This window comes from Sinohyriopsis cumingii, chromosome 2 (assembly GCF_028554795.1).
Source record: "Sinohyriopsis cumingii isolate HCF-2022 chromosome 2, ASM2855479v2, whole genome shotgun sequence".
Lineage (NCBI taxonomy): Eukaryota > Metazoa > Mollusca > Bivalvia > Unionida > Unionidae > Sinohyriopsis > Sinohyriopsis cumingii.
The window spans coordinates 62,496,179-62,620,263 of NC_142962.1; the positions used below are offsets into that span (position 1 = coordinate 62,496,179).

At 35.8% G+C, this 124,085-nt stretch overlaps 1 protein-coding gene across 1 annotated transcript; it reads left to right on the forward strand.

The window, feature by feature from the left end:
- The first annotated feature begins 28,112 nt into the window (after positions 1-28,112).
- On the forward strand, positions 28,113-117,457 carry LOC149805034 (uncharacterized). The gene is made up of 6 exons (XM_089946726.1): positions 28,113-28,620; positions 62,912-63,028; positions 84,720-84,772; positions 94,037-94,168; positions 105,817-105,961; positions 106,930-117,457. The coding sequence occupies exons 1-6, from the start codon at positions 28,443-28,445 to the stop codon at positions 109,350-109,352; spliced, it is 3,048 nt and encodes a 1,015-aa protein (XP_089802852.1). The 5' UTR covers positions 28,113-28,442; the 3' UTR covers positions 109,353-117,457.
- Positions 117,458-124,085: the final 6,628 nt, after the last annotated feature.

The following is a 124,085-nucleotide window of genomic DNA, read 5'->3' on the forward strand; positions in this document are numbered from 1 at the left end:
GTATAAAACGCTCGTTGTGCTACTACTTCCGAGGATTCTTAAAGTAGAGGAAAGTATAAAACGTTCGTTGTGATACTACTTACGCGGGTTCTTAAAATGGAGGATAGTATAAAACGTTCGTTGTGCTACTAATTACGAGGGTTCTTAAAGAGGAGGATAGCATAAAACGTTCGACGTGCAACTACTTACGAGGGTTCTTAAACTGGAGGATAGTATAAAACGTTCGTTGTGCTACTACTTACGAAGGTTCTTAAAGTGGAGGATAGCATAACACGCTCGTTGCGCTACTTACGAGGGTTCCTAAAGTGGAGGATAGTATTAAACGCTCGTTGTGCTACTACTTACGAGCGTTCTTAAAGTGGAGGATAGTATAACACGCTCGTTGTGCTACTTACGAGGGTTCCTAAAGTGGAGGATAGTATTAAACGCTCGTTGTGCTACTACTTACGAGGGTTCTTAAAGAGGAGGATAGCATAAAACGCTTGTTGTGCTGCTACTTACGAGGGTTCGTAAAGAGGAGGATAGTATAAAACGTTCGTTGTGCTACAACTTACGAGGGTTCTTAAAGTGGAGGATAGTATAACACGCTCGTTGTGCTACTTACGAGGGTTCCTAAAGTGGAGGATAGTATTAAACGCTCGTTGTGCTACTACTTACGAGGGTTCTTAAAGAGGAGGATAGCATAAAACGCTCGTTGTGCTACTACTTACGAGGGTTCTTAAAGAGGAGGATAGTATTAAACGCTCGTTGTGCTACTACTTACGAGGGTTCTTAAAGTGGAGGATAGCGTAAAACGCTCGTTGTGCTACAATTTACGAGGATTCTTAAAGTGGGGGATAGTATAAAGCGTTCGTTGTGCTACTACTTACGAGGGTTTTTAAAATGGAGGATAGTATAAAACGCTCGTTGTGCTACTAATTACGAGGGTTCTTAAAATGGAGGATAGTATAAAACGCTCGTTGTGCTACTACTTACGAGGGTTCTTAAAGTGGAGGATAGTACAACACGCTCGTTGTGCTACTTACGAGGGTTCTTAAAGTGGAGGATAGTATTAAACGCTCCTTGTGCTATTACTTACGATGGTCCTTAAAGTGGAGGATAGTATAAAACTTTCTTTGTGCTATTACTTACGATGGTCCTTAAAGTGGAGGATAGTATAAAACGCTCGTTGTGCTACTACTTACGAGGGTTCTTAAAGTGGAGGATAGTACAACACGCTCGTTGTACTTCTTACGAGGGTTCTTAAACTGGACGATAGTATAAAACGCTCGTTGTGCAACTACTTACGAGGGTTCTTAAAGAGGAGTATAGTATAAAACGTTCGTTGTGCTACAACTTACGAGGGTTCTTAAAGTGGAGGATAGTATAACACGCTCGTTAGGTTACTACTTACGAGGGTTCTTAAAATGGACGATAGTATAACACGCTCGTTGTGCTACTATTTACGAAGGTTCTTAAAGTGAAGGATAGTATAAAACGTTCGTTGTGCTACTAATTACGAGGGTTCCTAAAGAGGAGGATAGCATAAAACGTTCGACGTGCAACTACTTACGAGGGTTCTTGAAGTGGATGACAGTATAAAACGTTCGTTGTGCTACTACTTACGAAGGTTCTTAAAGTGGAGAATAGTATAAAACGTTCGTTGTGCTATTATTTGATGGTCCTTAAAGTGCAGGATAGTATAAAACGTTCGTTGTGCTACTACTTACGAAGGTTCTTAAAGTGGAGGATAGTATAACACGCTCGTTGTGCTACTTACGAGGGTTCCTAAAGTGGAGGATAGTATTAAAGGCTCGTTGTGCTACTACTTACGAGCGTTCTTAAAGTGGAGGATAGTATAACACGCTCGTTGTGCTACTTACGAGGGTTCCTAAGTGGAGGATAGTATTAAACGTTCGTTGTGCTACTACTTACGAGGGTTCTTAAAGAGGAGGATAGTATTAAACGTTCGTTGTGCTACAACTTACGTGGGTTCTTAAAGTGGAGGATAGTATAACACGCTCGTTGGGCTACTACTTACGAGGGTTCTTAAAATGGAGGATAGTATAACACGCTCGTTGTGCTACTATTTACGAGGGTTCGTAAAGTGGAGGATAGTATAACACGCTTGTTGTGCTACTCTTTTTGAGGGTTCTTAAAGTGGAGGATAGTGTAAAACGCTCGTTGTGCTACAATTTACGAGGATTCTTAAAGTGGGGGATAGTATAAAGCGTTCGTTGTGCTACTACTTCCGAGGATTCTTAAAGTAGAGGAAAGTATAAAACGTTCGTTGTGATACTACTAACGGGGGTTCTTAAAATGGAGGATTGTATAAAACGTTCGTTGTGCTACTAATTACGAGGGTTCTTAAAGAGGAGGATAGCATAAAACGTTCGACGTGCAACTACTTACGAGGGTTCTTAAACTGGAGGATAGTATAAAACGTTCGTTGTGCTACTACTTACGAAGGTTCTTAAAGTGGAGGATAGCATAACACGCTTACGAGGGTTCCTAAAGTGGAGGATAGTATTAAACGCTCGTTGTGCTACTACTTACGAGCGTTCTTAAAGTGGAGGATAGTATAAGACGCTCGTTGTGCTACTTACGAGGGTTCCTAAAGTGGAGGATAGTATTAAACGCTCGTTGTGCTACTACTTACGAGGGTTCTTAAAGAGGAGGATAGCATAAAACGCTCGTTGTGCTACTACTTACGAGGGTTCTTAAAGAGGAGGATAGTATAAAACGTTCGTTGTGCTACAACTTACGAGCGTTCTTAAAGTGGAGGATAGTATAACACGCTCGTTGTACTACTTACGAGGGTTCCTGAAGTGGAGGATAGTATTAAACGCTCGTTGTGCTACTACTTACGAGGGTTCTTAAAGAGGAGGATAGTATAAAACGTTCGTTGTGCTACAGCTTACGAGCGTTCTTAAAGTGGAGGATAGTATAACACGCTCGTTGTGCTACTTACGAGGGTTCCTAAAGTGGAGGATAGTATTAAACGCTCGTTGTGCTACTACTTACGAGGGTTCTTAAAGAGGAGGATAGCATAAAACGCTCGTTGTGCTACTACTTACGAGGGTTCTTAAAGAGGGGGATAGTATTAAACGCTCGTTGTGCTACTACTTACGAGGGTTCTTAAAATGGAGGATAGTACAACACGCTCGTTGTACTACATACGAGGGTTCTTAAAGTGGAGGATAGTATAAAACGCTCGTTGTGCTATTACTTACGATGGTCCTTAAAGTGGAGGATAGTATAAAACGCTCGTTGTGCTACTACTTACGAGGGTTCTTAAAGTGGAGGATAGTACAACACGCTCGTTGTACTACTTACGAGGGTTGTTAAAGTGGAGGATAGTATAAAACGCTCGTTGTGCTACTACTTACGAGGGTTCTTAAAGTGGAGGATAGTACAACACGCTCGTTGTACTACTTACGAGGGTTCTTAAACTGGACAATAGTAAAAAACGCTCGTTGTGCAACTACTTACGAGGGTTCTTAAAGAGGAGTATAGTATAAAACGTTCGTTGTGCTACAACTTACGAGGGTTCTTAAAGTGGAGGATAGTATAACACGCTCGTTAGGCTACTACTTACGAGGGTTCTTAAAATGGACGATAGTATAACACGCTCGTTGTGCTACTATTTACGAAGGTTCTTAAAGTGAAGGATAGTATAAAACGTTCGACGTGCAACTACTTACGATGGTTCTTAAACTGGAGGATAGTATAAAACGTTCGTTGTGATACTACTTACGGGGGTTCTTAAAATGGAGCATAGTATAAAACGTTCGTTGTGCTATTAATTACGAGGGTTCTTAAAGAGGAGGATAGCATAAAACGTTCTACGTGCAACTACGTACGAGGGTTCTTAAACTGGAGGATAGTATAAAACGTTCGTTGTGCTACTACTTACGAAGGTTCTTAAAGTGGAGGATAGCATAACACGCTCGTTGTGCTACTTACGAGGGTTCCTAAAGTGGAGGATAGTATTAAACGCTCGTTGTGCTACTACTTACGAGCGTTCTTAAAGTGGAGGATAGTATAACACGCTCGTTGTGCTACTTACGAGGGTTCCTAAAGTGGAGGATAGTATTAAACGCTTGTTGTGCTACTACTTACGAGGGTTCTTAAAGAGGAGGATAGCATAAAACGCTCGTTGTGCTACTACTTACGAGGGTTCTTAAAGAGGAGGATAGTATAAAACGTTCGTTGTGCTACAACTTACGAGGGTTCTTAAAGTGGAGGATAGTATAACACGCTCGTTGTGCTACTTACCAGGGTTCCTAAAGTGGAGGATAGTATTAAACGCTCGTTGTGCTACTACTTACGAGGGTTCTTAAAGAGGAGGATAGCATAAAACGCTCGTTGTGCTACTACTTACGAGGGTTCTTAAAGAGGAGGACAGTATTAAACGCTCGTTGTGCTGCTACTTACGAGGGTTCTTAAAGTGGAGGATAGCGTAAAACGCTCGTTGTGCTACAATTTACGAGGATTCTTAAAGTTGGGGATAGTATAAAGCGTTCGTTGTGCTACTACTTACGACGGTTTTAAAATGGAGGATAGTATAAAACGCTCGTTGTGCTACTAATTACGAGGGTTCTTAAAATGGAGGATAGTATAAAACGCTCGTTGTGCTACTACTTACGAGGGTTCTTAAAGTGGAGGATAGTACAACACGCTCGTTGTGCTACTTACGAGGGTTCTTAAAGTGGAGGATAGTATTAAACGCTCCTTGTGCTATTACTTACGATGGTCCTTAAAGTGGAGGATAGTATAAAACTTTCTTTGTGCTATTACTTACGATGGTCCTTAAAGTGGAGGATAGTAGAAAACGCTCGTTGTCTTACTACTTACGAGGGTTCTTAAAGTGGAGGATAGTACAACACGCTCGTTGTACTACTTACGAGGGTTCTTAAAGTGGAGGATAGTATAAAACGCTCATTGTGCAACTACTTACGAGGGTTCTTAAAGAGGAGTATAGTATAAAACGTTCGTTGTGCTACAACTTACGAGGGTTCTTAAAGTGGAGGATAGTATAACACGCTCGTTAGGTTACTACTTACGAGGGTTCTTGAAATGGACGATAGTATAGCACGCTCGTTGTGCTACTATTTACGAAGGTTCTTAAAGTGAAGGATAGTATAAAACGTTCGTTGTGCTACTAATTACGAGGGTTCTTAAAGAGGAGGATAGCATAAAACGTTCGACGTGCAACTACTTACGAGGGTTCTTGAAGTGGATGATAGTATAAAACGTTCGTTGTGCTACTACTTACGAAGGTTCTTAAAGTGGAGGATAGTATAAAACGTTCGTTGTGCTATTACTTGATGGTCCTTAAAGTGCAGGATAGTATAAAACGCTCGTTGTGCTACTACTTACGAGGGTTCTTAAAGTGGAGGATAGTACAACACGCTCGTTGTGCTACTTACGAGGGTTCTTAAAGTGGAGGATAGTATAAAACGCTCGTTGTGCTATTACTTACGATGGTCCTTAAAGTGGAGGATAGTATAAAATGCTCGTTGTGCTACTACTTACGAGGGTTCTTAAAGTGGAGGATAGTACAACACGCTCTTTGTACTACTTAGGAGGGTTGTTAAAATGAAGGATAGTATAAAACTCTCGTTGTGCTACTACTTACGAGGGTTCTTAAAGTGGAGGATAGTACAACACGCTCGTTGTACTACTTAGGAGGGTTGTTAAAATGAAGGATAGTATAAAACTCTCGTTGTGCTACTACTTACGAGGGTTCTTAAACTGGAGGATAGTATAAAACGCTCGTTTTGCAACTGCTTACGAGGGTTCTTAAAGAGGAGTATAGTATAAAACGTTCGTTGTGCTACAACTTACGAGGGTTCTTAAAGTGGAGGATAGTATAACACGCTCGTTAGGCTACTACTTACGAGGGTTCTTAAAATGGACGATAGTATAACACGCTCGTTGTGCTACTATTTACGAGGGTTCTTAAAGTGAAGGATAGTATAAAACGTTCGTTGTGCTACTAATTACGAGGGTTCTTAAAGAGGAGGATAGCATAAAACGTTCGACGCGCAACTACTTACAAGGGTTCTTAAACTGGAGGATGGTATAAAACGTTCGTTGTGCTACTACCTACGAAGGTTCTTAAAGTGGAGGATAGTATAACATGCTCGTTGTGGTACTTACGAGGGTTCCTAAAGTGGAGGATAGTATTAAACGCTCGTTGTGCTACTACTTACGAGCGTTCTTAAAGTGGAGGATAGTATAACACGCTCGTTGTGCTACTTACGAGGGTTCCTAAAGTGGAGGATAGTATTAAACGCTCGTTGTGCTACTACTTACGAGGGTTCTTAAAGAGGAGGATAGCATAAAATTCTCGTTGTGCTACTACTTACGAGGGTTCTTGAAGAGGAGGATAGTATAAAACGTTCGTTGTGCTACAACTTACGAGGGTTCTTAAAGTGGAGGATAGTATAACACGCTCGTTGCGCTACTACTTACGAGGGTTCTTAAAATGGACGATAGTATAACACGCTTGTTGTGCTACTCTTTATGAGGGTTCTTAAAGTGGATGATAGTGTAAAACGCTCGTTGTGCTACAATTTACGAGGATTCTTGAAGTGGGGGATAGTATAAAGCGTTCGTTGTGCTACTACTTACGAGGGTTTTTAAAATGGAAGATAGTATAAAGCGCTCGTTGTGCTGCTACTTACGAGGGTTCTTAAAATGGAAGATAGTATAAAACACTCGTTGTGCTACTACTTCCGAGGATTCTTAAAGTAGAGGATAGTATAAAACGTTCGTTGTGATACTACTTACGGGAGTTCTTAAAATGGAGGATAGTATAAAACGCTCGTTGTGCTATTACTTACGAGGGTTCTTAAAGAGGAGGATAGTATAAAATGTTCGTTGTGCTACCACTTACGAGGGTTCTTAAAGAGGAGGATAGTATAAAACGCTCTTTGTGCTACTACTTACGAGGGTTCTTAAAATGGAGGATAGTATAAAACGTTCGTTGTGCTACTCCTTACGAGAACTCTTACAGTGGAGGATAGTATAACACGCTCGTTGCATTATTACATACGAAGGTTCTTAAAGTGAAGGATAGTATAAAACGTTCGTTGTGCTACTACTTATGAGGGTTCTTAAAGAATAGGATAGTATGAAACGTTCGTTGTGCTACTACTTAGGAGGGTTCTTAAAGAGGAGGATAGTATAAAACGTTCGTTGTGCTACAACTTACGAAGGTTCTTAAAGTGGAGGATAGTATAACACGCTCGTTGGGCTACTACTTACGAGGGTTCTTAAAATGGACGATAGTATAACACGCTCGTTGTGCTGCTACTTGCGAGGGTTCTTAAAGTGGAGGATAGTATAACACGCTTGTTGTGCTACTCTTTATGAGGGTTCTTAAAGTGGAGGATAGTGTAAAACGCTCGTTGTGCTACTACTTACGAGGGTTCTTAAAATGGAGAATAGTATAAAACGGTCGCTGTGCTAATACTTAAGAGGGTTCTTAAAGTGGAGGATAGTATAAGACGCTCGTTGTGCTACTACTTACGAGGGTTCTAAAAGTGGAGGATTGTATAAAACGCTAGTTGTGCTACAACTTACGAGGATTCTTAAAGAGGAGGATAGTATAAACCTTTCGTTGTGCTCCTACTTAGGAGGATTCTTAAAGAGGAGGATAGAATAAAACTTTTACACAAAAATATGCTGATATAATATTTTATGTGAAATGTTCATCTTAAATGAGTCATGGATTTGCAAACAATTAGTGATCATCACCATTTTGTCAGCAGGAACAGTCAATTTAATTATTTTACACCATGTGTTAGTTGCATTGCCTCGAGGCCTTCTATAGCGCCATAACTGACTTGAATATATTGCCTAATTTCATCACAAATGTTTCAAATATGGATAATTTCAAACCGGCCAACATATTTTCATTGGCTGATCAGTATGACGTTCTAGATGAGAGAAGTCAATATTTCCAAATTCAACCAAAGCAACACCGTATACATTAGAGACGGCTCTTGTGCAAATGATGACTGTAAACCTGGACAGGTTCTCAAAGACTTTGGGGTGGGGACATTATTAAATTATTTGACTCATATGATGATAACAGTGATTCTGTGATGCATACGGGAAGACGTTGGCTTGCAGGTAAATGTATGGTATATAGACAATAACGGCTGACTGGTGGACGTTCTGTTCCTCATAAAAATAATCTTATCAGTAAAGGTTCAAATGCATAATCATGCTCCAAATTTCTCTTTAAGTTCGTGATACGAAGTCTGCCACTAATAACCATAGTGATGAAGCCAGACACTTGAACATTACACACGAAAAGACCGACACCAAGAAAATGCTTCTACATATCGCCTGCAAAAGTTGCAAATTTTGTACCTGTTGTGAAAGATACTGTAACAGTAATACTAATAAGACCCGAATAAACTGATATATTACCCTTGCGATTTACTATTTCCTAAAATTGGAACGCATCGATCAAATTTCAATTAAAACAGATATCGTCACAAGCACATCTTACAAAAGATAATTCATGCTAATTTGCTAATACATTCCGTTGCAATACCGCATACTTCTGCCCTCTGTTGCCAGTAGCTTCTCGTGTGTCGGTGGTTCTTTCCGGGGGTTTTCTCGGGTTCTTCCTCCACCATTAATACTGGCCGCCATGTATAGCCTATCGTGTGCTGAAAAATGGCGTTAAACCCTACAACAACAACAACAACAACAATTGCCTTCTGCAATATACTTATAGAAATGCATGCTCTATCTTTCCCTGCCATCACTTTTCAACATAATCAAGTCATAAGGTTCTGGTCATTTCATGATTTCAGACCTCTTGGAAATTTAATATTACGTGAAGAAGATGCAGCATTGTATGTCGCAAGAAGTTTTGTTAAAATAGTGTACGTCCAAATTAAGAACGAAAAGGAGGCACGCCAAAGCCTTAAAGTTGTCCATCAAAAGGAACAAGTCACAGAGAAAACATCCATCATGTGAGGCAAGTTTTAGAGAGCATGCGAAAAGGTCATGCTGGCAAGACAATGTCTTCTCACTTAATTACATACAATAACAAAACCCATTGCAACACGACTGAATCAAATCTGATGGTAACACATTCAAGATAATATTTTAATATTTTTTATCGATCTTACTTCCCATAGCATTAACACGCATCCTCAAATCATCCTCAACTTTTCGATGTTTGATGTATATTTGTACATATAATAACTTCCATATGCAAATTTGTCTGTCAGGGGAATCCCAAATGAGTGTAGTTCGAGGAAAGTTAATCACCTTGTCACAAAACCAGGTGTCTTCTACGTACGAGTAGGTATATGCACAACTAAATTCCATACCGGGGATGGGGAAATGGACGTTAAGTATTTTAGTGCGGAAAATACTTTTTGAGTTGTTGTTTATGTTGCTGGTATTCGTTGCTGAAGTGGTGCTTTTCTACATATTATTTTTTATCAGACGTTAGGTCAAAAGAATTATGACATGTCTACCAACAGATGTCTCTACATCTTCAAATGATTACCCTAAGCACAAGGTAGACAACCTAATACCGTCTTTAATAAACTCAATAATATTTACTGCCCCCTCATATGCTTTGTTAATCGCATAAATTGCATCAGACTTTTTGTATGGAACAATTTGTTGCTTTCTTTAATTATTATTTTATTTATAACGATAAAACATATAAGTCAACTGTTATTTTTCTATTATGATATTAGCAAAGAAATATAAGTATTTCTTAAGTGCATATATAATTATGGAATATTAAAGTTTCTGTTTCAATACAAAAGCAAGAATCGTATTTTCGATCCTTTTTGACATACTACATGTATGAAAAGAATAGCCCACTAAGAAAACAGCAATATTAATAATAAAATCAGGTAACTGTGATCTCGTGATCTCTGTATATGTATGTGTTTATCTCTCTCTCTCTCTCTCTCTCTCTCTCTCTCTCTCTCTATATATATATATATATATATATATACATACATACATACATACATACATACATACATATATATATATATATATATATATATATATATATATATATATATATATATATATATATATATATATATATACACACATACATACATACATACATACATATAAATATATATATATAGACAGTTGATATTCAGGTACAAGTGGGGTTTTACAAAACTTGATAGTTTTATCTCGACGCTTAAGCATTGATAACAATGTGATACCTTCCTCCCGTCCGCCTTCCTGTCTTTCTGTTACTGTGTTTCTCACAATACCGCTGGGTGACAATTTACCATACTTAGTATATTCTCCATTCTCTAACATCCCGGACAAGCCAGAGTAGGGAAGGTATATGTCAGACTTCAAACTACACGAAAAGTGTGACATTTTTGTCCATATTTTTAACAAATTTTAATCATAGCAACAGTTGTTAATGTACGTCATCAAAGAAAGATAATGACTTGGAGAAAGATCAGTCATATTGACTCGACTCCTTTGAACTTCTGTCCTGTAACGAATTCATTTTTTAATCTAGAAAGCGTGTAGAATGCGGGGCGGTTGCAGTTGCAAAACTCAAAGGATCTAATATTTCATGTAATACACCCAGACTCCGTTTCACTAAACATTCAACTTAAGTCCTACTATTGATTGTTTAGTGACGATACATTTTTCACATGAAAGTTAGTAGCATCAGGGATTAAAGTAAACAAATGGTATCTTCAATTCTCCTGATAAGGTTTTTTTTTATTGCTGTAGAAATTTGTCTGATATTTTGGGGGTAGAATTTAAGGAAATTTTAGAATTACATCAAAATCAACTCTTTTTTAATAATTAAAGGTTTTCACATGTTTGAATTGTTTATCATTAGAACGGTTTCTTTTCCATTCTGTTCACTATCTCTTCTGCTTCTAATATTGTCTGGAGTATCATATGCAAGATAACGTAAACTCCCAAATTGAGGAAAAGTTTTATAATTTTTTTAAAAACAAGACAGGAGTGAGCAAATACATACTTTGATAGAGCTTATGATAAACGGCACTAGGGGTTTGAGATTCCGGCAATACTTTTAGGACAATTTTGGACTTTGAAAGCACTTTTTATATACTTTGGGAATCTTGCAGCACTTTGGCGAGTAACTGGAGACTCTGACAACAATTTGGAGGATAATGTTGCTAATTTTAACAGCACTTTTAAGGGTCACAATCGCCTGTGAGTTTGGATAAAATAGCTGTGCAGTTGGCTCACTAGATATATACGTTATTCGTTACAGGAGATAAATTCAAAACATTTACTTCGATTCGAGTCGGCAATGACGGCAATTATTCCTGTCGGTATTCATCCTTGACGACGTACATTATACCTTTAACGCAGAAAGACACGTTATATATGTGCTGGACTTGGGGATTTGACTCTTGGGATTACGGTCGGGGATGTGTGCTCAATTTGTCCCAATGTAATTACCTAAAGTGTTATGTTGCAAAATTCGAATTATAGCACGAAGAACGCTATACCAGTAAGCGTCAAATAGAATATTATAGCACGAAGAACGCTATACCAGTAAGCGTCAAATAGAATATTATAGCACGAAGAACGCTATACCAGTAAGCGTCAAATAGAATAGACAGGATTGTATGCTGTAGGCCACCCAAATATTTATATATATAAATTGTACAGATCATTCACTGGAATACAAAGCATGCAGCTAATGTTATTTACAAAAACAGAGTAATGCTCGTTTATATACCTCTTGTGTATACAATTCTGAAATAATCATGTTAAAAAGTAAAGAAATCTGAGTGTTAGATAGTTTTCTCAACTCGGATAATCAATTACTACTCCATATACATAAAAAGCTCAGTTAGATCGTGAATCAAATGCATCTAATTTTTTATAGCAACAACTCACGACATTCGCAACTTGTGAAAAGGCCTGAGATGTCATTATTGTGCTTAAATGTGGTTTCAACTAAAATAAGAAAATATTTCTAATCTGACACGTTTCTGGAGCATGAATGTGGTTTCTCACCGTCTTTGACGTGCATGAATTAAATGACACAACGTATATCAGAAGCGTCCAACTGAAACTGATTCAAGATCAGTTCAAGATACGACATAAGCATCATTTATGAAGGAGTGTCTCTGTAATATTATTATTAACAAATATTACAAAACTAACTGTACATATTGACTATTATTTGCATCCTAGTATAATAAGTTTTACTTTTTTCCTGGTAATTTGCTAGTCAGTGAGGAATCTATGTAGATAATTAGTAGAAGGCGGCATTAGTAAAAGGCAGCATTGTTTAATAAATAAAGTGTTTATCGAGTTCAACAGGTGCGATTCGGTCGTTCAGGAAAGATCAATAGCCTTACAGATTCCAATCATTTAATTCAAAATCCAACTATTTCAAGCAAGGGCAACATAACATGCTGACTTGTTTATATGTCATGTCAAGAAAAGACAACATGACATATGCTGACTTGTTTATATGTCATGTCAAGAAAAGGAGACATAAAATATGCTGACTTGTTTATATGTCATGTCAAAATGTTTCTAACACAAATAAGATAATCCTGGTACGTTTGAACTTACAGCTATTGCACTCCATTCGACGACAAATGTAAACAAAATAAAGCCGATATATAAGACACTTAATTAGTGTGATGTGGTGATGAATAACAAACTTAACATACAAAAACAGTGTTTAGAATACACTTTCGGGTTCTTCTACTTCCCTCTTGTACAAGGGTGCCCGCACTCCTGCATTTTGGCCTACATCCGTAAAACGTAATAGCTGACCACTACATGTTGACACGCACACACACACACACACACACACACACACACACACACACAATAATTCTGCGGGCGCCCCTGCTCTTGATGAAGTAGATTCGTGTTTAGAGTTGCCAGCTATGAGATAATCGATATATTTCAATCATATTTAGTTTTGTTTATTTATTTTGTTTTTTTTTTAAATTGATTTTGGACTCAAGACTGAGCGCATCACATTAAAAAATTCTTACTACTTATACATAATTAAGTTCTGACTGGATCATCTGACGATATCTTCTGGTAATGTGTTCGATATGTTCTGGTAATATGTTTGGATATTATAGGGTCTTGTAGGGTCAATAGGCTTTCTCTGAGGAAAGTATGATTGGTTCCTTTTGTAAGGGAAATATACATTTCTATTCAATTAAAGCAAAGGTACAAAGCCTTATGATATATTACATCTGCAACAGATCAGTGTAAATACAGTGTACATAAGAAACTGTGTTCCTCTAACTATTCTTTTGTACTATCAACTAGAGTAAGTCCGCGCCAGGTATATATTAAATCATTGCTATCCCTAATTTTCAGAGCTAAGCAGATAAAGTCATTTTATTATGTCCAATAAGCATCGTTCAGTCATCGTTCATTTTGAAAGATATTGATTGTGACATTCTAGGCGGCCTTGGTGACGTTTGTGGTGTAAATATTGCCCATGGCCCATTGTTCAGGCTAGCCAGTCTAACTAGTTCCAGCTACTTGACAAATTTGACAGTGAACATCAATCTATTTCCTTAATGTCCAGCCGTTTCGTGCAAATTTGTATATATAACACGATAGATATGAATGTTGCTGTCAGAGACTTTGATTTATGTTGATTCTTTGCGATATTACACCTAAAACAGTTTTTTCCAGCCTGCAGCCTGATTTCACCTGTGCAATTTACAAATGATAAAGACTAAGATATCTTCCGTCAAGATACTTACTTGGACGATATATAGTCACAGATGACCACTCAGAAATTAATTATGTACAAGAAAGTATTTCTTAATGTCATATCTATGACGTAATTATGAATGTCTCCACTTTTCTTTTATGCGGGTGAAACCAATTATGCATACTATATCCATCTATATATCTATGTATCTGTGGATATATATATATATATATATATATATATATATATATATATATATATATATATATATATATATATATATATATATATATAGAGAGAGAGAGAGAGAGAGAGAGAGAGAGAGAGAGAGAGACAGACAGACAGACAGACAGACAGACAGACAGGCAGACAGACGGAGACACAGACAGACAGACAGACATTCACGCAGAGTTTAAATTGAACGACAAATAGTTTTTGCATGCATATGAAATTAAAACAATGTTAAACATTTGCATTCAATCTGGTACGCTGAAGAAATGCATATTTGGCATGCACGTATATTTCATCTCGGTGCATCTGAGCATGGGTGACCGCACATAGCACAACCCCCCACCCCCCACCCCGATTAAACTTCTAAACGTGTTTAGGCCTACATCCATAAAACATATGAGCCAAGCAATATATGTTTGCCTTTAAAATAATTCTGCGGGCGCTCCTGCACATGCATAAATTTTTTTCCAAGAGTATTTACGATAAAATCCGGACTCTAAATAGTTTTTTCTCTATATTAATCTTCGCTCAGTGCTAATTTCAAACAGCAATTTTTAAATTTGTGACTTATCAGTTGATCGAAATAAATGACTTAATTTAATTATTACATGTAGTACAAAAAATAGGGAATTAACTCCCTTTCATGCCAGTACTTTCACAACGGCACATCTGGTAATAATGTTCGAGATTTACGTGTTTTAATCTGAGTCTACTGTTTTCGACTATTTCTTAATTTTTACCGTTACTAAATTATTGTAGATGATATTTATTATTATAAATATTAAATAAAAACAAACAAATGTGCGAAAGAATTCATCATTTTTTTCAATGGTAAATCAATTCTTATTTAAACACAAGTTATACAAAATCAATGCAAAATACACTTATCTTGATCGAAATGTAGGCGACTGATTTTGAGGAATGTAACAACATGTGCAGAAAATCAAACCTCTAAAGATATGTTATCTGCCTCTGTCTTGGTTAAATATTTTGACCGCAGAAATAATTTCCTTCGTTCCACTGAATGTTATGTAATACTGCTTTCGCTTCTCGGCTGCAATGCAACGGCGAGACATGGGTGTTGTTCTTAGTGTTCCCTTTGTTTCAAAGCCCAGTTTATTCGCCACTTAGTTTGATTTCTCTAAGAATATCGAATTTACTGGTGTATTACTGTATGGGTACGTTTATTGACAGGAGGACTACTCACTACTGGTACTGGTGTATTACTGTATGGGTACGTTTACTGACAGACGGACTACTCACTACTGGTACTGTCTATTACTGTATGGGTACGTTTATTGACTGGTGGACTACTCAGTACCGGTACAGGTGTATTACTGTATGGGTACGTTTATTGACAGGAGGACTACTCACTACTGGTACTGGTGTATTACTGTATGGGTACGTTTACTGACAGGAGGACTACTCACTACCGGCAAAAGGTCATATCTTAATTTCTTACTACCTAGTTTTCACACTTTCGTGATAGCTTACCAAGTATTTATTTAGTCGAATTTTATGAAGAATAAAACGGTTATAATGTGCTTAATTTCCATAAGACGGTAACACATGCTACATTTTAAAGTTTTGTTATTGCATAATGCATTTTAAATCTAATTAAGGCGTGTTCTTTCGACATTGAGAGCAACTGTCTGAAAGATCTTCGTTAATGTATACAGAGTTGTGTTGGTGTCTCTATCTACTGTTTGAAACTGTTGTTCGAAAAAGACAATTTGCATATTTTGTGAGAATGGCTGATCAGTCTGAACCCGCCATAAGTGTTTTTGGTATTCAGATATTGATAGCAACATATATGGAAATTGTAAGTTTAAAAAACATTCGGTCTGTCAAAGTTATCCTTGTATTCATAACATTCGTGATCATAGGAAACCTGGACAAGACAATTCGTTCGCGAAATCCCAAATTATTGTGAAAAGTATCACTAGCAGTGCAGAAATTGTCGAAGAGAGATCTGTTTTCGACGGATTCAGAGCCACAAACCGCAATTTTTAAGTAAACCCAAAGATAATGCTCGATTCTTCTTAGAGACTCGGACTTACTACACCGAGGTGTTATGACTTTGTGCGACCACCCAAACGTCAAATAAATTCTTAGTTAAAATACATTGAACGATTGAGATGATGATCAAGACCGTAGTAACGGGGCAGGTGATATGAAAAACTCATCGGGGTGCTATGCCAACGTGCGCCATTTCGCGGAGTTTGCGGTATTTTCGTCCAATAGTTGCTCAAATTTGTGATGGTCCTGAGCACCGCCTCGGCGAAACAATAGAACGCTGAATTCCATAGCTGGTAGATTAGGTAATAAACTTCAAGCTTTTCAGTGTCGCTTTACTGATTTGTCAATATCCCTGAATATCCAGATATCAAAGCGAATGCTTTAAAATAGGTTACTGGTATGCAAAAATAGATATATATATATATCTCCGCTCAGTAAATAAACAAGAAGCATGGGATAGGTCGCCCAAACCCAATCGACCAATAGATATCAAGGTGAAATGTGTGTATCACAAGATTAGAAGCCCATAGAGCAATCAGTAGCATGTAACAACATCATCATAGGCTCCAATACGCAACCCACCCACACCCTCCTTGCATGTCGAGAAGGCGACTATTCTATGTAACTTTTTTGTTGGGAATGCACAGCATAATAAGGTTTCGGCTGAGTAGGTTTTGCGTTGTTTTATTTCCAAAAAGAATTCTATGTCAAAACTTTACTTCATCTTTTAATCGTTTTACTTGTTTTCCTTTAAAATTGGGATACTTAAACTTACACGGCAAAACAATAGCTCAGGATGATGTTCCTTTAAGCTCTAAACATATACGCATGCATGCATATAATAGGATAATTTTCAGGCATTGATGAAGAAGAATTCGCTGCTGGTTAACCAGTCTTTCGTGACCAATATATCACTGAAGGCGGAAAATAGATGGCGCAGCTGTTGAAGATCCTACCTTCAAAAAAGACTGATGGGATCATTGTCGTATGTCGACAAATGCGTCTTCAGCAGGGCGTATCCTTATCTGAGATATGGAACTCGCATGCACAGACCAAGAACATACGTGGAATTCGTTTTATCTTCTAATCCTACATCATAAAGACACGTATATCCTAGTTTATATAATGGCTGTGTAAGTCAATTATTTCATTTTACGTTTAGATAGGATTCTAATTTTATGACAATATCCAACAAAGTCAAACATTTGCGTGACTTTAGCACTATACAGCAGCATTTGTAATGTTTCCATAAGCATTTAATATTCGCTCCATCCAAAACAATTAATGTCAATCAACTTAATTTTCACGTTCACGATGGCTGTTTATCAGTTTTTCGACAAGAATAGTTTCATAAGAGTTTTCTATCGGTTGGATAAAAGTATAAAGGCTAAGACATAAAAGTTATCGTGCATTAAACAATGTGGTATCACCTCTACCCAATAGTTTGTAAGTATCATCACTTAACAATATCACTTCGCAAATATGCACATTCTGCAACCATATGCAGCACTTGACACTCTCACAATAGTCGAAAAATCACGAGTACATAATTCAGATTCTAAAGCAAGGTCCGTAACTTTTCTGTAGAAGATATGCTACGTACCTTGTGGTAATGTTGCGGTCTGGTTCCTGGTTAAGTTGCGATGTGGGCTTGTAAAGATGGCACGATAGATTATATGCCATTTTATAAATAATGGACCAATATCTATATAAAGATTAAATCCAATATCGTTGGTTCTTGCCATACGTGCTACAAAGATTGTCTTACTTCTACCAGGCGAATCTTTGAAATATATTTTTTTAAAACAACAAACACACACATCTTACACACACAAAAGAACGCGCGCGCATTTATCTGTGTCAAAATAATCCTCCATTGTTGGTTTTGCATGAACATTTAGTCATTTGTAATATATAATAGGTCTTCGCACAGTACTTTTTGCAGCTGGAATATAAATTAAGGTCTTCACACTGGACTTTGTGTATATGGAATATAAATTAAGGTCTTCACACTGGACTTTGTGTACATGGAATATAAAATAGGTCTGCGCACTGGGCTTTATATAACTGGAATACCACTGATACAAAACATTCAGATTAAACGTCGGATTAATGCAGAACAAGTCTACGTCCCACTTATCCTTTTAGAATATTTCTACAACAACAGCAATATTTAGGTCACCGAAAAGTTATGCTTTTAAACTTACCAGCAAGAACAACAACCATAATGTCAACTACCACAGTAGCAAAAGAAACAACAGCTACAGCTTCATCAACAAAACAGAACCTTCCGTCTGTCTCAGACAAGGGGCAGAACACTAAAGAAAGCACCTTTTGCGGTTTAAAATATAAGTAAAACTTAATCTAATATCATTTAAAAAGTGGACAATTGTCCTTCTACAGTCATATAAATGCCTTTACAGATCACTCGCACATCTCATTTATGTTTGCCAGTTCGAGCCTCCGCTCGACCAACGTCGGTATATGAGAAAGCTTTCCAACAGCTTCCCGTGGGTCGATCGTTCTTCCTGGGGTCTTATATACTGGCCGCCAAGAATTGTCTGTCATGTGCAGAAAATGCCGTTAAGGCAACAAATCCAAACTATTGAGTGCGATAAAACACTCTGTCTGCATGGGTTCGAGTCTCGGGTTCGGCCAATGTGGGTATGTGAGAAAATTTGCCAGTAGCTTCTCGTGGGTCGTTGGTTCTTTCCTGGGTTTTTTCTGGGGTTTTCCTCGACCATTTATAATGGCCGCCATGTAAAGCGTATCTTGTGCTGAACAATGGCGTTAAACCTTCAACAACATGAACAACAACAACGATATCACACGCTTATACATCAAAAAAGCAACAAAGGAAGCGGTGTCATGAGTAAAAGATATATCCTTTCTTAAAATATACATTATGCTGTATGTGGTATATACAGGAATAAGGATGGTGTGTATAAGTCAATAAAAATTATTGTATCAAATAGCAGTCTATAAAGTGGATTACAATATCTGATACTATTGATACTATCCATAAAAAGGACATTAGCGAATCAGTGATTTTAGATGAAATTCGATCAAAAACTCGGAAATTGTCGGCATTTTCAATCTCTGAGTCACTGAAAAAGTCATTAACTGTAGTATCACTTCCTGTCAATTTCCAGAGTCACTGAAATTAGCAAAAGTATTCGCATTTCATAAAGGAAATGAAAAGAATGACCTTTCCAACTATTGACCTATAACTGTTATTTCTGTATTTTGCAACATTATCGAAGAACATGTCAGCAAGTATCTTTTCAGTAAGTACCAACATCTCCATAAATCAAAATCAGGTTTTCGACAGAACCATTCGTATCAAACTGTAATGACGAAACGTAAAATCCACTGGCTACAACCGATCGAATCCGGCGAACTTACTTGCGCAATTTTCATTGATTTTACATTCGGTGTTCATTAAAAACAACTATTAGCTAACAAGTTTTCTTCAGACTCAGTTATTTAGTTCACGTTGTATCTCGCTAACAGATTCCAGATTGTTTCCACGTGTAAATATGCTTCCAAATGAAGTCATCTTTTCAATGGCGTCCCTCTGGATTCTATAATAGGGTCTTTTCTTTCTCTACTGTTTATCAGTAACCTAGCTTTGTATTCAATGCACTCTAACACCGATTTTCTAGCTGACGACTCCACATCACATTCAAATGATAAATATATTGACTCCGTCGAAAAAACACAAAATTCAAATCAACCTAAACAACATATCAGTTTGGTGTCAGCAAAATAGAATGCATATGAAAGTCTCCAAAACGAAATATTTGAATATCGGAACAAGGCAGCGCCTATCTATTAACACGGATTTGCTTATAAGTCAAAATGGCTTAGACGTGTCTAGAGTTAAAAATTAGAAACTTTCTTGTGTCTACACTGGTCAACCTCTCATCTGGAATACCCATATTGATTACATATGTGCAATGGTAGTCAAAAGAATAAATATTAAAATTACATTCGAAATTTCTACATCCCCAGTCACTTCAAATTTATTTTTCGGGATATATACTGCCACTGAGAGACTTAAGCTTACTGCATGATTAGCATGGCTATCTCTATCAACATAACCTTTAGCATGTTAACATCTCAGGAGTATCAATGATGTACTTTAAGTCACTTACTTTCTTTCTAACTTTATAAGGACCATGGCCTTTACTGTCCAGCCAAAGATGTTTCATTGGCTAAATTAAGAATTGCTGCCTATACGACTTATTAACAACACTTTGATGGTCCACATTTTCTCAGAAAGACCCCGTTTTTGTCAAAATAACAAATTGGAATTTCTTTGGTTTCAGTTTCGCTAATAACTCTAATAAGCAAACAGGAGACCGCAGAATCGTATTCCTGTTCGACAATGGGTGATTGTCGCTTGTTACCCTGATTATAATAAATAGAATGAGTAATACGAAGAGGATCGCTGTGATCAACACATTTTGATTGATCCATATCAGGAGCAAAATTAACCTCCTCAAAAGACTGACTAATAAATATGTCAGCTAAAGGAGTAATTTCCTGATCAACATTTATCTCAAGTACTTTCTGTGACTCAGCTCTAGTAACTGCACAAGCTTGGTATAAATCAAGGACTTAATTTTAATAGGATCGACTTTCTGACCAAAACAAGGCTTGTCAGTTACAAGCGGATTTACCACAACTTTATCTCAAGCTAGGTCATTGCCTAGTATTAAATGAATATCCTCGATGAGTAAGACTTCACTGTTCCAATTGTCACGATTTCTGATACTAAGTCTGATGACAAATTAACACAAAGGGGAGAAACATTAGCAAAGCTGCAATTTACTCCCTGAATAAGAACACTTTCATCAGAAAAAGACTACTCAGAAAAAAGGCAAAGTACTTGATAATAAAAAGCTTCTCAGAAGCTCGTGTATCACTGAAAATTTTATTAGGGATAGGAGTGGCAGAATCACAAATACGTGACATAGAACCCCTCGACATAAATGGTTCATAATTCTCCATACAAAATTCAGACTGGTGTTTGTTTGACCAAAAAATGTATTGCTTTAAATGCATGACTGTGACCTTGACCTCATAGAAATAAGAACATTCGGAATAGCTATGTGTTGATTCTGTTGCTTATTTTTCAATCTGTAGCAATGATGTGCCCTTTCTTCTTGTAATAGGTGTACGTAGGAAGAGATAAGAAATTCTGCTCAGTCTTATCAGAAACTTGATTCCTAAATGTTGTGTCAGAATGAGATTTGGAAGTGCTCGTATGAGACTGAAATGGCTTTTTACCAATAAACTAGTGAATGGAAGACTTACTGACAAAAACCTTTTTGAGTCAAGGAATTATCGTCAGCTGTGTGAGTAGCATTTTCTAAAGTTCGACCTTTTGCTCATCAAGGTAGGTCTTAATGTCATCATCTTCGCAAATCTTTCACTCTTTAATTAATATGAATTGCCTGAGGTTATCGTAATTTTGCTAACTTTTTTTGGGCTGAGAACCACCTATCAAATAATTGTTATTTACTCTTGCAAATTTGACATGGGTTCTGTCCATTGTCGATATGTCTCAGATACTAACTCACAACCCTTCAAGAAACTTTCATTAACCATATCATAATCACCACTTTGTTGTACTGACAACGAGGTGTGGACCCTTAGAGTTTTGCCAATAATTATACTTTGTAATAATAGAGTTCAATTCTCTCTTGACCATTATAAATTTTCAGCATTTTTAAAAATGAAAATATTTATCTACTTCATTTTCTGTTAAAAGAGGTATTACCTAATATTACTGGCAACAAAAACTGAACTTTAACAGAGAAACAAAACGCGCATTCGTGGCATACTAACACTGTTTAGACTACTGGACGTCTAACCTGACTCCAAAACCTTGTCACCCTAGCAAAAAAGTTCATATGTTTAATGTTTTTGATGTTTCAAAATGCATGAAAATGGACTAGAATATATCCAAACATCTTTCTTGGTTTTGCTGATGTTTCAGTGATGGGGACTGGTTAAACATGTTGATTAAGGGAAAATAGTGTCGATTAACATGTTGATTAAGGGAAAATAGTGTCGATTTGTATTGGAGAAACAAAAAAGTTCTTGTGGACATGCTCGCTAATAATTCTCTCTGTTGGACTCTGTTTCAATCTCCGCTAAAATCAGGTTTATGTTTAGAATTTTGTCAACATTCATATATATATATATATATATATATATATATATATATATATATATATATATATATATATATATATATATATATATATATATATATATATATATATATATATATATATATATATATATATATATATATATATATATATATATGTGTGTGTGTGTGTGTGTGTGTGTGGTTTATTGGTCATTGCACATGTCATCTTAATTGAGTTTTGGATAGGAGATTAGTTGTTATTGGGCACTACGTACGGTGTTTGGATAGTATGTCTGGGGTATTGGTCAGTACAAAAGAAGTGCCGATTATATAATGCTGGGTGTTGGATGCTGGATGAGTGTGTATCAGTCACTATATGTGGCTTGTTGATATTATGTCTGAGGTAATTAGTCGCTACACGCAGCCTATTGATGACATAATGTGTTTTGTTTGGTAGTAGATGACTGGATGTTGGTCACTACACACAGCATGTTAACTTGTGTATGTGGGTTTATTGGTCACTACACATGACGTGTTTGACTCTATAAGTTTTTATACCATGAACTTTGACCCCAAATACTTTTTGCCATATTAAACTCCAGTTTCACCACATATCGTCTCCCACATGATAAATTCCCTCTTAACCCCATATCGTCTCCCACATATTAAACCTATGGACAATTTTAACATTGGATTTCCCGACTGAAACCATTTTTTGAGGTCAACCGATTCAATTAATGTTACAGGATTCCCCAGTGTTAAGCATCTCGACAGTTTTAACGTAGAATTTCCTGAATGACTAGACACCGCCTTCTGCATGTTAAGCTACAGGCGCCAGTATAATTATCATTTGACCCCCAGTACGCTCATACAAATAATGTTGTGTAGGGAAAGTGTTTCAGAAGCTGATAATGGACATCACATGGTCTTGTAACTCTCTGAGAGTTGACGATTTTTTTTTCTTCTAATCTTCAGATTTCGCAGACTTGAAATTTAAACGGACCGTTTCATTTCGGTTTCTTGGACGCAAGTTTTCAGAATAATCATCGTACGTTTTTGGAGAATATTTAGGCCAGTGTATTTGAGATTTCTAGTATGGTTGAGGCCATTTCATCCAAGTTTCTCGTTTAAATGCTTGATATGTTTGTTTATGTAAATGAATTTGTCTTACCCTATTCAGTACTGATTTAATATAGGAGTTAGAATTCAACCAAGAGACATGATCTCTCTCTCTCTCTCTCTCTCTCTCTCTCTCTCTCATGATACGACAACACGACAACCTTCAACTCGGTATTCATTCAGCATTTCATCAAATGGGTTGGTTATTCAAATGTTCCGTTCCTTGATGGATGCCATCGTCATCAAACCATGGTTTCTTACACGCGCAGGAATCATCGCTGTGGTGGGGATATTGTATCCTCAGCAACATCCTGGAGAACCTTACTAAAGGTGGGTGGGAGTAATGGATCAACTACGTTGTCAAAACAACCATCTGTTAGATTTTACTCTCAGATGGATTGAAAAGTTTCCCAATATGCCTTCTCAATTGTTCGTCTCTGTCTAAGCCCTAAAGGTCTGAGGATATTACATTTGAAATATTAGAAAGTGGTAACTACCACATAGGTCGTCACCATCTTTACAACACATGGCAAAACTGGCTGCCTCCACTAAGTCGCCACTTATAACATGCAGCGAGGGGAGCAACGGTGGCTAAGCGGTTAGCAGGTCAGACTCATGATCGAAAGGCTGTGGGTTTGAATCCTAGCATCGGACCATCCATGGTCAGCTACTATGATGTGTCCTTGGGCAAGTCACTTTATTCCAAGTGCGTCATCACTCATTGAACTGTTTGTGTTGATGTGCCAAAAGCACCAAAACCAAAACATGTATCCAATCGCATCGGACTTACGACCCCGAACGCGAAAAAGGCGTGGGGAGGAGGGGACTAATTAGGACAATCATCGTCACATGTCTGCTGCATTGAAGTACGGAACTGATACCAGGTACACAATTTAATCATCAGGGTATCTTACAATTAAGCAAAATAAGTTAGAATAGAAAAACTTAAGATTGATCATTAATCAGTGAAATTTGCTCTTGTTAACGTCGACAATCACCAACAGTCACTCCAGACACACGTTACAGCTCATTTTCAGGCTAAGGGAGATAACTGTTTACGGCTAATTACACAATCTCCACCGATTTTAATTCTGCTTGAATAATAATTAATGGCTATGATAGAAAAGACGGAAGAAGAAAAACGTGAAAATAAGAAAAAGTAGTAGTAGATATGAGGAACGTTCTGGTGCCCATATACATTTAGAGATCTATAAATGCATACAGACTGTTGCAAGACTGATGAAATTTTGTGCTTGGATCTGAGTAATGTATCTACTGCATACAAGTTATCACAACATCAAAATTACTATTATCAGCAACTTCTGTTACATTTTTCTTTCTCATCCCCCCCCCCACCTTCCAAGACCCCGGCCACAATCAGCTCTACCTACGTCTCCAGTTCCCCACTTGCCGCTCGTAATCCATGAGTCATGACCACCACAACGAACCCATTGAAAGAGGAACCTGGCTCTTGGAGTCTGCTGCCTACAACAATCTTGTGCTAGCCAACAAGTTCGGCCCTCAAAAAGCATTTAAAAGGGTCCACGTGTGCTTTGCCAGTTTGGACAACATCACAACCAGATTGTCTACATGTTGGCGGGGGGAAAAAACGATTTTGCACATGACTAAATATCGCCAGAACACGAAGTTTTCCAGGACCAGATATTGGAAGTGGCCATGACTTATTAATGACAACGTTTTGCCTCCACCTGAAAATGATTAAAAAGCCTAACCAACCATGAATCAGATTTGATCTTGAAAGATTGAAAGATCCAAAATTCTCAGAAGCCTTTTAAGCAATGATAGGTGGTAAATTTGCATCTTTGATAACCCTGGACAGACAAGACACAGACCTTGAGTCCTCAACAGCCACATTCAACACAGTTGTGACTATCACAGCTAACGAGATCATTGGCAAATGTTGTCGAACAAAGAAACCTTGGAGCATAATAGATGTCCTTGAACTATGAGACAAAAGAAGAGAACTGAAAAGGGAAAAAAGATATCATTAAGGAGATAGAAAATACAGAGAGATAAAAATTATCATGAAAAGCATGAAAAAGGCAAAGGAATCCTGGATAGAAAGACAACGCTGCAAAATCGAAGACAGTCTGTGTAGAAATGATAGCAAAATGGATTATCAAATGGTGAAATATCCAACCCATAAACAAGGGAAAACTACCACCATCCAAGACAAATCACGAAAATGCATCAAGAAGACCAAGAGATCCTTAAGTAATGGAAAGAATACTGCTCAGAATTGTACAATCATAAGACCCAAAGAGATCCAGCACTACTAAATTGCCCTCAGGCAGAAGAAACTGATGATAACCCCATTTTTCGTGAAGAAGTATAAACTGCAGTTAGTTCACTAAAGAAAGGAAAGTCGGCTGGCGTTGACAACATAACAGCAGGGCTCATCCAGGCATGAGGAGAAGGGATAGTCACAGTCCTGACAACAATCTGCAACAAGATATGGCAGACTGGAGAATGGCTCACCACGTGGATTCAATCCTTGGACATCGTGCGCTCCAAGAAATGAAACATACAGTTATACCAAAACTACAGAACCATCAGTTTGATCAGTCACCCGAGCAAAGTCAAGCTTCCGAGCAGGAAGGAGCAGCACAGAAGAATCTATACCAGGTCTTTATAGATTTCAAAACGGCCTTTGATAGGGTATGGCATGCGGCCTTATGTGCATCTGTGAGGAAGTACAACATCAGTTCAAACCTGGTGCAGGTTGATAAGCACCTCTATGACAAAGCAACCAATGATGTCCTCATCAATGGCGGCAGAGGAGCTTGGTTTCCAACAACAGTTGGAATCAGACAGGGATGTATAATGTCACCTACACTCGTCAACATCTTCCAGGAAAGGATCATGGAGGATGCCTTGCATGACCACAAGGGCACTGTCATTGTCGTATGAAAAACAATCACCAACTTAGATATTGATGGTTTAGCAGGAGATGAAAAAGAACTGGCTGATTTGGTTGAGCGCATCAACACCACCTCCACAGCATACAGTGTGGAGATTGGTGCCGAGAAAACCAAACTGATGCCAAACAACGCCAAGGGCATCAGTTCAGAAATAAAGGTCAGTGGACAGAAGCTGGAAAGAGTCACAAGGTTCAAGTACTTAGGGTTAGTTATCACAGATGATGGCTCTAAACCAGAACTATTTTGCAGGATTACCCAGACAACAACAGCAATAATAAGGTTGAGACCAATGTTTTTAGTTTCAAAATAAAGCTGATGAGCTTAATTGTCATATCCATCTTTCTGTATGCTTGTGATACATGGACGCTCACATCAGATCTACAAGGAAGGATTCAAACCTTCGAAATGAGATGATACCGCAAGCTCTTCTGCATCTCATGCATTGATCATGTAACCAACGAAAGTCCACAACAGGATCCAACGAGCCATCGGATCCTACGAAGACCTCTTGACCACTGTACAAAAGCGTAAACTGAAGTAATACGGTCATGTCTCAAGATCATCTAGACTGGCAAAAACTATCTTTCAAAGCACAGTGCTAGGGTGCTGGAAAAAAAAAGGAGACAGAAAAAGAGGTGGGAAGACATCATTGAGGAGAGGACAGGCATGCGATTTGGAGATTCACAAAGGGCAGTAGAGAACAGGGAAAGATGAAAAGAATTGGTTGTAAAGTTAGCTGTGGTGTCCCAATGACCTCTTGGGTTAAGGGTTTGATGACACAGTAAGGGAAGGTAGTTTATAATTATTTTAGTGATGATGATGATGATGATGATGATGATGATGTAACTCCACCGGCCGAACCCCGCTATCACCGTGGCGTCTTGGGCCTAGAAAACTTAAAAGCCGGGGCTGCTTTGAATTCAGTGCTTATGACAATTTTTAAAAAAGAATCGTTGTAGAAGGTCAAGGAGTACGTTCAAACATGTTTAAATGTGTCAATTGAAAGAATAAGGATAATAGCGAAGTAATAATTTATGAGTTTTATATAATTAAGTAAAACAACCTTCCCTTTCCGAGAGTTCATATTTTCAACAAGAGATGAAATGTTTTGAATACATTTTTTCTTCACAAACTTATTTAATCAAATGTATTGGAATCCATTGTGTGTTTCTAAACCAGCGGGAACAAAATTACGCCAAAATTTATTTTCCCTGATAATATTTGTTTTCAGCACTGTATAGAAAATTATGGCCACGAAACTGACATTTATATCTTTCTTCGTAACTCGCAACTTCAAAAGGGCAACAGCTGTTTGATAAATTGCGACAACTAATTCGTTTCAACACAGATGTCAATGTGTTTCGTGACCTTCCAAATAAGAGTGTCAGGCACTGTACAAATTTCTTTGTCCCGGGAAAAGCGGGATTTTTATCGTTATACTATACAAAATACGAGATATCAGCAACGTAAAACATCATCTCAACTTGAGTCTTAAACTATCTTATTACATATTTTGCGTAAGGTATTTCCTCGGGCACACCTGACCTGCTATGTTCAATCTGTCCTAATCCTCTTCTCTTTTTTCCCCCTCAAACTTACCTGTGGAAATTACTTATGGTGTTTACCTAGAGGGATAGCTTTATAAAGGTGTGGGACTTATCTACCTTGATTTAAACTCAAACGCAGCACATACTTGTTTGATCAATACTATTTGTTCGTCCGCTCATGGAATGCCAGGTATTTTCACCTGATGAACAATCTGCATCGGTTCTGGAACATAAAACAAGCAAGACGGACCGTAGAGTGTTTGACCATGAAAATAATAAGATTTAATCAGTCATCCGAAATAATAAAATAAAGCCCCGAATGCACTGGATTATTTGAGACCTCTTCTCTTTAAAGGCCTGTGCTTAGCGGCATGGAACGTTTGCTCGCATTCCTCTAATTGCATCGAATCAGTGGAGTGGGTTACACTACTGTTGTGTATATTTAGCTTGGCCCAAGGTGCACATAGCTTGGGAAGCGACAGGTAAAGGAAGATATATGATCGGCACACATGTTAATACTTTTCCTCTGAAATCGTGTTGCTTTAAGAAATATTGAAATTAATTTTGCACATGTTCCAAGTTCCAGGTGTGATGGATATGATGTATAATTTTCCGATCGATGGATAGGTGCGGATTAATGCAAAAAACAGTATCGTAGGCTTGACCTATAGCCTCTCTGGACGTAAGAGCTAAGTTGTATCCCGAAAGTAAAGACCATGATTTGTGTATTTTGTGCACTGACTATTTCTCTTTATTTGATCATTCCGACCGTTGCAGCTGAGGCCAGTTGTCCAGATGTAGCTGTAATTGTAGTGGCCAGTGTCTTTGGCACTTTGGCCGTAGTTCTGCTTGTTCTTGGGATTATAGGATTTCTCATATACAAAAGAAGGAGAGGTAAGTTTGTGAAAATGGAATGTATGTATGTATGTATGTATGTAAATTGATTGATAATGTTGTACTTATAAGATGCATTTATGTATATACTTGATCTTGTAAGATTTGACATCATAATTAAAACTTTTCGCACGGCTCATTTTTAAAGTGCTAAATATGAAATTATTGAATCCCATATGCATCAGTAACATTTGTGACTCTCATATATATATATATATATATATATATATATATATATATATATATATATATATATATATATATATATATATATATATATACACATACATATATGTGTGTGTGTGTGTGTGTGTGTGTAAATGAGCTGTGCGAAAGAAATATAATTGTGATGTCAAAGAGAGAAAGAGAGGGGGGGGGGTCCAGAAAATATCGTTTAGGGCGTAGTATAATGTAGTAATCGAGGGTTCTGATCGAACAGAAATTATCATGACGGTCAAGGGGGCAGAGCCTCCGGAATCTCCTAAATTGTAAGCGTTCCCAGGGCATAATTTTAACAGCTAATTGTGTAGAAACTTACTCTTAAGAAACATGTCTATGTCACGCCCCCACCCCAATACGCTCATGTATCCTGTATACGGGAGATCATCTCTATAGGGTTCTTACTTCCGTAGTATCCATAACACCCTTATAACACACCACCCTGGTCCCAAACTAGCAGAAGACACATGTGGAACCAACCCACTCCACCAAGAGTGGAAAACGGTCATTCATTAAGCAATTTATTACATGAGTAGTTATAAAAGGGAAAAAGTTCATCCCCTGCCAATATTTGTTTTAGCTTCAAGTCACCAATACGCATCAAATTAGAAATAGATGCATGAAACAACGTAAGACTTGCTTTTTCAAGACTTCAAGTCAAAGTGTCTTTTCTACGTCTCTTTTTAACCGTATTGCTCTCTCTATATAAAGTATATTGTTGTGAGAAAAAGTAATTTCTAAATATGAACAGAAGGTGTATTATGTTAATGCTAAAATTATATCATCAGCCATCATTATCAACTCATAAAAAGAAGTTGATTGATTGATTGATTGACTGGTTATTCTATTGATTGATTGACTGACTATTATTTTACTTGGTTTGCAGCAAAGCATTTGTCTGGAAGTCTTACATACTGTCCTAGTGTAGAACCTGATATATTTAACAAGCTGCCCCATATATCAATGTTTACCTAGCTGTCCCATATATCAATACTTAATCAGCTGTTCCATATATTAATATTTAACCAGCTATCCCATGTATCAGCGATCAGGTGGCCTAGTGGTTAGAGCGTCGGCCTCGAATGCAGGAGGTCGCGTGTTCGAACCACGGCCGAGCCATACCAAAGACGTAAAAATAGTAGTAACAGCTGCCTCGCTTGGCGCTGAGCAGTAAGAGGTTAGTGTAAGGACTGGTCGGCCTGGTGTCAGGATAATCTGACTGGGTGGGACATGATGTTAGGTGTCTGCGGTATTGTGTCCTAGTGCAAGATATCACTATAAATTGTCACACTTCAAACATCGTAGCGGTATGACTGAAAAATTGTTAAAGCTACGTTAAAAATCCAAACCACACACCCTGTCCCATGTGTCATTCAATAATGCTATACAAGGAATTGTATAAAACGAAATTTTGCCTGGTAATTTATTTTATTTGCTTAACTTGATTGCATTACTTCATCGATTTATTATATGTGTATTTCTTTCCGATTAATTCCAATCACAAACAAGTCCACAACATATTTCTACCTACTCCAAAAGACAGATTTTTTAAATGTTTCTGAGATATATCATTGTTCATAATTGTCGTAAATGAGGCCAGATACATGTAGCACTGTGTGATTTGTTTACTTCTCACTTGGCCAGGTATGATATCCTTCCAGTAGCAAGAACTACAGAGCGTGTTTAGAAACAATCATATAGAAACACCTGAGATGTGTAAACAAAATTATTATCTGACAGACCTTTATCTACGTTGTTTACTACAAGGGTATTGAACGGAATTATTTGGATAACACTTTTGACGGTTATAATAATATTTAAAATAATATATGTTTACAAATACAGTACTTTAATATCAGATGAGAAAAGAGCCTTGGCTCACTGCGAGAGTCACTGGCAATTCAAATATCTCTCTCTCTCTCTCTCTCTCTCCAGCGTACTGGTCGAAGAACTCGGTCAGGACCTCATTTTGTTGACATGGGTTACCGTTTCAGTTTTCCGTATTTATCTTTGCTATAGACAAAGCTATACCGCACCATCAGTTAAAATTTATAGCATAGTGTTGTAGTTTTTGTGACTTCGAGTGGTATGATAAGTGTTCGTATAAATGACATTCAGATTCAGTTTCTATGCGTGATCTGTTTGAGGGTGATTAATTGCCGTCTGTTGAAAGTGCCCCTAGTAATTATGCTGCTGATGAAAATCACCTCCCTCCCTCGCAACGAGAGTTCTTAACACAGTAACCCCTAGCGACGATTTTACGGGGCAGGAGGTAGTAGCCTACTGCCGAGCTCTGTAGCGTCATGGTCGTGCATGATACACTAAAGTGGGTGGTATTATAGAAAGGTAGACAGATGTAGCTCTACGATGATACCAAATAATCTGGAATATCTGGTTGCACTACAAAATACAGATAGAAAAACTTCATCTTTTGGACCCGACTGTTTGTTACCCAAAATTTGCCCGTGGTCGGAATCTGATTTTGTGTCCGGATTTTAGACTTTTTGGTCTCGCATCTAAGGCAAACCGGTATGAACTGCAAACAGACAGATGAGCCTTTGCAAAAAGTAGGATAAGATAGGCATTTGGAATAGAGAGTGGTCTCCATATAAAAATAATGGCTCCGTTTAGCAACAAAAAAAAATAAGTCCAACTTTTACCCTTCTGCTCATGCGCGAGTCAAATAGCCAACATATATCGATGTTTCTAACACCACTAGGCAGTATGTTATTGAAAGATGACCGGGAATTAGGTGTTTTCCAGTCTGTTCAAAAATAGCTTTCAAAATATGTTTCCTACTAGATTTTTAGGCAAAAATGACAAAAAGCTCCAGGGGTTAATGTGTTAAAGAACACATTTCGCAATCCACAGTTATGTTTTGTTGGTGGAATACCAAATAGTTCCGTTCTATGATAAAGATAGGTGACGGATATTTTGAAGATCAACATTTTGTTAAATGCGATTTTTTTCTCTCGAAAATAACCATTTCTACAATTTCAGTAGTCGATAGAGTTTCTTCGAAATAAATTGTCGTCGTTGGTGGATGAAATAGCCCGTTGTTAACAATATCGTAATACATTTTATCATTTTATTTAACTTGGGTTATTTTTACAAACTTCGACGAAATGTCTTTTCAGGCGCAGTGTCGTATTTGACAAATATCTAATTCATACTAATGTATGCGTTCCTACATATTCTCATATAAGAGATGTTCCAGCAGGCCTCTGGCAGTATTTTCATTTAAACACACGGATGGGTCTTTATGATTGTTTTCCACGAGGGAAAGTCTTGGATTTTTTTTTTTTTTTTTTTTTTTGTGAAAGTGCTGTCTAATAAGCCATATGTGTATGGAATTTTATATTATCTGCCTTTACATTTTATTGTTGATATCATTTTTTACGGAATACTGGGCATCTTTGAATTTTATCTTTTATCTTGATAAGCTTTATATGTAATTTTTTAAAGATGCAATTGGCGCCATATAGCTATTTGTGCTGATGTCCGTTAAAATCCTGATACACGCTTACATGCTGATAGATTCATAATTGCTGTGATATTGAAGGATATATTAGTAAAAACAATTATATGGCTGGACGTGCCGATCCACTTGATTTGCAGAAATTGTAAACAGTTGATTTGAACAACCCAGTTAGCAATTTTTCGTCACGAGTATACATTTCGGCACACACTATAGCAAACGTAATGTAACAGTCCTTTCTGATTTGTTTTGCATCCAAGTTACATTGAAAATTGAGGTTGTTATTTTACGGTACAACAACACAAGTGGGTTATTTAGTGCCGAGACAATATGAGTAAAGTGTATTACTCAGGAACACACCAAGGCAGTCCACCCGTTCTGATCCAATGGAAATATTTGAACCAGCGCCCTTTAGGTCGTGATTTCGACACGCTAACCAATGAGCGATCACGACTCCTGCCTCCACTGTTCGCTTCTTAAAACATACAGTAGGGTCCTCAGTATATACTACTACATCACGAGCCTGCACGAAGTACTTGAAAAATAGAGTGGTCTGAAGTTTTATTTGACTTGAAAAATGAAATGGTCTGAAGTTTTATTTGTCATGAAGAATGGAATGGTCTGAAGTTTTATTTGACTTGAAGAATGGAATGGTCTGAAGTTTTTTTGTCATGAAGAATGAAATGGTCTGAAGTTTTATTTGTCATGAAGAATGGAAAGGTCTGAAGTTTTATTTGTCATCAAGAATGGAATGGTCTGAAGTTATATCTTACTTGAAAAATGTAATGGTCTGCAGTTTTATTTGTCATGAAGAATGGAATGGTCTGAAGTTTTATTTGACTTGAAGAATGGAATGGTCTGAAGTTATACATGACTTGAAAAAATGAAATGGTCTAAAGTTATATCTTACTTGAAAAGTGTAATGGTCTGAACTTGTATATGACTTCAAAAGGGTATAAAGTTATATTTGACTTGAAGAATGGAATGGTCTGAAGTTGCATTTGAGATATTAGGTTTTTCAAGTGCCTTAGACAAAAGAACAGTTTAAGTATGTGTGATGTCTTTAACCTGTCCAATCATTTTGCAAGTTTGTATTACATTATTAAGTTTCCTATTATTCAAATTCTAATAAGAGCGACGACTTTACGGTTGGATAAGCATGTGATATGCGATGTTACATGATTGTTTGCATTTACGATGATCAAATTAAAAATGGGTATTAAAAAGTTGACACGAATTCGATTTGCATCATATTTTCGCAAAATAAGTTGCTCAAGAGCATTTCGATATGTATATATGTTGTTCAAAGACATGACATGAGAGCTAGTAGCAATCAATAATTCAATAAATCCAGACTTGCAAAACCACTCTTGTTAACGATCGCCTGTCATAAAAGAACAGCTTTTCAGTAAATATTTTAATATAATACAATAGTCCGAAATAGCAGTACACCTGTTTTATGAACCACACTTTTGGCATATGGTGTAGTGTCGCCTCATACAGGTGTCACTGTACGTTAACATTACTCAGGTAAAGTAATATTATCTTCATCATGGAAGTGATCGTTCTTCTTCGTCCACTAAAGCATTACATATTTCTGAGGCAGTATGACAAAAATTCTAAACCTCAGTCCTGAAAGTTCTTTTACTAAAGGCGACAGAAAAATTGTAACATGCTACCAACTCGAGACCTTGAAAACTTTTTATAAATGAAGTGGCTGACATCTGATGAATTTATTATTACGTGTTTAAAACAAACCGCTCTCCCCCCCCCCCCCCCCCCCGATTTAACACCTAGATACATTAGCCACCCATACGAGTTGAATTAATGCGAAAAGCATTCGTGAAAAGTATCTCGGTCCGACTTAGCTACCTCAAGATCAAATCTAGCTGAAAAGGGGCCATCCATTTAGTACGTACGCAAAAATCTGGCAAAACTTTACCCTTTCCCCTCCCCGTACAGATGCGTACTATTTTACACACACACACACACACACACACACACCTGTGCATGCACGCTTGACGCACCCCCCACCCAAATCTTAATCAATAGAACAGCCTATATTTGATCCACGCAGAAACCATAAAGGATTAATAATATTAACGTGTTTAATAAAACAGATAGTCCACCGACGTTGAATGTCTAGTTGCATCAAAGTTAATAAGCTGCGTAACTTTAAAAAGTTTGTCTAGTGTCCGCTAAAGTTCAAACGCCGACTGAACCCAGTCGAACAGGTTACGTATTAGATAAATTATTATAGAGGTTTTACACACCACCCCACCCCCGTTTCCTATGCGTACGTACATTATCAGTAGACACCCCCATACGAAAACGTACGCATTTTGGGTTTACCCCCACCCCTCCATGCGTACGTACTAAATAGACGGCCCCAAGGGAGTCATTCTTCCTGTGTTGTCGAAGACTGAATAGGACACCATTTGGTTCTGGTTTTCTTCATACTTTGTTTTGTGTTTGTAACAGTATGCATTCTCATGCTTCACCCAAGTTGTGCTGTTCTATTTACGGCCATTTTGTTATGTTGGGGTAGATTTTTTATTTTTATTTATTTTATTTATTTTTTTTTTTTGCTTTCATGTCACCTTTTATATAAGTAGCTGTTTTAGAGCTTATTAGTCCTCATCTTGGTAACCGGTCCTTATTTATCACCAGTATATCTGGAGTCACTGTGTTAAACTGACCCCGCTTGGAATTCTCACCTGGATAAAAGATGTCTATTAAAAAGCAATTACTGATTCAATGCATGTGCGAACATTAAACTGTTTATATACAGATCTTGATGGCAGAGTAAGATCAAAAGGCCGTAAATCTTGGATGTCATTGTCGAAACTATGAGGCGCCGTAGCGGACAAAATCTGGTCCAGTGAGAAAGTTGCAGTTGAAATTTCGATGTCGTATGTCGAAAAATCCAATATCACGTGTTGGATCAAAATGCATGTCCTTAAAGTTCTATTTTCTGGATCGAGATTTTAGATTTTATATGTTGAATTATACAGTGGTAGTTTAAAGTTATATTTCCTATGTCGACGTTTTACAGTGTATATTTTGAATTACACGGTGGTGGTTGAAATTTCAATATCATATGTCGAGAATCCCTAATTCACACGTTGTATGTAACTGTTTGTGATGAAAGTTCCATTTCATATGGCGAGTATTTAGATTTCATCTGCTGAATTTCACAGCAGCAAGAAGCTGACCCCTTGGTTAAAAATAACGCGGTCCGTTCACGAGAGCGACTTCTAGCGAATAAATTCGTATATGATTCTCAACCTGTGATTAGCAACTTTCAGACTGTAAATGCACGAAATGTAATGGCGCCTTATAATTGAATACACGAATGATGTTTGTTAATACTCGATATTATTTTGAATTGTTAAAGTGGACATTGTGTAATGTTACTTTTAACACCAAGACATCATTTCACCATATAAAAATAGCAATTCTGACAAGCACAATAACATATCCAATCACCGCTCTGTAATTCAACAGATACAATTTAAAAATTCAACATACGAAATGGAACTTTTAGCACAATCAATGTAATTCAACATGTTCAATTGAAACTCTCGATATATGACATTAAAATTTCAACAACCGCCATGTAATTCAGAGATACAATCTAAAACCTCGACATTGGACATAGAATTTTCAACCAGTGCTGTGTAATTCAACAGATGAAATCAGAATACTCAACATATGAAATGGAACATTCAACATAAACTCTTTGAACCAGTACGTAAATTAGCAATTCTCGACGTATGACTTTGAAATTTCAACCACCACCATGTAATTCAAACGATACAGTCTAAAACGTCGACATAAAAAATATAACTTTCAACCACTACTGTTTCATTCAACAGATACAATCTAAAATTTCGACCTTGAAAATGGAACTTTAAGGACAAGCATTTTTGATACAACGTGTGAAATTGGAATTGTGAACATATAACATTTCAATTTTTTCGACAACGTTCTTATTGGACCAGATTTTGTACGCTACGGCGCCTCATAGAAAACTTAGTCAACATATTCTGACCTGTTTGGAAATAAAGAAAGTGTTATTTTCGGATAATGATCGGCAAAAACCAGACACATCATCTCACGTCGTTTCATGTCTTACCGATTAAGACTGATATAGCGTAAAGAAATTTTAAGCATTTTTACCTTTTAAATGATTCATTAGTCAGAAACCTACTACAAAATCAATCATTTGAAGTGTGCATCCTTACGATTTTTGGCTGGATAGATTATTGTGGTATGAGAACTTACAAATCTGATCCAAATCAAACTCGTGCGAAAATTTTGTTGGGGTCTCTGGTAAAATAAATAAATAACCCTCGTTAATTAGTACGAGTTAATTAACTTTGAGGATTATACAACAAAACTTATCCAAATTTTAGTCTGGCTATTAGCGAACTATATTAATTGAAGAACACTCAATGCTTCGGAGAAAAAACAAATTCTCACACAACAAGCTACAACTCAATCTCTTCTGAACAAGCACTTGTCCCATGCAAAAAAAGTACTTGTCCCTTGCAAAAAGGAAGCACTTGTCCCATGCAACAACAACAAAAAAAAATCTATGTACTCTGATAATATTTGTGTATTATCTAAGAAGTATCTAAGAACATTTTAGCTGGCTCACTGTGTGGGCAAGTAACTATTTGATGACAAAGGGTCGATGAAAGGCATAGACAGCCACCGGGCATGGTGTTATCATATTCACTGCTACATTGAGTTTAATCTAATCGTGAGGGTATCATAATGTTAGACCATTCCATGACGCGCATACTTGTGAAACATATATATATATATATATATATATATATATATATATATATATATATATATATATATATATATATATATATATATATATATATGGCGAATAACAGCCCTTTCAAGTGCACTGGATCCAGCAAAGGATCACGCGTGTCAGAGATTGATTAAGATAAATACAATAAACTGACAACAATCAGTGCAAAACTAATTTCTAACTTACCCTGAGCGCTTTCGACTCTTAATGAGGGTTTTTTTTAAAGGCAAATAAAAAACACATACACGTCAAACAAATAAAAATGTGCGTGTGTGTGTGTGTGTGTGTATGTGTGTGTGTGTGATATAATCAATTATATATTCATTTTAACTTATGTATATCCACTCATGCTACTAATGTAGTCTTGTAGAATAAACAAATTAATTTATTTTGATGTTTATTGAATGTTTCCTACACATTTTTGCAACAAGTTATATCTGATATTACACAAGTAACCATACAATTATTTCAGTGTTTCACTATCGACCTATAATTAGCTGCCTTAAGTACCACGACATGATCTTCTGCAAACGATATCTCTGGTTTTGGTTACAGGAAAAAAAAAACAACACGACTGCCATCATACAATAGTATATTACGTCTGGTCTTAATTATTGTGTCTCTCATTTTATTCTTTTTTTTATTTAAAAAAAAAATGGGTAGGACAAGGAAATAAGAGGAATTACTAATTTCACAGAACTGCGACCGGCATTGACTCAAATCACTTAAAGCAAAATTAATTTCCGGAGCTGAAGTTTAATGCATATTATTTTTAAGTTTCCTAACTCGCATTGTTTTGTCGTATGACTTCTGTAGGCACACAAAATCAGTCATCGCATGGCATGATGGGAAATATAGGAGTGACAAAAATGAAAACTATTTTCAAATAATTCTCGATGGTCAACACTTAAGCATATAATAAAACGTAATATTATGCATTTATATTTTTTATATCTGGTAGGGATCTACTATTCTTTTATGCGGTGGTACTTACCAGCCAAATATAAAACTTAGAAGCTCACATTCCTTTATTCCCTTTCTGAAATGCAGATTTAAGCAGATGCATGGAACTACAATATGTATACTACATATTCCTTAAATCAGTGATGAACTAAGAACATTATGTAAAAAAGGCGAGAAAAATCGATCATTTTATTGGAGTATTTACAGTATTAAGTTTTAGGAGTATTTACATGTACAATGGACCGCGCCGGTGTTAGTGGACAGAGCGTCCGCTTCGAACCCCGGTCGAGTCATACCAAAGAGTTGGTACTAGCAGATGCTTGGCCCCAGCATTAAGATATCAGTGTTAGGACTGGTCGTCCTGGTTTCAGGATAATGTGACTGGGTGGGACATCATGCTACATGTCAGCGGCGTGATGCCTTAACATCACTATAAACTGCGTCACTACAGACTTCGTTGCGATATGACTGAAAAGAATTGTTAAAAGCTGCGTTAAAAATCCAAGTCACAGACACAGAGTAATGGACCCACACAATTATAAATAAATGCAACGGACATGAGCTAATATTTAGGACAATTCCCACACTTTGACTGTCCCTCACTACCCAACGTGAAGTTAAGGCTTTTTTTCATTCTAAGTATCTTATTACCTCATAGGTATTATTAATTGTTACACGTTCAAGTGTTAATTCAACTACTATCTCCTTTCATAGTTCATAGGCAAACATATTTTGGCGGCCATACGATTCCATTTACTAACCTTTTTGGGGATGCTTGTGCTCGATTGGTAATATGCCAACGTAATCTTTATAATCTTTGAACCTTATCCTTATAATGAACTGCAATTACTGATGTAACCTCCTTCAGAAGTACCAGGATTTCGCCAAGTCTTTTGAAGACTACATTTAATAAAAATCTAACAAGTGGTATACCTCAATGCATTCTCGCACTCTGTTGACCTCCTTTTGGTATTCAGGCCTACGAATGACGTCGCTCTTGTTTCGATTTGTAAGCAAAATTGTACAAACATTTGTTTGGAAGTTTTGAACCTTATAAGGCAGTAATTATTGCAGTTAATACGCGTTCAATGTAACACGCGTTCAATGTAACACATACGGTTAAAAAAATATGGAGACATTAATTCGAATGATGACTCTTTCACCAAAGTAGGAAAATCCTACTTATGTATAGCATGAGAGATCGATGGGATTTTATTGGAAAGATCTGATCTGTTATTTCAACTTTTATTGGTGACTAGTATTTCTCCAAAAGATCCAGTAAAAACAGTAATGTTTATTGACATCAAAATAACTTAATGAATTAGCTACAAAGCAATTTTAAAAGAAAATCAGCCGTAATCTGTCTGTTTCTTTGTCTTTCTGTCCATCCTTTCCTGCGTTCTTCCATCTCTCGATTCCATTATTCATAACGGAATACTCATATCAGAAAATATCATTCTAATGTATGTGCTGGCATTGTAAGACTGATCAGTGAGTTGTTCCATATTACTTCAGATGCAAAGATGGAACAAAACAAATCCCGGGCAGAACGTCACTCTCGTGCATAAATCCTTGCTCAATAAAAATGCCCCAAAACTGTATTTCTCTCTCTCTCTCTCTCTCTACACACACACACACACACACACACACACACACACACAGACACACACCATTTCAGCCAATCACCTTTTGCTAGCCCAATAGTACGATCAGAACGACAAAATATAAAAATTTTTAACATAGTTTTTCTCATTGTGGAAAATGTTCCAATTATACTCCAAAGGTGCGAGTCATTGGCATAGAACATACGCTCTAACAAAATTAGCAGATGGATGAACGGGCAAGGCGGCTTAACATGTAGACCGTTTTCTGTCTACAGAACAACGAGAATAGCTTACAGAGTTCCCACACTCTTCAACTGAAGTTTCAAATGACATCAGCCACAAAGAGTTGTTCAACTACCTTGTGTTTGGTTTTTAATGACATCCAATTATATCTTTTTATATCACTCTTGTGTTGAAACGGCACGTCAGTACAATAATGTTTATATAGTGCCTATTTAATTTCTAAAAATCCCAAAGCTAACAGATTGATAAGAAAATAACACATTAGGTAGATAAATCGTCTCCAACCCTAACCTTGGAAACATGTATATTTGCATGTATGTATAAAAGTATTATTAAAATGCGTATAAACTAAGCATCAGAGGTGCAAATTTTAAATCCTTAAAATTTATTAGCAATGAGAATGCAGGAAAATAAAATAGGGATTCTTAATTGTTTACGTTGACTGTGGAATAATCCCTATGTGTCGTTTCCTATACAAGTCTGTACTCAACAGCGCGAATAGGATGGACCAAAGTGTCTCGGCAAGAAATCCAAGGTGTAATTGACATCTGTTATTATTGTTCATATAGGGCGGCAAAACGGTTTGAAAAATCTTGAATAACTTTTGTGTTGTCCTCGAAATGATTTCTCACAAGGGTATTTAGTGTTTTCTTGGTTGTAATATAAAACGTCAGCTATACATTTGTGTACATATACAAACTGAATGTGTCAATGTATGAAAATTTGTGGAGGAAGAAAGGAGGTACTCGACATTTTTCTTGCGTACTAATTTTGGACTTGCGTACTAATTTTGGACTAGTTTAAGATTAGAGCTTTAATATTAATTTTGGTCGGTAGAAAGATAATACTCAGCCAGAGAACCCATAAGCCACGATGAGGTGGCAAACAGCTCACCTTTTGTCCATGGCACCTTAATAATGTTACCGATATAACTGAAGTACGATATTTTCTGTTCGACTAGGCTATTCGACATTTAAATTCGGAACATGTGTGTCTTTACATATCGCAGTTAGAGTCCCTTCCCTTAAACCAGGTTTCACTTCGTCTTGGAAAGATAAAACACGCAATGCCTTGAAGAAAGTATATGTTTGGCGATACAACAAAATGCCCCAAAACATTGCTTCATAACAAGCTTCTAGAATACAGTATGTATACGCTTATAAGACGAATCCAACTGCAAACTGCAAAGACCGAGATCTCCTGGCTCATCTGGATATGTGTAGTTTGTTAAGAGTAATCAACATAAACCCTCACCGGAAGGCGTATTATGCTACGACGTATTAGGATCTTTGTGTTTATTTTATTTAGCTTGACTCGCTTTATAAGCAACTATACAAGATAACTTGGGAGTTCTCTATCAGCATCGTCAGTAGATCGACAGAACGCATTTTTAATCTTTGATAGGCAAGCAGCAGTAAAGTTTAATTTAAGATAATTCTTTATTTCCATATCAGGTAAGCCAGGTGCGGTTCTGAATCACAATCTTCTCGTTAGTCAGAAGATAGAACTGCATTTCCATATAAGCTAACGAACACATTTTGCGGTACATTTCTTAACTCAAGGACATATAGTTATCTGTTGGTGTTTACAAGTGACAAATCAAACGGCGTACGATCAATCTTCGCCGAATAAGATTGTATTTCCATATCTAATCGATGGCTGCTTTACTGCACATCTGTGGCAGATTTTCTTAAAAGCATCCGATGAGGCATCATTTCCATATCGAGGTAGACAGTGGCAGTTTTTCAGTAAATTTTCATTACATATAGAAAATAACGACGCTTTCTCCAGAAGACTAAATTAGTCAGCAAAAATTATTCAGCTTATCCAACGGTAATTATTCAGCTTATCCAACGTTAATTAATCAGCTTTTACAACAGTAATTATTCAGCTTATCCAATAGTAATTATTCAGCTTATACAACAATAATTGTTCAGCTAGTCCAACGTTAATTAATCAGCTTATACAACAGTAATTGTTCAGTTTATACAAGAGTAGTTATTCAGTTTATACAAGAGTAGTTATTCAGTTTATACAAGAGTAGTTATTCAGCTTATCCAACATTAATTATTCAGCATAAGTTATAATACTCTAAGCCAACGTCCCGTATTCTGGAAACATTTTGAGAACAAACTCGAGTTCAAACTCAATGTTTAGAAATTCTAAAAGTTTGTACCTTAAAGTTAAAAATATGCTCTTTTTGATTATATTTTTTTTACCAGAGGGTTAAATCTTGATGACGTTTATGTACTCAGATTCTCTCTTTTATTGCGTGCGTTTTTAGCTTGATCTTCTTCCTCGACACTTCGAAAAAAGACAATTCTGTTTTGAAAAGTGTTTCCAGAGAAAGGTTTCACTTTCAGTCATTATTTATGCATTTGTGGTGACCTTGGAAATAACAAACTGACGGTATTGTTCCGATCAAAGTGTAAATGTTGTCTTGACAGCGAATACGAAAACATGTTGCTGAAAAAAATAAACATTAGATAAGACTATGTAACTTTTTATAACAAAATTGCAAACAAAACATATAATTAAGAAAAAATAGAAATAAACATTAAGTAATTAATGATTTGTGAAAATAAAGTTCCTGTTAAGTGAGACTAAAACTGACATTCACATCGAAGCAAGATCGTGTTGCGGAATTCTTTGCCTATGTTTATATAAATCGGCATTCATTATCTCAATAATGATGATCCTTTGAATTCCACTTGGCATCCGTATGTAAGGAGACTAATAATGATTTCAGATCTTCGCTTCATAGATGACAGCATGATTTGTGCATTCTTAGTCAAATGACGAACGATGTAATTCTGTCATAATTAACCTAGAGTGATATTTTCAAGCAACTCGTTATCAAGATTAGTACTTGAACCGGCCTGACCACTCCGGTGGCCTAAGTGGTTTGAGCGTACGACTCGGATGCGGGAAGTCGCGGTTTCCAACCCTGGCTGAGTCGTACGAAAGACTTATCAAAATGGTTAAGCAGCTGCCTCGCTTGGTGCTGAGCATGAAGAGGTTAGTGTTAGGAATGACTGGTCGGCCTGGTGTCAGGATAATGTGACTGGGTGGAACAGGATGCTTCGTGTTTTTCTGGCATAATGCCCTAGTGTTAGACACTCTAAACTGCCACACAGCAGACATCGTAGCGACATGAACACAATTGTTAAAGCTGCAATAAAAACCATAAAACACACACATACACACATACATGAATAGGCCTCATTTTGTATTGACGGTAGCTTTATTTATTCATGATTTGTGTCGTATCTGCGACTTCACGTAAAAGTGCATTGAGTCAAACGATATCAGCGTGACAGCTGTTATATGTATGAAATCTCACAAATTAAAAAGAATTTATAAAACGCTGACATATGTGTGAACATGGGTTTCAGTAAATAAAAAGAAAAGACGCGCATGCTTCTTAGTGAGCATTTTTGACAATATGACAAGGCAGTTTAAATTGTGACTCATTAAATAAATCGTACTCACTGTGATAAAGCCACGGAATAACAAAGACAAGGCATGTTAATAGTTGTTTCGTATTATAAAGTTTCACAAACGGCATAAGACAGGCTTATTTTCTGCATGTTATTGTGATTGATTAAACTGACATTTCCGGTTGCAAGGACAGTTTCTAGCCCTACAATTATTAGACACACCATATTTTACATTTCATAGCACGCCTTTTTAATGTAATTCCCTATCGAAACTGTATTTTTAGGTAGAGTGAAAATGTTTGACATGTCTTAGTTGAAGCAAAATAAATGCTAATTATATAAAATATATGATCTTGATATTAAAAGATACAGTGATTATAGAGTTTACAAAAGACAGGACATAATTATGACATGGTCATTGTAGATTGACACACGGTTGTGAAAAGGTCTTACTAAAGTGAATTAGTTATGGACGCGTGATATTGTAATGCCGTTGTGTCTTGAAGCGTTTTCGTCAACGTATCTCGATTTTCTCATATGTATGGGGCAAAAGTTAAATCAAAATTTGTGTGTGAACAGAAAAACACGTCAGTGTCTGTGAGCTTAAGAACTCGCGCGCGCGCGTGCGTGTGTGTGTGTGCGTGTGCAAGAACAAGTATGGTGATATTAGTTAAAAGACATAATCCTATAATTATATATGTATGCCTTAAGGGACAAATCTTTTTGAATGCATTATCCCTTTATAAGGGACCTACCATTTAACTTTTGGTGGGCGAGATCTGGGACTAGGATTTTTTCTTTTACTTAACGATACCTTGTTAAACTAATACAATGGATATAATGGGTTTTAATTATAAATTAGAGCAAGAATATTTTTGAGCTATATGAGACCGGACATTTTTTTTTTAATATCCCCAACCCAACCCACCACTAACACTCCCGGAAAATTAAATTGTCGGTTCTTAATGTGCTTAGGTCTCTTCATTCCACAGACCTCTTTAATGACAGTTCCTTATTGCAGGCTCTCCTTAAACATTTTTAATTTGGGTCCACTCACAATGTGCTCTTTATAGCGTGCTGGACTTTTATCTTTTACATTTTTGTTGAGAAATGTGGTCATGGGCCACCATTTTCAAAATCAATAGAGTCCCCGACCATGTAACCTTGAGGTTTCCAGGAGTCCTCAGTATTTTATATAAATCGGTACTGGATACAAATAACGCTGAGCACGATGTGACTTATGCTGCATTTGAATTTTGAACAACATCTCTTACGGTACATTGAAATGATAGGCAACATTTTGTCCCTTAATGTACTCATATGAGACAAACAAGTGAAATTAATTTGTCAATACTGTTACATCTGAAATTCACTTATTTCAGTACACAAAACTCTGCCAGTACCGATACATTCGCACCTAAATAAGAAAGATCCATTGTAGCTCAGCTGTAAGAACGTTGGACTTGTAATCCAGGTCGCCGGTTCGATACCCATCCAGGCCATCCCGGATCGGTTGCATCGGTGTAGCTTTGGAAAAGCTTCGCCTCGCATGGTATAGTCAAAGATGTGCTACGAATGCCATTTAACCGACCAGCCAACCAACCAGCCTAAAATAATAGCAAGTAATCAGTTTTAACACGATTCACGTTCAGCGAATTCTAACACTCTCATCTGCTAAAATGTCCTTTAATGTATATTATTCTTGGTCATGCTCAAATTCCAAACGCCACCACTTCATGTTGATGGATGCTTTTTCTCACAGCATTTTACAGTTCTGAAATCTTCACCCCGAGGCTGAGAACATGTTTATACTCGACAGACGATAAAATCACCTTATCTCGTCATCTTTCAAAAACTGACAGTATGAGTGGTCATCGTGCATTACCGTATACAGTCACATATGTGCAAGACCATTTGCAAGGACTTCGTGTTTGTTTTAGAGTTTTTATACTGTGTCTATACTCAAGGTGTGAAGACTTGATCCGTGATAAATTAGCAACAGAAATTTCACTTAATATTGCTTGACACTGGTTACGATCTTTGTAGATGGTTCGGAAATCTGGGATGTGCTCTATGTATGGGCTACATGAGCATTGTTGTACGTAGGTCATGGCAACAGAGGGATACTATTTGCTTGACACCTGTGAGACGATAAGTGTTTTTGGTGTCACGTAGTTGATAGTATTCCCTTTCTTTAGTTAAGTGACTGACAATTGTTGCTAAACTGTCTGCGATACTACTATAACGGTTATTAACAACGTCCAAGAAAGGCTTTATGCACATACATTGGAGTAGTTCATAGTCATACGCCTGATGATGGCTTAGTTTGTCTTTATTTAATGACGTCTTTAAAAGTTTTGCTGTTTCAGGGCAAGATTAACGTACATCTGTCCACCCACCCCCGGTTCGCAATACTGACTATCCAGTATGCAACGAGAATCTACATCGTACTGCTGTTTTAGCTCTTAATACGTGGAGAGGGTTAGAGCAGCTAGTTTTCACATGGTTTCATATTGGAGTGTGAAGTATATATCCATTCAGAAATAATAGACCCTTTAACTACATGGTTATACTACTGATATGATAAAAACTTAGTATGTGTATCATGCAGTTGGAATAGGTTATTAAAGCATTTTTTTAAAAAAGGCTTACTTAAGAAGTCGGAAGTATACACCTTTCATGACATTCATGTATGCATACAGTTTAAAGCTTCCTTGTCTGTACCATGTTCTGTGGCTCGGCTTGATCTTTTTGCATTGGTGATGACCAATATAAACAAGTATCACCTTCTTGCATTCGAATACAGATACGATTTTCCATGATGTGTTAGCCATCTATCTTCGTAAACTCCGATCCACTTAATTCTATTTTCTTTTGCACTTAGATCAACAAGATGGTCGCAAACTTAAAGAGATGGAATTTGTTTATCTATGTACAGAGCATAAAAAGCCCCAAAGAAAACACGCTTATATCACAAGGTTCAGAGGAAGAATTTATTAAATATGGTTACAAAACTCTCTCTCTCTCTCTCTCTCTCTCTCTCTCTCTCTCTCACACACACTTTACAGTAGCAGTGTCGACCTCAGTTTGTACTCACTGACATCGTCAGCAGCAGAGAAGGTAAATGCAAGCATCTCTAGTCACATACAATGAACTTTGTGTTCAAATTGTATCTGATAATCTTGGAAATTATTTATTTGCGGTACATACATAAACGAAAAGATTGCTCAGAATAAAAAGGGTACTTATATGTGCATGCATCGCAGTGGGTGAACACATTTAATATTATATAATTATGCGTGGGCATCGTTTATAACTGTTTACATGTCAGTGTCACGATGCTAGATCATTTGGTAAGTTTTGTCAGTTTCGTGTGTAGGTAACATTAACGCAAGAAAGTAATTTTATAATATAGTATGGTACAAAATGAAAACGATTGTACAGTCATGAATGTGAGTCCTCATATACTTTGCAATCATTCTCTCTGTGCTCGAAATATGTATTTACACTTTAATGAACGAATCGTACAGTGGACGTTGGGTATTCTAGCTTTGTCTTCAATTTGATATTACCAGTCATACTTGGCAAAGTCTTAAGGACAAAACGATCTTGCCCATAAATGCAGAAAACATATCGTAAATCGCCATCGCCAGAATGTCATTTACTAGACGATACTCAAGTAAATAGATATGGTTACAAGGATTGAATATCTTTTTTGACTTTTTCATTTATCAGACACGTGTTTCGTAGTGTTTTAAATGGGTGACCGAGCAACACGGCACAAACATTGCCAAGAAAGATTTACTACCACTCAAGATTAAAGCGTATCATGACTTCATACTCGACCTGGTATGTGTTTATTTACAATAAATGGAGCGGCTAAATGGAACTAGTCGAACAAGGTCAGTTTGACACATTTTTTAAATGTTTTTGTTTGCGAAAGTAATGATGCCGATGTGCTATGCGTCCACTCAAGTTACATTAGAAAACGTTCTCAATGATACATGATAACTGGGTTGCTTTTTTATCAGTGTCTCATATTCCGATAGCATTTTATTTATCTTCCTTGGTGGAATTAGAAGATTCACCATCTTCATTCACTGTATCATGTTCAAACGAGCCATTTTACAAGACATAATCATGATATTATCAAGGATTCTGCGTCAGCCTAAAAGTTAATTACTTATTCATAATAACAAACATTGCTAGAGCAGATTATTGCTTTAAGTTACTGGACGAATTTCAAATTGGATATTAAAGCGTATCAAATGGCATCGCTGTCCTGTTCAAGTTAGGTAAATTCATTGTCACACATATAACAACTCTGTATAGTCACATAACATGAAATTTTGAATAATTACTTAATCACCTTTTTGTGTGGCAAGGATTCCGTAATGTATTTAGTGATTCTTTTAACATTCTTTTCTGCTTGTTTGATGAGGTAGATATTCTTCTCTAACCATCTAATCTTCCCGGATTGTTTGGGGTTTTTCTTCTTCTATCGTATCAGATATTTTTGCTGCTTAGTAACACTTTATACTAGCACAACTTACTTTAATTTCCCCTGATTGATGCTATAATGTAAACAGCAGCTTTATGTACTGGAACATCTAATGCATCATTCCATGCATGCGAATAGCGACGTACTCAAAGGCAACTGGTATTCCTTTTTTAACTGAACAATGAAGATTCACAGGAACTTTAATATATCCTGGTTCGAAAAACAATCACACACACACACACACACACCAAAAATGGTCTGCCCCATTTCATGGTCGAAATGGACATATTTGTTTCAATTGTCAATGAAACTCAGTAAAATGATCTCTTATGTTTTGCAGTTGTTTCTAATAAATCTGGATTAGTCTCGATTATGTAAAAGTATTGTCAAATTAAACTTCGATAATATTTGCTGATAATGTTTTCAATAACATTGATATAGATTTGTATTATTTTCCATTTTTATTTCGGAATTAACCAACAGCTAGCCAGATCTTAAATGTATGTCCTGTCTGTTGCTATTTAATATCTGTAACCTTTTCATTCGTTAGCTTCCTGCTCTATAGTATGAATGGAATGATGTAGGATTGGCGACCTGTATATCAGTCTAACTGTAGACATTGTGAACTTGGGAGGTTTGATAATCTTGACCATTTTTCTCGCCACTCCGGGCACCATGGGCATCTCTGGTCGTGGGAGTTGCAAATAGTTGTGTAACTGTTATCAGTGATGAGTCTCCCTCTATTAAAAGGCATGATGGGAGGGAGAAGAAAAAAACAGAAACCCTTGTTAAGAATTCGCACTACTTGACTCAAACCGTGATGCACAATATGCTTGTGGAATGCTATTGAAAATGGCAAGGTCTGCGAGATTGACTTGCTTTCTTGTTTAGAGTGTTCATGTTATCGACAATTTAATCGGTTTTCTGGTCTTATGTTTCAATTCATTGTTGAAGAAAAACCAGTCTATGATTCTGCTTGGTCTGTGCATAACGTTGAAACTACACGCAAATTAAAAGAGTGGTTGGCTCTGTGAAATTTCAGTTTAAATGGACCCAGTCTCAGCTTGGTAGAGCACCGAAGAAAAAGACACTGTGTGCATAGTAAGTGTTCACTGACAATTGAATGCTCCATATTTTGCGGGAATGGGGTGAAAGTGGCGTTTATTTTAAGCACACACATAAACATGAAGGCTACATTTTTCTGCAGAACTAAAGATAGATTATACGTATCTGTATCGTGATACTTTTGATATTGTATGTTAGGGCGTTGGCAGAAGGATCTAATTTCAATGTAATTTGGCTCTTCAAAATTTGGCCCAATAAATACAGACTGTTTTTTAATTTAAAGGATTCCAAACTAGTATATTGTTATCGCCTTAAAATTTAACTTTCACACACACACACACACACACACACACACACACACATTATATATATATATATATATATATATATATATATATATATATATATATATATATATATATATATATATATATATATATATATTGGTTTGCCATAGCACTGCGCGCTTGCAGATCAGGGTCTATGTTGTTTGTTCTACTTATTACTCCTTACAAACTGTACATATCCAGATCTGCCGGCGCGTTATGCGACGGCACATCTGAGTCTGTGCAGGATTCAGTTGGACTCGACTTATAAGCGAGTATAGTCGGTCTATGGTGCTGACAACAGTGGGGTTGTCAAATATATTAAAAACTATTTGATTTGGACATGAAAATACTGGTATCTGAATCACACTATCAATGCGTTTTGTCACAAGATACATCGTTGATTTCTTATGTATTTTCTATCGATACCTTTCTTCTAATTTTGGCTATTTTCACGCGAGATACATAAATCAGTTTACCTTGATTTGTATTTGGCCCCTGACCCAACGGGTGTAGGATTACATGCGTAACTTGTTTAAAGCCGTCCAGTTGTTTTGTTCTTGTTCTTCTCAAATACTCGATAACGAAAAAGACAACTGCGATATGAGGAAAATAGGTCAAATGGAATGTGCTGTCATTGGAGCGATTGCGCCTACATGTGTCATTTAACACGAAGTAAACTGGATCATCTCCAAACAATAGAAAACCATATATTATATTCTGATATATTTTCTGAAGAATCTAAATTTATTTATTTCGTTTAATCATAATAGCTTACATTATGGAACACAGATCACAATTTCTGCTCTTCTTACCTTTCTCCGTAGGAAAAAGGTTATATATTTGGCTATTACTGTATATGTCCTCCAAAACACAACTTGATGCATAAAAATCGTGTAAAGAGGAAAATAACATTTGCCAACCTGTTTATGACAAGTGCTTTCAAGGGCTTACCTCCATTTACAGCGTGCCAAAATGGGCATTTTTGGTGAAGAAAGCGGTACTCTTTATAACCAAAAGACATTTATTGTGATAAAGGGACTAGATGTCAGTCACGAAATTGGGGAATTAATATTTTTGGAAGCAGAAACAGACAAAAGCACATTCATAAGTTTGCCCGTTAAATAAAGAGAACGATATGTGGAATAAACAAAAGGAAACACTGATTTAAGAAAGTGTTTAGAGAATATGGATGATGCTGTGGGGATAGTCTTGGAAGATTGGGGGTAGGGGCTAGAATGGTACAGAGATAAAAGGAAAAAGTGGGCACCAAAGGCAACTTGGGGGACGCACTTCCATTTTTATAAAGTTGGATCACTGATTTATGGAGGAAAATGTTAAATACGTTGGTAATCTGATAAGACATCGTCACTGTCAGATATCGTCATATCGTCACTTTCAGACAGCTATTTTCATTCTAGCGTAACTTTTGGTAATTCACCTTCTATTAGTCAGCTACCCAAGCAGTCTTTCTAGGTTTTAATAATTTTTAAATCTCGCAGATATCATTTAACCCTTGTGGCTTGGAGAAAACTGGGCAACGTACATTACGTCGCTCAATCCATACATGCACCTTGTACGTCCATTATTTTGCATTTACCTGTGAGGTAATGTTGTGCGGATACTTAAAATTAATGTGTTTTTTTTAATTTTATTTATTTATTTATTTATTTATTTATTTATTTATTTATTTATTTATCTATTTATTTATATATTCAACAGCTTAGCCCAAAATGTAATGGGTCCCCAAACCTGTCCCACAATTAATACAACTTTCGGTAAATAACATTATATTTGTACATTGATCTCACTTTTACAAGTATCGAGCTTCAGTTTAAAAAATTAACATTTGTTTTATAAATCATAGTCAAGCAAACTCTACCTTATTCATTGAATTAACTCATAGTTGTTACTTCTGTTTATGTTTCCTAAAAGAAAATGGAATATATTAGTTTGAGATTTCTCGCCACAAAAACTTGAATCAGGCAGATGTAAACAAATCTTGTCGAAGGTACCATATACGGACCGAACAGCATGACGTATGTTGCTAAATTTGGTAACTTCAGAGGCTTGAGAACATGTAGACGATTTAAGATGTCTGAACACTCGGAAGACGGCATCGATTGCTCAATAAAAATAGCCATTATTTTACGTTGATTGGAGCAGTAGCTGTCTGAAATCTGAAAGTGAAGATGGAAAGTCAGGTTATATATATATATATATATATATATATATATATATATATATATATATATATATATATATATATATATATATATACAGTGATGTAGCAAGTAATCTGACCTTTGCATCCAATCCCGCAAAACTTAATTATGCGGTCCCCTCACAATAATAAAAGTGCCTGGACTCGACTTATGTGCGCCACGCCCTGTCTTAGAAATAGTAATAAAAGGATCTCAAAAACAGAGGAAAATTAGTCTATATATTGTTACAGATATAGTAGGGTGTGAGAAAACACAAAAATCATATGTATAACATTGACATTCAGCAGCATTTATTGATGTTATAAGAAGAGTTCGGACAGTTTGATAAAGTTGCCAATAAATTTGAACAAATATGATAATTTGGTTGAAACAGAAGTGGTTCTCAGTTTATGTGCATCATTACTTTGAAAAACGCCTGATTATTTTCGTCGATCCCGCATTGGTCTAAACTCTCCCTTTGGCATCTATGTGCGTGTCCGTCTGCATAGACCCTGATCTAATTTCAAGAAAAAAAAGAATCTAAATTAAGCTAAATTTTCAGCATTTTATCTAAATAAAAGACTTTTCTAGCCAAAAAGTGAATGTCTTTTGTTTGGAATATTTCTCCCAGAAGAAAGGCACAAATAGTCAAACTGATGTTTGCTTCATACATACATTTACAGAAAAAAAAGCTTTTAAAAGTAAAGTTGTGATTTTATTTTGCCCCTTTGTCTTCTACAAGGTATTACTTAGTCCAATAATTCAAACTCTCATAACTGTGTTGATACCGATGGACCATTTATGGGTATGATGGCATCTGTTCATTAAAATGAAAATTTTCCTGCGTGCAAATCTTTCCGGAACACAACTGTGTACAGGATACTTACCAATATTTGTTGAGAACCATATCAAGCGCGAAATTCAAAATGGCCACAGGACATATGGTTGTGCAATTCCACGTGGATTTACAAGGTGTCAGACATAAAATTTGATTATGTGCTTATCGCCACACAAAAAAAGAACCTTCAACCGACGGTAACTCAACAGTCGCAAGCAATACTGGTAAGTGTATAAAATATAAACCGATGATTGCAGACGCGAGTTTCTGCAAATATTTGAATGTTTTAATGAATAGTTGAGATCAGCCCCATAACTTTTAGTCAGTGTCATTACAGCTGTGTGACTGATTAATCGGCCATGGTAATAGGATAATACTCGTTACATATCGCGCAAGTTGTACTGAAGATAAGATCATTCAAACTTAAGTATTATTACATTATTAGTATTGCGGAATTATTGGGAGGGGGGCTTGAATGACATTTTTAACACAGTGGTGGCTATATCATGTGTAATAAATGGGTGCTAATTTCCTTTCTTAAGGAAGCCGCCCGAATTAGCATAGGCGATTATCGAGCCCGCTACCATTAGATTACGAGTCCGACCCTGTACCGAGTTACTAAGGCTTACATTATTACTCTGCGAGATTTAAAAAATGATGCAATAATTAATGCGAAAGAATTTCCCGTAATGTATGTCACGTGGTAATTCAAGTGACTGATGTCGCAAAAAAAGGTCGTAATTTAGTTTCTTACCAGCTCTTTAGGGCTCACTAGGTTAAATGAATTAAGAATTAAGTCTCGAAGCTGGATCAGCATTCTATATGGCACGACTAATTCTATACCAAAAAGTCCTTTATATTGATATTACGTTCTCCTCTTTGTTCTTCCCTTGTATTAAACGTCAGCCATCACTTTTAATTAGTGACTTGAATGAATGGCGTCAAAGCTTTAATTCTTGATTTCGAATAATTTCAGTTTCTTCGTTTTGTACACACAAAGAAGGGTACGGTCATGAACGTGGAGTCGGCTCTGACCTATACGGAAAATTTAAACCGCTATCTCTCAATAATAGTTTCGGTATCCGTATGTATTAAAGACTATCGCGTAAAATAAAATTTTAAACAAAATTATGCTTAATGTTATAAAGTCACTTCATTTGTAACAGGCAAATCAATCATTAATTACATATTTGTTGGAACGACATTAGTTATCTTGAATGTAATCTCTTCTTTTGCAATCACTGAAAGAAACAATCATGTCGAGAACAATATATTTATCATTGCTGTCAAGATGTGAAGTGTGAGGAACAATATACAAGAATGCACACATTTCTGCAAGCCAGTGTGATATAAGCTTTCCTATGCGAGTTATTTTTATGTGTACGGAGAGAGTATTATGCTGGTGTGAAGACAAGTTGCCTGCGGAATACGGATGAGTTGTTTGTTGAACATCTGCGTAATTAAAGATACATAAATTTGGGGGTCATATCTGGTCCGTTTGTGACAAAACACGTCCATTAACTTGTAAATCCTAGCTTTTATCTTGTCATTCAACCTCCTACACATACATCGTATGCAGTTATTTTCCCGAAGCGTAAGACATAAAAAAACGACCTCTTATTGAATTGGTATTAAAGATCAACACATAAGATAACAACACGCTTTTGTTTCCTCATACATGTAAGTAGATCAAAACAAAGATGAATAATTATGTTTCTGCGTGATTGTTAATTAAAAGTGAAGACAAATCACATCTAAAAGCGCTCTGTCCATCGTTGCAAAGTAAGCGCCTCTGTTATATGGTGATTCGCAATGCAGTTTTCTATATTAGGGGGCAGGGTCCAGTTTTTATGTACAAATTTAATGCCGCAATCAGCGACCTAGTATAAAAAATCATAAAAAAATCAAATACACAAGTGAGGTCAAAAAGGTCCATATTTTTAGATACCTATATTAAAACAATGCATAAGAATAGTATTCACTTGACCAGAGAAGTCAATGGCAGTTCATAGCAGAAGAGGTTTATGCACCCCAACCCCTATTTTATACCTGCATTTTTCACATCCAAATACCATTTTTGACAGCATGTAGTGCTCACAGTGTAAACGCAAGCCCTTTCCCTGGACGAAAATTTTGAAAAACATTGTCTACTAAATAGTTTGATGCAATTCAGAATAGTTGTCATCCAAGCCGTTTTTGAGATACTCGGCTTGCCTTGAACCCACGTGTCTACTGCTATGGGAGGCTAGCTCTTCTTCCTAGCCAACTATTGGTATTTCACTATCAACATACTGCAGAGCAACTATGGAAGGTGTCCATGCCTGACATCAATTTCAAGAACAACACAAGCCCAAAACACCTAGTTCACAAATATATCCATATATATAAACAGTAAACAATAATAGCTGAAAAAGTCACACCATAGCCTTAAGTTAAGAAATTTGCCAGGGACCAATTTACGAAACTGGACCCTGCCACCTTATATTATGTCCAGCTCTATGGACTCATACGTATAGTAAGAATCTAACGTTAGATCCCTTTTGTTTGTTTGTTGTAATTACTACGTAGGGTGAATCTAATTATAATTTAAGCCAATTTAAAATTCTTCGTAAAGTTACATTAAAACGTGCATTTGTTAAAATTAAGTATTGATCTTTGAAACACTTCCGTTGTGAAACTCTTCAGTATCGGAGGTGAGTAGTTCTTATCCGGCTCTTCAGTTTAGGCGGTAAATAGTTCTTACATGTAATTGGCAGTTGTATAATCCCTAGATGGAAGTAATCGGTTTCGAAACATGGCAAAAACTTAAGAAATTTGCTGAAAGAGTGATCGAGCACTACGTCACGTAGTCATGTGACCTGTCATTCGCATGCATGATAGACATGTAAATGAAAACAACGTCGAGTACAGAGACGATTACTTTCATCTGTCTAAACCAGTAAATCGAGGTGATGCTTCACCTAATAGAAATACTGATTAAAACTACATTTCTAGGAAAATATGATGGTATAGAACCGAACAGAATAAAACACAGAATGTATTTGTCATTAAATTACAAAGCAATTTATGGCTACCAAGGATGCAAAAATGCCATTCTTCAGACGATAAGTAACATAATTATGTTGAATATTGAATATAATATCGATATTTTCTATTATTTGTTTCAAAATGGCTTTGAATTTGCATAAAATAAAAAACAATTATAATTAATTTTATTAGTCATATAATGCAATTAATCATTAACTACTTATATAAAACTAGTTATTTTCTTATATTTTCTATTGCACAAAGTATATCAAATTTAGGAAACAAGTTTAAGAATTTTGTTTGAATTTGCAGAGATTATGACGTCATATTTTTCAATATGCGGCCATGAACAATAACATCATAATAAAATATTTTCTTCTCAGTTTTCTTTCAAATGGACATACAAGCAAACAATGATCTTCATTTTCGACAGCTTTTAAATTGCACGATTTCCATAGCCGTTTGTTCCTGGTACAATGCAATTTAGCAAAAATGCATACAATATTGGTGAAAGAGGTTCCTTTTGTTTCAATCTGTAGTGTGATTTTAAAAAATATTTTCATTTATAATAATTTTTTGGGAACATTTTTTTCTCCACCTTGAGTAAATTCTCGTGGTGTCACTGTTACATAGTTTGAGTTCCCTCACCATTGCACCTGTATGTGTCCTTGGTTATCAGAACTGAAATATCTCTGTTTCATCTACCTTTATGTGCAAATTAGTTTGTGATGCTATCATCTATTTTATACAAATCCAAGTCAAACTGGCTCAAAATCAACAACAAATTCAGGTATTGTTTGACACGAGAAAGGATCGATCACCTCACAAATGCCTTGATTACATAAGGAAAGACAATTCGTAGTTTCGTGATGGCGGAGTGTGAATGGCCCTATATCAGGTGGAACTTTACACTAAACTGTAATAGTGGTGTGTGTGTGTGTGTGTGTGTGTGTGTGTGTGATTTGGAATTTTAACGTAGCTTTAACAATTTTTCAGTCATATAGCTATGTCTGTAGTGTGGCAGTTTATAGTAATGAATAACACTGGGGCATCATGTCGCAGACGTGCAGCATGATATCCCACCCAGTCACATTATCCTGACACCAGGTCGACCAGTTCTAACATTAACCGTTAATGTTGTGCACCAAGCGAGGCAGCTGTTTGTACCATTTTTGTAAGTCTTTGGTATGATTCAACCGGGGATCGAACCCACAACCTCCCGCATCCGAGGCGGACGCTCTAACCACTAAGCCACCGGAGCAGTTTGTAATAGTGTTACTATGATTCATAAATAATGCATCTAAAATCACATAATTTTGTAACATTATCAGACTGTCAAGTGCCTTTTGGCGAAATTTATTGTAGGAATTATTCGAAACTATGTGAACTCTGGAGTAAATAGGAAATCTCAGCAGTTAAGTATTAAAAAAACCAGGAAACTATAAGAGAAATTCTTAAAATAACATGAATGCAAATATTTGTTGGGACTGAAATAATGAAACATGCCCCCCAACCCAAACCCCCACAACGAAGCTTTTTGCCCTCGATGATATTTTGAAAGCCAACTTATTTCAGTCATGAAATGAAAACAGTTCATGTTAATGCTTACAGTCTGGATTTCCTAAAATGAACGATTATTAAACAGTAATAAAGAATCTCAACAATGTAAAGTACAGCTCACGCGATTTGTTCCGTTTCTGCAAACATCGCAGTAAGATTACAGTGAGCATGTGAATGATTAATAATAATAAAAAGTCCCTCCACGGTGTCTCCACGCGATCTGGTTGTTTGGTTTAATTTTTTACGGCACGGCAATATGGATATAATCATTAAATGCCAAGGCAACTGGAGTAAAGCATAATCGAAATTTGACATATCTAAAAATAAATACATCAAAGGCTTTCAGTGGGTGTTGTTCTCTAGTGTCCCTTTATTTAATATATATATATATATATATATATATATATATATATATATATATATATATATAATTTATAGCTCTCATCATGCGGGAGGTCGTGGGTTCGATCCCCGGCCGAGTCATACCAAAGACTTACAAAAATGGTACTAACAGCTGCCTCGCTTGGCGCTCAGCATTAAGAGGTTAGTGTTAGGACTGGTCGGCCCGGTGTCAGGATAATGTGACTTGGTGGGACATCATGCTACATGTCTGCGGCATGATGCCCCAGTGCTAGACATCACTTTAAACTGCCACATTGCAGACATCGTAGCGATATGACTGAAAAATTGTTATAGCTACGTTAAAAATCAAAATCACATCACATCACATCACATATAGCTCTCATCAAACCATGGGTCAATTTTTCGCATTTTGCTATCGTAGTTCAAAGATCTTTCCTCTGAAAGCAGTCACCATTCCTTGTCGGTGTTAGGTTGCTTATTTCATGTTGCTAGGAGCGTTCCCGGAGCTGATTGATAAAAGGCTGTGTACTAGCTTGTTGTCGAAAGTGCACAGTATACCATGCACCATGTTAATGCGGCTGTGTAAACTCGTTAATCTCTTGATGTCCGTTCTACAGCTAATTGGTGCAAAAAAATTACCAATTAACTTTCTCTTTGTCAGATATCCACAAAAGCAGACTTTGTATTTTTTTTTAACTTACACCAGAACACAGTACAAATATAACAAATAACAGAAAGTTGTATAACTATATCGCGTGCAACCCTTACCTAGCAGCTAGACAAGAGCTAATTAGTAATTAAAATCGATGACATTAAAGCGCAGCCATCTTGTTTCATAATATAGGAAAATTCATCCAGATGTAGAAGAAACGTAAGTCTTTGAAGAAAAAACAAGAGCATTGACAACTTGCGTACTTTTAATGATGGTTCAGCGTTGTTTTACTTTTCATTTGTAACTTGCGATTAAGCTAGCTTATAGTGACATATTTCCTTTATAGCCCAGCTGCTGATTTAAAACACTGTTAAAGTCACTGTCTGACAACTTGTACTCCGTATTAGAGCCCTAGTATAGTTTCCATGGGCTAGAACTTTTATACAATGTATAAAGCTTAACAAGAAAATGTGGAAAATTGATCTTTGATGATCCTGTATCCCCGCGTTGGAAGCGTAATCATTGCATATGCATTATCTTCGGTATTCACCGGTGAGATTATGGTATGATATAATCACTATGGTCAAGTCAAAGAAAACAGTGATCACGATACTGAATTGTAAAAAAAAATCTAACTACATTTCCCCAGGGAATTAACTGTAAATCTTACTTTTAGAAAACGTAACTAAGATTTAAAACTTCATAAATGTTATTTCAGTTTCAAATACAATAAAAACTCAAGTTTGAGGCTTGATTTTCAAGTCCATAGTTATTTAATTCATTTCGTGAGAAACTGATACAGTCCTCAGATATGGTTATCTTGCCTTTCTTGGGGTAACTCACTTTGTAAATCAAGTGAAACGGGCATTGACTATAGCACAGATGTTTACTACAGAGCAAGCAAAATAGTGAAAACACAGCGTTCATGCGTGATTTGGTTCTTATTGATGTGCCTTTTTATAGTTTTCCCAAAAGTAAAAAATAAATGCGGTTGTTTCGCATTTAGGATCGCTGATGTCCTTACTGTTATATGAACCTTTAATTGTAGACTCATCAAAGTGATCAATTTATTAGATGCCTTCCGGTCATTCGGTGAAAGTCCCTTTCGATCAATCAGTGAATGTCTGAGCTATTTGCTGTACTCAGTGCCTTGTCTTCTGGTAAGAAAACGGGAGAAATAAAACTGGAAATTGTATAGCTTTTTGCATTATTCAGATTTTCCTATTTCTTTGACATCATCTGCCAACTACAAAATATGCAGTATTCCTGATCACCGTCTCGTTTGGTTTCTTTCCTTTTCCCTGGTTTCTGTAACAAAATGTTTGTACTTGTACATATCCACATATACAAGATACAGATTTACCTATGGTGTATCTCATCACTTACAAGTATATTTTAATTTCTGTTGTATACTAGAGTTATACTATTTACAAACGATCCTATATGCACATACATACATACATACATACATACATACATACATACATACATACATACATACATACATACATACATACATATACGTTGACACACATACATACAGATACGTTGACACATACATACAGATACGTTGACGCATATACATACAGATACATTGACGCATATACATGCAGATACGTTGACACACAAAAAGCAGATAATTGTATTCAGTCAAATTGCATATGGAAAATTATTATTCTCTTCGAAATGACGACTGTTAAAGGTTAGGAAGTTTATAAGTTACTATGGCAATATGATGTGCATTCTAAATAAGGAAACATTTAATATTAACATAATGAAATCGTGGGAATCAAAACGGGTCACATGACATCAGATTCAGTTTCTTACCATTATTAATGTAGTCTGTTTTGATGATATTACACTGAGCTAATGTACAAGTTATGCCACTCTGTATATGTCAGTCAGAGAGAGAGAGAGAGAGAGAGAAGTGGTAGAGGGTTCTTATTAACACCAGGTATTTTTTACCTTGTTAACCTTGGTTATCAAGTTTAAAGAGTTATTTTCGTATTACAGGTATATTTGGGTATCTTTAGGGCTCGTGACGTCGATGTTGTGGCATTTTTCAAGTGTTTATGAGTGTGAAATGCCGCTGGACGGTACATTGTTGAGTGACACGTGAAGAAGGCGCGAGATATCAATGTTTAAAAACGTCAGAGTCAAATATATCGTCGCATAATGCGTCAAGCTGTTAGAACACTGTTTCAATGAATCATACAAGAATGAACAACGTAGCTTGTTTTCCGGGCACATTATCTGATAGGAGTTCTGGCCCTTACATGCACAAAACGTAACAGCTTGAGTGCCCACGCAAAGTCTAGTATTGTTTCTATGATTAGCATATAATTATTATTTGTGAAACTTTAATGAACAAACTATAATTAAAAACACTTTCAGTCTAAATAGATGTTAATATTGGAGGTGTTATTGTAAATTCTTAAACACACTAATAAGGATTCAAAAATTGATTTTGAGCGTACAATAAAGTGAACGTATACGATCGGCATGAGATGCAATCTGCCCAAATATAGCACAGGCGCATATTATAGATAGTTGGTGACCTATCGCAACTAGATACAAACCTCTATATGGACTCTTGACAGACAAATCACTCCTCCTACGCAACTAGATACAAACCTCTATATGGACTCTTGACAGACAAATCACTCCTCCTACGCTACTCGCCTGGTGCAAAACATTTCTACTAGAAATTTGCCTCTAAAAGTAATGCAGATGTCGATCAAAATAAACCAGTCAGATTACAGATACTGTGTAAACTATTTAGAGTTTAAGCGTTATACGACTGATGGTAGTTAACCCACCTACCCACTCTCTCTCTCTCTTTCTCTCTCTCTCTCTTTCTCTCTCTCTCTCTCTCTCTCTCTCTCTCTCTCTCTCTCACACACACACACACACACACACACACACCTATATAAAACCACTCGCCCATATTATAGGATGATGACTTAAAAACAGATAATAAAAAACTAAAGACATGGCTGTATTTTAATGAGGTAGCGCATCGCATTAATGACCGTTTACATATTTTCTAGTCAGATATGCAACTTTGACCCAGTTTTGTGTATGAGTGGTTGGTTATACTTACTGCATTCTTGCAAACATGCTAGTAAGGTTTTTTTCGTCACTTATTTCAGCTTTAGTCAAGTATGCAATGAATCTTTGGGCAACCGTTATGATTAAGTTTCTAAGTCACCTTACTAAGTCGTGATTGGTGAAACAATCCCACTATCCAGTGAATGAAAAGAGATTAAAATATCCCGTCCAAGAAGTGTGGTAAGAGTAAAACTTGTATACATTCGAAATACTTATTTAATGTTAATGGTGCTTGTGGTGATTTATGAGTCAATTTTCTACTAGTTCCATGTTAGCAACGATAAAGGTGGTTTTAAGCCCATTTCTACAGTTTCATGTTAGCAATGATAACGTTTGTTTAGGTCCATTTCTACTGTTTTGTTGTAGCAATAATAAAGGTGGTTTTAGGTCCATTTCTACTAACTGCATGTTAGTAATGATAAAGTTAGTTTTAGGTCCATTTCTACTAATTTTTTGTTAGTAATGATAAAGGTGGTTTTAGGTCCATTTCTACTGGTTTCATGTTAGCAGTGAAAAGGGTTTTCTTTAGATCCGTTTCTATTAGTTTCGTTTAAGTTTCGAGTGTGCAGCGATAACGGTGATTTTCAGGTCCAGATTAATTAGTTTCATGTTAAAAGTGATTTTGTGTCCATTCCTACTGGTTTCGTGTTTGCAGTGATAAAAGTGATTTTTACATCCATTTGTGCTGGATTTATTTTAGCGATTTTGTATAGGTTCATTTCTACTAGTTGAGTTAGCAGTGGCAACGATGATTTTTCTGGTTAGCTATGCTGGTCATAGACCGGAAGAGCTTATGGAACGATCCGTCGTCCGTCCGTCCCTCCGTTATCATAACTACTTGCAGCAGTGCCGTGAAACTTGATACACACATTCATGACATGGTCAAATTGGTCCTAAATAAAATTTGATCTTTTCAGGCATCCATTCACATGGAAAATTTTGTTATCACTACTCTTCCGCCACGGTATCTTGAAAATCTGTTTTCACTACTTCTCTTAAATGGAGAGTCGTATTGACATGGTATCCTCACGAAAAGACTTCTTATGATGTCTAGTTATTCCTAACTGCAAATGGCACTGATTTGAAGTTTAACATGGCTGCCACATGGACAGGTTAAAAATATTATCATTACTTCTATCGAATGAATGGTCAGCATAGAGCATTTACCAGAACACGTCTAGTGATGTATATTCTGACCTAGATGAGAATGATACCAATCTGACATTCAGTATGGCCACCGCAGCAGCTACTTTTAAAATCTTGTTATCGCTGAAGAATACCAGAGATAGTTCAACACTCAACAGTAGAAAGGTAGAACCTGTCTTATCTTGAATTCCTGGAAATTATTTTACCCCAGTACAGCGTCGGTCCAATTGAGAAAGTCTTATTTTCGTCTTAGCTGTGATATACGTGATTATTTTTTGTCCATCTCCGCTGGTTTCATGTTAGCAGTGATAAAAACGATTAATAGATCAGTTTCTGCTATTTTCATCGCAGCAGTTATAAATGTTATGTTTAGGTCCATTTCGACTAGTTTTCTTGTTAGCCGTGATTACGGTTATTTTTAAGTCCATTTCTAATGGATTGGTGTTAGCAATGATAAATGTTAGTTTTGGATCTATTCCTACACTATCACCAGAGTTGCATTACGTATACAATAGCTTTACTTACTGTATATCTAATTTTGACGTTTACAGTTAGAAATCAGCAAAATTTTAAAGAAATGCACTCGTTGTTTTTAAGATTTCTTGACTCAAATGTGTAAAACATCAACTGCGACTTGTATCAGACGACATGACCTTTATTACATAAGCGTCTATTATACATTATCTGAACAAATATTTAACTTTATTATTGTTGCAGATATATTGAGGACATCCAGATCCAAGAAACTTGGAAATGAAAACGATGCCACGGAGTTTGCCTACTCTAATCCGGCATTTGGAGTCAACGAAAATCCAAAACGAGACGCTGAGGAAGGTACGTAATGTCTTGTTTTACCTAACGTATGTATCACTAATTTATATGCATAACGCAATGCCTGTTGCAGCGAACAGGTGTTTCCAAAAAAGAGAAAAATCGCGGGACTGTACACGATATGACGATCTGTGTCCTTTTGACGCTCGATGCTGTCACTGTATTGTAAGCCATAATAGTGTGGATTAGTGTACGATTTTCCATCATTCTTCTCAGTTTTCAAATGCAAGACGATTCACATCGCATCTATATACTCTATATTAGACAACGTATACTTTAAAATTACGATATATTAAGTTCCGGAGTCTATTACTAGTGTCTTTACCAGTGTCCTGTACGTTTTCTATAGTGCCTGTTTGTATTTAGTTTCCTTTGTATATGCATTCCTCGTAAACAAACTGTATGCACTACACATCATACAAACACTGGCAGTCTGTACAAACGCAGCGTTAGCTTCTGGATCTTAACTCAGACGACATTGTAAAATTGTAAAGTTGACATTCAATTGCGAAGCATTCAGACGGTTTCAGTAATACTGCAGCCGTTGACATTGAACTGTAAAGCACCAAAAGAAACTTTCAGCATCCGTTGATATTCAATTGTAATGAAATAAAACGGCTTCCGTAATATTACAGCCGTTGACATTCAACTGTAATGAAATAAAACGGCTTCCGTAATATTGAAGCCGTTGACATTCAACTGTAATGAAATAAAACAGCTTCCGTAATATTGCAGCCGTTGACATTCAATTGTAATGAAATAAAACGGCTTCCGTAATATTGCAGCCGTTGACATTCAACTGTAATGAAATAAAACGGCTTCCGTAATATTGAAGCCGTTGACATTCAACTGTAATGAAATAAAACGGCTTCCGTAATATTGCAGCCGTTGACATTCAATTGTAATGAAATAAAACGGCTTCCGTAATATTGCAGCCGTTGACATTCAACTGTAATGAAATAAAACGGCTTCCGTAATATTGCAGACGTTGACATTCAACTGTAAAGCAGAAAAGAACCATTTCAGTAATATTGCAGCCGTTGACATTAAATTGTAAGGTAGTTAAATGGCTTCCGTAATACTGAAGCAGTTGACATTCATTTGCCTCTAATTTCAAATGACCTAGTTAACATACTTAAGAATAGACAACCGACTTTATGTATATGTCTGCACATGTTTATTTTTTAACTGACTTTAAGTATACTTACTAAAGAATAATAAATTACTCCTTGAACTAATTTTCCCTCAGGAATTTATATGACCGCTGCGTGCAACACAATTTCACAAGATTTATTACGGAGAAAGATTGCTTGTCATAAGCGCATTTTCTAAAATAAAATGAATGATTAATTATACATGACACCTTTTATAGATTAGGAAAAATTAATCTTTTTGATTTAACGCAAGTATTTTTGATTCACAGCGGTATGCGTGTCATGACTATGTCATTTAAAAAGAAATAATTCATAAGCGACTGCATAACAAGACAAGTATTGGCGCCAAATTGTATTGATCCTGATATATAGTGAAAAGTATTTACAGGTCTGACTCCAGCGTATCTATCAAAATATTTACTCACTAATGGACCGACCATTTCATTTTCGGGGGAGGGGCTAAGATTTTATTTAGTTTGTATAGTTTCCAGTACCCAGATAAATTGCCAAAATACTCTTACTCTGACTTGTAAAAAATTAAGAACTTATATTATATCTATCACATTAGCTGGAAAATGAATTATCTTAAGATAGAAGAAAAAATATACTGGTAAAATGAATCACTGCCCTCCCCCTTCCGGACACTGAAATGGTCTGTCCCTAATGTGCCATGTTTGTAAAGCTATTGATGCTATCCTTCGGGGAAAATATACTAAAATATTTAGGGGTGTTATTTAGCTCCAAACGATGAAACAATGTGTTACATATACTTTATTCAAAAGCCAAAGTTGGCCATTATTTTTCTTTGAATACAATTTTAGAAATTCCTTTGGCAAAATTAAACTCTACTTCGTGTCGGCTGTAGTGAAAATTTAAAACGCTTGCTGATCTAAATTTGAAAGGCAAACTATTCTGGTGTGCTGCGAAAGTTTGAATTAGTTGCTTTGGAATGTGTCGAAGGTCTTCATTCGTACAAGAATTGGCATAACACAGCGGTTGTCATTAATTCTCTGCTTCAATCCTTATGCTAATCGCACTCTTTTTTATGCTAAAAATAAGGAACGATATGCATTAATAAAGCAATCTCTCTCTCTCTCTCTCTCTCAGAAAAGAGAACGGCTCTTTATCATTCTTTATCGAACGAACGAACACATGTTGCTGAAATGTTTGGGGGTATTTTCATTTGATCATTGGGTACATAAGCATTGTTTTAGATAAATACCTGTAGATAAATGCCCTATTTTCTTGGCTTACCGAGCTTCGATGATTCTGAAGCTTTTAACGACGAACTTATAAACCCAGTGACAAGCAACTATATCAGTATGACGAAATGGGACGCATCCCAAATCCACGAAGTTAAATAGGCTCCTATAAACAAAATGTTATTCTTCCCCAAAAACCACGCAAATTGACACCTATAAAAAAAAATCAACCGTAGTTAAAATTGATTGAGGTGATGGTATAAAGCAGCGATGTACCAGTATTACTGGTGTATCGAATTGTGATTTGCCCATGGTGTATGAATACGCATAATGATCATGTTTTTATAGCTATTATACTCTCTAAACATGGATATGAATTTCTTGTAATATTACATTTAAAAAGGAAAAAATAACCCCCCAAAAATGATTTTTAACCTAATCGGTGTCAACCGATCCCAGACGAAGAAATAAATGGCTTGTATAGCAAAAAACTAATGGAGATGGAAACACCTGAAACCATTGTTAACACACATTGTGGTTTAACAACTCTTTGCATTTTGGTTTGAGGGGAGTAACTGAACATCACAATCTGAAATGGGGTGGTGGTGTTACACTAAAGAAAGATGTTGCCTCGTGTATCTTGAACTCATTGAAAGGCAGATAAAAAATAAAACAGGAGACAATGTCAAGGACCTCAGTGATATTAATCCTAAGATGTATGAAAACAAAAACAACTAAGAGAGATCCACTTGCTATCTACAAACGGTATGCTGAGCTAAGACCAGCATACTTTTGTCAGCGTGAAGATCCTTTCTGTATTGCGCCCAACACTATGCCAATCTCAGCGACAAACACAAAATGGTTTGGAAAACAATTCGTTGGAATTAACAAACTGCATCATGAAAAAATTAAAAAAAGCAAATATTAGAGAAAGAAAGAAATTAACAAAAACTAGTAGCCGAAAGTACCTAATTCAGAAGTTAAGAGGTTGAAACATTCCGCCAACTGATATCATGCAAATTTCAGGCCACAAAAAATGTACAGCTACTTAAATATCAGTGACAAACAACAACAGACGTACTCCAATTACCTGAGCAACACCGGCCTCCCAAGTAATGATGCTGTCAACCCACACCCCCACAACATAGAAATTTCAAACTGCACAGCAACAGACTGTAGTATATCAACTTCCTAAATGTGTACTATTCAACAGAATCAGATTATTAGCAACCTATTTTACAGATCAGACATCACCGTACAAAATATGTTTGTTATGAACCTTCCGCAAAACGTGAACAAGATCCCTAACTGAGTCAACTTCTTTCAACAGGCGAATTCTCTAACAGGGCCCACTCAGCGGAAACGTAGGATAATTTTTGAAAGTGACACTGACAGTCAGTAGAAAAGGCGAAATATGGACAGAAACGATATCACTGAAATGTAGCTAGGGTTAAATTGTTTAATTATCTCTTATTCCTTTATTATTTTGATGTTTCTGCTCGAATCGTAGTGTTGCTATAGTTGCAAAAAAAGCCGCCCTGTTACTGTTCATGGCAACGAACGCTGCAAATTCAATGTTTGCTTGCACATTATTAAAACTATCAGCCTTGTGTTTTCATTTCATTTAATATTGCCGAAGGAAACATATAGCAATTAATATGAACGAAGTGTACAGGAAATTATGAATCACTAGAGAACGTCTTGTTTGAGAATACATACATACGAGGGTGGTGAAGAGTTCACTCCCATAAAGTGCACCGTTTATGGCCGTCAGTTTTATCTCTCACTTAAAATGAAAACTTGTAGGTGGTATAAATAAAATATATGTATAGTATGTACGCTATTTCAATGATATACAATGATATACCACTCGTATACATTTTTCATTAAAATTTATACATCTCGTGGTATATCATTGATACAGCTTACATTATATATATATATATATATATATATATATATATATATATATATATATATATATATATATATATATATATATATATATATATATATATATATATATTAATGCCCGTCTGGATATCGGTGAAACTGTGGAAACGAATCATTCTCAAGAGAAACATTCTCTAGGGTCATAAAGGTAGGTTTTTATTGGTCTAACAGCACTTTAGCGCAATATTGGCAATATTAGGTCGAGGAAGCCGCGACCCCTGTACTTACTGGCCCGATCATCTACAAACTAAGCTACCGTATCAAACAAAACAACCCTATTAGATGCATCACCACATGCCATAACTCCCATTTACATCACATATTATTAAGATAATTGTAATTTTAAAAAAATGAAAGGCACGTAAGGAGCCAAACATTTCGCCTTCGTCACGAATGACGTTGGGGTTGCTGCGAATTTTTGAAAATAAACTTCCGATCCAAAATAGCTTGAAAAAAAAATCTTGCGTTAATGGTGGTGGGGGTGGGTGGGGGCGAACTAATTAAAGTAATTAAATCCATTATATCAGTTGGAAAAGTAATAATCTTGATGTCAAAGAAAATAGTCTGGCTTGAAAGAAAATCATACACTCCTCTCCAAACCCCAAAAAATGAAAATGTTGGTCCCACATAGATTCTTTTCATACAAATAATGTATGTTTTGTGAGTTCAAATATTTAAACTTCCCCATGTAATTTACTGAATTTAGTTGGGCGATGGATCTCTGCGAGATGATTAATTTTCAACTGTTATCACATGTAAAACATTCTAGACCTGTTCTTGGCTACAAAATGCATGTTAGTTTTGGTGGTTTTTTTTGTTTTTTTTTTTGTATTTTAGTGTGACGGATTATTGTGCACTCTTTATAGCAACGGTTCTTAACGATTTTTGGCGGCAACGGAGATTAGGTTTGTGGCATTAGCCTTGCCGCCCATCAAATGATAAAAACCCACCTGGGTAGGAAATGTCAAATTATTAAGGCTGATGTCAGCGAACCACTCAAAACAGCATGGCGACCCAGTTTTTGGTCGAGACCTGCTTTATATGCTCACATCGTAAGTGTTGGGTAATGTATTTCCGTCACCGCATTTACATAGTGGGTAATGTAATGCAGGAACCATCATAGCAGTGTGTGTGTGTGTGTGTGTTTGTGTGTGTGTCTGTGTTAAATGATGGATTTCTACTCGTATTATATATGCAGAGCGAAAACCATTCGGACTACATCGGCAATATGCGAAACAATGATTGACCAGGAAGTTTCTTTGTTTTGTGTTTTGTTTTATTTTTCTTTCCTTTGTGGGGTGGGGGCATTCACAAAAGTTCTCGGCTAGAAATAGCTATGGATTTTTTATGCGAAGAAATTTTTGCCGAATAAAATGTGATTTTTCTGCAAAGTACTACGCCGACATATGTATTTTTTGTCTCGAAGACACAGTCAAGGTGGTCTGAATGAGAAGGTCTTGAGGCAAGTTACGCTAAACCCATCAAACAGTAGGAACATTTAATGCTCGTGGCTTGTAGGGTTGGAACGGAATTGTTTCCAATCAGGATTTTTTTCTTCTTTTTATCTATTGATATTTTTTCAATTAATATAATGGTTATTTTCTGTACATATCTGTAGAAGTGTACTTTTATGCTATTTGGGGGGTTGTGGGGTATTTTTTTTGTTTCTTTTTAACCACGCGCTCCCCCTCCTCAATCCTGAAAATAAAATCGTTTGGTCCCTAAACATATCATGTGCACTTTAGTCTGACACTCGATGAGGCTTACGGAGTCATATGTCATCTGCATGGCATGTGCTTCTGATACTTTTCGCTTTTACCATAAACAACAGTTGAAATGCATGACACCAAATTTTTCAATTTGAGACAGCGTGCAGTTTGTTTCGTACTATATATACGTACATGAATAATGTCTTTGGACATAATTTCCGCCGTCAGTCCATGCATATCTGCAAAATCCTTAAATCTGATTAATTGCAATAATATTCACTTAATTACATTGATTTTTGAATTTAAGAAATTCAGAAGGACACTTGTGAGTTGTTTATAAAATCAGCTTATTATGCTTGTCTTAGACTTCCGCTAAAATGTACATTACAATGTAAGAAAGTAACTTTTCCAGTATCTGTTTTTCAAAGAAGAAAAAATAAACACGAGTTTTGCCAAGACCAGTATACTCGGCTGTAAGAAAAATACACACATATGGGTAGGTACGGTACACTGATTTTGTCTGAAATCAAACGTTACAATTTAGGCGTCCATTATTTACCAATTACTGTGATCTTCTACAGTGGTCGTTGGGTGCATGAATCAAGGCAATTTACTTCTTGATCTATAAAGGTGTGCCCAGTCACAACAGCTCCACTAATTACTGTTCCCAAATACTCCTATTATAACTCTAGGATTTGTAGATTTTTACTTTCATAGTCGTTGTACACGGCGGCAAATATAGGTATCATATATAATTTGAACATTTTTGTGAAACCAATAATTGGGAACGTTATATATTCCACCATTCAAGGTTAGTTCATGGAAGGCAAGGCCATTAAGTATCGGTCAGTGAATCGAATAATAATTTCGAATTTAGGATAGGCAAGGGTCAACTATAGTTTATATTGATGTCTCCAATACATCGCACAGTGATACTTGTATTCAATTTAATTACGTGATTACGATGGGCTATGTTTGGTGTCAGAATTTTGAAATTACGGGGTTATTCCTTTTTGCATTTGATGGTTTAATATAACGCTAATAAATCAGGTCCCCATTAGGTGTTTGACTTCTACAAAAGATATTTCAACGATAGCGTTCAGTCACTTTGATATTATATCAGCTTCAATTAGAAAAAGTCAACTATATTTATCCATATGCAGGTCTTCCCGAACTATTTATAAAAAAATTCCACAAAATATTTTTTTAAACTTTCTTTTGGGGAGGGGGATATTTCCAACTAGGATATTTTTTCTTCGTTTATGAGTTGATTATTTCTTTAAAATTAATATCATTGATAGAATGAACTCTTTTTTTTCTTCTTCTAGAAAATCAGAACAAGAGTGTTTTTTTCAAGCTCCTTAGGAGCCTGAAATATTTTGTACTTTTTCTTAAATCCCAGGCTCCTCTATCGAATATTAAAGGTCTGTACTAAAGTGCATCCGAGCTTATTGGTGGACACTAATTACATTTGACGAGTCAAGGCATATAAGGTACGCTAGTTTCCAAACGGAAAAATGGACAATGACATCAAGCAGTCAAGGTCGCCATAGCGAAGGTGCAGTGGAGTTTTAAAATAGCACAAACAAAACCGGTCGATAAATGAAAGTAAGATTTCTTGAAATTTACCAACGAATATAAACATAAATGGGATGTAGTTGTTGTTAACGGCACAATACAGAATATCATGCTTTACAAGAAACTGGGACACACAACTCGGGCCTCCGTTTTCAGTGAGTGAAATCCATCCGTCTTGGTGGACATTTTTTTTTATTAAACATGACACTCGTTTTGGGGAAATACCATAGACACTAATATCTTTATATCGATTGCTGTTATAGTGGTATAAAACCGGCCTTTAAAGTGGATACCATTTATATGAACTTGTGTTGCAAAATAGAAATTTGTTATAGTGGTATAAAACTGGCTTTTAAAGTGGATACCATTTGTATGAACTTGTGTTCCAAAATAGAAATCTGTTAATAGATTTAACTATTCCCTAATGTTCACGTGTTCCTGCCAATCGCAATCCTGTCCTGTCAATCAGAAAGATCTAAAACAAGCTCTTTCACGGGACTGATTTGAATAGGTATTATGTATAGCGTGAAAGGTCTAAAAATGTATAAATTCTTACATTCGATAAAATAGATTATATGACAAATACGCCTAGACAAACGACCTACCTTGAGGCTAACTTGAAACTTCTGAGACACATCTTAACAGGGAAGGTTCGTATAAAATCTTCCGTGGTTCCGTGGTATAGTATTCGAACTTTACTCTAAATTCTGTTTGTTTCTTTGCTTTTAGCATTCGCATCGTACTCAAGGCAACGTTACGCATTTTATTTTGAAAGAACGCAAAAGCATATTTCCAAAAGGGATACATACATGTATGGACTGAACACGATGTTACAAAGAAGCATGAATAATCAATATCTGGAACCGAGATTTGTCAGAAATGTTTCCATTTAGAGTTCATAAGTTTCCATTTAGAGTTCACTTGTTTCCATTTAGAGTTCCCAGACAACATTTTCCCAAGCCGTGTAAGTTTTAAAATATCTGTCAATGTTAAAAGATATATATTCTCTATACGTCCCTCATGCTATCTTTTTCTTAAAAGTTTTCGTTTTATGTTTTCATTTACTTCATTTCATAGAAAATTTTAAAGAGTGTATTAAATTCAATAGGTGACTGTTCTAACGGGTTTGGTAAAGTTGTAGCCACAATGCCGCCGTTACATGCAAAGGGTTGTATATGCCAAATCATCTGAATAATACTTAGTCTTGAAAGATGCTGATACTAAATATCGTTCGGTTCCATTAGAACCAGGGTATATCGACGTTTCATCACATTATGCGACATGTTATTTAAACCTCGAATTGAGAAATTCGGCCATTTTTCGCACGTGTACCAATAAATCCGAGGTTGATAGGCGACATTCGTGGGCCAAGATATTTCAGTCGAGAGCTGGAACACATGATTTTATGGCGTCACTGTTGTGAACATAAGAAGCCAACACCACAATATGTTGGTTTGTCTTCAGCCCATTTTCGCCCTTCATAGTATTCTAGAGCACCATCCGATCATCAATATTCACCCGAGTCTTATTTTTATTAATGCACGCTTTTTCTTCTCAGATCCGCTTTAAAAAGCTGGCTTGCATATCTTCATTACCTCTCGAATCAATCTGAGCGTGACGTGTGAATGTTGTTATTAGATTAATCACTAACGGAATTTCTCGAATGTATCACACCAGTAGTTATGGAACACTCCCGAAATAAAAATCTACGGAATTACGAGCGACTTCGCTGACCTAATTAAGGGATGGCACTCTTAATTCTAAACTGAATATCTGAACGTCGTTCAAACCTAACATCTTGATCATTTTAAAGAATGGCTTATGTCAGATAGCTTTTTTCCTCTCAAAAAAATCGTTTCCTTCGTTTCAAACTTTAGTTAGTTTAGGAAAATGATGATGTTTGTGGTAATCGGTGGCATTGGGGCTTTAACGAAAGGTCAGAGATTTTATTTATCACTATTATCTTTCTATGTTGTGTAAAAACACGTTTATTTCAATGCAAACGTAGATTCTTAAATTTCGAACTTTTGGTAGGATAGTTAAGAATTAGGATTTCTTGAAAACTTAACGCGCCAAAAAATGAATTCACTACAGTTAAGTTCATATTAAGAAAAGAATTTCGGTTTGCTGGCTGTTCTGCTTTCAAACCATATTGCCGTTTTTCTACACTAATGCTTAGACCTACGAATGTTTAAATTTAACCTCCCCGGTGGCCTAGTGGTTAGAGCGTCCGCCTCGAATGCGGGGGGTCTAGGGTTCGATCCCCAACTGAGTCATACCAAAGACTTACAAAAATGGTACTAACAGCTGCCTCGCTTGGCGCTCAGCATTAAGAGGTTAGTGTTAAGACTGGTCGGCCTGGTGTCAGGAAAATGTGTCTGGATGGGGGTATCATGTTACATGTCTGCGGCATGATGCCCCAGTGCTAGACATAACTATAAACTGTCGCACTGCAGACATCGTAGCGATATGACTGAAAAATTGTTAAAGCTACGTTAAAAATCCAAATCACACACACACACACACACACACACACACACACACATGTTTAAATTTGATATATAAGATCGAATGCAGATTTCAAAGATTTTTCGGAGCTCTACTGATCAATGATGTAGCTTGTGTGTACTGGAAATTAATTTATGTTCTGTCTTCTTAGCATGTATCTAATTATTTCAAATGCTGTACGGAATACAAAATTATACTTATTTTATCTTAATGCAAGCATATCACAGATGCAAAAGCAATATCGATTGGATAACGTATGAACTGTGTCGAGTGGTAAATAGCAGTCACAATGGTTCTCATTACATCTGGAAAGCATAGGACATCGAAAATAAATAAAATCCTTCATCATGCATCGGTGCACAATACGAACATTCCACCTACGGGTTATATTTGTGCTTCAGACACAAGGCTTTACCAAATGTCGGACACATAATTCTGATCCCGAGCATAGAATTATCCTATCCAAAGCCGAATGCTAATGAATATGTTTTGCTCTATCCACATTGCTGAACGTAAAATGGGGTCGAAGTCAAAATGCGTTTTCTTAATATTTATGCAACTTTAAAATAACAAAACTCCATTTAAAGTATCATCACCTTAAAAATGCGCGAAAAGTTTCATTAACCCTAATTCAGTGTAAACCAAGCATGTGACCCTAGAGCTATCTGGTTATATTTGCATAATATGGGTATATTTAAAAATCGTTCTCCGGCCCGCGCCCAGGAGGCATTTGCAAGTTGCTAAGTTTGAACGAATATCAGCTTTCAAAGAACAGTGGTTGACACCGTCTAGGTAAATGGAGTAAGAAGTATCCGAAGCTAGCTTACGAAATGATACCAATGTGAACAGGTAAAAATATAACCTTCGGTTTTCCATAAGATTATACGAGGTAGACAAAATATAATAATATAGTCCTTAGTTCAGCTCTGATCTATACTTAATTTTCCTTCCATAAATACTAATAAGAAAATGACTTTCAAAATAAGATACAGTAAAAATAATTCCTTTTTTGGGGGACTTGAAACAGAGTACAGAATTTTGAGGGACGCTAACTGTTGCAATTTATATTTCTATAGATTATTGTGGGGAAATATGTTCTCCGCTGGACAAAACTACCATGTACACAGAAATGTGAGAAAGTTATTTCCTATCGTTGTTCTAAGCTGGAAAGACTAACATACACACGAAGATATGCGAGATATTCCTAGCCTAGTTCTACACATGAAAATAAAACGCTCATACACAAGTAGAAATGTGATAAAGATCTTCCCCATCGTTGTTCTAAACTCGGAAACACGATCAAATTTTCGACAACGTTGTTCTACACTGGGAAACACGATCAGATTTTCAACAACGTTGTTCTACACTGGGAAACACGATCAAATTTTCGACAACGTTGTTCTACACTGGGAAACACGATCAGATTTTCGACAACGTTCTTCTACACTGGGAAACACGATCAGATTTTCGACAACGTTGTTCTACACTGGGAAACACGATCAGATTTTCGACAACGTTGTTCTACACTGGGAAACACGATCAGATTTTCGACAACGTTGTTCTACAATGGGAAACACGAGTATATGTGGAACTGTGACTCGCATGAATTTGTATGCCTCATAACGACTTCGTTAGAGCATATAATATTACTCGTGTCCGTTCGTTCGTACGAACGTACGCAGGTCACACATACTTGCGCTTATTGATTACTGATGTATTCGACTAATACCGTAATAGTAGATGTATGCCTTAGAGCAGATTATATTAAAAAGAAACACACGAAAAGGCCCTGATAGCTGACACTGAAATTCAACCACTAGGGTTTTGTACTCTTAGACTGCATCAATATCCAATCAGTTTTAACATTACACTATGGAAGACTGTCCACTTCAACAAATCAGCCAGCGCATGAGTAAATCACTTCTTTGAGTTATCAAATACCTAATTTATTATCAATTTTCTTGTCATGGACATTGTCTGCGTCAGGCTAGATTTGACCTGATCAGTTTGGGGATTATTTTTTTCACTTGATAGATTCTTCAACGTAAGATAATGTTCATCATTATTGTTGTTCTGACTATAAAATGGTTGTTATAACAATAACAACTTCCTGGAACTCACACTTCAGAGATTACGTAGTCTTGGCCACTAAGTCGATTTGAAACCCCTTTTAGATCCAAACTGTAGCATCATCAAGGGATTCTTACGGCTATTTTGACTCAGGCTCTTTGTCATTTAGTGTGACCCACAAAAGTACACGTTTGAACTGCATTTGTTTTATTTTCCAAGTAAGGTTTTTCGTTGTGTGAACGCATACAACATCTCAGTTAATCTATTTTAATTGTATGTTTCCACTAAAACATCAACGTCTACTAGCACTGACTGGTAACACTGGCTATTTACTGATTACTTATCTCGTGTTCTTCTAATCAGGCAGAGTATTACGTTTGCCATAGCGGCGGAATGCGATTAATCCTTCAGAAGAACTTTCAATTTCATTGATGTCGATGCCAAGAAAAATACTTCGTCGGCTTAACACGAGCTCTGGTCTAATAAATAGCATCAGATGTGATATGGATCAATAGCAAATCGAAACCAATAGGCAGTTTTTGTCTAATCCTTGACTGGTCTTGAAAAATTAGGGGGTTTTACGTCTTGGTAAGAAAACGGGTGAGCAAGAAATTGTGGCAAAGTGATCTGGACCCTGGTCACGAAACTTTACTCCTTATTTCAAGTATTTTTAAAAAAACGTTACTCAAAACTGAGTAACCATCCCAGTCTTTGAACTCCTCCTGTATTATTAAAACTTGAGACTTGCAACGTAGGCCAGTGACAGTCATGCATCAAGAGTGTCCCAAAACTTTTGAAATTAATGTTTCGACCCCATGGTGGTGGGACTAGAGTAGAGGCTTGATTTTAAATAAATGTCAAGTAGGTCCAGAGTTGTTTTTCTCAAATAAGCGACAACTGGTTCGTGTGATCAACAAACCCACACATTTTAGACTTTAGTCGCTGGATCAAACCCCAAGGGCTTTCTCTACCACCACCAGTCACCAACACCGGAATTAATCTTTTGGGTACAAAACGGACTGAGATTCTCATCTTATGACAGTGTGGATTCAAACCTCGTTCTGACTTTGCTCAAGGAGAATTTGTAGAAATGCCCACAAAGTTATTTCTACACAAATCTCTCAATTCCTCGAGAGGTTTTGTGCGATATAGTGAGTTGGCTGACTGCATTGAAACTAAGATACTAAAAAAGAAATCATATTTTAGAACGTCACATACGACACATTGCCTATATCAGTAAAAACAGGGTTCTTGAGCTTCCTTGGGAACATTTCATCCCAAATCCTTGGCGCTGTTTTAACCGCCAGCTGGATCGTCCTAAACAGAAAAAGTCTCCTGTGCGAATTGCAAGGGAAATTATTTCTTGTACTCGAGATTGTCCCAAAAAGAAAATCGAGAAGTAGATTGTGAAGAAGTATATGGATGGGGTGGGGTGCTCCCAATATTTTATTTAAACTATTATAGAAGTCCCACCAGGCTCTATTTTGTTGGAAGTTAAATTTAGTGAAAGATGGATGTAAAACTCCGAGCCCCCAGTCAGCAATGCCGACGGTTAGGTGGTTAAATATATAAAAAGTTAAAATTCAATGAATAACAATTTAATAACAATTCAATAATTAAATATCTAAAATTTCCTTCCTCTCGACCCTTTAATAAACATATTGCATCACTTGATTAGCAGTGTGAGATTGATTTCCACCTATACTTGTATTTCTAATCATCTGTTGTATCCTTTTTCTCTCTTATTTCTCCTAATTCCTTCTCCTCCTCCTCGACTTTCTCTTGACTCCTTCTGCTCCTCCTCCACTTTCTCCTCCACGACTTGATTTCACTTCTCTCGACTTTGACTGTCTCTGCTACAGTTTCAATTCCGTCTCCAACTCTTGAAGACTTGGGACTCAATGGAACTAGAAGTTCTCTATCCCCTAAAAGGCTTCCCATGAAAACACAAAGACTGTATAACCTTTTTCCTTAGCCGTCTCATTTCACACTACACACTACCTACCATCCGATAACGGCTATTAAATTTCTTCGGTCACGCATTCTTTCACATAGAAATACCCATACTTTCTTGTATGGTAAAACAATTGTCATAATACAGCACGGTATCAATTACTTTTTATCCATAAATCAATAACTTCAGTCACATCAGAACATATTCTTAATCCCGTTGTACTAAACAATATTATATCGCATTTCTTTACCTAACTAGTCTAAGTACGCAAATACTCATATATCCATGCTTTAATATATGCAATCGTCCATAGTAACTAATCTTACATACTTCAACCATTTTCCCAATTCACAATTAAAGCATGTGTAAATTCTAACATAACGCATTAATAAATGCACTGGTTTACTAAAATATAACCTAACAGCGAATTATAAAATTGATTCTGACCACAAACTAACAATCTACATATTTCTGCATCGCATCTAATAATTCTCTGCGTAAGGCTCAAGCCCATTTCTCAAATACTAATGTAAATGAAACACTTCAAAGTAATTCTATATACTAAACTATCCTAGTAATTAAGTGTACACCAGAAGTCACCCAAATCGAAAGTGAAGTAAAGCCTGTAATCAGTGAAACCGTATAGCAAATAAATGTCACAAACAAAAACCACACGTAAGTCCGGCCACGCAAAGAGCAAGCAGGAAACTACTAGTCTCAGTGGTCATATAGTTCCTTCGAGCATAACACTGGTAAAATCCACGAACAGAGCATCAGACCATAGGTGCCCGTGGAAATACATGCTCCAAACCAAATAAACAAAGATGTAACGAAATTATTAGGTTTTCGAGAAAATGTGACGACTATATCAAACTCTTAAATAAGGTTTAAAGCCTAGAAAGTGTGGACACTGGAGAACCCCCATGAAAGCACGCCAACCTTCCAGAAGTCCAATACCTCCATTACTTCCATGTATATGTATCATGCCATAATACAATGGAATTACCGAGTTTTACAGCAGATATGGACAACATAATTAGTCATATATAATGAACATGACTCAATACGTCAGCCTTCCGAAGCAAAGAAAGTGATACTTAATTGTAACACTTTCAAAACCTGCAGCAACTTTGCAAGAAATACTGATAAGACCGCTGGAGGAGTGTCCACCATTATAACTAATAAAACTCCTCACAGTGAAGTTAATCTCCGTGCTGTACTGTTGGCTATTGCCTTACGTGTGTCCATCCGACAACTAATGGTGTCGGCGAATTCAAACTTTTCGATAGGGAATGGACTCTGACCCTACACCCCAACATAAATGTCCAAATATCAAAAATGGGGTGGCAAGTGTAAGAGGAAACTCGGACTACTACTACTACTACCACTACTACTACTACTAATAATAATAATAATAATAATAATAATAATAATACTGCATGTATTTATTGAGATTCACCAAATTATTACCAAATAAAAACTTAACTGGTGTTATGTAAGTTTAATTTATGTTGTTGCTTGACCTTTGTCCATGATTGAGGATTTGCTGTGAACCTGCTTTTTGTCCGCTTGTTAGTTATATCTGAGGTAAAAGTGTTGTTTTTATTTAGAAACTGATGATGTTCTGGTGAGAACGTCTGACCACATCCTGATTATTTTAGTGTGTCTTAGGTTTTTATATGCAACTGTGGTCAACACAATTATTAATTCCTATGTTAAGATCCTTTTCTTGAATCATTTACAGTTGTGTTGATATATAATTTGAGAGAAATCATTTATTTAAAATTCTTCATCGGAAGTACAAAGTGCTTATTGATATTTTTGACTAATTCCTTATTTCGGTATTATTGTGAATTCATTCAAATACATTCTGCATTATATCATTGTGACACATCAGGACTGTTGGCACATCAACCTTTTCAAGACTATTGGTACATCAGCACATTCAATACTGGAATTCATTCGGAACATTGTGTAGTTTGGTAATTGTGGTAGAACATTTAGGATTACCTGGGATTTAATTCACAATACTGTGCGTTTCTCTTAAATTTTTCACTTTTTAATTTACAGAAGTAAATTTATATCTTGATTCTAACAAACGTATTGCTTCGATTCTTTATGTTTAAGACAATAGAGTTGTAACACTGGTGATGAAAATACAGCTTTGCACGTGTAACTAATTGGCCAGGGTGTCCATCCTTACCTTCCAAGAGCTAAGACGTTGGGGTGAATGTTTAGAAATATTAAGACCCTGCCGTTTAACTATGTACATACTAATTTGTCATGAAAAGACGAATGCACACACCAAGCTGACATTTGCTCTGGAGTAGTTCTTACCTACTAAGGCCTACTCAGTATGCTGGAACGATCAGTGTTGGTGTCAAAAATGGAAGCATTGGAAAAGTATTTGAGAACTACACATTTCTAGTTTACAAGATACTTCAATACTCAAACACTGGAGCAAAAAAAAAATTACACGAGCTACTTGCTCTACAGTTCTTTCTTGTGATATTTATATAACAGAAGTAATGTAGCGAAAACACTCAAAATTCTTAAGTTCACAGATAATTGGAGAATCGTTACGTGACAATAAATTTTCAGGTATGGTTGCATTATCAGGGACAAGGTACAGTATAACAATATCATACGTATATTTGATCGTCAACTCGTGTAAATAAATTTTACAAATTCCTCTTTCAGCCAGTACGATTATGCAAGCAATATGTATAGCACTCCCTTCGCTTCTATTGTTCTGCAATTAAATTGTATGTAACGTCTATACTCACTTATAAGCTTTATCCAATGTCTATATTACAACTTTTCTTCTTCTAACCGTATAATGAATTATGGGAAGAACAAGGAACATTCCTTTTCACAGAGTGGTATTCAGTTAGTGACTTGTCACTGAAAGTTGTAATCAATAAAGAGAGTGACTTTTCTCTTGTGAAGACTTTAGCATACATATCAAATATTGTTCTCATAATAAAATTCTCTTCAAATAATTTATTCATGTACCTAAATTTGCTCATGAAGATCTATTTAAAATTATCAGTTTGCTGACCAGGATTGATATTTTTCTCAGCCTAAATATCCCACAAATTAGCTTATATTTTGACGTTGGATCTTTTCATTCATGGTAGGAATAATCTATAATCCCACCAGCTTGTTCGTTCGTCCACTTGGAAAGTTGTCTATTTTCCCTACACTGTTCCAAAGACTGAACTTTTTGGGGTTTATTTTCCGACGCTATTTCTGACAAAGACTAAACCATTTTGGGGTTTATTTCTCTTACAATATTTCAGACAAAGACTGAACCGTTTAAGGGTTTATTTCTCTACACTATTTCAGACAAAGACTGAACCAATTAGGGGTTTATTTTCCCTACACTATTTCAGACAAAGACTGAACCTTTTAGGGGTTTATTTCCCCTACATTATTTTCAGACAAAGACTGAACCATTAGGTGACTACGATTTTGGTTATTATCCTACTCCTACAGACGATGATTGGGGAAGTGAGAATTGGTGTAATAAATAAAGGAATAAAACTATATGAAAATGCAGATGTGCTTTATATTTCTGCTTTTAAACAATTAATTGCAACGGCAACTTAATACCAATTAATACTAATTATCTGTATTTATCTTGCCCACCAGAAGATTTAATAGAAACAATCTGTGTCGCTTTACTTTGGACACATTCTTTCCCGTGCATCTTAGTCTATTATACTATCAATGTTCTAACTCAAATAATACTTTATATTGATTATGTCATGGTAACAATTACCTGTGAAATAATTCATAGATATTATCCATCGATATGTAGTAACAGCAAGAGCAAATCTGTGTATTCAATAATAACTACTATGAAAATTAAACAACTTAGTCAATACTTGTCACGTGTATAAAATAACCCTTACGGCTATCAAAATGTTCAGAGTACTGCTTGAACTGCGGTCAATTTAAATAAAGTAGGGAAAATGAAAGAACAACTGTACGCGAAGAGAGAGAGAGAGAGAGAGAGAGAGAGAGAGAGAGATAACATGGGGGTGATGTGAGAGATCGGCCTCACTCCTTAGGGTTTTGCTTATCGTTATCTAGGAGATGATCGAACACGGTGTTATTGCCTGGATCGAGTAATGAATAAAACAAAATATGAAAGTAGGGGATGGAATAAGAGAGAACTGAGCAGAGATATAGAATATAATAATACGAGTCCCCGTATATAATATACAACAATTTAATCAGTTACATAAACAAAATGAAATAAAATCGAACTTGACATGTAAATAATTCGCTTTCTCTCATAAATAAAGCTTGAAATTCTGCGCATTTCAATTAGCCGTTCTGTTATTGAACAAACTGTATCATATGATCGAGTGAAAAATCGAACTCAGGATTGCCTGGCATGACAGAATGAACTGGTTCTTCCCAATCTCTCTCTCTCTCTCTCTCTCTCTCTCTCTCTCTCTCTCTCTGATGCTATTATTGCCTCACTGTGGTCATACATTTACCAGTTGACCTATCAGTCGATACACGTTCCTAACGCTACACCATCGTTTCAGTTTAAAAGAATTCACAACTTAAATACACACAAATTAATGGACTTCACTCCTTGTCCTAACTACATTACTTTACTAATTAGCGATTCATTGATATACATTTCCAGACATAGGAAAAATCAATCATCAGCATAAATGATACAAATCATCTAAAACACAAATTATATATTGACCCAATTTACGTCAGAAGAAATGCATGAAATCTGACTTCACTATTTCTTTTACATACAAAGAAATAAATCCGAACTAATTAATATAACTAAATATTGTATGACAGTCTTACAAACATGAACTATAAAACATGCACTATTAATTCTGAGCTCAAGGATAAATGTGATAAATTCAACAATAATTACAAGCTTGCATCAATGAACACATCGTATATAACCGAGATTAACCTTGTGTTTTACCGAACTCTCATTCACTTATCATCAGATAATTCACTGTCCTTCTCTGAAATGCTGGTCATTCCGCATTCCTGTGGCAGAAAACAAGGTATATATAATTAATTATAGAGAATTACAAATATACACCAGACGGAACGGAAAGTGTTATCTCTGGATTCGACAGTTACTAAATACTGTGTCTTTAAATGAGAAATAATTATTAGGTCGACATGCGAGTGCATCTGCGACGCACGAGGAGATATACCACCGATTTTGTAGCGACAGTTGTATGTGATGTATGCTTAGTCATGATGGTACAGGGACTAGTGCGTACAGACAAGGCGTTGGGTGCCGTTTACCCGCGGATCATAATGCAAAACTAGTACCCAACTGGCCTGAGCGCTTTCGACTCTTAATGAGTCTTTTTCAAAGGCCAATACAAAACATAGACAAGACAAACACACAAAAAACAGAAAAACCGTTGTGTTTGCAAAACTTTACATGGCTGTTTCTATGATAATTAAACCTTTAAATGTATTATGTTTCAATTACTTTATTTCAACTTGTTGAGGATGCTGGAAAATAATTGTAATCGATTAACCATAACGACATATGTTATTTTGTATAAATTTTGTAAGCGCAAATTATGGTAATAGTTATAGGCTACTAAGCAAATACAGAGAATTATTTAAAAGCAAATGCGTCGGCTGCAAATGATAATTTTATTTGTGCATGGCTGTCTTTTTCTAGTCTTCTTGGTTTAAACCGCTTGGTTTCAATGTTCAAAGGCGGCGTATCCAGTATGATTCCTTTTCTTCCTGGTTTCAGAACTCCAGTTGAGGTTGTGAGCAATTGCAATAAGTGTTATATCACTGAAAGTATGGCATGGGAGGATATATATATATATATATATATATATATATATATATATATATATATATATATATATATATATATATATATATATATATATGAGAGAGAGAGAGAAAGAAAGAGAGAGAGAGAGATGTCATTTTTTAATACGAGTTTCCAAAACGTTGTACTTTGTTAACCTTGGGTCATTTATAACGATGCGGTAGGGATCAAAAATCTTTTGTGACTGATTTCATTATCATTTTATGTCAAATCATGTCATTTTTACAATCTACTTCACCTTTCGACCGTTTCTTTGAGTGATTTTTATATTAAAAAAACAAACGTTTTATGAACAAAAAAGATTTTTTTCGGATGAATCAGAACTTATATACGTCACTTCTCTCTCTCTCTCTCTCTCTCTCTCTCTCTCTCTCTCTGGTATCGAACGCGTTTATGTAATGTCAGCATTAGATGTTCAACTGAACTCTTGTTCACCTCAGTAAATTACTAATTTCTACTTTCCTTCAATCCAATCTCGAGTTTAAGCCATAAGCGAATATCCGCAGTTGATATTTCAATATAAATTACATATCTCAAAATATTCCGCAATAAATTATTCAATATCGGTTAGAGTTGGGTACCGCGGAAACCCTTGTACATACCGCTGTATGTAGTACGGTATATTATATTAGGTACCAACGATTAAATTTTCAATTGCAAGGACCTGGAAATTTTTTATTCTTCAAATTTCCGGTTCTGAAAAAGCTGTGAAAAATCAATTATCTTGAGACAGAAGAAAAAACAAAACATGTTGGCTCGAAAGAAAATGGCAGATACTAACATTACTTTTTAAAAGAAAGTACAAAGTAGAAACTAACATTCTTTTTCTAAATAGTATATAAAATATAGAAACTAAAATTCTTTTTAAAATAGTAAACACAAGTAGAAATTAACATTCTTTTATTAAAAAGCAAATATTAAATAGAAATTAGCATTCTTTTTTAAATAGTAAATACAAAAGAGAAAATAACTTTCTTGTTAGAAGCAGTAAATGACAATAGATAGAAAACTTTCCAGATACAGGTTATGCAATGTCTTGAGAGGTTTTAATGAATGGAAGTAAACAGGTGGGGAAAAATTGTATAAGGAAGTATCAGGTACAAATCCATGTATTTTTCTTGAAAAGCGAAGAAAAGATTTTTTCTGATCTTGTACCATTTCTCACCAGTATGACCATAGAACAAAGACAACAACCACCACCCAACATATTAGGGTACAACTTCCCGCAACATTTAACGTTGGTAATGGGACCCCAAAATGATGGTAACATCCCCCTTTTAATTATACTAGTAGATCACCTGACTCATTTGAGAGTCAACTCTCATTTTCTCATTCACCTTGTTCCCAAAGTCTGCCCATTTCAGATCCTTTGCATACAGCGCCATGTGCCCTACGGGAAAGATAACCCCTTTTTATATGGTTTTGTTAGTTTGTTTTGTCCCCGTACCGTTTCTTTTACGAATGCTTTCTAAAGGAAGCCATACGTAGAAGAAATTATGAATTCATTTGCAGGTGTAAAATGACAGCACCACAATGTCCCCGTACAGTTTCTTTTACGAATGCTATCTAAAGGAAGCCATACGTAGAAGAAATTATGAATTAATTTGCAGGTGTAAAATGACAGTACCACAATGCGTGTTTTAGGAATTTAGTATATCAGTTACATTTGCGAACATTTAAACATCTTTTTTTCTTTCTTGTTGCAGGCATTGGTGGATATGTACACTGCCGAGAAGCATCTACTCCGCAGACGAAGAAGGTAACGTCAAGCGTCTTTCTGTGTTGTCTTTGAAAGCTACCGAGTTCGGCGGTCGTGTAATGTGTAAAGCCTACACTTTTCAGCCTGGTTGTTTTCTGTCGCGTAATCTGTTTTAAAAGCAAGGTTATTCGGCAAACCTTTGTGTATAATAGAAAAAAATCAGTCATTGAACCTCGAAAAGACGGTAGCAGATCGTATACAGAAAACTGTATTCATAATATGTTGTGACTGGTGGAAACGTAGGCATCGATTCTTGTCTCCAGTCCTATGACAGTCGTTAGGGAAAGATGGGGGGAAAAATTCACATTTAACGAGCAAATTTTCCTGCCCTGCGCCCTCTCTCTTCCATCTCTGTACTTTTCATTCTCACTGGCTCCAGCATAAAGACCAAGGCTTTTAAGAGCAGTTTTAATAAAAATGCTTTGCAGGTAAGCAATCGTGGTAATCTTTGCTCTGACAATACATTAATTGATGAGAACTCTACGATGATTGATTCGACAAGTTAGCTTTATTATCTGCATCTAGAAAGGATCAGGATCAGCAACAAGACCGTACCTAGAAAACTCTAAAACTCTAGATCACGCTCAAATATCGTACCTTAGTATTTGTCATATATTATTTTTATTAATTATTCAAAACTAACCAAAAACTGTTACCATAAGTCTTGGAATACACACATCGACTATATAAATCGCAACTTGTTTGTCAAGAGCTGTTAATTATCGGCTACCAGTGCTTGACTTTGAGTGTCCAGTCGGGAGTTTCATTAATACGATATTTATTTCTTACCAAACAGATATTTTACTTATGGTGTACATCTCACAACTACACCAGGAATTTCATCTTAGAAATAAAAAATGTACCCTCATGTTTCACTCTTACAGAAGCTTTATACGAATTTTGTTTGATTTGGTGTTTTAATGCACAGCGACACAAGTTGATTATTTATTGCAGAGAAGTAAAGTCTCTTGCCCACTGTAACCTGCCCTGGAAGGTCGGATGGTAAAATTTGACCCCTCCCCCCATTAGTGCTCTAGTCAGGCGCTCTAATCACCGAGCCACTGCCGCTTCTTCGTTTGTACGGTGAAAAGGTAACCAGGAGAAGACAATGCACGACTTTATTTACATATTTTCTCCCTTTCAAGTAATAGACAGTGGTTGACCCTTTTTTAAAATGAGTTCTACAACAATTTATCGTGCGAGAGATTTTAGTGGATATGTCAGCAATTGATCTGAAAACCTCAGCTCTGTTTATTAGTGGAGACAGAGCCAAAAGCAATTTATGCAACAGCGTCACGACTGAACGACGACAAACCGTATTTTTTTTCTCCAAATGATTAATTGAGAGATAGCGCTATGAATGTGCCTGAACAGGTACTTGAAACTTGCTTTTTGCCTCAAGACATGCATAATTACAGTGCTATGTCACACAATGGTCACCTTCCTTAAGCGAAAACCTCTCCAATCCATCCTGGATATGATGTTTTCTTTTCTTGATTATATCAATATTTTTTAATGTCTACTGAATACCCACCTCTCTTGCCCAGTTATAATTTCTCTCCCATTCCCGGCTCCTTAATAGAGGTATAAAAAATATTGGGCGAGGTTTGTTTAGTACAAAATCGAGGCCGCATTGTGCATGCATTGAAATCGCTTCTACAATGGTATACCCACATGTAGCAGTTATTTATTTACATAAATCTTGACAAGTCGTGACCGGAATACATGTATTAAATAAAATAGTATTAATTAATAGTATATATATATATATATATATATATATATATATATATATATATATATATATATATATATATATATATATATATATATATATTCCTTCTGTTTTATCTTCCGTGGATATGTGATGCAGGTTAGATTTCCTTTATTCTGATATAGTATTCTTTGCAACGCTTCGATAAAACGATAGCAGCCATTTCGATTTGTCCATTAATCAATATTTAGTATTTTTAATGTTGAATATCATGATACATTTTTAATAGGACAAGTACTTACCTTTGACAAGCAAAATAAACGCGTTTGACGTAAATTAAAACTTGATATGTTCTAATGACAATTGGTTTTAAAACCATCGAACGCGACCAAGGCAAATATTATTAAAAAATACAGCTGTCAGCGCAGGTTCGACACTCGGGCTCGGCCAGCGTGGGTATGTGATAAAACTTGCCAGTAGGTTCATGTGGGTCGGTTTTTGCAAGATTCTTTCTCCACCAAGTATTGTTGATGTTGTTGTTGTTCTAGGGTTTAACGCCATTTTTCAGCACAAGATAGGCTATACATGGCGGCCAGTATAACTGGTGGAGGAAGAACCCTGGGAAACACAGGATAGAACCACCGACCCACGAGAAGCTACTGGTAAGATTTCCCGCGTACCCACGCTAACCGAGCCTTGGACTCGAACCCACGCAGACAGAGGTGAGATGGAAGTGATCCGGAAAGGTGAGCACTTTAGACCACTCGGCTACTCGGGGCTCCACAAGTATATTGTCCGCCATGTATAGCCTATCATGTGCTGAAAAATTTGTCATTCAACTCGCCACAACAACAACAACAAATCGAACTGATAGAGCAGACGATATTAAAAAATCTAGCCAGTATGAGCATGTGACGAACGGGCGATACACCTTAAAAAGCATTGTCTGATATCATCATAAATCACAATCGGCAAGAGTTCCCACGGCTTTCAAACGTCTGTTTATAATTTTAAAAAATTGTGTGACTGACTATCGATACGGAAAATTACACTTGAAACCCGCATTCTTTCAGATTTAGGAGAGTGCAAGTTGTATTGATAAACACAGTCTTATCCTATTCAATTTAAGCATTCAACATCAAAACAAAATATAGAATGAATACGTTTAACGATGTTCAATTGGTTACGGCTCTTATTTGAAACGCGGGCGCGCGCGTGTGTGTGTGTGTGAGAGAGAGAGAGAGAGAGTATTTTGTGTGTGTGTGAGAGAGCTTTAGCATTTTTTTCAGTCATATCGCAAGGATTCTGCAGTGTGACAGTTTATAGTGACGTCTAGAACTGGGGCATCATGCCGCAGATATGCATCATGATGTCCCACCCAGTCACATTATTGTAACGCCAGGCCGACCAGTCCAAACACTAACCTTTTAATACTGGGCGCCAAGCGAGGCAGCTGCAAATACCATTTTTATAAGCCTTTGGTATGACTATGCCGGGGTTCGAACCCATAACCTTCCGCATCCGAGGCGAACACTCTAACCACTTAGTCACCGGAGCGGTCCATTTGAAACGTATTATATCATGCTAACACTGATCAAATGGATTAATGTCTCGATCCTTCAGCTGTGTAAAATATTGCTAGTTCCCATCAAATCGCCGTTCCATGTATGTATGTATGTATGTATGTATGTATGTATGTATGTATGAATGAATGTATGTATGTCTATCCATCCATTCATCCATCCATCTATATCTCTCTGCCAATGGATACTTTTTCCTCCCATGAATACGATAAGAAGACTAAAATGTAAACGCTCAATGAACGTTTTGAACTTGCAGAAACGACCTTTATGCTAGCGATCAGATTACTCTGTATTAATTTAGAATAATTTATCCAGGTATGTACGGTAACAGTTTATCCAGGTACTGCGGTAAATTCCTATCTTAAATTAACAGGCGATAGAATGATAAAACGACGGCTATCATATTTATCAGTATACCGTAATTAAGCTTCCATACAAAATATATACGTAATGACAAGGTTGCATATTATACAAAATAATTTGGTTACAAACTAGTATTACGCTTAAATTCATATAATTATTTTAATTTTTTAAAAATAAAAACGATTATTCCCATTGTATACTGGTGTCTTTTGTTCATGTTTATATTGGTGGAAATTTACTCATAAAATACTGAATCATTTTGAAACATTATAAATCTAAGTCTTGTAGAAAATTGCCATGTATGCACCACAAAACAATAATGAAATCTGAGTAAATCATTATCCGTTCCAAAATGTTAGTGTCGCCTCACATGACTAAGTTGGTACATTGTATTCAGCTCTGTCTATGTGTGTGTGTGTGTGTATTATATATATATATATATATATATATATATATATATATATATATATATATATATATATATATATATATATATATATATATATATATATATATATATATATACTTTTAATATATATGCTTTTAATCTGGGAAATAATAGTATGTTGGTTGAGGAAGATAATGATCATGACAACAAGAACATCAACAGCAACTACAACAATAACAATACTACTTCTACTACTAATTATAATAATAATAATAATAATAATAATAATAATAATAATAATAATAATAATAGTAGTAGTAGTAGTAGTAGTATGATGATGATGACGATGATGATGATAATTATTATTAATATTAATATTATTAGAAGTAGTAGTAGTAGCATTTATTATTATTATTATTATTATTATTATTACAGATAAATACTTTTCCCCCAACATACTTCAGCAGTGTGTGTGTGTGTGTGTGTGTGTGTGTGTGTGTGTGTGTACTAAGGTAGAGGTTAACTGTGGTTATGTATGTTTGAATGTGTGGATGAAAAAGTATTGCTTATGTATCATTGTCACTGTTTTGATATGGGTATGGTTATGCTTACTTGTGTACCTGGTTGGTATCTTCACACTTCAGTCGAGTTAACTGAGCATGGGCGCCAGCACATAGGGGCACACACACACACACACACACACACACACACTGGATTTCACCTCTAAAAATATTTGGCCTACATTCCAGAGGCGCCAGCAGAATATTTTTTTTTTTTGGGGGGGGGGGGCTTTGAAGGGGAGCCAAACATTAAGTTTTCAACTATTAAGTTTTTACAGGTGAAGTCCGAGCCTGGGGAGGGGGAGACAAGTGCCTGGGTGCCGACGCCCATGTTTCGTCCATAAAGGTGGCACTCTACAGTTTCGTATTTTGCATAGGGTTCGAATTTTTTGAAGAAAAAGAAATTTCCCGGGTTTCCTCACTGGTTATACTGGCTATTTAAAAGAGACCTTGTATATCCTAGGTATTGTTCATAGATCCTTTAATTCTCTTTATTTTGGTGTGTGATTGATGGTTGTAATATGGGTTATAGAGTATACAGCTTGGCCTTACTCCAGATGTGCACCTCTCAAAAAACTGCCAGCTCCACTTGACCATTTTCACTTCCTGGACTTAGAGGTAAATTGTTTTTAAAACAAAAAAGAGCTTATACCTTTTTTACATTTTATACATCTGATAATGTATAAAATCAATTGCACTTTCAGACGCTGGTATTGTCTAGTTGGGTAAAATTCATTTTCCCTATTTTAATAGATGCTAAAGATACTTGAGACTAATTCAGGCTGATTTTTTTAGCACAAGGGACCAGTCATTTTAGTTAGCAGTGTGCTTAGATCATGTGCAGTTTCCATAAGTACAACATCTAAAGAAATGTAAGCCACATTACATCAGAGTAGCATAGAGGTATGCCAACATTCTCTCCACTGTGTATGTTTCCAATGCAAACAACTTCACCTTACATACGTCAACCTCTCAAAAGTACGTAATAACTGGTGAGCGCCCCCAAAACTTAATAGCTGACCACTACATGTTTCCCTCCTCCCGCGAAAATAATCTGCATGTTTCCCTGTACCCTGTATTGAAGTTTCACGAGAGAAAGTCTAATGGAGTGGATAAAAAGTCAGCGGTCAAGGTCACATCGATTGTTAGTCATGTGATACTGCGGCTGAAACGACATGATCGCAGCCAAGATAATAAATGAACGAATGTGTTTAGGGGTTTTTTTTTCTCCAAAAGTTTGTCAATTAAGCGTAGCTACACTTAACAAATGCGGGTATTTTTTTAGTCATCCGATAATATCAGCTGCATGTTTTCAACTGAGATACAAAAACTCAGGAATGTTGACATTGTATCACTAGTCACATATATCGAAGAAACGGGAAACTTGCGAAATATTTTACCAGGTAACTCTTAAGTCCATAATAAACCAGGAAATTTAAAGAAATAAAGTTCCTTTGAATCAGCAATAAGTATCAGTAAACTTATTTGTACTGGCTTATTGTAGTTATATATTTAATACTTTAAAGAAATTTCCATTTATGACGTTTACTACAAGTGTTCCGTTTGAGTGGACTAACAAGTTCTTCCTCAAAAAAATACCCTCTGATGAGTAAAGGACTATCGACCAGAAACTTCTGTTATTACTTCCTTTAGTTTATGTTTTTCCTCGTTATGGTTCGAGACCATGTTTCCGATAAAAAAATTGTTTTGGGTCTTACTACATTATGGTCTAAATATACTAGCAATCTCACATGAATTTCTATATGTTCAGTTTGACTTCTTTATATATTTGCCTTGGCTGCTTACCATAATACAAATTATTTACGCTAACGAGCCATGTCCAGCATATTTCAGATATGCAAAGTTAGCATAGCTGGAATACGTGAATAATTTAACAGTTAAATGCGTTCAAACACCGCGTGAAAAATGAATACCCAGTCCGTTACTCCAGATGAAACATTTTGCTACTGCTCTTTTGATGCATTATCAAACGTACTAGCTGCATTTTACCGAACAGTTGGGTGATGAAAACACATGATTTTGTATTTTTTTTTTAAATATTAACTTTTTGTACATGAAATGGAATCAGATTTGAATCTCTTCGTTTATTTGCATGACTTCACTCGGTACTTTGTGGCAATCTTATGGTTTAAGAAACTGATGATAGATTTGAATATTTTATTTCTAACTGTGTGCTTTATTGCGACTATGTACGGTCTATTTACCTGCTGGGTTGATATTTAAGAAAAGACTGTTACAGGTATGTGGCACTTGCTCTGGAATCCATCGACTATTTTTTAAAATACCCACCCCCACCCCCACCTCTCAAAAACAAGAGTGGCGATGGGAGCAGAATGTGCAAGTACCATTTGAACGACGATCGCCATCCATCCACCCAGATGACAGTCAAGCGCCAGACGACCATGAATAGGTGGTGTTTTTCCATACTGCTTATTGTGGCTTACTCCCTATCTACCCACCCGACACCCTTTGGAAAAAATACCACTTCCACAATGCCATAAATTGGGCGGCAATTACCATCTGGAGGAAACCCGTATGCTCTGATAACTCTATCATACTCTGTTAAGACTGTATTTGTTCTACAATCGCTTTAGTGCAGAATGTGAAGATTTTTCATAATACGTAGAAGAAAATGTAAGGCATTCATTTCTTTTAGTGATGGAGCATGTGGCCAACGATATTGCATGGTTACACGCACCAGACATCGCAAGATATCAATGACGTCACAATAAAATGCATCTGGGACGCCATACGGATTACTTAATTTTTCATCGCATATTTATTGGACTCCAATCTGTACTGTGAAATGTTGGACAGTGCCCAGTCAGCAAGCTGGTGTAACAATCTATAGAGATATTAACTTGCGTTTAGATAGTGATAATGATTCATTCTCAATGAGGAAGGATCGTTCTTGGGGGGGGGGGGAGGGCGATTGTTTGTTTTTTGTTAGTTATTTCAGGGGTTATTGTATTTGTCTCCCTTATGAAAAAGAACTTCAGTCCTATTCTTAATTTATCTCCTTGATGAGTGTGTCCCTAAAAAAAATATATATACATATTCCTTTGCAATATTATTTTAGTCTATAATACTGACACTGCTGCACAACACGGTCTTACACTTCGTAACTCGATGATCATCTTCGCTGTCCGTTATTTTGATTAACGTGATGCTTGTCTATAGGATAGTATGGGGTCTGTCCGTTATTTGGATTAAGGTGACGCTTGTCGATAGCATAGTACGATGTCTGTCCGTTATTTGGATTAATGTGAAGCTGGTCGATAGCATAGTACGATGTATGTCCGTTATTTTGATCAATGTGAAGCTGGTCGATAGCATAATACGATGTCCGTCCGTTATTTTGATCAATGTGAAGCTGGTCGATAGGATAGTACGATGTCTGTCCGTTATTTTGATTAATGTGAAGCTGGTCGATAGGATAGTACGATGTCTGTCCGTTATTTGGATTAATGTGAAGCTGGTCGATATCATAATACGATGTCTGTCCGTTATTTGGATTAATGTGAAGCTGGTTGATAGCATAGTACTATGTCTGTCCGTTATTTTGATTAATGTAAAGCTGATCGATAGCATAGTACGATGTCTGTCCGTTATTTTGATTAAGGTGATGCATGTCAATAGCATATTATGGGTTCTGTTCGTTATTTTGGATTAGATAAACAAGTTTTAAAGTTAGATAGATCAGAACATCTTGGATATTTTCAGTGAGAGAGTTCCAAAGAACAATTATAGATGTGCTGGGGGTATAAAAAATGTGAATTCTGGTGAGGATCGGTGTACTGCTTTTGAGAGTTTTGTAGACATTAATTAGAAGCATTGTATGTTGGTTTCGGAAAAAGCTTGTTTAAATAGGTACTATACAATCAAATACGTAGCATAACCATCGCAGCGCAAGAATTTCACTTTTCGCATATAGGGAATCTCTTGAACAGTAAATAGGTGGACCTTTAACGAGTTGTGCAGCCTCCATTTTAATATTTTCCAGTTTTTTTTCTTCAGTATTTTCCTTTCAGGATTGATCCCAGATAAATGTGTGTGTATGTGTGTAGCAAATCCAAATGACATTAAATGTTTTACGAAAGGTTTTGGTCAGATTGGTGTCAATAAAGTATTTATTTATTTATGACACCTATATGTGGACATAATGTATCGTACGCACGTATTTCCAAATCTTATTTGTGCAGAAAATCAGGACACAGTAAGGGAAGGTAGTTTATAATTATTTTAGTGATGATGATGTTGGCTACAGAACAAACGCTAAAATAAAACAGGCTTAATTTCCCTGCTACAGTTTGACAAAATAAAGAAAATTAAAAAAGAAAATAATGTAATTACAACAATAAAATATTGCCAAACGGATAGTTACATCATTTTTTTAATTATTTAATATGGAGCTTTCAAAGAAGATATGAATTTGTTCCCATATTTATCAATCACAATTGTTAAATCATATGAAATCATTTGAAAATCAGGTTTATGCCTTATTAAACACAAGAACGCATTGTCTACGTTGCGCGGTGCGATACTGCCAATGAAATATGGCATCAGTATGAAGGACACGAAAGGTCACGGGTTGTTTAGCTTGCGATTCAGGCGCCATTTGATTTTAATTTTCAGTCTCCATCGAAATCCCCAGAATCAAAGAACGCCGGAAAGACATGGATGTCACTGCCTAAAGCGGACTTTCCGGGACCGGGGCTGAACCGGAGTGGATCCATAGGTTCTCTTGACCGAAACTACCTCACAGGGGTAAGTACTGTGATTAATATCAGCCTTGCGGCTTAGCTGTGAATCTAGTACAGGTCCCACATTTACAAAACGACCGCCTAGCTGCGAATCTAATACAGGTCCCATATTTACTAAACAGCCGCCTAGCTGGGAATCTAGTACAGGTCCCATATTTGTAAAACATTTCAAATGAGGTACACAATCAAACTCAGCTATTGATTTTTTTTATAACAATGGAACTGAAACAAATAGAACGAAAAAACGAAACCTTAAAGCTGAAATTTATTTTAGTGACAATTTATATTAAATATAAAGATCTAATTTATGAAAATTATTGTACAATCAAAAGGAGCACTTTTTGAGTTCAAAAGACTAAGCTCATATAACTCCTCTACTTGGCCTTGTATTCACAAAACTCCTCAGTCTGACCTGTATTTATAAAGCTCCTCATCCTGACCTGTATTCATAAAGCTCCTTAACTTGGCATAGTATTCAAAAAATCTTCAGCCTGACCTGTATTCACAAAACTCCTCCACCTGGACCTGTATTCATAAAGCTCCTTAACTTGGCCTTGTATTCACAAAACTCCTCAGTCTGACCTGTATTCATAAAGCTCCTTAACTTGGCATTGTATTAACAAACCTCCTCAGTCTGACCTGTATTCATAAAGCTCCTTAACTTGGCATTTTATTCACAAAACTCCTCAGTCTGACCTGTATTCATAAAGCTCCTTAAGCTGGTCATTGTATTCACAAAACTCCTCAGTCTGACCTGTATTCATAACACTCCTTAACCTGGTCCTTGTATTCACAAAACTCCTCAGTCTGACCTGTATTCATAAAGCTCCTTAACTTGGCATTGTATTAACAAACCTCCTCAGTCTGACCTGTATTCATAAAGCTCCTTAAACTCCTTCTTTCACAAAACCTCTCAGTCTGACATGTATTCATAACACTCCTTAACTTGGCATTGTATTCATAAAACTCCTCAACCTGGCCTTGTATACACAAAACTATTTAACCTGACTTTGTATTCACAAAACTCCTCAGTCTGACCTGTATTCATAAAGCTCCTTAAACTGGCATTGTATTCACAAAACTCCTCAGTCTGAATTGTATTCATGAAGCTCTTTAACCTGGCATTTGTATTTTAATTTTAAAAAAACTCCTCAGTCTGACCTGTATTCATAAAGCGCCTTAACCTGGTCTTTGTAATCACAAATTCCTCCGTCGGACCTGTATTCATAAAGCTCTTTACCCTGGCATTGTGTTCACAAAATTCTTCAACCTGGCCTTGTATACATAAACCTACTTAACCTGGCATTGTATTCACAGAACTCCTCCGTTTGACCTGTATTGATAAAGCTCCTTAAATTAGCATTGTATTCATAAGACTCATCAACCTGACCTTGTATTCACAAAACTCCTCATTTTGCCCCTGTATTCATAAAACTTATCAGCCTCTCGCGTATTCCTAAAACCTGACCTTGTATTCACAAAACTCCTCATTTTGCCCCTGTATTCATAAAACTTATCAGCCTCTCGCGTATTCCTAAAACCTGGCCTTGTATTCATAAAACTCCTCAGCCCGACCCTATATTCAAGCAGCATTTTTTCGGGGGGGGGGGGGGGGGCAAACATGTAGCGATCCGCTGTTAAGTATTATGGATATAGGCCAAAACCTGTTCAGATGTTAAAACCGTCAATGCTCCTCCCCCATGCCCCTATGTGCGGGCGCCCATGTCCTCATCCTGGCCTTGTATTGATGAAACTCGTAAGCCGGACCCTATATTCACAAAAGTCCTCAGTCTGGGATTTCATTATACTAAACTCCTCAGCATGACGTTATATTAAAAAAACTCGTTATCCTGACTCTCTATTATAAAACTCTCCAATCTGGCATTTTATTATAAACCTATCAATTAAGTGATCGTGAATGTGCCACAATATTACCGTCAAATCCCAAGAAGTCGGAAAACGATACTCTCGTTTTCTGATACGGTATTATCATACACTCAAACGAGGCTGGAACTACATCTTCCTAGAAGATTCCTGGCATAACCGAACAAGCGTGAATTACTATGATGAAGCATCACCTATCATGCAAACGAAAATAAGAAGAATTCTATTTAAAAATCTATATCAAGTTCCAACAATTTGTCATATCCCGCTCTAAATAACTGTCAAAATGATGAAATCGCCATCAGAGCCTCGCATAATGTCCCGCCTGAAATAGTTCAAACGCTATCAGCTGGGTTTCGGATAGAAGCTTTCCTAGATATTCAGCTGGTGAAATATTCTGTGATGAAAAATTTGGCAACTACACAATAGCTATAAATATCATAGACGGGTAAGCTACCCCCATGCGTTGAAGAACTCGTGTTAATAACAGTGATTTTAGTGAAAGTTAGTGCCTTTTGTTACAAACTGATATTCATGTGTATATCAGCTGCTTAAAAACAATGAAATTCTGTTTAAGACTTAAGATGAAGTTTGTATCAGAGAGGTTGAAATGTTAAACTCTTTTTCTATTACGTTTAAGATTTTATTTAATTGATATGAAAATTGGTAGGATATATAAAATCTCGTACTGATTCGGTTTTTATATGCCGACAACTCGACGTGATCTATCAGTCGAGATAGCATTATTGAGATAAGACTATATCTGTGCTGTATTCACTAAACTCCACATCGTAATCTTGCATTAAAAATTTATACAACCTTAGTGTACACAAAGACTCAGTTTTAAATGCCATATAATGACATAATGAATATACACGCTAAAGCTGTTAGTACTAAATATTTAATTTAGATTGAGAACAAACTTTATATATATATATATATATATATATATATATATATATATATATATATATATATATATATATAATTTGTTTTTTTAAAGTCTTGCCAATTTTATGTCAACAACAGAAGCAAAATCTGAGTTTGAATGGCCACTCAAGCTTTGTAAAAATGGCACCTACTCACCAAAACGTTTGTCCCGAATCAAAACGACACAAGATACAAAATCGTGAAACAGGCGTGAGTTTTCATTAGAACAACCAGAACCTGGACCTAAACGTACATGCAGATTGTAGTAGTTGTATTGAAATAGATATACCGCTACCTGAATTTTGACCAACCTACTGTATTAAATCCATCTGCAAGACATGCCAGTGATCTTTGGATCAGGAGTCATAGTTGAAAATCGTAGAATATTTCTACTGGCGTATTGCAAGCTTTGTCGCCACTAAGATATATTATTGTTGATGTTTGTGCCAAATGGTGCAGAATGGAAATTCTAGATTTATATGAAAGAAGCAAATATAAGTTTGGAGATTGCAGTCAACAATTTTGAAGAGATTGTGTCCTGACATTATTCGCCAAATATGATAATATATTTCATACAAAAACGTGGTTCTTTCCATATTTCTTTGTCCTGGATCTTGATTTCAGCAAAGCTGTATCCATGTACAGTATTCAGATATGCTGGGCAACTACAGCTTCATTTAGTACGCATACAAATACAGAATAGCAAAGCTGTATCCATAGACTGTATTTTGATTTGTTGGACAGAAACAGCTTTACTAAGCACGCCTACAAATACAGAATAGCAAAGCTGTATCCATAGACTGTATTTTGATTTGTTGGACAGAAACAGCTTTATTAAGCACGCCTACAAATACAGAATAGCAAAGCTGCACCCATAAACTGTGTACCCTTTCATGTCACGAAATGAGGACCAGATGGAAAACTATAGCTGCCCTCGTCTTTGAATCTGAAGAATTGCGTTAACCAGTCCCAAAGTGAGCCGAATATAGTTGTTGCTTCCTCAAGGTCACGACATTTAGAACGACATTATAAAGTCACTCGAGGACAATGAATTTGCATTTGTCTCACTTTTACAGTTTTATTAAGCACGTCTACAAATACAGAATAGCAACTAATTTCTAATGTTATAATATACACGGTCATTGCCATACCTTATTTATCTCGTGGCAAAATCGGAGTCGGATATATATATATATATATATATATATATATATATATATATATATATATATATATATATATATATATATATATATGCTTGAATTTTAAAGTTTTACCTATTTACCGAGCAAGTTGTGCATGTGACAATGAAATTATCTTTTACTTCTCTGTTTACTTACAGGTAGATTTGACAATAAGTAATGTCCTTTCAGTGTCACATTTGTGAAAATTTGCAGACCAGTTTTATCTCTGTATTTCTTAAAAAAAACTGTTGTAAACTTGAAATACACACGTACACATTTGTATCTCAGCAAAATCTTGACAGTTCTAAATCGATGTACCTCGACAGTTGACTGTAATTCAAGGGACTTTATCTACCATAAATATAGATAGGCGTAAAGTCAGCCTCATGTTATCAAGGTCATGTTTCAGAAACAAAAAAGTTTATATAAATGTCCCCTGTATAAGAGTAGTCTGCGAATCAGAGTTGGACGCTGACAATTTTTTTTATATGAATGACACCAGTAAAAACAAACACATGCAAGTTCATTATCGACACTTGAACTTTCTATGACTTACAAATGATTTACCCAGCTCCATTATTTTTCAGTAGATAAAATCGACCCCTTATGATATGCTGTGCCTGCTTCATTTAAAATTGGCGTTGACGGCATGTTCAGTTTCATCCAAGATAATGCAGCAGGCATAGCACGGCTTTTCACTTGATAGGTATCAGGGACGAATCCCAGTGCCTCCAATACCCCAAAATCATTCGTTTCCCATGTATGTTTTTGTTTTTTTATAATTGTATTCAGCGTCAAGAACACTTAAAGACTTAGTTGTTTTGCTTTGTTTTTTTTATTATTTTTTTATTAAAAAAGTTCAGTCTTATTCAGAATAAGTTTCCTGTGATTTATGTGATGCATTGCAACCATGTTGACGGGATAAACATATTTACATTTGCCTAGAATTTTAAAACTTAGCTTGGAAAACTCAGTGTTTATCTCATTAGAAAGTGACTTGAAAAAAGATCTACCTTTGTTTACCATTACAAACTTTTTAAAACAACACGACCTTATTGTTTCAACTCTAACTTTTAACCTCTTTTGTGTTTTCCAGTTGGAGCTAATTTAATTTTTGTTAACATATTTTTTTATGTAATCACGTGTGTTTCTTCTATCATATTCGGCGCAATATTGCCTGCTTGTGCTGTAAAACCCAACCAAATGATTTGATAAATGATGGAATGTAGAATTCCCAATAGTCTTAAACAAGAGTGAAAACTATAGTTTTAAATATTACAACTTACATGTTTGTGTCAGAAATCAAACCCGTAGAATTGGAGGTGAAAACGAGCATTGTGGGGATGAAAAATGCCGAATACTACTACGGCATTATTAGATTCATTCATAATCCCTAGAAGGTTTAGTGTACCAGCCTACAGTGGCATTTAGCAATTGCCCGTGGAACATACAAGGATTAATAGATCGGTGGAAGGTCTCTCAACTTGTTTTGTTAATATAAACTTTGCTAACATGTCAAAATGTTTTCAGAATGTTTTCCTTCTTGCAGTGTGTAAGACAGGTTGACAAAGCTGTATTAAAAGCTGAGGTTAGACTTGGCATACTAATTATATATGAAACCTGCTGTGCATAAAAGGAACGACGTGAGAGGGATATGACCTACTTTACCGTCATTCAAAAGCATGTGTAAATATTTTCAGTTTTTGTTTCAGTCATCCTTCCTTGGTACTCAAAATAAAGTTTCAACACTATGATTTGCTGTACATTAACATCGATTCTTATCTTTGTAGCGCTGTTCGATTGCCATCTGTTTTGAACAAATTTAACGATATTTTATTTCTTCACCAGTATCAGGAACACGATTTGTACGAAGACATTTTTATTACAGTTGTTTGTGTTAAGATATGTACCATGTATGTCCAAATTTATCAACCAAAAACATTAGTTTGTCTTTGGAAATAAATGTTACGCATGTCCAAAATGCGAACAAGAAACGGAAAAAAACATGCGTTGACATGATTAGTAATAGTCAGTTATGAGGTGTGTGTGTGTGTGTGTGTGTGTGTGTGTTCGATTTTTAACGTAGTTTTTTATATAAAAAAAACTCAGTCATATCGCTACGATGTCCACAGTGGCAGTTTATAGTGTTATCTAGCAATGTGGCATCATGCCGCAGACATATAGCATCATGTCCCACCCTGTCACCAGGCCGACCAGTCCTCACGCTAACCTCTTAATGCTGAGCGCCTAGCGAGGCAGCTGTTTGTACCATTTTTACAGGTCTTTGGTATGAATCAGCCGGGGTTCGAACCCGCCACCTCCCGCATCCGAGGCGGACGCTCTAACCACTTGGCCACCATTTCTAAAAAATCGGCATAATCTATGCCGTGACAAACATAAAAAACGAACAAAACAAAGAAAATGTCAACATAAATTTCAATATACATTTTATGGCATACTAGAATCTTGAAATAGTACACAAAGCTGTAAATGTTTCTTTCATTTCCAACTCTTAAAATAACGCACCATTTTTAGTGAACATTATTTGACATAACGCATATTTCATAAAATAAAGATGAAACTCAAAATTTTCAGCATTTATTAAGGTTTTGTGTAAATTCAAAAGCTTATTTTTGCACTTTTATCGATTCCCCCCGAAGTTATTAATCTCCTGAGATGAAACATTTTTGTGTTAACAAGTGCAAATGAATCCAACCTGACTTAAACAGGCTAAAGCGCATACAACTCTTTTCTAATTGGCTTGTTTGACCGGTTAATGTTAAAATCTGCCACATATATTGTACACTTAAAGTACACACTCTGCATGACCTCTTTACTACTGACCGCTCCGGTGGCCTACTGGTTAGAGCGTCCGTCTCGGATGCGGGAGGTCATGGGTTCGAACCCCTGAGTCATACCAAAGACTTTTTAAAATGGAATTAACAGGTGTCTCGCTAGGCGTTCAGTTTTAAGAGGTTGGTGTTAGGACTGATCAGTCTGGTGTCAGGATAATGTGACTGGGTGGGACATCGTACACACACACACACACACACACACACACACACACACACACACACACACACACACTCTTCACTACGCTCATGTAAATAATTTGGCCTGACACAAGCATCTTGACAAAAAGAGATTGTCACTGAAAATCATACGTGCTTAGAAAGGTAAATCATCATGAATTAGTTATTGTTCTAAAACATAAGCATGAGAGGGCAAGATAAAGGGCCTTCTCTCATGTCAAAATGTGGCCGCATAATAGAAAGAAAAAAACCCAACATAAAATGAGTTCAAACTAATGCAATGTAATACAAAACGTTTGAATTGTAAACAAGCTGTTGACAACAATTCGCAGTGAAAAGTGTGTGATGCGTCGCTAAATATGTAGTTCTACAAAAGGATTAAATTCTAAATTAAAAATTGCAAAGTTTCTGTAATGTTAGCTACCAGCATATTTACCGAGTATTTTTCAGAAATTTCTAATTCATCTCAAATCCAAGACAATTCATTACAATTAAAATGCTTTAAATATCTTACTATTTCGACGTCTATTTCAACATATAATGCTTTATTATTTCAGCGTTGAATACTGTATTACTTCAACAAAGAATACTGTATTATTTCAGCATAGAAATACTGTATTATAGTACAAACAACCGAATTTAGGAATCAGAGGAAACATTTTTAATGTCATACGTTCTTGTGTATAAAGACGCTAAAAACTGATTTTAATACAATAATCGCTGATGGATTTATGTGTGTAACTGGAGTACGTCAAAGTGAATTTTTATCACGGTTATTTACTATAATTATTAATGATATAGACGATGAATTTTCTCAAAACAAGGTTTCATGGATAGATTAAAATTGTTCTTTATTCCTTATTCAGACGATAGTATTTTTTCTGAAACAAACGAAGGTTTACAAAAGGACTTGGAACTTCTTTCTAATTATTTTCGTAAATGGCGTCTTAAAGTGAACGCGAACAAGACATGAACTTAAAATTTTGAGATGGCGAAGAAAAACTATATTGTATTTAATTATTTCACGATATCTTCAACATGAAATAGTCAATAATTTGGTATTTCTTTGTATGGTTTTTACCTCGGGTGATGCGTTTCATGAAGCACGGCGAAAATCTGCTGGAAAGGCTTGTAGAGCAGTTTTTTGCATCGATACATACGGGTGTAAATTTGTTAAATTATCTGACAGAGTGGTTTGTCACTTATCGAGGGACATCATTAATCCATATTGTAATTAACGGGAAAAGTTGCTATCCAGAAAAAAATTGTTTGGAACTGATTATTCCAACGAAAACATTTATCATAATTCCTGAATTTTCCGTTCCGGACATAAACTTCGGCACCAAAAGTTAAACTGTTAAGAAATTTCTCAACAATCCAGAAAATCTGTTTGAATTCCCATTGATTTTTTGTATATATTTTTCCATATAAAACTACGTTTTCTTTTGCAATGTAAGATGTTATTTAGACACAGAATGTTCAGGGGAAAAAGATCACAATATATTTATATTTTCTGTTTAATATTAGAAAAATGATAACACTTGATCATACGTTTTGCCACGTATTAACTGTGTTGAATTGTTTTATAATGGGGTATTCAAGGGGACTAGCTGTATTTTGTACACAAACATACTACAATTTATTACAAAAAATAATATAAATTTACAACAATTTAGCATCAATTTAAAAAGTTTACGAACTTGGCATTTTATAATACTGCCAGTAATTGCTAGGACTATTCGCTATTAAGCTGAATGAATGATGACAGCACATGTACATGCTGTTCTGTTTTTACTTTTACTATTAAAACGGCTTTAATTGCTGAAGTAAAGATTTCATATTGTATTTGTATTGTTACACTAACGACACACAATATTACATAACAGACACCTCGTAATATTTCAGAAATATAAATCAGGTGTGTCGTAGGAATTCAGTGAACATGGAATATGTGTTAATGTGAAAATATGTTTGGGGTATAACATTGTCCAAATTAACAAGTGTTCACTCTATTTGATAATCCAGTTGTCCCAGTTTTGATTCACTGTGCCCATGCATGGGATTTATGTCAGAAAAAGTGTGTGGGGCGCACACATAAAGTTATATAAAACAAATTGTGTATTAAATTGAATTAGAAGTGAGGAAACGGTCCAAAACGGTTTCTATTTATGGTGAACTGTCGAGGATATCACTACGGCAAAATAATTAATGTCGTCTTGAAGCACTGAACCAAAGTTATTTACCTTTATAATGGGAAATATATTTCTATTGTTTGTAATTTAATGTTGACTGATCTAGAATGTTATCCTCCGAAGACAAATTGATCAGTTTTTCGTACGACAATTACTAATTGATGTAGCCTGTATTAACCAATTTGTTGGTAATATAAAAAAAAGTATTCGATCACTTATCGCGCAAAATTTGGCTGACAAGCTTGTTATAAATCAAGATCCAAGAGCTAACTTCCAGATCATTGGTAAATGGATGTTTATCCTCGGATTTCGGATATAAAGCTATTTAAATCTGGCTACAATGCAGAAATTTCAGAAAGTCTTTTTGGGACATTGATTGTATTTTCTTTGTATATATCTTATAAATAGGTCTTAAAACCGTAATTAAGCATGACAAACGATATATACGGTTAATAACAACCCCATTCTGTTCAAAAAGTATACTTTACGTTTTCTTTTCAATACTGCAGGTGTCGATCTTTAATGATGTGCGTGTATTTAATTCGGTTTCTCGGTTTCTGAGCGACCGTTACATTTCTATGTATGTTATAAAGTTTACTATGTACTTCACATGTCCAGCTGGCCTTATATTCATTCATATTTCAAACGTCAGACATTTCGTCGGAACATAGATTGGACACGATTGACTAATGCAACTTTAACAAAAATAATAATAATTTAAAAAAATGTTGCGTCAGATTTTCGTCAAGGTTTTCACGCTGCACACACACACACACACACACACACACACAGAGGAGATTGTTTTAAAGCCTTTGTAAAATATTTGGCCTGCCGCTCCTTTCAACTGCACTTTCAGACGGGACTGTGCACTCATTTACATAGAAATTTTACATTGACTTTTAGAACTTATTTTCGATGTGATTACCTTCTATGGGTTAGCAGGAGAGGATTAGGTACGATAATTTATTTCTCGGTGTGAATGCCTTTTAAGGGTCAACACAAGATTAGGTACATTAACATCTTTTTATGTGTGAATGTCCTCTTGGGGTCAGCACGAGATTATAAGGTCAAATACTGTTTTTTTTCGGTGTGAATGTCTTCCTGTGGTCAGCACGAGATGATAAGATCAAATGCTTCTTTTTTTCAATGTGAATGTCTTTTTGGGGTCATCACGAGATGATAATGTCAAATGCTTCTTTCTTCAGTGTGAATGTCTTCTTGGGGTCACCACGAGAGGATTATGTACGACGATCTTGCTTAGGATGTATTGAATGCATTAGATTTACTTGAACCGAGTACATTGCACAAAGAACAGTAAAGGGAAACAACGTTTTCGCTTGTAGCAATACTGAAATAAATTTGGTCTTGAAATTGACACCGCTCCCTTGTGAGAAAAGGTATAATAAGTCAGTAAAATATGACATATTCTTTATGAGAAAGGTGATGTACATATAAAGATTTTGTTGTTCTACATAGAATACATTATTGTCTATGTATTTGAATTAATATGATTATTAAGTTGTCCTAATAACAGTAGTTTTAAATTATGGTATTGGCAGGAAAGTTATATCACGATCGTCTTAAAATAGAAATGCTTTGTCTTAAAGGGATTGATTAATTTAGAGTAAACGTACATAGTAATTTAAATAATGTCTGTCATAGATCTTTACAAGGAAAATTCATTAGAATATCACTATAGATGAAGGAGGGAGAAAAAAAGCCAGGTCGTCGATCGTATTTTTCCGTCATGAGCTGATTTATGTGACTGTTTACATATAGCTACAAGAATATGTGAAAGTGATCTACTTAATATTGTCTACACAATGTTTCAATGATAAACAACAGCTGTATTATTTTAACCCTATACACATTGCTTTGGGTATCGCTGATATCATCCCCATTCATACATTCCGATACAAGTCGACAGGTGACAGTTTAGTTCGGTGGGATTAGGTTATCATTAATCAAGAGGTTATACTGCGATCAACGCACGAACAAAACACAAATACAGCTGATTACGAATGTATACATACTTGAGAAGATGAAAGATAATTCATGACGCGATAAACTGTTATTAAAACATTGACTTGCACATCATAACTAGTGCAATATTCGAAAAGAGAAATAAACCCGTTAGTATGATTAGATTGTTTGTTTGCTTTTAAAGACTACTAAATGCTATCATTATTGAGTAGTGCCCAGATATTACAAGTTCCAATTAAAAGATTTTTTACCATCATCATTATCATATAACATCAAGGTATGACAACGGCACGATTTACAAACTAATAATCAGGTAGTCTTTTTTCCATGGACGTTGTTCGCATTTTATAAACTTAAGTACTTCACGTGCTTTATTAAAGCGCTTTGATAAATCCTCCCTCAGACCCTCAGTCACACAACATTTGCATTTCTGTCTTTCTTTTTCAGGATCCTGAGGTCACAAGTGTCTGGCTCCACAGTCAGGATTTCATTGGCCTGGGCTTCAACATTGCAGGGAGCATGCGCGATGGTATTTTTGTCAGTCAGGTACACAATCGGGGACCTGCCGTGGAATCAGGAAAATTCAGAGTTGGTACGTAATGGATAAACCGGTTTTCAACATAGAAACTTACATTCATCTCTTTCAGTCACGAATATGCATTTTCTTTAATTTTATAATGTTATTAAGGAAACTGAGCAATATTTCTTTCAAAAGAACAGTCATACTTAATTGAAACATGAAACAAAAATTAAAAAATTCCCTTCATTCTGGATCAAAAGGTTAAAGGTGGAGGTCACTGAAAGAAAGAAAATGATTTCTATCCAATAACATTAGGTTTATATCACATACTTGGACCAAACTTTGTGGATGGCTTGCAATTTCTGTAATGAAGACGTCTGTTTTGGGGTGAAAAAAGTAAAAGGTTAAAGCCACTCATTAACAAAGTTTAACAAAATGGATTCTGGCTTATAATTTTAGTTCTGGATCACGTACCTTGACCAAAAATTGGAAGGCTCTTCAACATTATGGTACTGAAGATGCCTGTTGATTTTAGACTCAAAAGGACAAAATCAAAGATCATTGTGGCTCAAAAAAATGAGGTTTTGCTGAATAGTGTTTATTCTAGAGTAAGTCCTTGAACAAGTTTTGTTGATAGCTTGCACACTAGGTAATACAGAAAACCTATTATGTTGTATAAAGGTCAGAGGTCACGGGCATGGTAAGTCTAATAAGAAAATAATGATTTCTGCACATTAGGTTAAGTTCAAGACCGTATAACTCCACCAAAGATCTAGACCTGCTGACCAGTAATCTCCCGAGTCAACCATACCCTACTAGTCACTATATGGATTACTATAAAGACGTGGGGCAGGTGTATAGTGTACTGCATACATTCCTCCTGTTGGGCACTAGCTGCACAAAAGAGGTATCCGTTGACTGCAGCTGACACGTTTACTAGGATGGATTCTATATGCAGCAAGTCATTATGATTTAACTGAGCAATTAAACAGTTTGCGTGAAAAACACTTTAATTTACCTTTTCCGTGCTTTTCTTTCAGGTGATAGGATTGTAAGTGTCACCGTATCATTCGAGAACATAGTCTATGAAGACGCTTTGACAATCCTCAGCTACGCCTCACCCTATCCAGTCCAAGTTACATTGCAAAAGGAGACACAGGTCCCCAAAGGTAGAAGGGTGAGTGACTCAAGCCCAAACCTTAAACATCCCCTTTATCGAAGCCAGTCTGTTGATACCCTTGTAAGACTCGGAAAAGAAAACATACTACATCCTAAACGCTGTCTGAGCGAGACAGGTTATGTGAAAAAAGATTCACCACAGGGTTCGAAAAGAGTAAGTAAAAATGCATTTGAGAACGATTTTATTCCTGAAATAACAGAGGAAGTTAGATCACCTTCAGAAGGAAATAACGATGTGTTCATCAAGCCAATAACCCCTGAAATTAAAATTCGTAAGCCAGTAGCACCGGACACGACTGTGCACAAAACAAAGAAGGAGAAAACCCATGCGCTGTTCGAAAATCGAGTTTCAGGGGATGCTGGGATTCCAAACGCAACTGTAGACCTAAGCAGCACGTGGGATAAAGCTGATACTAAAATCAAAAAGGAAATACAGCACAAGGGAGACACAGTTGCAGAAGATGCAGTTGATTTCGCGAACGTCTTCGATCAATTGACAGAACAAGACAAACTGGATGTCATACGGCTAAGTTATATTGACCCTGACGATAGAAGCAACCATGAAAATTCAATAATTATTCCTTCAAGTGTACATCAAACTGAAATTTCCCCAATATATGCTGATGAAGAGCCAAAATCGCCACCCTCCAAGCCTGAAAGAAAGAAGAAGAAAGGATCATCAAGCAGTATACAATCGTTAAGTGATTTTGGTATGCCCCCTGACATTCCAGACAGTGCACCCCCAACAGAAGCTCTAGTAGATGATGCAATGGAGACAGAGATAGTTGAAGTCACTCTATCTCCACCATCTACGTTTGAAGATAAAATACCAGAGGAGGATAAGATTACTCCCCATGTACAAACAAGGACAAAAATAATTTACAGCAATCACATTGATTTTGAGACTGTAGAAATGGAATCAATCGTAAAAGATCATGAAATCTTGGATACATCCATGTCCTCAGCTGGCGATTTTAGCACTACATTGACTGATACTTCAGCTTTTGATGATGTAACCTTGGTTCAATCCCTATTCGCTGAACCTGTTGAAGAAGAAGAAATTACTGCCAAACAATCTCAGAGGGATACCTTTGAGGCACCTATGCATCGATTCATGTTTCCATCAGATCAGAGAGTGTCTGAAACAACTGTGGATAAATCCAAAGACGAAATCAAAGAAAGTGATTCAGACGCAAGTTTTGCATCCAGTTCAACAGACGAGGAGGAAGGTGAGAGTAGAAATGACCAATATGAGGTGCCAATGCCTCGATTACCATTTCCACAGCAACATAGGGTGCCTGAAACAGCTGCAGATGAATCTGATCATGAGAGCAAAGAGAGTGATTCAGATGCAAGTTTTGCATCCAGTTCATCTGATAAGGACAAAGGTGAAAGTAAAAACTACCATGATGGCAAGGAGCAACAATCAAATTCAGAATATGACAAATTACCTCCTCTCGATATGAATTTGAACTTTGATACAGACTTCTTCAAAGAAAAGTTTCCAAGTAGGAATGCTAAAGAGAAACAAATGGGACTGTCATATGATATTTCAGTAGATGAATTTAATGCTATGGAGAAAAATGTTTTAAAACTGAATGCAAAAGCTGAAAAACAACCACCAAAGGGTGGTATAGCCTTTGAAATTAGGGATGACATAGTTAGTGGTGTACCACAAACAGTTACTTCACACACTCTGCACAGAACCTCTTCATATGATATTGTATCAACGAAAAAGGAATCTTCAGGTGATAAAGTCAGTCACCGGAGTACGTCTTTTAAATATGATGTTAAAAAGCCAGAAGATGTAAATGTGGGTGACTTGTCAGGTACTCGACTTGTGAGATCAGGATCTTTCTCTGATATTCCACAGAATGATTCAGTAAATGACTGGACTAAAAAGCAAGACTTTGACATGGAGGATGAACTAATTGAACAACACCTTCTTCAAGATGAAACAATATTTAATGAAAATCAACTAAAATTGAAAAAGATTCAGAAAGCAACGCTGTTCAAGGCCAGAGACCTATCTGACTCTGATTCACAATGCAAATCTGTTTCATCAAGGTCTTCTTCCAGCAATGATAACTCCCCATCTCCAACTAACCAATACACTTCAAATGGCCAAGATGACGGGCTGGGAACATCACCTGAATCTTCTCCTGTTAAAGTTCCTCCATCCTCCGAGTCTAAAGTGGATCTTATAACAAATGTGCAAAAAATAGGCCATGATGCCTTTACTATCACTGTCAATGCTTCTAATGATGATGAGGCTCACTGCTAGTTAAAGGGCTGCGGAACACATGGAAAGGCACATCAAATGCACTGTAACTGATTCCATGTCACAATGGTTGTTGTATGCAATTATACCACTTGATTTGAAGCTACTGATGGATACAGTGATGAATGCACATTCAAAACCAGCCAGTAAGGGATTCAGTGTTGGAAATAATGCCTCATGAGGGAATGCAGGAGAACATAAAATAAGAGCATTCATTTCATACCTTAAAATGAGCTTTCCTTCAAAGTTTGACTTTTGCAACTTCCCTAGATATTAAGTGTCATATCATGATTCATATTAATTTCATACTTAATCGACAGCATGACATGACATGACATCATCAGGAGCAGATTCCAATGGTTCATTTATCTTACTAATTAGTGGATACAACACTGAAAAGGTATATATGCGAAATTATCAAAATAACTTAGAAATCAACTCATGTTTACAATAGTGATCTGGGTGATCAGTTGTTGAGATTCCTTAAGAACTATTTAAATAAAGTGGAAAGAGCAGTAGCCCAACACCCTACCTCTAATCAGATGTTTCTAGGAAGATGGTGAATTTGTATACTTGACATAGTAACCATTGGTTACTACTTAACAGCAAAGTCAACACCCAAATGTCAAGGCACTGACAGCAGGTATGCTACCTCTAGTAACAGACTGTTACTACATAATAGAAAAGTCAACACCCAAATGTCAAGGCATTGACAGCAGGTATGCTACCTCTAGTAACAGACTGTTACTACATAACAGAAAAGTCAACACCCAAATGTCAAGGCATTGACAACTGGTACACTACCTCTAGCAACAAACAGTTACTACATACCATATATACTTGCTCATAAGTCAATGCAAACTGAAAACAACAAAGATCTTGAGCTGCCATAGCATTATGCACTTGCAGACCAGCATCTGTTTGTTTGTTTTTCTACGGATTATTCCTAACAAACTGCACAGACCAAGGTCTGTGAGAGCATTATGCAACAGCAGATCTGGTTCTGTTCAGTTCACAGTTTGACTCATCTCATAAGCTGGTCACAAGGGGCATTTTTCAATGGGTGTTGTCTTTTTAGGATGTACCATATATATTTGCTTACAAGATGACTCCAGCTGCAAACTGCACAGACCCAGATCTGTCATCCCATAATGCACCAGCAGATCTGGGTCAGTGCAGTTTGTTAAGAGTACACAGTTGAACAAAAAAGATAGACCCTGATCTGCAGGCACATTATACTATGGCAGAACAGGATCTTTGTTGTTTGCAGTTTGATTTGATTTATAAGGGAGTATATATGGTGGTTAGCCATCTCTCTAAGTTGATAACAAGATTTTGCCTGGTTGTGGTTTCAGTTTGACACATAGAATGGTCAGTAAAACTGAGCTGCATTTTGTTTCACGTAGTTCACATACATTCTTATCCAAACAACAAAATGTTAATGTATTGGGCTAAGGTATACCATGAATTATACCATGAATTTGTGACCCTTGCCCAAAAATATACTTCTCATATGTGTAAGATAGAATTTGTGTGTGTGTATATATATATATATATATATATATATATATATATATATATATATATATACACACACACACACACACACACACACACACACACACACATCATACAAACTGGATATTCTTCTTGCCATAAACAAGTGGACTTGATGGATTTATGCCATCCCTACAAGCACCACAGATGTGTACATCATGTAGTTACATGAACAATACTCATATAAGAAGCATATTTGATTTAATGTGTAATCAAGTCATCATAAAGAATGCATTTGTCACAAAAATATTAAACTGAACTGTTTTGGTGAATCAATAATGTATACTCTGTATAAAGTTTCTGCTACTTCTTTTCACACATGCTTTAAAAGGTCCAAGAAAGTTTTTGGATAATGAGAATAATAATTAGAAAACACATGGCCAGTGTTACACATGTTTCTTGTGTCACTTATAAAGCAAATTAGAAAACACATGGCCAGTGTTACACATGTTTCTTGTGTCAATTATAATGGAAATTAGAAAACACATGGCCAGTGTTACATATGTTTCTTGTGTCAATTATAAAAGAAATTAGAAAACACATGGCCAGTGTTACATATGTTTCTTGTGTCACTTATAAAGGAAATAAGAAAACACATGGCCAGTGTTACACATGTTTCTTCTGTCACTTATAAAGCAAATTAGAAAACACATAGCAAGTGTTACACATGTTTCTTGTGTCACTTATAAAGCAAATAAGAAAACACATGGCCAGTGTTACACATGTTTCTTGTGTCACTTATAAAGCAAATTAGAAAACACATGGCCAGTGTTACACATGTTTCTTGTGTCACTAAAAAGCAAATTAGTTTAAGGAATAAAATATTGCTAACTGAAATGAATGATATGTACATTGTATGAAAATAGCACAGGCACTGTGGATGTATTAGAATGGTGGGAAATGCCTATCCTGTCCTGTAAGTCAACTTTTATCTTATTACAATAAATCTCTGTTTTGTTCCTGGCTTAAATGACCCAACACTGATTAAAAGAAATACACATGTTAATAATACGTTGTAACTTAGAATCACTAATGTCTGTAATGTGTTTCATGTAGCATTTTAAAATGCCTTTGTAACATTATTTTAGTCCCAGTTCACAGTGCATTGCATAGCTCAGAACTATGTGATTTTAGATTTATTTTAAGAAGACATGATGGACAGGAAAGGTAACTCCTACCTATTTATGTACATGTATTGGACCAGATAAAAAAATACTGTGGTTATGGTTACAATGGGAAAAAATTAGGATAGGTTGGTTGATACAAACATTTATTTTGTGTTTTCGTTTTTGGTTCAGATGGATTTAAATGAAGCATCAAATGGAAAATAAGCGTCATTTGCATCCTGAATTTAATTTCGATCAGTTACAGCCCACTCTTAATTTTTTCTTCCCCAAATTTGTGTCTCTTTTCCAAATTTTTCCTCCAAGATGTACATGTTGGGTCAGCAGAAACAAACAAAAAACGTTCGGTCAGGTAACTAGAACCACATATACAAATTTATTTGGCCATACAAAATACGTCAGTGTTCAAACAGATAATTTGTGCACATAATATTTAAGCTATGCATGACTCAATTATAATTTGTAAAATGAATTGAATCCTTTAAAAAAATTATTAATTTTTGCAAAAAATATACATAATCATTTGCATGAAAATATGAACAGCATTTACAGAAGTCAGTTGGGACCAGTTCACCAAACTTTGTATATGTACATTGATTGCCTATGTGGTAAAAGTCTTAGTATCAAAAGGCATCACTAACTAATTTGTTTAATGCGTGTACCAGGTTTGGTTCAGATACCTTGACCAGTTTGAGTAATAAGCTTTAGAAACCAAAATGTTTACAGTCAGAGAGATGCATGGACATAGTGGTAGTTATGTCCTCCTTTATTGAATACTGGGTTGATGAAGGGGGGTAATAAAAGCATGGAGATGAGCCATTGAAGTAACTCTAGTTTGTTCTGTTTCTTTGTTTAATCCTTTTTATTTCTATATTTTATATGTAACACACACATCAAGTATAGTTAGCTTTAAATAAAAATCAATTTTTAAGTTCTTGTATGCCTAGGTACCACTTGCAATCTCCCCCTGAATTATTTTCAACTGAGAATCTGAACCTTCTTATACAAAGGTCTGTTATTAATATTTGATCTACCATACACCACGCCCATTTATAAGTCTGGTCCAAACATAGATACTGACCAGCCAACAAATAATGCAAGACAAAGCCAGGTCTAAGTTATTTGTTCTACTGATTACTCCTAACAACTCTTTTGACTCTGACCTGCTTATGCATTGTGTGATTGCAAATCTGGATCTATGCAGTTTGCAGTTGGATCCAATTTATGAGTATATACACTGTGCAAGACCTGACCCTGAGAATCCAAACAGTGCAATAACGATACAGATTATTTAAATTATTGTTTTATATCACCATACTGGATGCAATAAACTTTTCCATCATTTTATTACTCCTTAAATAATTTTCATGCTCACATTGATGATAGTTCTAGACTTTGATGATAGTTCTAGGCTTTGATGACAGCTCTAGGCTTTGACAACAGTTCTAGGCTTTGACCGACAGTTCTAGGCTTTGATGATAGTTCAAGGCTTTGATGACAGCTCTAGGCTTTGACTGACAGTTCTAGGCTTTGACCGACAGTTCTAGGCTTTGATGATAGTTCTAGGCTTTGATGACAGCTCTAGGCTTTGACAACAGTTCTAGGCTTTGACCAACAGTTCAAGGCTTTGATGACAGTTCTAGGCTTTGACCGACAGTTCTAGGCTTTGATGATAGTTCTAGGCTTTGATGACAGCTCTAGGCTTTGACTGACAGTTCTAGGCTTTGACCGACAGTTCTAGGTTTTGATGATAGTTTTAGGCTTTGACAACAGTTCTAGGCTTAGACCGACAGTTCTAGGCTTTGACAACAGTTCTAGGCTTTGACAACAGTTCTAGGCTTTGACCAACAGTTCTAGGCTTTGACCGACAGTTCTAGGCTTTGATGATAGTTCAAGGCTTTGATGAGTTCTAGGCTTTACTGCAGCTTGCTCTGTTCCCATAATGTACCAAACAGGTTAGGGTTTTCTGCAGACTGCAGTGTTCATGATTGCTAATAAATAGTATAGACCCAATCTGCTGGCTGATTATATGAACACAGATCTGAATCTACTTTTCTCTTTGGTGTGTTATATACTAGTAAATATATCATTCCATTTCTTTGTTACCTTAGACAGTAATATTTAAGTTCCATTCAGCTGCAAACAACACAGACCCTAATCTGCTATTATATAATTCATAGGCTGATCAGGGTCTATATTGTTTACTCTGCTGATTAGCCCTTACAAACTGTATAGATCCAGACCTATTGATGCATTGTTATGTCGGATAAGAGTCTATGTTGTTTACTTTAATAATGAGCCATAACAAGATGAAAAGACCCTTATTTGCTGATACATAATGTGATATCATATTTGGATCTATGTTGCTTTTTCTCATGATTAGTCCTAACAAACTATATATACTGTGATCTTCTGGTACATTATGCAAGTCCAGATCATGGTCTATATCGTTTATCCTACAGAGTATCCCTAACAACCTGCATAGACTATGATCTACTGACACAATATGAGACAACAGATCAGGGTCTATGTTCTATCTTCTTCAAATTATCCCTAACAACCTGCATAGACCATGATCTACTGACACATTTTGAGACAACAGGTCAGGGCCTATGTTCTTCAAATATAAAGATGCACATTGTAAAAAACAGAATTAAAAATAATGATATTTATCATGATCAGTGTGATGTGATTATCATATTTCCCTGATCATAATATTAACTGAACTACCAGCAGTTACAGAACCCAACCCGTTATTCCTCAAGATTGACATATTTTCATGCTGTAGGTGCACACCAAGTATCGTATCCGGTTTGGGGAATTTCGAACATGTGTAAGAGTTTAAAACTTGCATATTTTTTAGCAATATGTGGCCAGATATACCGTATATACCAGTTTGTAAGACAAGTCCAACTAAAAATCATCTGCAAAGACCCAAATTTGCCATCACATTATGCACTGCCAGATCTGGTTCTGTGCAGTCTGTTAGAAGTATTAAGTAGAAAAAAAACAAAAAAGACCCTGATGTGCAGGCACATTATGCTATGGCAGATCAGGATCTGTGCTGTTTGCAGTTTGGTTCCACTTATAAACAAGTATATATGGTACTGTTAAATAATTTGCTTACAGGTCATAATTTGTTGTGTTTTTTCTTAAAATAATTATTAGAACAAGTTGCAAGCCAAGTATGGCAAACCCATTTTTGATCTAATTTAAATGCACTGACCTCTACATTTGGGTAGAGTGCAAAAGGTATTAGGTTCTTTGTGTTGTTCTTCTGTGTTATTTTAACCTTACAGTTGTATGAGCATACAAATGTAACATAAAAAGGTGCGGAAATAATATACCCTTAGTTCTGTATATATTTAGGTTTGTATGTAAATGTGCTAATATATAATGTAAATTTAAAAAAGGACTATCTATACACTTGTGAATCAAAAGTGCTATATTACATGGAATAGATTTCAGCAGTACTGTATTTCTATTATCCTACTCTTTGTATGATAGTTTTAGATCATTTTTGAATGTTGTAACTTTAATATGAAATCTAATGAAATATTACTTTAACAGATCTATACATATAAGATACCGCTAACTTGCTTTGTAATTTACATTCCCATAAATATCAGCAAGAAAAGACCAACGAAAAAAATAGCTATCCATGTCTCTGCAAAATGTAATTCATGAACACTCCCCATTTATTTTTTTTACACTTTGATAAACTTTATTTTTTCAAAAACTTGGATACTCATGCTTCACGAAATTGGTTACCAAGGCATCTAATTATTTTCTCCATTATTCATAGAATTTATGTTTAAATTTTCACCCTTTGTTACTCATAAGTTTCACAAGTACAGTATTCATGTTTTGATATATTTAACAGTATTGCAAAACTTGAATAAAAATTATTCTTTATTTTGAGGCCAGTGTTTGTATGTGTAAATATCTAGCATGGATTTTCAACAGAGTATGAAATGTCTTAACAGCATCACAAAATTTACCTTACATGTAGTTTTTTTTAGGAAGGGTGGGGTTGGAATTATACAGCATATCAACACTCTGAAGGTTACACTGTACCATGGCAAATATAGTGCCCTAGACAAGGATATACCAGTATGGATTGAACCAATGGAGAAACTTGAATCTGCATCTTGCTGGACACAAGTCCAGTGCTTTAACCACTTAGTGCAGTTTGGAGTCCATGATGCTTGTTTTGTACAAGTGAAAAGATGAAACAAATGGATGGTTAGTTGGTAAGGATTTAATGCCATATTTCAGCACAAGATAGGCTATCAATGGTGGCCAGTATAACTGGTGGAAGAAGAACCCGGGAAAACTCAGGGAAGAACCAGAAAATTAAATGGAAATGCAGAAATACAGAATTTAGCTGTATACATGCATTATATGGACCCTTTTGTTATAAGAACTCTATGAGGAATAAACACCTCATTTGAAAAATTGATCCTAAAAAATAATCTATAAAACACTTTCAAACATATCAATAGCTATAAAATTCATTGTATTTGAACAGAAGCACATCTGAGAATCTGGCAAATCATACATACAAGAATGAAAAGTTTGTGTAAATAGGGGAATTAGTAATATTTTTAATTGATGTATAGTTATATATCTGCGTGTCTTGATATGTATATACTATCCTCTATACATGTAATACATTATGTGATGCATATACCATATATATAAATACTGACATTGTCATCAATATGACCAACTTAATAAAGTTGTAAAATTAAATGAATATATGTACTATCGGAGAGGAGGTACAGAGTTTTACTATCATATCAAATGAGTTTCACTTTCATATCAAATATAATGTCCATAATTTTCACTACTGAGTGCTATTATGTTATAGTTTCTCTTCACCATTTCATATATCTGTTATGACACACTGTATTAAAAAATGAAATTAAACATTTGCAAATCATGTAATTAATAATTATGAAATATGCAATCTATAGGTTTTAATATCATACCATTACTGTATATACTCACTTATAATCCATGACTTCTGCAAGCTGCACATATCCAGAGCTGCCATCACATAATGAACTATGCAGTTTGTAAGGAGTTAATCTGGAGAACAAACAGTAAAGACCCTGACCTGCCAGCTCATTATGCAATGGCACATCAGGGTGTATGTTGATTGCAGTTGGAGTCTTCTTATAAGCAAGTATATACACTACATACTTCATTGTTCAAATTATATATATACATATATATATATATATATATATATATATATATATATATATATATATATATATATATATATATATATATATATATATATATATATACTCTTGTTATGTATATTTTTAACATTTTAACAATCTGTATTATTATTATTATTATATGACTATGTATACTTTATAACCCTTCATACCTGCAATAAACATACTCAGGTCATTATTTGTCCTTTTGTAATTTCCAAATAAATAGCTTGAGTACCTTACTTTTCTATAATAGTTTTGACATGTCCCTCTAAAAAATTTTAATTTCTATAAAATTATGAGGTAAGTTTCTTAAAATCTAAAAAATATTTACTTCATAAAATATATTTTTTCAAAGAAGATTATCTGTAAAAATCGCTGCAGTAAATGATTTCATTTGTTACAACATACAAAGTAGGGATGAGTATTGCCAGCTAGAATATCACAATATACATGTATTGTGATATAGGTTACTATACAGAAATATATTTTGATATAGGTTACTATACAGCAATATATTGTGATATAGGTTACTATACAGAAATATATTTTGATATAGGTTACTATACAGCAATATATTTTGATATAGGTTACTATACAGAAATATATTTTGATATAGGTTACTATACAGCAATATATTGTGATATAGGTTACTATACAGCAATATATTTTGATATAGGTTACTATACAGCAATATATTGTGATTTAGGTTACTATACAGCAATTTATTGTGATATAGGTTACTATACAGCAATATATTTTGATATAGGTTACTATACAGCAATATATTGTGATTTAGGTTACCATACAGCAATATATTGTGATATAGGTTACTATACAGCAATATATTTTGATATAGGTTACTATACAGCAATATATTGTGATTTAGGTTACTATACAGCAATATATTGTGATATAGGTTACTATACAGCAATATATTTTGATATAGGTTACTATACAGCAATATATTGTGATATAGGTTACCATACAGCAATATATTGTGATATAGGTTACTATACAGCAATATATTTTGATATAGGTTACTATACAGCAATATATTGTGATATAGGTTACCATACAGCAATATATTTTGATATAGGTTACTATACAGCAATATATTTTGATATAGGTTACTATACAGCAATATATTGTGATTTAGGTTACTATACAGCAATATATTGTAATATAGGTTACTATACAGCAATATATTTTGATATAGGTTACTATACAGCAATATATTGTGATTTAGGTTACCATACAGCAATATATTGTGATATAGGTTACTATACAGCAATATATTTTGATATAGGTTACTATACAGCAATATATTGTGATTTAGGTTACTATACAGCAATATATTGTGATATAGGTTACTATACAACAATATATTTTGATATAGGTTACTATACAGCAATGTTTTGATACATTTCACTGTTAATGCTACCATATGATAAAACCATTTACTACTGCCAATTGTCATGTAGATTTTTAAGTCCATAAGTTTATAATAATAAACATGTTCTACCAACTAAAAATAAAATGGATCATTCTTATGGTAAGGAAGAAGATAAGTTATCAAAATAATCGCTTGAAATCAACAAACGAATCTAGATTTTGTTTACTCTCCAAAGTCTGCAGTTTTGAATGATCCACACAAATGTGCGGAAAATGATTCATAGATGCCAAACAGAATAACAAATGTTGCTTAAGGCCCAAAACTGATGAATAAGGCCAAAAAATGATGAATACGGCACAACAAATGTTACGGCAAGGTAAAAGTGGCATATTCAGTATGAATACTAACATTGTTCATGACTTCTCATAATAAATGACAGATCAGAAAAGGATGCCAAATCTGAAAAAATGTCAGAGCTCAATAAAGATGTTGGAACAGTACCATTGCAATCACGTGATCTAGCAAAAATTAAACTAAGTAAATGTCACTGCCGTATAAGACAAGTATAACTGCAAACTGTACAGACCAAGCACTGGCAGATCTGGGTCTGTGCAATTTGTTAGGAGTAATCAATACAACAGCATAGAATCTGATCTGCAGGTGCATTATGCTATGGCAGATCAGGATTTTTGTTGTTTGCAGTTTGACTCCACTTATAAGTGAGTATATACGGTACAAATAAGAAGTCCAGTATGTTAGCCTACTGATATATCACTTTCTCACACATGCTAACTCTATTTTTCTTATCTCAGTCTGTCTCAGTCCGGTCATCTCAATCCTGGTGTCCACATGCTAGGAACTACTTTTAAAAAGAAAAAAATCCCTTGCTGTCTTTTGCTCTCCCGAATGGAGTTGTTACAAAATCAAACAACAACAACAGATATATAACAAAAAGAGCTTTACTCAGTAACTTAAGATCTCTCCAAATCTGACAACACACCATACAAAACATTTTGAGAAACATACATGCACACGAAGGCAAGCTATTTGGTATTATGCTAGACATTCTGAACAGCATGGCAAATTTGATCCTATCTTTAATTCAGTAAATTGTCAGGTCAGTGTCATTAAAGGTAGGAAAACGTACCTAATTCATTTTAAATACTTTATGTGGAATGAGTTAGGTACTTTTAGCTTCATTTCTTTATGCTGACCTGAGAATCTACTGAGTTACAGATAGGATCAAATTTGTGATGCTGTGTGGAAGGAACTATAAAAGAAAACACTGTTTCAGATACAAAGACTATACACATCACTGGCTGCAAAAATGCAAACTCTCAGGAGCTACCACAAAGACAGCAACAACAAGAAATGTGTTACATCAGACTTGCATTCTTCAAACTTTGTCAAACATTCCAACCAGCCCCAGCTGAATCAAACATTGTAATGTAATTGCAAATGAAAACTCCTTCACATACCAATTGGTGGTTCATTCATCAGTCCACATGCTATTCCACAAGATTTCCATGTAGTATATCACTGCAGTAGTAATAGCAACACCTGCCATATTTCTACCAAAGAAAATATTAATTTCCAAGAAAATCACGAATTAGAAATCTCCTCAGTCATTACTCACTTCATTAGAACTATACCCAGTATTGTACTGTACTGTTGCCTACCATAGAACTTTTTCCAAACTAGAACTAATGAATGTTAAAAGTTATCTGTATAAAAGATATTATTTTCATATAACATCCATCAATTAGATGTGATATAACAGTAATAATATCTAATGATTTTATGTGTCTATTCTCTCATAATTATGTGGAACTTGTGTACTTAGGGTCTGTTCAACTGGTCATCATACTGCCATCATTAACATATTAATATTAATGTGTGGTATTTACAAAACAAAAGCAAGTTGCTCCAGATACATACTGTGCAATACTTCCAGCACAAAACAATTACTGTAGAACCCGTCTTGAAATACCAACTCTTGTGCCAAAAATGTATGGCCTCTGAAGGCAGGTGGTCTCTCATAACAGGCCACAATGCTATATAATCAAACAAATTGTGCATTGGGAATATGTTCTCTCAAGACAGGTGGTCTTACATAGCATTGGTCTTTCAAGACAGGTTTTACCGTATAACCTTTTCTTTGATTTTTTCTTCTTCTAAGAGCAGCATATATAGCTAGATTCTTCTCAAACAATATTAAGATTTTCATAAAAGATGTACAAAACCTGATGACATTTATACAGAATGAGAGGTTGTTGTTGTTGTTGTTATAGGGTTTAACGCCATTTTTCAGCACACAATAGGCCATGCATGGCAGCCAGTATTAATGGTAGAGGAAGAACCCGGGAAAACCCCAGAAAGAACCACCGACCCACGAGAAGCTACTGGCAAGTTTTCTCACATACCCACATTAGCCGAATCCAAGACTCGAACCCACGCAGACAGAGGTGAAATGGCAGTGATCAGTAACGGAGAGCACTTTAGACCACTCGGCCACTCAGGGCCCCAGAATGAGAGGTAATAATAGTGCCTAATGAACACTGTGTTTTGAATCTGCAAACTATGTTGAAAAAGCGCAGGGTTATTTTAATTTATTTGGAAAATATGGGTGAGAAAAATAATGTACTGGCAGGTCAAGGTCTTTGCCAGTTGTTTAAAATTGTAAATACAGTCAACAGCATAGACCTTGATCTGCCAGCAAATTATATGATGGCAGATCTGTGTCAACACTGTTTACATTTGGATGTAAATAACAAACAAGACTTTCATCAATCATTACCATCTTCTAATTCTTCATGATGACACATAAAAAGAAGACACTGAGCAAAATTCACTTTTATGTTTGGTTTAAATATATTTTAATTATATTTTAATGTCACAATATGATACAATGAATTGGGCACAAGTTCTAACAATTTAAATTAGCCCTCTCTGAACATAATACAAGTATTACAACATACACATACAGTGACTAATACTGAAAAATTATTGGGGGGGGGGGAAGAGGGCACAATGACAGCATTCATGATTTGAATAAGTCATTGATATTGTCCAGTATTAGTTATATATTTGCATATGTGTAGTAGAATTCTATATTTTTCATTTCCATTGCCTTTTGCCCAAAGCAGGAAATCTAAGCTAACAGCTGGATAAGGCAATGAGAGTAATTTTCTCATCAGCTCAGTTCATTGCTGACTACACTTAGGACAGAACATGAAGAAATGAATGGTGGTTTCAGCCTGACAAAAGAACCAAAAACAGGTGTCAACAAGTTGAACAAATGTAAAGACCAGCTTTCAATGAGTTTACATTATGTCCGTATCTAGTATGGATAATACCCAGTGTTCGATAAAACTTGGCATTTTGCTAGATAGGATATTTGGATATAAACATTTATTTAGAAAAACTGCAAAACATAAATACTTTTTCAAAGAACTGTAAGCCATGCTTGTTCAAGATTGTTCCACAAGGCCACTGTTGAGTATAAGATATCTTGGCCATTTGTCATAATTAGTTCTGTGTCGTTCTCACTGTCTCTGTGTAATATTTACTTTATCATTTTATCAGCTGTTGGCACAAGTATCATTTGCAATATGAATGCAGCATTTTTATTCTTAACATTAAGAACCTCGGGTACATAGTTTCTTCTTCACATAATTTACTGTAATGAATCAGTATGCACAAGGAAAATAACTCATTATTACAATTTTACTGATGACAACTGTTCTGCACACAGTGGTACCTTAGCTGAAACTGCAAAGCCTAACTAGTGTCAGAAAACAGTGTAATAATAGGTTTAATAATCAAGGACTGTTCCTGTGCTTTACATACTTTTTAATAACTTTAAATTGTTATATTTACTGCAAATCCATCCACACTGTCCACATTTAAATATTAGTCTCATATATTGACTTACTAACAGTCATCTAAAACTGTCAGCAATCAATGTTTAACTGCATTTTCCACAAACTGGGCACCATTTTCTAGGTATATCAGTTATGTCTCCCTGCATATGTTCCCACTGGTAGTAGGTAATTTGTTGTGTATGTGCAAAAGATAATATTTTCCAAAGATGGGCACAATATTCATTCTGAAGGGATGCACACAGATTTTCCATCTACTTGCCCTTCACATGCAGACCTCTGAAATTTCCTTGAATGTTTACTTGCCTACATGCAAATAATTTCTGTATTTGATTTGCCATACAACTGTTTTATTTTTCATTCGTAAATATCTTCAGAGTTGCTAATGGAAAAATCATACCTGATATAACATGTTCTATCACATGAAAAACACAATTCTGGTCACTCAGACCCCCCAACATGGTCATGTTTTGAAAAACCCCTATATTTCTTGACGACAGTGATAAATGAACGTAATCCATATAAGGTGTATAACAGTAAACAGTCCTGCTCTCAAAGCTCAGCTTTACCTATCCTCTGGGCATACAGCAGATATAAGGCAATTAAAAGTTAAGGTGGTAAGAGATAAACAAGCACCTTTCAGAGATTACTTCATTGGCTGACAATAGCTTGGGTGATGTGTTGTGTCAAATTCTGCTGTAGGCATGTCCATTTACTTAATTTGCATTGGTACACAAAGTAGAACAACCCAATTTGTCTGAAGATAAGTACACCAAAGAAACGTGCTCAAATACAGAGATTGCTACACATTACAGCACTGAATGAGAATGTTGAAGCCAATTTTAATAAAGTTTGTGATCAGCAGCAAAATTTCATTTAAGTTGTATTTTTACTCTATACATAAAAGGCAATATAGACCCTGATCTGCTGACACCCAATGGCAGATCTGAGTCTGTGCAGTTTGTTAGAAGTAATCAGTTGTAAGAATAGTGTTGTACATTTCTGAAGATTTCATGTGATTCCAGTCCAGACCTCATTCCTCTTGTGATAAGGTTGAAAGCTCCAGTCCAGACCTCATTCCTCTTGTGATAAGGTTGAAAGCTAAGTAGTTATGATATAGTTTGCTACAGAAAAGACCTGTTCATTGACTAAAAATGGCTCTAGCAGGTAACAATATTCATTCTAGAATTTAAAAAGTAGGGGTGGGGGCACATGCATGTAATTTGGAATTTTAATGTAGCTTTTAACAATTTAGCAATTAAATAGCATATTAACTAATCTCAATGATTTAAAGAATAGTAAAAACATTAAAAAGATCAATAATGTGACATTCAAAGCTGATTTCGAGCTAAAATAACATGCACAAAATAATCTTCAACAAAAATTTAGAGTTCTGTAGTCACGTGACTAGAAATGCAAATGGCCAGATACAGGTAAAATTTCAGCAACGGTGGATTTTGTCATTCTTAAGAACAGAAAGCAATTGGCAACCTTGGCAGCTCATAAGGGCTTACAATAAGGGAAAGCAATTGGCAACCAAGGCAGCT

Coding starts and splice junctions, on each gene's coding strand:
- LOC149805034 (XM_089946726.1), top strand. CDS start 28,443: ATGATTTGTGTATTTTGTGCACTGACTATTTCTCTTTATTTGATCATT. Junction 28,621..62,911: donor CATATACAAAAGAAGGAGAG/GTAAGTTTGTGA, acceptor TTATTGTTGCAG/ATATATTGAGGACATCCAGA. Junction 94,169..105,816: donor ACCGAAACTACCTCACAGGG/GTAAGTACTGTG, acceptor TTTCTTTTTCAG/GATCCTGAGGTCACAAGTGT.